The 143,297-nt window shown below is 48.5% G+C and overlaps 3 protein-coding genes across 11 annotated transcripts; 1 reads left to right on the forward strand and 2 right to left on the reverse strand.

Moving 5' to 3' along the window:
- TCF7 (transcription factor 7 (T-cell specific, HMG-box)) lies at positions 21,738-55,321 on the forward strand. Of its 9 annotated transcripts, none has more exons than XM_021084757.1 (12): positions 21,740-22,189; positions 22,394-22,460; positions 22,978-23,102; positions 44,786-44,894; positions 45,728-45,818; positions 47,170-47,262; positions 48,509-48,628; positions 49,075-49,237; positions 49,329-49,436; positions 49,908-49,956; positions 51,049-51,121; positions 52,567-55,321. In XM_021084757.1, exons 1-12 carry the CDS (start codon positions 21,740-21,742, stop codon positions 52,568-52,570), a joined length of 1,452 nt encoding a protein of 483 aa, XP_020940416.1. In that variant the 3' UTR covers positions 52,571-55,321. The 9 variants fall into 9 exon arrangements, 6 of the variants coding, with proteins under 6 accessions (XP_020940416.1, XP_020940414.1, XP_020940417.1 ...); XM_021084755.1 differs by having other exon boundaries at positions 21,741-22,189; positions 52,590-55,321; XM_021084758.1 differs by lacking the exon at positions 51,049-51,121 and having other exon boundaries at positions 21,742-22,189.
- Positions 57,770-75,362, reverse strand: SKP1 (S-phase kinase associated protein 1). Its single transcript, XM_021084761.1, has 6 exons — positions 74,907-75,362; positions 72,089-72,185; positions 65,032-65,105; positions 62,028-62,171; positions 59,575-59,715; positions 57,770-58,674 (listed from the first exon to the last, which is right to left on the reverse strand). The coding sequence occupies exons 2-6, from the start codon at positions 72,183-72,185 to the stop codon at positions 58,639-58,641; spliced, it is 492 nt and encodes a 163-aa protein (XP_020940420.1). The 5' UTR covers positions 74,907-75,362; the 3' UTR covers positions 57,770-58,638.
- On the reverse strand, positions 96,778-121,628 carry PPP2CA (protein phosphatase 2 catalytic subunit alpha). Its single transcript, NM_214366.1, is given in 7 exon segments — positions 96,778-97,536; positions 100,201-100,319; positions 101,740-101,901; positions 102,419-102,508; positions 103,650-103,823; positions 107,727-107,936; positions 121,349-121,628. Coding segments are annotated over 7 exon segments (930 nt in total). The 5' UTR covers positions 121,451-121,628; the 3' UTR covers positions 96,778-97,463.

A 143,297-nucleotide genomic window follows, 5' to 3' on the forward strand; every position in this document is an offset into this window, starting at 1 on the left:
TTGGACAGCGTAGGCGCCCAGTCAATATTTGGTGAACTTTCCCTGAATGTTTCTGACACAGGAGATCAGGAAAGAGCTTCCCAGTTGTCCACGGCCTTGCCAGCTAAGCCTTGAAAGGATGCTAAGAGTTGGGGAAGGAGAAGTGCGGGGCTTCCTAGCAATGGAACAGCAGGGGTGATGGCTCAGCCATGCCCCGAACTAAAAAAGCTCACATTCACACCATATTTGGCAGAACCAGAGCTATGGAAACTTTTCCACTGCTGCCGTTGACACATGAGTGGTTGCTGCCCTGCCGGAAACCCAGGCTGAAAGAAGAGGGACAGTGATTAAAAACCAGCATCCACGAGCCCCACCTGTACGCTGGGCACCAATTCTAAGCCCTGACCATGCAGCTTCTTGTGCTGTCCTTGTCCGCATTTATTCTTCCTCCCGGGAAGAGGGCAAGTCCTTGGACAGAGGTGGATTTGAACTCGGGCAGCTCTGCTCCTGACCCACAAGGCCAACAAGGCTCCGCTTGAGGCCTCCGTGTGGACTGATCCTGGGCGTGCTGAGCAAGACCTCAGCCTTCCTGCTCGGTCAGGGATTAACCTCCGAGGCCGTGTATGCGGGCCTCTTGGTGGCCGTGCCATCTCTGCTCACTCCCTCATTTGGTTCCCCAGCAACGCTTCCTCTCAATGCTGGTTTTGGTACCAAAACCAGAGGAGGAGACCAAGGTGCAGCACGGTGACCTCACACCGCCAGGGGCAGGATGGGGATTTGAACTCAGATCCATCTGACTGCACATCCTGTGCCCCTAAGGTCTCTGCAGCATCCTTGCAGCGTCTCACCCTCTGCCTGGGCATTCCAGACTGTGAGTAATTCAAACATGTCTGAAAAAGTCAAAATCACTATAATTTCCTCGAGACTTTAACAGAGGCAGAACATCTCACTTCAAAACAAAAAAAAATCTATCAGCAAAACTGCCAAGCAAGTTCTGAGTCACTGTCTTGGGCGTCCCTCTGTTCTGGACAGGGAGCCATGTGGGGGACAGCTCCAGGACAGGAGCCAGGCTGAGAAGTCCGAGGTTGACGTCCTGGCTTTGCCCCTCCTGTGCTGTTAAGTCCTCATGTGCTCTTTGACCCATTTCCACATCCAGAGGGTGGGCAGCTTTGTCTGGGTGATCTCCAACACGGGTTCTAGATCTTTTCACTCATGCCAGGATCCCCCCCTCCCCGACAAGGAAGGAACAAAGATGCTGTATTTGTAGCATTGCCATCTACCTCAGCAGATGCACTCTTGAGGCTCATTATCATAGATTCACAACCAGTCTTCCTAGCTTGCAGCCCTTACCACTTCTTGGGGACCAGGAGAACTGCTCGAGTTTCCTGACGGTGGCTCAGATGTTTGCTCATGGCTTGCCAGACACTTGCAGCAAAGGCCTCTTTCAATCGAATGCACAATCCTCTTTCAGGGGAATAAGGTGATTTCTGGATTCGTAAATCTACCAGCGACGTGCTACAGTTGGGAAGAGCAGCTGCCCTGGCCCCTGGCAAGCCCGAATATACGTGTGAGTCATCGGAGCACAGGTGCACCTTCCTTGAAAGGCTGCGTTTGGTCGCGAAAAGTCAGGTGTAAAGGAACTCACTTCAATTGCCCCAAAGGAAGCCATTAGTTTCCAAAGGTGGGCGAGATCGCTGCCTGATATTTTTGTTTATTTATTTCTGTCTTTTTAGGGCTACATCCACAGCACATGGAAGTTCCCAGGCGAGGGGTTGAGTTGAAACGGCAGCTGCCAGCTGACGCCACAGCAACAGTAACAGTGGGGGATCCTTAACCCACTGAGTGAGGCCAGGGATTGAACCTGCATCCTCACGGATACTCGTCAGGTGCATTTCTGCTGAGCCACAACCAAGCATTCTCCATGCCTGCTGGGAAGCCAGGCCCAGGCCCAGAGTTCCCAGTGGGTCCTGGCAGACGGAACACCTACCTTGTCAGCTCACGCGACTCCCTCCTGCCCTCCATGCAGGCCGTGCAGCTTCGAGGTCGAGCACAGATATTCTGGCTTCCCACGCGCAAGGCTGTGTGGCCTTGCACAAGTCTCAGCCTGCTTCCAGCGCTGTAAAAAGTCAACTCACTTATAATCACAGTACCTTCCTTTCATGGGATTGGGTGAAGTCAGGCGCATGAGGGGAGCGCCTGGCCGCTGCTACAGCTGCAGCGAATGCTGGTTGTGATCAGCATTATCGCCGGGGAAGCTCACACCCTAGTCCCTGGCCTCCAGATCCACGCATGCGTGCATCTCTTCATCTGCCCGTCCATCCATCTGTTCCCAGGGCCGACACCGCTGCTCTGTGAAGGAGGCCCTGCCCTGTGTAATGGGGAAGGGCTGAGGTCACAGCCTTCCCAGGGCCTTGACATACATTCCTAGAAGGCCGAGGAATGGGTCTCCAGGTCATCACAAGTCCCCAGGAAAATTGCTGCCCTCAGGGGTTCCTCACCTGCCATCTGTGGAATTGTATACAGAACTGGGCAGATGTGGGTGTTTTACCTGAGAAGCTCCTATTTTCTTTTCTTTTTTTTTTTTTTTTTTTTTTTTTTTTTTGTCTTTCTTAGGGCCGCACCCGCGGCATATGGAGGTTCCCAGGCTAGGGGTCTAATAGGAGCTATAGCTGCCGGCCGACGCCACAGCCACAGCAACACCAGATCGGAGCCTCGTCTGTGACCTCCACCACAGCTCACGGCAACGCCAGACCCTTAACCCACTGAGCGAGGCCAGGGATCGAACCTGCAACCTCATGGTTCCTAGTCGGATTTGTTTCCGCTGCACCACGATGGGAACTCCAAAAGTCTCCTATTTTCATCAGATCTTCCAAGGGCCCACAAGCCCGTGCAAGCTCAGAACTGCCCTCCACCTGCCACCTGGGACCTGATGGCTTCTGATGGCCTTTGGCCCATCCTGCATCCCTCTCCTTGCAAGGTGGGCTCTCCGACCAGGCTGACTCACCAAGACACCAGCCGAACAGAACACAGCTCAGGCTCTGGGCCAGGCGGAAGTGGGCCTAGGGTGACCTGGGGGTCGGCAGTGCAGGGCTGCAGGCGTGGGCCAGTGTCCGCAGCAAACCACCTCTCGAGAAATGAGTGCGCTGATCCCCTGGACTCGGAAAGCTTGCGATGTGGTCCCGGAGGGCCTCACACCACTCTTCCAGGCCTGCCGGCCCATCTCTACCGAAGAGGGACGCTTCCAGAGGAGCTTGGAAGAGACGCAGTCAAGCTGATCGGGCGGTGAAAGGAAATATCTACTGTGCCGCTCATGGCTTGGCAAGTGACAAAACAGCACGCTGTGTGGCCTCGGGTTCGGAAAAAAGCAAGAACGCGTATCTGCGTGGAAAAGAAAGTCTGTAAGGAGGACATCAAAACCCAGAGAGGAGTTAAGTTTGGATACTGGAATTATAGATTATTTTTATCTTAGCTTCTACCAGGAATGTGTCTTATAACTCAGCGGTTCTCCACTGGAGGTAATTCTGTCCCCAAGGGGACATATGGCAACATCTGGAGACACTTTCGGGGTCACAGCCGTGGGGGAGGGGTGCTGTGTGCTCCTGGCATCTCGGGGGTTGAGGTCACTCCACACCCCGCAACGCACAAGACAAGCCCTGGCGACAAAGCATTATCTGGCTGAAATGTCAGGGGTGCCAAGAACCCCTGTGGGGGGAAGCATCAGAAGTCTTGCTAACAGAGAGATGGGGGTGGGGAGGCAGGAGGTAAGCCCATGTAGCCTGTCCCCCAGCCCGAGGGGTCCTTGTCCATGTCACTCACCTCAGCACACCCGGGGAGACACCTACAGACTCTCCAGCAGGCAAGCTGGGGCCTGGCCAAGGCTCTGGCAGCCCCAACTCAGGAAGCTGTGGCATTCCTGGGGCCCGGACCGTAGGTGGAGGTTCACAGCCCCCAGCACGGATTCTCCTCGGCATCTCCCGTTTCACCTCTTCCCTGAGCACATCCCCTCGAAGGAAAAGACGGCGACAGTGTCAGGACCCTTGACATGGCTGCGATCAGGGCAAGCCTCACGTTCTCAACATCCCATTCCCAGCCCTCGCACAACGGCATCCGGCTTTCTTCTGGAAGGAAACACAGGTTGGGCTGATGAACAAACGCCATCATTCTTCACCCCAAGAACTTGGTTTTGAAATTAATTTACAATAAAAGTCCGGGCTGAATAATCTTCACTTACATGTGAACAGCTCAGAATGGAAAACATTCAGGATCCCAAAGCCACAACCAAGCTCCTGAGCCCTGTTTTGCCTCTCAAGTGTCTCAAGGGCAACACTCTTTCTTGGGTGGAGAAAAAGCCTTTTAGAATCAGATCCTCCGAACTTCACCCCGAACTGCCGCAGCACAAAACCCTTTTAAAGAAATCTTCAGATGATGAAAGGGGAGGATGTGTTTCCAACAACAGCAGGGCACAGACATGGGGAAGCCACCTCTTATTGGAAGCCCACCGTCCCCTTGGGTCACCAGGAAGAGGTCATTCTGGTGGCTCAAAGGTGCTTGGTCCCTGCTGTTTTCGACACATGCCCCTCTGTGTTGGAGGGGCCGTGGGTGAGCGGGCCTCCGGGTGGCCCCTCACCTAAAGGGGTGTGAGGAGACCATGAGTGGCGCGTGTCTGTCCAGGATGAGGCCATCAAGGAGGTGTCGAATTTTCCCAGCAACTAAGGCTCAGGTGCCTGGGGACTTCCCGTGGGGACCTTCACAGGACAGGTCTTATCAACCCAAGGATTTCTTTTTCTTGGACAACCCTCTACCAAACTCTGACCCTGCTCCCCTGTCACCCTGCAATCCCCCGTGCCTGGGCAGATGGGGGTACCCTATGCGGCTCTGACCAGCAGCCGCATCTTCATCTCACAAAGATCCTCAGCCTCAGGCCACGGAGGCGTCTTGAATGAGCTCAGCCCGACCTCATCCTTGGAGCTCCCTGCAGTCTGCACAAGCAGGGGACTCCGGTTGCGTGGCCGGGACCACCGAGCACCTCCCCTCACCCGAGGGGGAGGGGGCCTGCAATGCAGGGGGGCCTATGTCTATTCAGGAGCAGGGGGCAAGGCAGGCCGGGCCATCAGGCTCAGATCCTGCAGCTAGCTTGGGCGAGATGTTGGGACCCCGCTGGGGCTGCCGAGAAGAAATGGATCCTTAAGAAGATAAACTGTGAAATGAGAGGCAGGGAGCGAGCCGGACAGGCAGGAAAGACGGAGCGCCCTGCAACGCACCAGCCCAGAGCCTGGAGCACTTCAGGCTGAAGCCAGACTCTGAGGAGACTGGGGAGAGTGTAATTTGGGCCCCCAGAAAAAGACAGGATCTGGCCGGGCCTGGCTTAGGGGACTGTTGTGGCTTGTCCTCCGAGCGCTGCAGCAGTGCCCTCAATGGGGTGGGCCCTTTGCGTTCCCGGAAGCCAAAGCCCTCCTCCTTCTTGGGCCCTGGAGGAGAAAGAGGGATCCCTGTCACCCTCTTCCTCGCCACTTCCCCCGTGGCTCATCTTCTCATCTGAACACCCTGGCCTCGTCTGGGTAGAGTGGGGACCATGTCTGGGAAATTTCCAGGGGCTCTGCCAGCTGTTAAACAGCCCCCACACTCCCTCCCAGGAGTCAGCCTTTCCAGCCAGCTTCCTGGCCTCATCAGAACCTGTTGTCCAGGCCCAGGGGTGCGGCCCGGTGGGAAGAGGGCTGTCCCACATCTCCGAGGCCTTGCTGGGCCAGCCTGGCCCCTTGGCTGGACCTGGGCCGATCAGCAGGCCTTATGTGTCCAGGCCTGGGCACAGGCCACAAAGGAGCAGACAGAAGCCACAGGATCCTTTTTAGTTATTAATTTAGGGGTTATGCCCCACCGACTTCTCACAAGGATCTGAGGCCCCTCAGGGATTACTAAGTGCCCAGGGTGCGTTTCTAGAAGGAGGTATCAGAACGGCCCAAAGCCAGGGCTCTCCCGGGGGCAAGGTGGGACGAGCATCTTCTGGAAGGCACAGGCCAACCAGAGATGAGTGGCCTCCCTACACGGTTTACCCAGCAAGCCTCTGGGCTTTGAGGGCACCCACTCATTTGCATTGCATTAGCATTTCATTTGCATGTGATGCAAAAGATGGAAAACCCCTCCCCAGCAGTGGGCCCCAAGATTACGGTCCTCCGTCCTTGTGCTTCACTCCCATATCTGCAGCACCCAGTGGCAGACAGGGGGTCCTGCCTGAGATCCGGGCCTCCTACCTAGAGGTGGCAGCTGCTGTGAAGGCGGCAGCAGCAGCAGCAGACGCAGGCCTTGCAAAAACAAGAGACTTTCGCATGTGACTCACACACCAAGAACTCAAAGCAAAATTACAGTGTGAAAACCAGAGCCGGCAGCGTCTTCTCTGGGGCATCCCCTCCAGCTCCCTCTCTGCTTCACTCCCTTAAAAAGCCTTGGCACAGTCCCTCGCTCTGGAACCCTCCAGGAAAGTGCTGGGCTTTCCCAGCCATGGTGGGCAGGGGCGGTGCCGCCAGGCTGGGCCCCTTGACCCAGGCTTTCTTCTGGGTCTCCGGGTCAGAGCAGAGAAAAAGGAAGAAGTGGATTTATCGTGCAGTGTGTGCTGGGGGTTTCGGGGCCGGTGGAGACCTGTGAGCACGTGCTGCCTTCCAGGCCCCAGGCTGCCTCACGTCCATCATCTCCCAGCCTGGCTCCCTCCTTCCAATCCAATCTGTGAGCCTTTCCACATCCCTCCAATAAATTCCTAATCTAGAGCTCCCGTTGTGGTGCAGTGGAAATGACTAGTAACCATGAGTTGGTGGGTTCGATCCCTGGCTTCACTCAGTGGGTTAAGGATCTGGCATTGCTGTGAGCTATAAACTCCTAATCTACCCCAAATCACGAAAGCGGGTTTTGGGTTTTGTTTTGTTTTGTTTTGTTTTTTTTCAGGTCTGCACCTGCTGCATATGATGGTTCCCAGGCTAGGGGTCATATCAGAGCTATAGCCACTGGCCTAATCCGAGCTGCCTCTGTGACCTACACCACAGCTCATGGCAACGCCGGATCCTTAACCGACTGAGCGAGCCCACATCCTCAGGGATGCTAGTCCGATGCGTTTCTGCTGCGCCACAGCAGGAACTCCCCCAAAGCTGATTTCTGTTGCTTGGAAGCAGCGATTCCAAGTAGCACGTTCCCCATGATGGCAGGATGCGCTGAAGCCCTTAGCAAAGTCCACCTGCAGCTCCTAACACACCCTCAGGGATTTCTGCCTCCTGCCCCCCCCCCTCAAGAGACTGACTCCAGCCTGACTCCCAGTCCTGCTCCCCACAGCTACCAGGAGCCTGACCTCGGAAAGGTACTTCCTCCCTCCGAGCCTCTAGTTCCCACACTTGCAAAATGCAAATGAAGCTCATCAGGGAACACAGCATTGGGATAAAGTTTAAATGAGCTAAGGACCAGCTGGCAGATGAGCGTGGACTCAGCAAACTTCAGATTCCTGTCACTGTCATATGTCTGCAATTATAGCAACTTTTTGTTAATTCCTCTGATGAATTATTTCATTATTATTTTCATTGTTGGGGCAAGAATAACCTGGAGCCCACAAGCACATTCTCCCGCGAGGGAGTAAGGTGGCCACTCTCACTCCCCGCTTTACAGAGAGGGAAACTGAGGAGCAGAAAGAGGAACTTGGGGCGGGGGGGAGCTGCGGAGTCAGACTCCCTGGGTTCAGATCCCACTGCCATCACTATCAAGCTATGTGACCTTGGGCCAAGTTCCTAGTCCTCGGAGAATTTCTTTCCTTCTCTGTAAAATGGAAACAATAAGAGTACCTGGGAGTTCCCGTCGTGGCGCAGGGGGTAACGAATCCGACTAGGAACCATGAGGTTGCAGGTTCGATTCCTGGCCTTGCTCAGTGGGTTAAGGATCTGGAGTGGCCATGGCTGTGGCATAGGCCAGTGGCTACAGCTCAGATTTGACCCCTAGCCTGGGACCCTCCATATGCTGCTGGAGCGGCCCTAGAAAAGGCAAAAAGACAAAAAAAAGAGTACCTGCCTCGCAGGCTGGGTGTTAGCTAATACCAAGGACTGTTTTTTTGTTTTTTGTTTTTTTGCCTTTTAGGGCCACGTCTGAGGCATATGGAAGTTCCCAGCCCAGGGGTTGAATTGGAGCTGCAGCTGCAGCCACAGCAATGCCAGATCCGAGCCATGTCTGCCACCTACACCCCCAGCTCATAGCAACATCGGATCCTTAATCCACTGAGTGAGGCCAGGGATCGAACCCGCAACATCATGGATACTCAGGTTCGTTACCCCTTGGGCCACAATAGGAACTCCGTTATTACTCATTTTTTTGATGCAATAATGGCTTCATGGTTATTAAGAAAAGGTCCATGTTTTTAGAAACACATACAAAATTAAGGCATGCAAGCGTGCAATGACATATCTGAGATTTGCTTTAAAATGTTTACTTAGAAAGAAAGAAAAGGCAGGAAGGAAATTCAAAGGAAGCTCCCGGGCCAGGGATGGAACCCACAGCATAGCAGTGACCTGGCGTCACAGCCGCTGCTGTGACAACACTGGATCCTTAACCTGCTGAGCCACTGGGGAACTCCTGTGGTGAATCTTGATAATTGTGACATTGGGTTGATGGGATATAAGTTGGTTCGATATCTGCAATTCCCCCTCCCTTGAAGATTTTCCGTTAAAAAGAAAAGACCTCCTGCCTCACAGAGCTGTCGCCAGGCTTCACCCGTGTGCCCACAGGAGGCAGTTAGTCACCAGGTGACATTGCTCCCGTCGTTGTTGTCATCCCACCAGCCCAAGCAGCTGAGCCGGGTAGAGCAGGGCCTCCTGGCCCCTGATCACTCTCAGGAGAGCCCTTGCTGCGGGGCCTCACCCGCTGTGTGCCACAGGTCTGTCACCAACACTGAAGGTGCCACCCAGACTGGGGCCCTGGAAAAACTGGAGCCGTCTAGCCTCTCACGCAGCCTGTCACCCCTACTGAGCCCCGCGTGAGTGACTCTCTTGTAGAAGACCCTCTTCTGGGGCTCAGTTGAACCTGCATATCTGGCTGCCAGGCCTGCTCCAGAGACCAGGGAAGAACCTGGTCACAGCTCCCTGAAAATAGAAGGAGGTGACTTCTGCCAGTGAGACCCAGCGACTGTCCTCTAGGAAGCAGTGCCAGCAGCTGAGGAGGCAGGCAGGGACCCACCTCCTTCCTACCCGCCCCTGCAGGTCAGACACAGCCTCCTCTGGAGCCAGCCACCAGGGGGTGCTGTGCCCAGGCCCAGCTGCTGCCCCGCCGGATCCCCACTCCCCAGGACCCGGTGAAGGCAGGAGGCCGTGGAAGGAGCCAGGGCCGCCCTCGGCTGGCCAGTGAGCGACTGAACTGCTTGGGATGCAGCAGGTTCCCAAGCCCAGCCCAACCCCCAAAATATTTCCACCTGCATTTTTAAAATAACATTAAATGGGAGTTCCTGTCACGGCAGAGCAGAAACGAATCTGACTAGGAACCATGAGGTTGAGGGTTCGATCCCTGGCCTGGCTCAGTGGGCTAAGGATCCAAAGTTGCCATGAGCTGTGGTGTAGGTCACAGACACGGCTCGGATCTGGCGTTGCTGTGGCTGAGGCGTAGGCTGGCAGCTACAGCTCCGATTGGACCCCTAGCCTGGGAACCTCCATATGCTGTGGGTGCAGTGCCCCCCCCCAAAAAAAGAAGCACCTTATGCTCAATACACTCAGTGGGTGCTTTGGAGTTATATTTCGTTTCATGCTTTCCTGAGCTTGGGGAGAAGGCTCCTCAATTCTTCGGCTGTGGAGAGAGGATGGAGCTCCAGGGGCCTGTGACACCTGCCTGTCTGGGCCACAATGTCCCCTATATGCCGGCTTGAGCGCCCTGGCGATCTCCTGAGTCTCTTGATGCTGCGGGCTGGTCCAGGGAAGATAGGAAGGGAGGCTCACCTCCCCCTCTGCTCCAAAGGCCCCACTCCCTGCCTCCTGTCTCATCTGCCCCCCAGTGCAGCTCTGCCCCTCCTTAACCACTCTGGCCCTCACTGCTCTCCTTCTCTCTGAGGCCTGCACAACTGGGCTCTGCCGGCTGGGCCGTGGACTTACACCAGGCCCTCGTCCATACCGTGGGACTGCCTAACCTCCCCCGGATGCTCCCCCATGTTCCAGGGGCTCTGGTCCCAGCAGTGAACAAGACAGGCCAGGTCCTCCCTGTACCGGCAACACAGCTCAGCTCCCAGACTGGCCTGCGAGCCGCTGCCCCAGGGAACCTTCGGGACTTTCTGTGGGTGTAAAGGAAAAGCCAAGACAAGCATTTCCCACGCTGGGGTGCAGGCTGCTGTGGCTCTGTCTCAGGTACAGGTCCCAGCCACCAAAGGGGTTTTAAGTGCTTTTCCCCAGCAGATCTGAATCTCGTCTTCAAACAAAAAATGAAAAGTTAGAGCTCAGCCACAAAAGCATGAGTAGTTCGGGAACCAGCCAGGTCCTACCCCTCCTGTTTTGTAGGGGGAGGAGCTGGGGCCCAAAGCCTGGGGATTTCTGGCTCTCCCAGGTTGGGGTCCTGGGTCTGAGGCTGAGCAGGAAGTCAGGAGCATTTCGCTGGTTCCAAAGTAGAGGTAGGAATTCACTCTGAGAGTTCTGCAGTCCTGCGCTCCCCCAAACTACCTGCCAAGCCCTGGCCCCACAGTCAGGACGGAAGGGCCAGCCCAGCCCCAGCCCCAGCCTGAGCCCAAGGCCAAGAATCCACTGCAATGGGCCAGCGGCTATGTCCCAACGTGCCGCAGCTGCAGAAATCCCCCCGATGCCAGAGGGGCTATGAATTTCAGAAGGGGAGTTTCCAGCCTAGACCTAGTCCCGCATTGAATCCAGATGAAAAGAGGGGCCCCACGAAAGCCTTTTCCCATCCCCCATCCTGTCCGGCTCTGCCAGGCGGCCACTGTCCCAGAGCACGACAGGCCCCAAGAAGTGAAGTGGCTTGTTTATAGTCAGTGGGCTCAGCTGTGCTGGAAGCTCCCCCCAGCAGTGGGGACAGCCCCCTCGAGAGGGGACAATGAATGCGAAAGGGAAGGAGAAGGGGTGGGTCCTGACACCAGGGGGCTTGCAGGTGCAGGGCAGAGGAACCGAAGCCCCACCTGGACTAAGAATTTCCAGTTCAAAGGGGTGCCTTCTCCCCCTGGTGCTGCCCTCGGAGCTGCCCCCCCACCAGGGGGTGCCTCAAGCCCTGCTGGGGACAGGGACCCCGGGGAGAAGAATGCTGGGGGAAGTTGTTTTAAACGCCCCCCCCTTACCTCCTGGTTCAGCATCTTCCAAAACCACGGGCTGAGGGGGGAGAAAGACGAGGAGAGCTGTTCCCAAATTATGAAAACAAAAGACAAAGCTTGACCAGAAGGGGAAACCCTTGAGATGTCAGCGGCAATAGAGCAATGAACAAAAAGGAAAAACGGCAGAGCTGACAAGGCAGACCGCAGTTGTCAGCAGAGGCCCACCCATGGCCAGGAGGCGAGGAGACTCGCTTTCACTGCTCCAGAGGAGGCTGGCTCCAGGGACCGAGCCGCCGCCCTCCCTCCAGAGGCTGGAGGCAGGAGAAGCGGGGTCTCAAAGAGTTCCCTGGTGCTCGGTCCCCAGGAAACAAGAGGGCGGTTCCCCCCAAATGAGGCTGAGCTCTGATGCCCCGTCTTTGGCACAGTGGCTTAGAGGTCCTTTCCTGGCAGAGGGCTCCTGAGGGCATGGACCTGTCCTTCGGGCATCCGGGAGAAGCTGGGAAAGAGCTCAGCATCCCGGAGCCACTGCCCCCCCCACCCCCTGCTGCCCTTGCCTGAGTCAGAAACCCGTAGCCCTGGAGGCTGTGGCTTTGTGCCCTGGTAGACAATAAGACTATCCCCCCTGATGCGGTCTGAGGAGACGTCTGTGCCACAGGAGCCCAGGGGGCCTCCCACCCACGTGGGCTTCCTTCTGTCCCCTTCCCCCCCCGCCCCGCCCCCGTTATTCTCGGACCAGGTTGGGGGTCGGGGGTAGGAGGGGAGCCCTGTGGGTAGCAGAGCTCTAGTTCATTTGGAGCCCCAAGACCGGGGTTTGAGCTGTGTGACCTTGGGCGAGTCACTTCCTCTCTGTGAGCCGCAGTTTCCTCATCTGTAAAATGGGGTTAAAATTAGATCTACCCCACCTGTAGCTGTTGTGAGGATCCGAGGCGATCACAGAAGGGAAGGGGCTTGGTAAGCCGTGAAGTGCAGGGTCTGGATTCTGGAATCCGGTGCAATTTATTGGCCATCTGCTCTCTGCCAGGCCCTGGCGCAGCCCAGGGACCACCGTCTGGAGCAAGAGAGACAAATCCAGCCGGGACAAAAGAGATAAAGGGCGTGAGCAGGACACCCCCCCCCCAAGGCCCACAGCCCCAGGCCACCCACAGAGACGGAAACCCAGGCCTCCCCGCTCCTACTCCTCGTCCCTGTAAATTGTCTGGGGGTGGCCCAGCTCCCTCAGCGACATCGCCCCGAAGGCCAACGCTGCCAGCCCAGAACTGGCTACTTCCAGGACCCCCCCACCCTCCCACCCCCGCCTCCACCATGGAGATTACTCAGCTGGAGGAAGCAGGGCTGTAATTTGTAATCGGAGTCACCCAGCAATGTTTCCACAAATTAGTCAGAGAAATCTCTCCGCGAGAGGTGGCTTCCCGCCTGAGCGAGGCGGGTGGGAGCAGGGGCGTCACTGATCCCGTCCTGCCCGCGGATCGGTCATGGCCCAGCTCTCGTTGGCCCTCGAGCTCCCTGGAGAGGCTGAAGGCCTGTGGGCCAGCAGAGCCGAGGCGCTGAGGGTCAGACCATCCTGAGTTTAAAGCCTCCCTCTGCCTCTCACCAGCTGTGTGACCTTGGGCGAGGAACTTGACCTTCTCAGATGTGCTTCCCCCAGTATTGGTCCTTTCAACAGCCTTAGGCTGTGGTGGAGACTAAGCGAGGTGCCTGGGATTGCTATAGACCCTTGTGTGGTAGCAGGCTAGCCGCAGGCCGTGTATCAGTGGATATTGATCTATTTAGCAAAGACACGGTGCTCACTATGGAGCGCGAAGAATAGCTTACTTAATCCCCACCAGAACCCCGTGAGATCGGTCTTACTATCATTCCATCTTACAGAGGAAAAGGAAGCACAGAGAGGTTAAGAGACTTATCCAAAGTCACAGAGCTCCCCAGTGGCAGAGGCAATATTGAAAGCCAGGCTCTCTCCTCTCTTGCTTCTTCCCGTTTTTTCTCCTCAGCCCCTGGTTTTAGGGGTGGAAGCAAGGGAGGGAAGGCTGATTTCAGGATACTGTCCCTCCAGCCACCCAGCTCTGTCCTCTCTGACCCCAGCGGGCCTAAGGAGGGTGCCTGAGCACAGAACAGGCTCTGGCTCCTTGTCAGCCACCGCACGAAGCAGCCACCTCAGCAAGGGGACAGTGTGGTTATCAACCCCCTTGAGAGCAGCCTTTTCCAGCAACATCCTCTGCCCTCCAGGCTCCAGCCTCAGTTTTGGAGCCAGAAGGGTCCCAGCGCTTGCCCTCACTCTCAGACCCCTGAGACGGGCTCCCACGGGCCAGTGAGCGGCAGGCCCACGCTGGAAGTACAAGGGATTGCCCACAGCCTTGGCAGAACCTCAAGGGCAGAAACCCACTCAGTGGCTTTCCTCCCTTGGAAGCCCCCAGCCTCTGCTGACACATCTCTGGTGACAGGGCGCTGCTGCCTCTGTCGGTGACCTGGGCCGGCCACGCTTGGCCAGCTCTGTCTGGTAGACGTGCTTCCTCAAGCTGAGATGAAATCTCTCCGTGTAATTTCCTCCCATTAGTCCGGTCTCTGCCCTCAGGGCCCCGAGGGCCCGCTGGCTCCCTCCAGCCTGCAGACACCTGCAGATGGCCAGCTCTTGGCGGGAGGAGTATCCACTCAGGCTGAACACACGGTGGCCTTGGCCTGGCCTCAGGACGCAAGGTTCCTGCTCTCACCCACCCTGGTCCCCACTCTCCACCCACAACCAGCCGGACGGTAGGCTTGCGGGGACAGCCTCTGTTAAGCACTTGGAAGGGCTAGTCCCGAGTCCTGCTCTGCTGGCTGGGATCAATAATAATAACTGAGGAGTTCCCGTCGTGGCTCAGTGGTTAACAAATCCGACTAGGAACCAAGAAGTTGTGGGTTCAATCCCTGGCCTCGCTCAGTGGGTTAAGGATCCAGCATTGCCATGAGCTGTGGTGTAGGTCACAGAGGCAGCTTGGATCCCGCGTTGCTGGGGCTGTGGTGTAGGCTGGCGGTTACAGCTTCGATTAGACCCCTAGCCTGGGAACCTCCATATGCCACAGGTGCGACCCTAGAAAAGACAAAAGGATAAAATAATAATAATAATTGGCACTGATCGCCACTTAGCAAGAATCTACTCCGCACCTGACACTGTGCGAAGCACTTTATAAGCAAGAACTCAGCTCATCTTCCCAGCTCTTGAAACAATACTACTGCTGCTCCCACTTAACAGATGTGGAACGGAGGGCTTCAAGGAGGAGGTGACTCATCCAAGGCCCCACGCACAGTGAGTAAGTGGAGAAGCCCTAGTTTGCACACGGGCTGTGAGCGCCAAGCCCCGGCTCTTGACACCAGACAGACAGCAGTAGAGGGACAGAAGAGTCACTCACCGGAAACAGGGAACAGTCAGGAGAAGCTGAGGGACTCACAATCTAAAGGCAACGGGAGTCTAGACGGGAGAGCGTTCCCTGTGGACCCGAGTGGGTGGGAAGACTTCCCGGGTAAGGGAGAGACCAGAGATGACCCTTGAAAAAACAAAGCATCTCAGACGCTGCTGAATTCCCAGCTAACAAACCAATGGGAAGAGCCACTGGGGATTTGAGAAACCGAGTTGGGTGGGACCTTTACACAACAGCTCCATCCCACGGGCAGCGGGCATTTATTAAACACCACAGCATGCTTGGTCCATGTCAGCACGTAGCGAGGACACGGATGAAGTTGCCTCGATCCCAAGAAGCCAAGAATCCAGTAGGGCTAGAGTGGAAGCTTGGTTAGAGCTCCAATGACTAGTTTAGGGTTGCATCTATTGCAAATTTTCTCCCTATCAGGGACGCAAATAAAAAGTTTTGGGTAAAGAGTGCCCCTCTCTGTCTCCTGAAATCAGGAATACCAGCTTTCCTCCAGAGACTTTCAAGGGAGTCATGTTCTTTGGAAAATCATACATGGAAACACAGTTATCTGGTCACATAAGTGTGGGGGGGCACTGAACCGAAGAAGGCTAGACCAGATTTCTCTGATGCAGGACTTCTCAGAGACTTGACTGGCCGTGTACAGCCAGGATCGGGTACAGGTCCTCTTTAATCCTCCCTGCCTCCCACGTCCTGTTGTTCTTCCCCCATCCCTGGCTGCTAGAAATGAGAGAGGGCACTCTGCATTGGGGACTGAGCCAGGAAAGCCTGGAAGCCCAGAGCAAGATGCTGGATAATGCACAAGGGAGGTTGGCTGTCCCAGAAGAGGGAGCAACAGGGAAACCCAGTGTCTGGGAAAGGGTCCTTGGGAAAAATTGTCCCAGTCGGTGGGAGGTGAGGGGACCAGAGGAACTGGGACGTGAAGATGTGCTGTTCCGGGCAAGGCTCAAAAGAGAGCCAGACTCTCTCCCAGGGTCCTGCTCACCCAGGCCCAGAGACCCTATGGGGTCCAAGTTCATCACAACTCAGTGTGGGCTATTGCCCATCTGATGAAGGCTCTGTCCTCCCAGATTCTCCTTGTTGCCTGGCTTGACCTTCTTTGTCCAGGAAGCCCTGTCTAAAATGACATGCACACCACAGCCATGGTTTTGAACCACTGGCTCCTGGAAACTCTATTGGCTGGATGGCCTCTACAGGATGGCAAGTTCCTTGAAAGCAGGTACTGGGCTTGCTGCTTCCTTCCTGGATTCTAAATGATCCCTGCCGTGAAGGATTCATCATCCATCTATTCATCCGTCCATCCATCCATTCATCCACCCAGAATGTCATCCACCCCAAAATTGCTCAGCACTGCGGTTTGCCAGCTCTGTGTCAGACCCTAGCAATAAGCAGCAAAACCCCCGACCGCCCTGTCTCAAAAAGAGACATCGAATGGTACTTTCCTAGTGAGACATTCGTATATCAATGCACCCGGGGCTCTTGCCACACCCCAAATAAGGGCAAATGTGGGCATACTCCTCTGTGAAGCTGCAGGTGACTTTCACATGGACACTGGGTCTTCCCCACTTCCTGCTGCATTTGGGGTGCCCCTTGTCCCTCACTTCTGGACTCATCACCATGGGCCCCTCATTGCATGCCTGAAACTAGGTGAGGGGCACTGGATCCAGAGAAGGCAGTTCACCAGCAGGCCAGGGATGGAGCAGGGTCTGGGACCCAGGCCTCCCACTCCTGAGACCTCGGGAGACCATCGCACCCGGGTGGCACAGCGCTTGGCACACAGAAGCCACTCCCGGCTTGTCTTTGCTGCTAACATGTTGGTACCTCTGACTCCAGACCCTTCCTGTGGAAACCATGGGTCGTTTATTCCTCCTGGTGAGCGGATCCCGACCCCACTGACCTGGACCGATGGATGGCACCCTGTGGGAAATTAGCGCTGGGAAATTGTCATCACAAGACCTTTGCACCTGTGGGGCAGCACTCCTTCTAATGTCGCCCCTCATGCCAGTTTGGCCAAACATCCTTGGAGTTTCATCAGGAGAAACTAACATTGAGCTTTATTATTAAATTTCTTTTTTAAGAGCAGTTCTTGGTTGTTGCATTAATCCTGGCGGGTCAGGGGACAACCACACAGACGATTATAAAGAAGAAATACATAGTTCGGTCCCTGCCCTTGCTCAGTGGGTTAATGATCCGGCAAAAAAAAAAAAAAAAAAAAGAAAGAAAAAAGAAATATATAGAGGAGACCCCAAACCCTCCTTGCTTCATTCTAGAGGCAGCTGCCCGAGCAGTCACATCCCACCTGTTGTGTGTCTTTGCCATTCTGTAGGCCACAGCCTCCCACATATGTGCATACAGACACACATGCGCAGACGTGCAGCGACACTACACAATTTTCAGAGATCAAATTGTGTTTCTAGCAACAAACCATAGTCTGCCTCTAGGACGTGTGACCAGGCTTTGCCCTGAGAGAGAAAGTTCCATGGGAAGCGTTCCTGCCTGGAGCCAGCGGCCTGGCCCCCAGGCAGCAGGCAGCAAGCCCCAACAGGATGCCAGGCGGCTGGCGCGCAGGAAGAGCATTGCTCTGAACCTCTTCCCCGTTGTAATTTACCAAATCCATCTGGGGCTCCTTTGAGCTCTTTTCTGGAAACACCGCATCGCCAGGGTCTCCCTGGCAGAAGAGGTCAGCGAGTTCACGCGGGCCTTTCATGTTGAAGGAACTTGAAAGAAAAAGAAAGGAAATGTATATTTTTGGCCTTAGCTGTGATGAAGTGGGCTCAGGCCATGAGAACATTTAGAGGATTTACATGACATGACGTTACACGAAGAGCCAATTAGCCTAACAACTTCCGAAAAATATCTAGCTCAAGAGCACCCATTTATTAGAGGGTTGGAATGTGCTAAGCTCTCTTCCTTGATACATGATTCATCTCAGCCTTGCTCCCACAGTGCCAGGCAGGCTCTGAGGTGACAGTCATTTTACCCATGAGGAAGCCGAGGGGCAGGGGTGGGTCTAGGGCCCGCCAGCTCATAAATGACAGGGCAGGGATGGAACCCAGGTCGGTCTACATTCAAACCCAGAGCTCTCCGGTTCTGATCCTTAACCTTGAAGAGCTGCGTTCAGCATCTGAGTACAGGGCGGTCTACCTGGTTCATTTGCATAGAGATGAAGCCTCGTTAAATCCAGCTCTGATCTGGGTTTGCCTGAGTCCAGAAGAGTCTGGGGGCCTCTCCACGGCTGGTGCTGGTCCCCCAAATTCCCTGGCCCCTTCCGGCCGGGGCAGCCACAGCCGAGCCCACTCACCATCCCATAGTAGGGGTCCAGGGCCTATTGCCTCTGTTTGGGATCGAGTCAGTGCCCAGAGCAGGCAGTCTAGAATGGGTGCGGGACAGAGGTGGCACAGGCTGAGCCTGTCTGATTCAAGGGAGAGGCTCTGGGCTCTCTCACCCAGCAAAAAGCTTGAGCCACCTGATACAGACCAGCCAGGGAGATTCCTCCTGGTGGCGCCTGTATGCACCCAGAAATTTAGGACCCTATTACTGACAGCTCCATCAAGAGCATTTGTCTGCAGGAGTTCCCATCGTGGCTCCGCAGTTAGCGAACCCGACTAGCATCCATGAGGACACGGGTTCGATCCCTGACCTTGCTCAGTGAATTAAGGATCCGGCGTTGCTGTGGCTATGGTATAGGCTGGCAGCTACAGCTCCAATTGGACCCCTAGCCTGGGAACCTCCATATGCCACAGCTGCGGCAAAGACCACAGAGCAGGTAAGGACACCCTCTGAATTTGAGATATCAAAATGGAACACTAGAGTGTGGATGCTGGGGTAGCTCAGGAGTCAGACTGCCTGGACTCGGGATGTGAACACTCTCTCTTCCAAAGGTGTAAGACTTGGGTGACTTATTCAACCTCTCTGAGCTTTGGTTTCCTCATTCATAAATGGGGTGATAGTCCGTGTGTCATGGGATTGGCATGCTGATTGAATAAGATAATGTGGTGAAGCTGTTGACATGGCGCCTGACACACGGTAATCGCTCAGTAATATGAAGTCACTGCATAGATGGTGATGATAATGGCATCAGCATGGACCAGACAAGCGGCTGCTGCAGAGCTGCATCCCTTTTGAGGATAAGCTGGAGTACCCTTCCCTCTCTATCTCCACAACCCCATACAGAGCCTAACAAGCCCAGATGAAGTCCGCTTCGCTCAGGAAACCAGCCAGGGAGTTCCCTTGTGGTGCAGCAGGTTAAGGATCTGGCATTGGCAGCAGTAGCTCCAGCTGCTGCTGTGGTGTAGGCTGGATCCCTGATCCCTGGCCTGGCATTTTCCTCAGGCCACAGGAGTGGCAAGAAAAAAAAAAAAAGGAGTTCCCTTTGTGGCATAGTGGTTAACTAATCTGATCAGGAACCATAAGGTTGTGGGTTCGATCCCTGGCCTTGCTCAGTGGGTTAAGGATCCGGCGTTGCCGTGAACTGTGGTGTAGGTCGCAGATGAGGCTCGGATCCTGCGTTGCTGTGGCTGTGGCATAGGCCAGCGGCTACCGCTCCAATTGGACCCCTAGCCTGGGAACTTCCATATGCCACAGCTGTGGCCCTAGAAAAGGCAAAAAGACAAAAACCAACCAACCAAACAAAAAGAAGCCAGCCGATCACTCCAGCTACATTGATCTCTCCATGAACAGCTCTTTCTGCTCATGGTCTGTATAAATTAAGCCTGTAACAAACTTAGCTCTAGTAATTTCTCAGCTTCCCAAGCAGTCAGTGCCTCCTGGAGGGCAGGTCCTGTGTTCAGCCCCTCCCTTCTCCACGGCCTGAGTCCGAGGTTGGGTGCAGGGTAGATGCTTTCTCCGCAGGCTTCAGGCTGAGTCCAGTGTGGCTGCGGATGTCTGAGACTCAGGCCCTCGGTCCCGACTTGACCGCACCTCACCACCCCTGTGCTGGCTACTCACCCACCCCCTCCCCTGGTCCCACCCAGCAGGGCAAGAGCTTGGGGCCATGACTCCCTAAGGCAGCAGATCTCAGACTTTGGGATATCACAGCCCTATAAAATGTCCAACCAAATTCAGGGTGGGAGAGTGAACAGGGCGTGGCCGAGTTTTTCTTTTGCCACATAAGCATATTTTTAAAAATCAACTCTCATGATCATTTTAGTAAAGAAGGGCTGTTTTCACACCAATAGCGCAGAAGGTTCATAATCTCTGATTAGAGGCTAACCTTTCAGCTGAAAAACATTTAGCCTTATTGAGAAAAACAAACCAATCACCTCGCTATTGCCCTGATTTCTTGTCTTCCTCCGTGGAGAAAACGTCCATCTCCACTGGCCTGTGTCCACTGGGACCGCATGGGCCTGTGGACCTCTGTTCTGGAGGAGGCTCCTGATAAGCTGGGGTCACCCTCAAGCAGAGGTGGCCCTCTTAAAGCCTCTGGGTTCAGCACATTCGTAGTCCCGTTCAGCCAGCTTCCCAGAGGAGGCTCAGCCCAAAGCCAGCTCCTCCAGTCTCAGGGGCAGAGGAGGTTGGGGGAGGGCTGTGGGCCCCCTCCTGCATCCTCTCTCCTCCCAGCTGGGCCAAGTCCGCTGGAACACCCCTCCCCGGACCCCTGCCTTGCCCCACCCCTCAACACACCGCCTCTAGAGGGGATGAGTGAGACCCAGCAGCAAGCTCACCCCCGGGAAAGAGGACTAGGGGGAGACCTCATGGACAGGGTCTTCCCCACATCTAAATCCCCACGCTGAGCCCTAGTGCCCAACCGCCCCCCAGCCTCCGGAAGGGAGGATAAGCGGGCACTCCAGCCCTGAGGTGGGGGGGAGGCACCCCCCGGGGCGAATAGAGATAGGATCTGAATGCAGAGAAGGGCGGCCCTGGCGCTTTGATCCACAGCCAACGCGGCTGGGCCTGGACCCGCAGGGGCGGCGCAGCCCTCTTCCGGCCAGGCTTTGCGCGGCTGCTGGAGTCCTGTGGGACTGAACCGGACAAGCGTCCAAGACGCTCTCCCCTGCTAAATACCCTCTGCCCCAACTGCTCTCGGGAGACGTGGGAAAGTCTACCCTGAATCCAGCACAGAAACCTGCTGGGGTCTACGGTTTGCTGCCCTGGGATCCAAAAGGGCCAGTATTTTTTCTAGATGCCAGAAGTGTGCTCAGGAGACCCGTGTGGACATGACCCAAGGTGCCTGGTGGTGATATGGAAGTTGGTGCACGTTCCTGCTCTCCTCTAGCTACGGACGCGGCAGCCTAGATCTTGCGAGGGCCCGCTTGAGCCCCGCGGAGTCAATCGGCTCTGCGGGAATGCGACTTCCCGGTTGAATTGCTTGGGACCACCGACCCTCTTTAGAATCCCGCGGCCAACGTAGCTCGGGCTCCAGGCTTGGAACGCAGTTGAGAGAGTCGTCGTGGCGGGGGTGGGGGTACGACTGGAGGAACTGCATGGGGTTGGGCGGGATACTTGCTGCTATGCCTCTTGGCTGTGTTCGCGCCTCGGGCCGCCACATGGTTGAGGGACCCATCCACAGATGTGTGAGATTAAGAGCCCCACATGCAACAAGCACTCAATACATCTGTGAAGGGGTGTATGCTGGCGTTCGTGCAGTGTGCGGGAGACCTGGAAGGAGGTCCCGGATTGGCAAAGGACTGGTCGATGCGCCAGAGAATGGGGTTTTGAGGAGTCCTGGGGTTTGAGCACTGCTTCGAGCAACCCCCAAGCTCTAGGATGCCCCCAGTTCCAAGCCGGACATATTGGAACCGGGGCATAGATTCAGCTCACAGCTTGGCTCCGTTTCCAAATCACCCCCAAACCCCAGGAGCCTGTGGGACCCACGCCCTCTGCGGCTGGTGGGGAAACCTGGGCGCGGTAAGAGATTCCCTTGTTGAAGAAGCAGGGTCAAGAATCTTCGTTAGAGTCCCCGCATTTCAGAAGGATGATGCTTTTCAGGCAACTGGGACACCTCACTGGCGTACGCCTGGGAGAGCGAGCCCTTTAAGACTATGCCCACTGGGCGCGTCGGGGCCTCTCCCGGGAGAGGAGGAGGCGGGGCTCTTTGGCTCCGCCCACCCACCAGGCCCGCCCCCGGCGTCCCCGCCCCGCCCCCGGCACTCCGCCGGCGGCGCCTTTGATGTTCGGACCCGCCAGCTCCGGGAGAGGCTCAGCCCGGCGCCCGCGCCCCGCGCCCGCAGCCCGCCCAGGCGGAGTCAGCCCGCGCTCCGCCCGCCGCGCTCCGGGCTCGGAGGTCCGGTCTCCGGGCTCGCCGCCTCCGGGGCCGGCTCCGCACCCCCGCGCCCCGCGCCCCGCGCCCCCGCGGGCGGAGCGCACCATGCCGCAGCTGGACTCGGGCGGGGGCGGCGCGAGCGGCGGCGACGACCTCGGCGCGCCGGACGAGCTGCTGGCCTTCCAGGACGAGGGCGAGGAGCAGGACGACAAGAGCCGCGACAGCGCCGTGGGCCCCGAGCGCGACCTGGCCGAGCTCAAGTCGTCGCTGGTCAATGAGTCCGAGGGCGCGGCCGGCGACGCTGGGGTCCCGGGGGCGGGCGCCAGGGCCCGCGGCGAGGCCGAGGTCGGGGCCGAGGTGAGCGCCAGCCCGCGCCCCGCTGCTCCCCCGCGGCCGCCGCGCTCCGCCGCCCCCCCGGCTGCCCCCGGCGCCCGGCTCGCGCTGCCCTGCCCCTCCCTCCCGCGACCCTCGGGGATCACCACCCATCCCACCCCTCCTGGCCGGGGTCTCGAGCCCCCAGCTCTCCCAGCCCTCTCAAGGCCTCTCTGGATCTCCCCGCAGGCTCTCGGGCGGGAACACACTTCGCAGAGACTTTTCTCCGACAAACTTCCAGAGTCTCTGGAAGATGGTGAGTTTCTGCCCGGCCTGGCCCGGCCCCCCTCCTCACGCTCGGGCCCGGCCTCGGTGGGAGAGCCGGGCTGCAGAGGGCGGGAGGGAGCCGAGGGGTGCCCCCCTCGCAACTGCAGCTCAAGGAGGCGGTAAAACCGAGGGGGTGGGGGAGTGGGGGGCGGGTTTCCCGGGCGCCGCCGGGCTCGAGTCACTTCCGGTGCCCTGACCTTTATAGGAGTAAACAGACCCCCGCCATCTCCGCCTCCCCTCCTGCCCAGGTGACTGGCTAATCCCCCGTCTAGAGGAGAAAGCGTTGGCCCAGGTTTCTTGGCCGGAGGGCCGGGTGGGGGGTCGAGTCGAGGAGATCCGAATCGCAGTACTTGGCCAAAGCTTGGCATTGAGGGTACCCCCAGCCCCTCAGGTCACGACCTTGAAGGGGACCCCCTTGGCACTTGGGATTCTTTTCTGGAGCGAGCAGACCACCTTCAGCCCCGGCCGCCCTGGCTGGCGCGTCTGACCAGCTGTGGTTTTTCCAGGCCTGAAGGCCCCGGAGTGCGCCAGCGGCATGTACAAAGACACCGTCTACTCCGCCTTCAATCTGCTCATGCACTACCCACCCCCCTCGGGAGCAGGGCAGCACCCCCAGCCGCAGCCCCCGCTGGTAAGTGGCCCCAGCAACCCAGCCCGCCTTGTGCCTGGCCACCTCCTTGATCAGGTATGTGAGGCGTAGGCAAGAAGTGCCGCTTCCTGGAACAAAATAGATATAGGAGAGCTGTGTTCTTGTCTCTCTCTCTCTCTCTCCCCATATCCACCCAGTGGGGTCTGAACCAGAACCTTCCTGAAGGAAGGAGGGCCCGGGGCACCGCACTTCCCTCCAGCTGTTGGCTTTTGTCTTCCCAGCTTGCTCACCAGCAGGTGCAGGCGCTGTGGTCTTGGGGTTAGCTGATGGCTGGGGTGGAGCCTCCTCTGAGAACTTTGAAGCCGAGACCACCTACCTGTCCTAAGGGTGGTGCATGGAGTGTGGTCAGAGCTGTGAGCTTTGCTGTAAGCCTCGGTGTTTGGAGGGATGGGCACAGAAGCTGGACTGCTTCGGGGCTCCTGGTTGTGCGGGAGAAGCGGGCTCTACGCACTCCGTCCCCGTTGGCCCACGGATGTGCCCTTGCCAGAGAAAGAAGCCAAACCCGATGTGTGGAACGTGGGTTTTTGTGAAGCTGCCTTGGGCTCAGACACACCAGGAAGGGTTTGCAGAGGTGTCTTAAATCAGTAAAGGGCCTGTTGAATGAATTTGCAGATGAAATGTTGAAGGACCCAGGGCTTGGGGAAGATTCCAGGATCATGACAAACCATGCCTTTCTGCCCACTGGTGCAGATGACCTAAAGTGTGAAGAGCCTCTTTTGCGTGCTTTGGAGCAGGAAGGCTGCTCTTGCAAAAAGTTCAGATGAGTGTTGCGGATCATGCTCCGTTGGCCCAAGTCAGGGGGGAGCCGAGAGCTTCTAGAGTACATGAAAGGTTTGGGGGCTGTAGTGGGCAGGTGTGGGTTGCAAATGCAGACCCAGCGCAGGTGGAGCCTGCAGAGGGAGGCTCCCGTGGCTTGTGGTGGGGTCCCCCAGAGGGCTGAGAGGGACTGCCATGCTGATTCGGGAGTGAGGAGAGCTGGCTCTGAAAGCTCTTTCGGGCTGAAGCTGGTGGGACGTGAGAAAATAAATGAAGGCTTCTCTCCGGAAACCTAGGATGAGAAACCTGGTAGCCAGCTGCCTAGAAATGAGCCCCTCGCCCTTTGGACCCCCATCCCCTCATCTGCAAAGGAACACGTCGGCCCAGTGTTCTTGCTGGCTTTGTGCTCTGGGGTGGCTCCATCTGTGAGCTATTTGCTTCCTTCTGAGCCTGTGAGGGACGGGGCTTGCCTGCCGACCTTGCCCCCAGAGACCTGTCCCCTGCATGAGCTGATACTTAACAAAGATGCTTCGGTGCCACCCCCGCCCCCCCGCAACGGGTCAACCCTGAGATGGGGGCCAAGTGTGGAACATAACCCACCACTGCCAAACCGCCCCCAAGCGAGCTGCGTAGACAGGGAGCTGGGTCCCTGTGATGACGGCGACTAGACCAAAGGCCTAAGCGCCCAAACAGTCCCAGCAAGCAGATTCTCCCCAGCCTCCTGTGACTCCAGAGAGATGCGGCGGGGAAGGCGGTGTTTCTGTGTCCCTTTCACAGCGTGGGCTGTGGTAGGAGAGGGCCCGGAGGGGGAGCGCCTCATTCTCAGTAAGGGTGTGCTGGTGGGACCGATTGGTGTCGTGTAGCTTACGCTGGTCAGGGTGTGGGCAGCTGGATGGCCGCCTCCAGCCGTCAGCCTGGAGGGAGTAGGGGCTAAGGCAGGCCCCGCTCCCCTGGCCTGGGTCCTTGATGTTTTCAACCTTGGGCTCTTTCTCAAGCTCCAGCAGATGCAGTTCTGTGTGTCATGCCCCCTCTTCTAGAAGCAAATCCCTTTGTCCTCCCTCCCACTCAGCTGTAGCCTCCTGGAGCCCGGCTTCAGGCAGCACAGGGGGAAGGCAGGCTCATGGAGCCCTGGCTTGGGCTGCTCCCTGGGGCCGGAGTCAAGGACAGAGGCAAGGACCTACGCTGGGGAAAGGCTGGGAGACGTAGATGCGCGTGGAGGGAGGGGAGCCTTTTTTAAGCAAACCTGAGAGTTGGAAACACAGCAAGTGAGAGGAGTGCATGTATCACTTGGAGTATTGTGTGGGTCTTTAAAATATGGTGGGGTTTTAAAAAGCAGAATTCGTAGACCCCATGTTTTAGGAACATGTTTATCATGTAATTCAAGGTTCATGGGTCTGGAGTGAGGAAAGATACTCTTATGGGGGGACAGGAGGCCCTTGCGGGGGCCCTGGGAGCAAACTCGCCTTTCCCAAACTTACGCTTTCCTGAGCGCACCTTCAGGGCCCAGCCGCCCAGCCCCTGCCCTTGGCCTGGGCACCAGCCTCCCTGCTCTTTGCCTCCTCTGAGCAAATCCAAGTGGTCTGCCATCGTGCTGGGGGCTCAGGGCCCATCACTTGACCTCCCAGACAGTGGGCAGAACCCACGCCAGGGACCCCCTCTGCCCTCGTATGGGCGGAAGGCCCACGTGGCTACCACACCGGACACCTCAAAGCAGGCGGGCTCCAGCCTTGCCAGGAGCAGTGGGCCAAACAACCACCTCACAGCCAGCTGCCAGGAGGCAGAGGGAAGTCCTTTTCCCGCAGGTGGCTTCTTTTTGGTAGTTGGCTTCTTGCAAACTTTGTTTGGGGATGGGAAACTAGGTCAAGGTTTATTTCACGGCTCGTGTCTTTCAAGCAGCTCAGGTAGGCTTGCAGACAGTTCCTGGCCTAGACCAGTAGTCACTGCTTGTTTTGTTTTACTTGCTCTGCTCTGGGATTGTGAGGGGTGGTGAGCAGGTCCTGGGCCAGACGCTGAGGGATTTGGGGGAGCGGTAAGGCATCACTCTTAAGGAGACGCACACTCTTGGAGTGTGCAGAGCTGCCAGTCTGCTGCAAATTGTCATCTCAGAAAGGATAACAGGGGAGTTCCCATCGTGGTTCAGTGGTTAGCGATCCCGACTAGGATCCATGAGGTTGCGGGTTCGATCCCTGGCCTCGCTCAGAGGGTTAAGGATCCGGCGTTGCCATGAGCTGTGGTGTAGGTCGAAGATACTGCTTGGATCCTGCGTTGCTATGGCTGTGGCGTAGGCCAGCAGCTGCAGCTCCAATTCGACCCCTAGCCTGGGAACCTCCATATGCCACTGGTGCGGCCCTAAAAAGCAAAAAAAAAAAAAAAAAAAAAAAGGCTAGTAGGCCGTATCGTTCTTCTGGCCCCTTCTATGGGCTCTGCTTGGGGCCTGTGCCCTGGAAGGCTGCTGAGCCTTTTGCCATTTAGATGAAATGCCCAAAAAAAGCAAATGCATAGAGACAGACGGTAGAGGGGTGCTTGCCAGTGGCTGGGGGACGAGGAGAATGGGGGGTGAGTGTTAATGGGTGTGGGGGTTCTTTTTGGGGTGGGGAATATGATCCGGAATTAGGTAGTGATGGCGGTTGCAAAACCTTGTGACTATGCTAAAGGCCTCTGAATTCTAAAATTTAAAATTGTCACTTGCGGAGTTTCCTGGTGGCTCAGTGGGCTAAGGGCCCGGCTTCGCCACTGCTGTGGCTCTGGTGACTGCTGTGGCGAGGGTTCCGTCCTTGGCCGGGGAACTTCCGCATGCGGTGCACACAGCCACAAATTCAATCAACAATAATGGTCAGTGATGAGGTGTGGGAATAACACCTCCACTTAAAAGTAGAGCCTTTTGGCTCTTCTCCGGCCGTTCCCTGGGTGGAGGCAGCGCAGGCTCAGACCAACGACTTGGAGGAGCCCACTTGGAGCTGTGGCCTCGGGCTCGGGCTCCCGGCCATTGGGCTCACAATCTCTGACTCCGGGGTGTGAGGGCTGAGTGAGCAAGCCCTCGGGGAGCAGGAGGGGAGCCTCCGTGCAGGACCTGAGCAGAGGAAGGAAGTGGTGCTGACGCGTGGCCAGCCTGTCCTGGGGAGCTCTGCAGAGATGCACCCACCCAGTCCTCCGCACCCTCGGAGGGTGAGCAGCCGGGCCTCGCGGGGGAGGGTTGGCGATGCTGGGCCACCAGCCCTGGTTGGGGTGAAACCTGTTAGGAAGGAGTCTGGCACCAGACAGGCCACCAGCCGGATCAGAACCCGCCTCTGTCTCTGGGAGCATCCAGGGAGCGGAGGAGCCCGATGGATAGAGCTGAATCCCTGGTCAGACCTGGCCCCCGCCTGGGCTGCGGAGGAGCTTCCCGAAGGGGTGACACAGACAGAGGGGATAGGCGGGGACCCGGCTCCCCTCCAGACACCTCACATCTTCCACTTCTCTACTTTATTCGCCACCCCAAGCCCAAGGGGTAGTGACAGCCTCCTCCTCCAGGGTGCCTCTGTCGGACCTGGATCGCCGCCGTCCAGGCTCCGCCGAGCGGCCAGATTAAGTCAAGTCCCCGCTGTGGCCCGAGTGCGCCCTTGAGGAGGCTCCCATTGCTCTTGGGGAAGATCTCCGCCCCGCGCCGCAGCCCGCGTGCCCGGGGGCCAGCCCTGCTGACCGCCCTGCTCATCCGCATCGTGCTCCTCTCTCCTTCCTCTTTTCGGGGCAGCTTCCCTAAAAAGCAGCCCCGTCGGCGTGCCGATGGGTCTGACAGCCGTCCAGTTCTTTGCCGTCGGGGCCCCTCTGCGCGCATTCCCTCCGCCAGGCATTCTCTCTAGGTCCTCACGTAGCTGGGGCCTTCTCAGCCCTCCCTCAGGGCTTCCTCAGATGTCGCCTCCTCCGGAGACCTCCTCTGACCATCCAGGGGGGGCCCACCGTCACCGCCCTGGACCTCTGCTGCCTTGCCCACCCCAGCAGCTCTTGAGGCCAGGGCTGTTGGCCCTTGCCATGCTGAGGCCAGAGACAGCCCGTGTGGCAGAAGTGTCCCTGAGCCTCAGCTTCCTCATCTGGACTCTGAGAGTGACAAGCCCTCCTCCAGGGCTGGAGTGAGGACTGCAGGCAGCAGTGCTGGGAACGTGCCCCCAAGGTGCCAGCATGGCCCGGGCTGGGGGCTGGGGGTTTGGCCACAAATGGTCCTTCTCCCTTGCCGTCCTGGCTCCTCTGGGTCTGGGGGGCCCAGAGGTAGCTGCAGGTGCACTTGCACCTGGAGGGGCCTGAGCCCTGGGGCGCAGCCCTGGAGCGGGGACTCGGGTCTGCAGACCCCTGCTCAGGGCCCTCCCCCACGCAGGGGTTCTGGAAGGAAAAGTTACTCCTGCGGCAGCAGCCCGGGGGGCCATGGCCACGCAGCCCGGCCTGGGACTCCTCTCCCAGGACCTCAGAGGTCTGTCTGAAAGGGGCCCCTTCCCAGCTGCCTTTACCCAGGCTGCTGGGAGCTGAAGCTGATCTGTGAGAGAAAAGGGGACGAAGCCTTCATGGTCCGTAGCCTCTACCCCAGTCTCAGAGCTTTTCTCACAGCGCCCCCCACCCCGCAGGTCCCCCGGCGTGGGGGTGCGTGTTTGCAGACCCCCCAGTCGTGCCCATGTACAGCTTCTCTGCTCGTTTGTCCGCGTGTGTATTGGCCATTTCCTCCTCGCTGGCCTCTAGGTTGCTCACAGGTTGCCGCCTTGACCGGTCACTCCTGAGGCTCCGTGCTGATTATTTGCCCAGAGCGTGGGTTCAAGAGGTAGGCAGAGTCGAGGGGCTTTGCTTCTCTGAGCCCCGGTTCACCGCGGGTTCCCTGCGGTGCCTGAGCACAGCCTGCGTGGCCTTTCCCCTTTTTCGTTGTTCATCTCATGGGCTTGGGGAGGGCAGGAGGCTTAGAAGTAATTTTGACTTACATTCCTTCCTGCGTTGGAACATCTGCAAAGCCCCTCAGCTGCTCCCAAGGGGGGACTTGGTTTCAGGGTCCCCCGATGCCTTGCAGGGCCAGGAGAGCACCCTGAAAGAGGCCCGTCCCGCGGACCCCTGACCCTCCGTTTCCCCCGGTGCTGCTGTGTTAGGGCTGCCTGGCCACTCCTCCAGCTCAGCGGGGTGGAGGGAAGGACACACAGCCCTGGGTTGGTCGCCAGGACCCAGGCATTCTTTGCCAACCCACCCCGCCCCACCCTTCCAGGGTTTCACCGGGCAGCGTCCCCAGCTGGCAGACTCGGCTGTGCACTCCAGCTTTGCCCACCTCCCCAGGTGCCCCGAGACTTAGGTGTGAGTGGGGTTGAAGGGCTGCCTTGGCGGTCCCCTCCCAGGGGCGGTTGGCAGCCCGTGCCCTCCCGGGTCTCCTGAGGTCACACCCCACCCCACCCCACCCACCCTGGCCCCCGCAGGAGCGGAGATATCGCTGAGCTGGAAGAAAGGGCTGGAGGGGCACTGGTTTTCAGTCGCATAACTGCTGAGGTCAGGCTGGATCCGGGTGGGGACAGAGCCACAGTGGAGGGGCCCGGGGAGCCGAAGCCTCCCCCCAGCCTCCCCGGGCGGCTGCGGTCCCAAAGCCATGCAGTCACACTCCCTCATACCTTGTGACTGGCTGCTTCCTGCCACTGTGTACAAACAAGCCTCCGTTGGAGGAAACAGGTGTTTTATCAGGTCACAGGGTTCGCCCTCCCCCGCCGTACAGTGCGGGCGCCTCGGGTAACGGCCCTCCTCCTGCAGGTACACGCCAGGGAGGGGACGCCAGGGAGGGGACGTGTCCAGGGCCCCCCTGGGGCAGCTCCACCCTCAGTGTCTGCCGCCCCCTGGCTGAGTGGTCTCGGGAAGTTAACTCCTCTGGGCCTGAGTTTTCTCATCTAAACCCCAGAATAGGGAAGGCGCCTACCTCCTTGGGTTCCTGTGGAATGGACGAGATAGTGTATGTGGTGCTCCTGGCACATAGTAGGTGCTTCATGAGCAGGAGCCACCGCAGGGGGCACTGATAGGTGTGGGGGAATGGCCCCCGTAGAGGCCAATATGCCAGTAGGAGCAGCAGCCCTGATGCTGAGGTTGGACCCGAGGCCTGGACGCTCCCCCTCAGCTCAGCGCCAGTGCCCCTGGCGCAGGTGACGAGGACAGGCCCTCAGCTGGTCAGGGACACACTGCGGCCGTGTCTAGGCTCCTGCTCCAGACCCCTGATCGGTATTTAGAGCCCCCCATGTACTTAGCGCAAAGGGGGCAGCTGCCTCTCCCACCTGCAGCCCCACCAGTGCCCAGTTCCGGCAAGGCAGCGGGACTCCTGGGGGCTCGGTGTGGCCACTTGGGCTAAAGGACACTGCAGAGGGAGAGGGGTCAGCGGGGGCAGCTGGGGAAGCTTCCCGACAGGCCCAGAACCTGCCCCGGCGAGAGCGGGCGAGCTCTGCAGGTCGGGCACACAGCCCGAGCAGCGGGGACAGGCGGCAGTGCCTGTGTTCTCGGTCCCTGCGAAGGCCACCCGAAGCTCAGGGTCTGTGAGGCTGGAGGAGGGCAGCCCTGTGCCCATCGTGCCCAGGCGGTGCCAGTTCCAGAGCCCGGAAGTGGCTGGTGGGCACGTGCAGTGCGTTGGACGCAGAGGGAGAGGCAGGCGGATGCGGCCGGTGCAGGGGTGATGGGAGGGGAGCCAGCAGGGCCCAGGGACAGTGGGCTCTGGGCCCGGGAGACCCCAGTGAGCCGGAGCAGGCAAGGTGGGAGGGCCGCGGGTGCAGGTGGCTTCATTCGCTCCGTCTTTGTCCAGGGTCATGAGTCAAGCCGTCTGGCCCCTGTTGACGGAGGGGCACTGAGCCACGGTGTGGACAACCGCTGTCAAGAGCCCTGTCTCTCGCAGGACCCCAGGCCCCAGGAGTCTGCGGAGGGTCTCTGAGAACCCAGGACCCTGTTAGCTTCTCCCTTCAGGCGGTTTCTGCCTCAGCTCGCCAACCTGTGATCTTTGGGGTTTGGACGCGGGTGCCACCCTTAAAAAGGCGTGGCCCACATCAGCCTTGGCACGTGTCATCTGCGTGCTGTAGCCAGGGAAGGTTTGTCCTGGTCAGAGGGTTTGGCCCGTCCTGGTCCTGCCCGGGGCTCCCCTTGGCTCAGTCCCCTGGTGGGTAGAGGGACTGTCCCTTGTTGGATGGGGGGCCTGGCCCAAGGCAGGCCTGAGCGTGGCCCTCTCTCAAGTCTTAAGGGGAGGCTGCCTGCCTGCTGTGCCAGCAGCTGCGGCTTCAGAGCCCAGAGGGAGATGGTGACACACAGCCTTCACGCCCCAGCCAACCCCTCGGCCAAAGCTCCTTGGAGATCAGAGGAAGCAGATGCTTCATCAACGCCTTTGCCTCTGCCTTTCAAACAACCACCTCTGTCTCTCTCCAAGGACGGGAGACTCTCTGCTTTCAAGGGGTGACTGTGTGGCTGGACGGGCAGGACGTGGCCCCAGGGGTCCGTGGGCTCTGGGGGTTGCATGGTTAGAGCTGCGCCAGCCCACCATGGCCTCACCAGGGATGGCAGATCACCCCCCTCCCAGAAAGCCCAGTGTGCCCATGAGCGGAGGGGGCTGTGATGGGTAAGGCAGCCAGGGACCAGGGCCACCTCCTCCCCTGGCTCTGTGACCTCGCGCAAAGCTGTTACCCCTCCAGGTCTATTTGCTTCTGTAAACGGGGGTGCAGGTCCCTGGCCAGGAGGATTTCTGAGGTGCAGATGAGTGGCAGCTGGAGAGGCCTGGTCCCATGTGGGCCGCGGGCGGGGCTCTGTTGGGTGTTGTTGCAAGGGCTGCTCCAGGCCCAGCCTCCCCATCAGGCGACAGGGAAGGACAGGTGATGGGAGTCCAGCAGAGGGTGTCTGACTAACTCTGACCTGGCTCTGGTGGCAGCAGGCCCAGTCTCCGGGTCTGCTGGGCCGCCATCTGAAACGCATTACCAATGCTTTGTAAACTCCACATCATTCGGCCACATGAAAGCCTGGGATCTAAAAATAGCCACTCTCAGAGGACGCCCCGCATTGGTGGGGCTCGGCTGACCTCTGCACGCACACCCACGACCAGGCTGCCTCCCTTGCCAGGGAGCCCCAACTGGCAGGGCCACTCCTCCCCACCCTCGCGGTGTGGGCAGCCACCGCCCAGGGCCCCTTTATCTGGGCACAGATCTCAAGGATCTGGTCAAAGCTTCAGGCCCCAAGGCCTCACCCGGGGCAGAATGTCTGGAGAAGCCAGGAGGCGGTCGCTGGGGGTATGTCACCAGCCCCAGGACCCCTTCCGCAGCCCCACGTGTGCCTGGCGTGTCTGTGGGAAGCCACTGGCACCATCTTACAGATGAGGACACTGCAGCCCAGACGAGGGGGCTTGGCCACTGGCGGAGAGGGGACAGGAGGGCCACTGGTGGATGTGCCGGTGTGAGAAGGGCAGGGCTCTGCCGACACACAGGCAGGGCAGCCGTGGGTCTCCGGGCTGCTCAGCTTGACTCTTGGCCCTGCTTTCTGCGGGCTCCCTCTCCCTACGGTCTCTGTGACCGACTGCAAACCACTCTTTTCCCTAAAAATAAACATGCTTATGGGATTGGGGGAAGCTTTGTAGCTATCAAAGGAAATAATAGGGTGTTTAAGAAAATTACATTGCGTTTTAAATAACCAGCATGAAAGTCATTAAGTTTGAAGTTTCATTCAAATCAGATGGTTCTGTGGCTGGCCCGGTGGCCGGCCAGGCAGAGGGTGGGTCGGCCCTCAAGGACGCCGAGAAGCAGCCTGTGGAGAGCTTGCAGCAGCTGTGGTGAGGTCTCTGCTGGGCACAGCCGGGGCCAGGCGGGCGGCCCGAGCATATGCCTGGTTACAGCAGCTGCTCGGAGCCTGCCGGCAGGCTTTGAAGCAGTACCCAGCCTGGGAGCCTCCCAGCTGTGGTGGGCAACCCCCCGTGGGTGGGGCTGGGGGGGGGTGACTGACCATAGTCTAGAGGGTGTGGGGACAGATGCAGTTGGGATGGCGGAGGCCACAAGGGTTGATGGCCAGGTTGAGCTGAGGGTTTAAGGGGTGGTGGCTGGGATCAAAAGGGCTGGAAAGGATCTACAGGGCCAGGGCCACATCCGTGCCTGGAATCTCAATGGCTGGCATAGGGCATGACACATAGTAGGTGCTCGTAAACCTACTGTGTGTCGCTGAAAGATTAACAACAGCCGCAGCAATAGTGCATGTGTCACTTACTTCCCAAATGCCCTACCTGTGCCAGGGACTTTTAATTCCAGTATCAAGATTCCTGACAAGAGGCCAAGAAAATACATACAATTATTGCTCTCAATTTACAGATGGGGAAGCTGAGGCTCAGAGAAGTTAAGGACCTGCTAGTACATGGCAGAGTCAGGACCTGGACTCAGGGCTGGTTTACTCTAAAGCCCGTGCTCTGCCCCTTTGCTCGTGTGGCCTGAGTTAGGGGCTTTGCAGGCTGCAGAGGTGAACATTTGCGCTGCTCCTTTTGGGTGGGTGAGCTGGATTCCTCTGGCCTCAAGGAAAGACTTGGCCCTTCCTGCCCCTCCCGGGCGTGGGACGGGACTGGGCTGCACAGGAGGCCTGGTAGGGTCGGGGCTAAAGGGGTTGAAAGCAGGATCTCAGAACTGCCCGAATAACTGTTACCTGGGAAACTGGATAAATGACATTTGAGGTTACATCAGGCTTGACGCATGATGCAGGGACAGTTAAGAACCATGGCTAGTTGGATTCCTTCTTTTCTAATTTGGCCTTGGTCCTGGCTGAGCTTGGAGCTCACTTTTGGACTTCGGGGCCGGGGGCCCTCCCCCATGTGGTCCAGGGATGGACTCGAGAGTGTCCTAAGCTCTGGGCCAAGGGGAATGGCGGGCCTGAGGAATCTGAGGGTGTCGCTGGGCATGGGTGTCCTCTCCCCAAACCCTTTGGGAGAGTTGCTGGGGACCCAGAGCGGCCTGCCAACCCCGCTGGGGGCTTCCACCCCAGCTCTGGTCAGTGAAGGCCGTTCAGAAGCTCAGGAGTCTGGCCCAGCAGCCCTGTCCAAAGGCACTCGAGGGCCAGCGGGCCCGGCCTGGCACAGCGGCTGACTTTCCTAAAAAGCTCTGGTCTAGGGACATGCTGGCCTTTGTCTTTTGTTTTCTTCTTCATTAATGTTTAAAAGAGTAGCCGACGCAAGTATTACTTTGCTTAACCCCCATGAGATCCGGACGTGATACAGACGGAGCCCTTAAGCAGGGAGATGGTTGCGCTTGTGCAATGCCAGAGGGGAGGCGTAAACTCGGGCACCTGCCCCTCTGGAGCCCTGCCACCTGCCGCCTCGCCACTTAGGCAACGTATCTATCCCCTCATTTTGGACAAACTGGGTTTTCTAGCTACAGCTGGGTCCTCTTTGCTCCCCCGTCCCATCGCTCCCCGCTCCTCACCCCCCAGGAATGTGGTATTTCACCCTCTCCCCTGTGTTTTCACCCTGGTGGACCCAGGTGTGTATCTGTCAAGGCTGTTGGGTGTGGCTTCGGGAACCCCCAGCTCACCCTCGTGAGAGGTCCCACCTAGGAGGGCCCCCCTCTGTCTGCTTACACTGGGCCCCAGGGCCTTGGCTGGGACCATTCTGGGGTCTGAAGCCCCCAACAACACCTTGCCTTGTTCCCTGGGGATAAAACCTCTGGACTGAGTCCAGGCAGAGCCCCCAGGGCCTTCACTGGCAGTAACTGCAGAGGTTAGACCCAAGGGAGCTTCCTGCCCGAGGCCCTGGGGCAGAACTGTCCTCCTGGGGCTGGTACAGGCAGCGGGACAGACCAGGTAACTCAGAGACCCTCATCTTGTCTTTGCCCCTCAGAAGCCGGCTGGAATTAATCAGGGCAGGGGTGCAGTGCCGAGGCTGGGGGAGATCCCCCCCCCGCCCCCCGTCCCCCTGCCTCCCAGCCTCCAGCCATGGCCGACCGTCAGCCTCTGCCTCGCTGGGCCCTGCCCAGCTCTGGTGGCTCTGCTCCTAGGCAGCAGGCTTACCCTTCTATCCAGCCCTGGTATAAAACAAAAACAAACAAAAACAAACCCGGTGAGAGCCATCCCGGCTGTCAGTGGCTGTCCCCGCCGCCTCGCGTGTGGCGGGGAAAAGCCAAGGCCAGACCCAGGAGACGTGACCTGCCCTGGTTCCTTTCGTCAATTTCAGCTGAGGACCACGAGCACCTCAAATGAGGGCAGTGAAAACACCCTCCCCGCAGGCTCAGTGGAGGCCAGGGCCACGCCACTGGTCACTCTTTTCCAAGAAAGACTATTGCCCGGGTCTCGCTGGCAGAATCGGTGATCCCAGGTCCTGGGTGGGACAGGTCTTAGTGAGGGGACCCAGTGTGGGGCAGGGAGAAGCTGGCAGTCCCTTGGCTCCTGGGCATCACACGTGTGGTCTCCATGCTGCCGTGCTACCAGCCAGCCTGTGAGGCCTGTCCTGTCACTGAGTGGCAGCGACCACAGGCCGGGAACCCCAGAGCGTGGGACTCAAATCCAGATGTGTCACTGCTGGCTCTGAGACCTTAGGCAAGTCGTCCACGCTCTCCCGGCTCCCCTTTCCTCTGTGCACCGTCTTTGCACACACATCACACAGTGGTGGCGAGGGCTGGTGGGGTTCCGGTGGGCATGTGGGGCTCTGCGGGGTGCCAGGCACGGAGGGGGCTGTCCCTGGCGGGGCTGCCGCTGCTGCTCTCAGCCCTTCTTGCTACAGAGCCTCGTCCTCAAGTGCCTTTTCTTCCCCGAGCCTTGCTTCCCTACTGCCAAAGGTAGCCTGAGCCGAGGCTGTGCCACCGCAGCCTGCAGACTCCTGGGTGGCTGGGCATTGGGCTGGGCAGGGGGCCGCTGCAGTTACCAGTGTGTCAGTGGTATCAGCTAGCAGCTCGGCTGCAGCAGCTCCCGGAAGCTTATATTTTCCTCTAAAAACATCCTGTCCTGAGGGGCGTTTACCTCAAAGAGGAGGAAGGAAAACAAAAGTAAACGAATGCATAGAAACCACTGGAGGCTGTGGGCCAGGCCACTCAGCTCAGCAAGGTTCCGCTAGCTCCGAGGGTGCCTCGGGGCCGCGCTGGGTCTAGAGCAGCCTGTGGTTTGCCAAGGCTGCATGCAGGCACTCCGGTCCTCACCTCGGCCGGGGCAGGGGCCCGTTATCTGATGTCAGGGCCAGGCAGCTGGTGGACGGGCCACACGCACCTGTCGGGGCGCTCTGCTTCCATGGCAACGGTCCTGCGCTGGCAGGTGGGACTGAAGTCTTGGCCCACAAGGGTGTAGCCCCTGCCGCCACCCTCCCGCTCAGCTGGCCACAAGGCTCCGTGCTCTGCGGTGGGCGTCTGGCACAAGGTGTCCGGCACGCCGTGGGCGGGGAGCTTGAGGGCCTGGCCTCTGGAGGGCTCCGTGTCCTGAGCTGCAGTGCCCAGAGCGGGGCTGCAGGGACAGGGCCTGAGCCCAGTGGGGGGTCTGTCAGCAGAGGTGGGGTCTGCACAAATCAAGGCCTGGCTGCTATGCAAGGAAGTTCTCTTTGGAAAGGGGACATGCTTCCTTCTGGAAAGTTCATGCTCATGGTCCTAGGCCTTCGGGCAGCTTCCCACTCAGCAACTGGCCAGACTCCTCGGCACTTAGGCACCACTGGTGCTGGACGGTGGCCCCTAGCGGGCCCTGATGTAGAGGTCTTGGGGAGTGGGCCCCGGGCCTGGGAGCGCAGTCTGGGGGACCTGATCAAGGCCGGAAGGATGCTTAGGGGCAGGGCCGGAATGGAGCCTGGCTCCTGGCAAGGCAGGGAAGAGAAGCGAGAGCTTGGGAGGGCCTTTGGAGCGGAGTCACTGTGTGGGGCCGTGCAGGGGATCTGGCTCAAGGAGCTGAAACCCCGCCTATACTGTGCTCCCCAAGCCATGTGCCCTGGTGTGAGCCCGGGGGTCTCCAGAGGAAGGGGACTTTTTCTAATTAGCACAAAGGGACCATATGAACTAGCGCTGGCTCTGGCTTTGACTGTCTGGTTGATTCTGACCCCTAAGTTCTTGCAGGAAGAAGGGGTGGGGAAGACAGAGGCCTGGGGTCTCGGGTGCCAGGTAGGACGTCCTTGACTCCCAGCAGGGGCTCCGTACCTCCCAGCCTCCTGCAGGCTGCTGTGACCACGCCCAGCTCCAGCCAGGGGGCTTTGCCCGGTGTTACCCGCCTCCTCCACCACGTCGTCTTGCCCTGGGCCCCACCCACTCACACTGCTAGAGACCCAACTCTGAAGGCCCAAGTTGGGGGAGAGCCCTCCAGGTGGAGGGAACAGCATGGCCCTGGGGCCAGCAGCCCTCAGTGGCTGCGCACAGAGGGAGAGGAGGGCAGAGATGAGAATGTGACAGATGGCATCGCTGGTGGTGCCATCAGCACTGACTTGATGGAGGACTGTGCACGGGCAACCTCGGCGTCACTGAGCTCGCTTCCCTCGTGTGTCAAGTGGGAAGGACAATGCCTGCCTCAGTGGGTTGTCGCAGTGGCATTCCCAGTACTTGGTTTCATGTACTGTGCACTTGGTAGAACAGTAACTCAATCAATAGCCCACCTTTCTGTCGCACTTGAGCTGGGGATCTGCAGCTCCTTCTGTAGACTGGTCCCCAGAGGCCTGTCCCCAGCTCTGGAGCGGGCATCCCCGACCCTCACCCAGGAGCCCAGAGCCCAGCTCCATAGCAGATGAGCGGGTGGGCATGCCGAGGGTCCGGGGCACCGGCGATTCTGGAGGCCTTCCTTCAACCAGGCTTCGTGAACATGCCAAGTAGAGAATTTGAGAGGCAGGGGTGACCAGCCGGCCGATTGTGCCTTCCAGGACCCTCAGGCCAGCGCTTACAGCAAGTGGGCATCTCTGCCTCCTGGGCTGGTGGAACCCCTCCAGGCCACAGTCTCTTGCTAGTGGCCTTAGACGGAGGTCAGGATGAGAAGGAAGCAGGCTGGCAAAGAGCAGGCGAAGGGAGAGCCCGCGTTTAGGACCAGGACTCCTTCCCCTGCTCCCCCCTGTTCTGCCCACCATAACTGTAGGGACTCGGTGGTACAGTGGGTGGCATCTCAGCTCTGCCGCTTAGGAGCTGTGTGACCTTGGCAAGCTATGTATCATCTCCGTGCCTCAGTTTCCTCATTTGTCAAATGGGAATAATTGTACCTACATCATAGGTTTTAGGAAAGTTTGAGTTAAACTTTGTAATGGAGTTCCCGTCGTAGCTCAGTGGTAACAGACCCGACTAGGATCCATGAGGACACGGGTTGGATCCCTAGCCTCGCTCAGTGGGTTAAGGATCTGGCGTGGCTGTGGCTATGGCATAGGCCAGCGGCTACAGCTCCAATTCGACCCCTAGCCTGGGAACTTCCACATGCCTCGGGTGTGCCCCCCCCCCAAAAAAAAGACAAACCCAAACAAACTCTGTAAGGCACTCAGAACTTGGCCTGGCACAGGGTCAACAATCAGCGGTCAGTACAGGTGCTGTTCTCTTGGCCTGAAGCATTCTTTTGCCTGATACACAGTAGGAGCTTCATAAAGAAATCCTGATTGTGTCTAAGGGTGATGAGCTGAATTCTGGTGCAGGGTGTGTGTGTGTGTGTGTAAAGAAATCCTGATTGTGTCTTAAGGATGATGACTGAATTCTGGTGGTGTGTGTGTAAAGAAATCCTGATTGTGTCTAAGGATGATGAGCTGAATTCTGGTGCAGGGTGTGTGTGTGTGTGTGTGTGTAAAGAAATCCTGATTGTGTCTAAGGGTGATGAGCTGAATTCTGGTGCTGTGTGTGTGTGTGTGTGCGTGTGCGCTGGGGGGCGGGGCTTCTCCCGGGGCGCAGGGCCTGCCCGGGGGAGGTCTTCTTGGAAGGGCCTCTCGGGCCTCACATGCTCCCCACCCCCAGGCTTGAGACCAGAGGAAGCAGCAACTTTCTTCGCTGGGAAAGTGTTGTGGGGCTCAAGCGTTTGGGGGTTTTCAGACTCAACCGTCAGAGGCGAGGGAGTTTCTCTGCTGGCGGCGGCGAGGGCTCTCAGGGTGCTCGCAGCCTGTGAGCGGACCTCTGCGGTCTGCAGGGAAAATGCCGACTGTGTTTATTTTTCACCTGAGCCTGCAGGAAGTGGGGGTGGGGAGGGCAGGCGGGAGCCACCCAGCCAGGCCCCAGCGCCACTGCTGCGCCCAGAAGACCCACCCCAGGCGTCCCTCGTTTCCACCGCCTCCTGCACCTCCAGCCCCGGGCGGGCGCGGCTGCCGCACGTCCCCCGAGCATGAGGACCGCCTGGGGGCGACAGCATTGGAACTGGCCTGGGCAAGGGCCGGAAAGCCGGCTCTGCTGAGGCGGCAGCGGACGTGGCCGTCCAGGACTCGGGTCCCGGAGTCCTGGACCCGTCCTGCGCAGGGGCTGCGGGGGCCCTCGAGTCTGTCACTCGTTGAGACACCCCCCATGCTGGGAGCGCCCACTGAGGGCGCAGCACTGTGCTGGGCGCTCTGCCTTCGGAGGAGAGAGAGATGGGGCGCTGCTGTCGAGATGCTCGGGGACTGGTGCGGACGGTCAGGCCAGGCCTGCCCCCTTCCCTTGGAGGCTGGGCACAGTCCCCGTCAGGCGAGGCGAGCAGGGGAGCTCCGGTCACTGGGCTCCCCCTACACAGGCCAGGCCAGGCCCCAGGCAGCTCCACCCTGCCGTCTGGGCAGCCCAGCCCGGGGGCTGCCTCGTGCTGCTGAGGCCGTGGAGCGGGACGTTCCACTGGCTGGGGGGGCCGTGGGGCACCCAGTCCTGCGCCAGACGGTCCCTCCTGGCTACACTGCCAGGCCTGGAGGGGCTGGGGAGCGAGGTGGAGAGGCAGCCTGTATGAACGTGGGAAGGACTGGCCTGGCCCTCAGTGCCCTGCCCTGGAGCCCCGGCACCTCAGGGCTGCCAGCTTCCCGCAGGTTCTCAGCCTCCCCTCTGCCCACCTGGCCCCTGTCCTGCGGTTTGGCTGCAGACTGCAGTTGGAGACGCTTTGCCCCAGTCCTGAGAGAAGGCTGGTGGGAGGGATGTCCCCCCTCCCCTACATACAGGCCAGAGGCTGTAGGCTGAGATTTCCTGGGTCTAGAATGAGCTGGGCTATAACTGGGGCCTAACAAGCCCGGCCAAGGAGGGTCAGCTGTAGCTGCCCCTCCAGGGAGAGGGTGCTCCAGGGCCTCCTGGCCCAAGCCAGTGCTCCCCAGGGTGGGGGTCTGCCAAGAAGGCTTCTCCCGGCTCTGGAGCAGACATCCCCCATGCCTTTGGTGGAGTAGGACACTGGCATTGTCCTCCTAGAGTTGGCACCATAGACCCCAGGCTCTGCCCATAAGAGTTTCCAGGTTGAGAGCTCCCCCCTCCACCAGCCAGGCTGACAGCCAAGGGCCGAAAGGCCGGAGCCAAGGCTGGATGGCAGGCCCTTCTCAGAAGCAGAAATGTAGTTGCAAAGGCCCCTGATCTGGAGAGACCTGTGGAGGCTGTTCATTCCACCTGCTGCACCTGAGCACCAGGCACGTGTGCCCTTAGGTGGTGAAAGGTGAGAGGCCTTCCACCAGGGCCTGGTTTCTGAGGGAGTGCCTCGAGGCCTGGGATCTGGCTGCCCCTGTCCTGGGAACCTCTCAAGGTAAAAAGCTCCCAGAAAGCTTTCCACCTTCATAGGCTCTTGGTTCCTGCTACCCAAAATTCTAGGATAAAGTAGGATTTTTGCCTCTGTGACCAGTGAGCCAGGCAGAGTTCTGTTTATTAAGGCCTCACTTGTGGCATACGGAGGTTCCCAGGCTAGGGGTCGAATTGGAGCTGCAGCTGCTGGCCTACACCACAGCCACAGCAACTCGGATCTGAGCTGAATCTGCGACTTATATCATGGCTCACAGCAATGCCGGATCCTTAACCCACTGAGTGAGGCTAGGGTTTGAACCTGCATCCTCAAAGAGACTATATCAGGTTCTTAACCCATTGAACTGTAATGGGAACTCTGAGGCAGAGTTAATATGCCCATTTTACAAGGGACAAACTGGGCCAGGATCCTGTAGAGAGAAGGTCCATGAAAAGGTCAGCAAGCCTAGAGCTGCACTTCCCAATCCACTTCCCATCTTGGCACACTTAAAAATTACCACTGAGGAGTTCCCTTGTGGCACAGTGGGTTAAGGATCTGGCACTGTCACTGCTCTTGGATCCCTGGCCCAGGAACAGCCACATGCCATGAGTGTAGCAAAAAATAATAATTAAAATTAAATAAAATTGATCTAGAAATACATATTTAAAAAAAATGGGAGTTCCCATCGTGGCACAGCGGAAATGAATCTGACTAGGAACCGTGAGGTTTTCGGTTCGATCCCTGGCCTCGATCAGCGGGTCAAGGATCCGGCGTTGCTGTGAGCTGTGGTGTAGGTTGCAGACGTGGCTCGGATCTGGCGTTGCTTTGGCTGTGCTGTAGGCCAGTGGCTACAGCTCTGATTAGACCCCTAGCCTGGAAACCTCCATATGCCGTGCCTGTGGCCCTAAAAAGACAAAAAGACCAAAAAAAAAAAAAAAAAAGTTCCCGTTGTGGCTCATCAGAAACGAATCTGACTAGTATCCAGGAGGACACAAGTTTGATCCCTGGCCTTGCTCAGATATGGTGTGGCTGTGACTGTCCAGTAGGCTGGCAGCTATAGCTCCGATTAGACCCCTAGCCTGGGTATCTCCACATGCCACAAGTGCAGCCCTGAAAAGAGGAAAAAAAAAGAAAGAAAGAAAAATTGGAGCTCCTGATAGGGCTTAGTGGTAACAAACCCAACTAGTATCCATGAGGACAAGGGTTCGATCCCTGGTCTTACTAAGTTAAGGATCTGGTGTTGCCATGAGCTATGGTATAGGTCGCAGACGCGGCTCAGATCCTGCGTGGCTGTGGCTGTGGTGTAGGCTGGCAGCTGCAGCTCCAATTCGACCCCTAGCCTGGGAACCTCCATATGGTCCTGGGGTTAGAGCGGTAGTTCGGGGCCTGATCACGGTCTACAGCCTTAGGAAGGCCATTGGCGGCTCTAGGCTGAGGAGTGATGTGATGTGGTTTGGGTGGCTGCTGGATGGAAGACTGAGGGAGCAGGGGGCTGCCGCATCACCAGGTGAGCAGTATCTGTGGCTTGGACTGGGTGGGGCGAGGGGGAAAAAAAGTAGTTGGATCCTGACATATTTTGATAGTAGAGCCATTAGGATTTGCTGACAAGCTGGACGTTGAGTGTGAGAAAAAGTGACAAAGGTGATGCAGCTGGAAGCAGGGATGTGCCATTCACCAAGGAGGAAGGAGAGGAGGGTTTGGAGCAGGAAGTCCAGGGTCTGCCGTGGCCACGCTGCATCCGGGCAGCATCTGGGGGTGGTGTTCCCAGGAGCGGTGGGGGCTGGAGGTCCAGACATGCGGGCCTCAGATGAAGATGTTTGAAGCTCTGAGCCTGGATGAGAGCAGCCTGGGCGGTAAGGATAGATGGAGAACTGAGGAGCCAAGCTTGGCTTCGGTCAGGAAGAGGATGGAGAGTTAGGAAGAGGGCCGGGGGGAGTGGAGTGGCCTCTGAGTTGAGAGGAAACCCGGCGAGTGTGGCATCCTGCAGTCCCGGAGAAGGAACGGCAGCAAGCAGGGAGGAGAAATGAGCTCTGCGCGGTGCTGCCGAGGAGGCAGGTAAAATGGAGACAGAGAACTGAGCCGAGTTCGGAGACAGGTCACAGGGGACCTTGACAGGTCATCTGGTGAAGTGATGGGGCAAGAGACTGCCATGGATGAGAGCAAGGACTCGAGGCGGCGGATGGGGACAGCTCTGCTGTCTGCAGTAAAGGGAAGCAAGCCATGAGGTGGCAGCTAGAGGATTTACAGCTGGGAGAAGTGGCAACTTGTTGGTACCCTGGTGGGAAGCGGTTTGGGCTTGCAGAGTGCTTGGGATGGTGCCTGGCATGTGGCAAGTACTCAGTATGTGCAGGAGTCCTGTGCCACGCATACCCCACACCTGCCCTGGCCTACTCCTCCCTCGCCTCTTGCTAGCCACCTGCAGGCCTGGACATCCCGCCTTCCACCTTCCATTCCCCCCACGCTCCCAGCCTGATACAGGAGTGTTGGGGTCAGTGCTGGGGATCAAGGAAGACCTGAGAGTGACTGGAGCGCCCCCAGCTCACTCAGGAAGCCTGGCCTTCAGACAGCAACAGGGAAGTCCCAGCAATCAAGGCCAGGGGACAGCACGGCCCTGTCGTCTCCGAGTGATGCTGCAAGTGGCTACCATCTCAGGGCAAACCCCTTTTGGTGCAATGAGACCAAAGCGCCTGGCCCATGGGAGGCCTGGCACCAGAGGGCTGGGGGGACACTGTGAGTAGCACTTCCTCTGTGCAGTTCGGGGTGAGTGAGGGGCTTCTTACACTTCCCTTCCTCGTGACACTTGGGTACCTGAGCTCTGGGGTGCTGTCTGGCTTTATCCTCCCAGCAGCCATTTGAGACAAGGTCATGGCTGCTCAGCTATTGTAGTAAATTAGATGCAGGAACTGCTGTGGTGGCAGAACCTCTTCAAGGCTGAGGGATGCTCCCCTGCCCTGCTTCAGGAGGCCAGGAGGGGGCTCTGGTCACAAGGAAGGCATCGGGCTCAGGAAGTGGCTGTGGCACCACATCCATGCCAGCTGCAGAGGAGCCACCACTGTTAGAACATCACCTGCTGAGGGCTTAAGGACAGAAGGCAGGCTGGTTAGCCCTGGTATTTGAGCTTCTCCTCGTGGGCAGATGGGTGAGCGGGGACTGGTAGGTGGCAATGTCAGCAACTTCACCAAGCCCCGAGGGGAAGAGAGGCTCCACTGGAGGCAGCGATGTGGGCAAGCTGGTGCCAGGGCTGTTGCTGGGAGGTGTGGGATCTTCTGCCCACCTGGGAGCCCCTTGCTGCACCCGCTGTGGCTCATCCCTGCCCTTGCCTCCAGCCTCACCCAGACCCGTAAGAGCAGTACCAAGGGACCTGTGCCAGGCTCCTTACCAAGAGCTACCCTGACCTTCCCCAGCCCTGGTGATAAAGGGGTCTTGAACCCCATCCATTTCACAGAGAGGAAACTGGGCCCCAGAGACGTCAAGGCGTCTGACTAAATTCACCCAGTGAGAAATTTCACCTACAGGGTGAGCAGGAGCCTAGACCGCAGCCTTTCCTGACTGTCTTGCCCCAGAGGTAGCCTGTTGCTCTCGTGCCATGGCTCAGAGGTCACTGGACTGTGCCCCAGCCAGCAGCACCCCCACAGGTGGACTCTTCCCCGTGGAAGGTGACCTGGCGCTGCAGATGATGCCTGCAGGGCACTGGCCAGCGCGGGCGCGGGCACGCACTGCGGGTACACAGGCCAGGCCTCGGTTCTGAGCGCACACTCCTTGTTGCTGGGCCTACGGGGAGCCCCCTTCACAGCCTGAACGTGAGTCATCTCATGACAGATCCATGTGACTATAGTGTAAAAAGTAAGAGTCCTGCGGTGCTGAGGCAACAGGAAGTGCGGAGGCCGGGTGCGCTGGCCCTGGAGGGAGCCTGGCTACACCCAGTGCCACCTTGCCTACCTCCCCTGACTTCGAGCTGGTGGTTCCAGAGGTTCCGGCTCAAGCCCCTCAGTCTGGGGGCTAGAGGAGGAGGAGAGCAAGCCCCAGGCTGCCCTGGAGCTCAGGAGGCTCGTGACCAGCTCGCCAGATCAGACATAGGGCCTCAGAGAAACTGAGAGACCTCAGCCAAGGAGACAGAAAGAATTTCTTCCTCAAGGGTCTTCTAGGAGGCTCTCTAGGAGGCTGGACTGCTTGGGAAAGTTGGGGCCAGGGGAAGGGGCAGGACGGCAGGGCCACCAGACACCGGGTGGCCTGGGGCGGGGGGCTGTCCACTGAGGCCTGTGGTTTTGGCCACCTCCACTTTCCTTTGGGGGTTGGTCTGCCCACACACAGCGATCTGGCACCCTTCCTCCTTCAGGTCCCCCCATTCACCCACCCTCCTTGTTTCGCAGCACAAAGCCAGTCAGCCTTCCCACGGCGTCCCCCAGCTCTCTCCTCTCTATGAACATTTCAGCAGTCCGCACCCCACACCTGCACCAGCTGACATCAGCCAGAAGCAAGGTATGGACCCTGGATGGGGAGGAGCCCAAGGATACCCAGAGCCAGAGAGTGGGAGGCTCAAGTCCCTGCCCCCTCAGGCCAGGTGGCTGGACCCTTCCTACAAATGGAGAACCTGGGGCTGTGCAAACCCCCCCCCCCCGCCAATGCCAAAAAGAATGAGCCTGAGGGTACCAAAGGGTCAGGGATGGTGGTACCAGGTCAAAATTTGAAGGCTTCAGGTTAACGTAGGAGCCGAAATCCTGAACAAGCCCTGGGTGCCAGCCTGGGAGTGGGCCTGTGTGTGAAGCTGATAAACACACAACGTGTAGTCTTTCCCTCCCCCAGTGAGAAAATGGAAAGTGGTGGTTGTGATGGCTGATTCACCTCAGCCTCAGGCAGAGTCATTCTGAAATCCGCCAGTGTCGCTGTGGGAAACCTGCTGACTCAAGCCTGGGAAGGAGGAGGAAAGGGGAAAGGGTGGAGCCCTGGCTCCCCAGGCCAGGGGGTCTGCCTCCGGCCCAGAAGGCTAAGCAGGAGCCCCCAGCAGAGGCCCCAGTTGCAGACCAGCATCCTGCTGAGAGGTGGCGAGATCTGGCCTCCCACTCCTGAATGACTCCCACTCTGCCACTGGCCAGCCACTGTCCTTAAGCAAGTCACCCAAACCCCCTGTCCTTGATGCCCCTGGGCTCCAGACGGGGCACTGTTATCATCCTGGCATGGCCCTGGACGAACTCGTCTGTCCAGTCCTCTGGCACAGGGAGGTGGGATCTGAAGAGGCCTCACAGGAAGCTCGAGGATGTAAGCGCGTGGCCTCAGGTCAGGCTAGCTCACTTACTCGGCCCCTCTCACTGCAGGAGTTCACAGGCCGCTGCAGACCCCTGACCTCTCCGGCTTCTACTCTCTGACCTCGGGCAGCATGGGACAGCTCCCCCACACTGTCAGCTGGTGAGTGAGGGCCCCGTGGGAAAGGGGCACCTTGCGGTGGTTGGACCCACAGCTGCCCTTCAGTTTTTCTTCTCCAACCTTCTGCGCCAAGCCCCTGCGGCCGGCTCTGTGTGGGCACCAGGGCCAGCCAGACACACACCCGTGGGAAGGCCAGAGACCGAGCTGCTGGTCCAGCCCTGTGGCACTTCAACTCTACCGTAATGTCTAGACTCGAGCGAGGGGACTCTGGGCCATATGAGTATGTGAGGAAAAAGCAGGCCGAGCCAGGAGGTGGCAGTATGCTTGGCTGCAAGAGAGGCTGTTGCTTCTCAGGGGCCTGGTGGACGGGGGATACTTCCACGTGCCTCAGTGTCTCCTGGTGCCTGGTCCTGTCCTTAGCCGAGATGCCTGAAGGGCAGGGTCCTCCTTGCCCCTGTGCTGCCTGCTTGGAGAGTCTCCAAGGGCTGGGCCAGGAAAAGCCCTCCTGGACCCCACACAGTAGCCCAACTCTAGGCCAACAGGTCTCTCTTCAGCTGGAGCTGGGCCTCAGCAGCCTATGTAGCCCTTGGCTTATCAACTGCAGTGACCTGGGCAGGTCTCTAGCTTCCCTAGGTTGGGACAATCACCCAATGGCAGGAAAACTTAGCTTTCCAGGTATCAGGGCAGGCCAGAGCCCAACTTGGGGCCCACCTGCCCCTTCCCACTTGCCCTTCATCCACGTGCAGCTCACTCTTCCATGTCCAGATTCTCTGTGGATAAAGCTCCACCTTGAATACAAATCAGGAATCCCCCACGAGTATCCCCCAGGATTGATATGTGCCAGGCAGGTTCTGGGCACCAGAGAAGCACTGCTGCAGCTTGCTGGGCCTCAGGTTCCTGCCCTCTCAGAACTCAGTCCATAGTTCCAGTGAGAGGCCAGTTAGAGGGCCCAGCTAGCAGTGTTTTGATGGCAGACTCTAGGAGCCCGGGCGGATGCCTCCTCCTGCTTGGACTCTGCATCACTTTGAGGAAAAAGGGTGTTTTGGCCAAGCAAGTCCTTGACAGATGACACAGTGGGGCAGAAGAGCAATCCTGACAGTGTCAACAGTGGGTGCAAAGGCCCTAGGGCAGGAAGCAGCCCCATAATGACAGGGAAATTTCTGGAAGCAAGGCTGGAGGGGGTCCCAGGAGAATGCCATTCCTACTCCCTCATACACCAGTAGAGGGAAAGGTTGCCCTCTGGTGGCAGGTGTATAAAACATACACTTGAGTGGCCCAAGCAGAAGCCAATTGGCCTTATTGGGCTAGGAGTCAGGCCTGAGCAAGGTGGGGAAGTCTTTCCCCACAGTTAGCCAGAAGCCAGACTGCTAACAGCTCTCTCTCCCAATCACAGGCCCAGCCCTCCTCTCTACCCCCTGTCCCCTTCCTGCGGATATAGACAGCACTTCCCTGCCCCCACTGCAGCCCCTGGCGCCCCCTACCCCAGGTGAGTCCCCTACCCTGCAGCTAGGCTCCTGCTTCCTGTTGCCCAGGCTTCAGTGCCCACAAGAGGCCATGCCCAGGCCAGTGCTTGCCCTGTGTTAGTCGTCTGTCCATCTGTCCGTCTGTCACTCTGCAGCCCCACACTGCCCTGTACATGAGAGTGAAGCCAGTTGGGAGTGCAGGAAGCCCGAGCCGAGGGCATACTGTGCAGAGCAGCCAGAGACAGTGCGTGCACTCAGGTGTGCAGGGCTGTGGGCGTGCATCTGTTTTGTCTTGCATCCTGCTGAGGGAAAGGTGAGCCAGGACCACTCTCCTGGGCACCCCTTGAGCTCTGCCATAGCTGAGGCAGCATGTTTTGACATGGTATCCAACCTCCAGCCCTTAGAGGCCACCTGCTCAGAGACCCCTACCTGTGCAAGCAACAAGGGACAGTGGTAGCAATAGAACAACAAAAAGGAAAGTGGGAGGCGTGTGTATATGTGTGTCCTCTACTTAGCTCACTCCTGCGGTGACAGACCTGGGCCAGTATGGAACCAGCAATTCGGGAGCCGTTTCTAACTCCACACACAGCCCAGGGCGGGAGGGGTGGACGCCGCAGCAGCAGCAGCAGCTGAATGGGTTACCCTGGGATGGGGAAGCCCCAGGGAGGCCCCAGCCAGGTCTGGTGGGGTCAGGGAGAGCTTCCTCAAAAGGAAAACATCTCCCAAGTGAGGGGGACCAAAGGAACAGCAGTGGCTGGAGGTGGGAAGTGATGGGAAACAGAGTGAGGGGAGGAGCTAGATGGTCAGCAGGGATGATCCTGCGGGCTCTGCCAGCCCAAGGAGCTTGGCTCTCACTCTCTGGGCAGTGGGAATCTTCAGCAGAAGTGGCCAGGAGCACTAGGGGTTTTAAAAAGGCCACTCTGGCTGTTAGATGGTGCGGAGAGTCCTGGACAGGTCAAGGGGGAAAGTCAAGGGACCCACAGGGCAGCCACAGGCTGAGGCTGAGCTGGTGACGGCAGGAGCTGAGGAGGCGGCAGTTTCCTATTTAGGACTTCAGTAGCCACTTGAACTTGACATGTAGATTTCTGTAGTGTGCCCGTGTAAAGGTCGGGAGCAGGTGTGTGTGTGTGTATTTCTGTGTACCTTTGTGCAGGCCAGTGGAGGCGGGGGTCTGTTCACCTGTCCCCTTGTACTGTGCAGGGGCCTGTGTGTGTCCAGAGGTCTGGCACTACAGACCTGGCTCAGTGTTAACTCGCCTTCTGCCTCTAGGTTCACCCACCCACCCCTGATGCTAGGCTCGGGTGTACCTGGTCACCACGCTGCCATCCCCCACCCAGCCATTGTGCCCCCTTCAGGGAAGCAGGAACTGCAGCCCTATGACCGCAGCCTGTAAGTGAAAAGACACTGGGTGGGGAGGGGTAGGGAGACAGGTAAGCCGACGCCAGCGTACACATTCCTCCCACTGAGCCCAAGACCTGCTGCCTGGAAGCTCCAGGGGCTGCCTAAAGAGCCCTCTGGTCCAGTGGTCTCGTGGCAGTTGCCACTCCTGATCCGCAGAAGCAGAAGAGGCATGGGCAGGGTGGGGAACAAGGACCTAGTTTGAGTTGGGTGGTGGCGGGGTGGGGGGCGGCTTTCCTCACTTAGCTGCAGCATCCCTAGAAGAAACAGTTACGGAGCTCTGCTCACTTCCTTTGGAGCGGCTTAAAAAATGATTCCATTTACAGAACCCTCGTGTTTATGCACTTACACACACACACGGGCCACACCAGAGGAGGGTGGCAGCATGAGGCAGACCACTCTGAAGGCTCCTAAGAGGTCTTTCATGTGCCCCTCAGGAAGACGCAGGCAGAATCCAAGGGAGAGAAGGAAGCCAAGAAGCCAACCATCAAGAAGCCACTCAACGCCTTCATGCTGTACATGAAGGAGATGAGAGCCAAGGTCATTGCAGAGTGCACGCTCAAGGAGAGTGCTGCTATCAACCAGATACTGGGCCGCAGGGTGAGGCCACGGGGCAGGTGGGCTGGGAGGGGTGGCCCCTGACTCCTTCCACCCTGATGCACCCCCCCATCTGCCCCCCTCCCCACTGCAGTGGCACGCGCTGTCGCGGGAAGAGCAGGCCAAGTATTATGAGCTGGCCCGCAAGGAGAGGCAGCTGCACATGCAGCTATACCCAGGCTGGTCGGCGCGGGACAACTATGTGAGTGGCCACCAACACACAGTAGGGAACCTTCAAGACGCCACACTGCACGCAGGCCAGTCTCACCAGGGGAGGCAGGACTACTGTCCTTAGGGCACAAACGAGGAGGGGAGGTGGCAGAATAGAGGTCCCAGGCCTCCCCTGGATAGCTTAGAAGGGGACCGAATGAGGGGAGCTGCCCCTAAAAGCAGGCTGAAGGATCCCATTTGCCCCAGAATGCACTTCCACACGGGGCTGCTGGCCAGTATTTGACTGGACCACATCAGCACAAGCGGGAGGAGAAGCCCAACTGCCCCATGGTAATCTAGGAAAAACTCCAACTCCAGGGCCCCCAGATCAGGGGAGACTGTGGGCCTGGAGTCCCAGCAGCAGCCAGACTAGGCAGTTAGCTGCAGGGATTGCACCCCTCGTCTCAGTGACAGTGTCCACCTCCCAACATCCTGTGAACATCCTCCCCTTTGTGCCCTGCAGGGCAAGAAGAAGAGGCGGTCAAGGGAAAAGCATCAGGATTCCAACACAGGTGAGGCCTTCCCTCAGCAGCAGTGGAAGCTCCTCTCTAGGGCCCTCTTTCACCAGCAGCCCTGGCCTGAGGGAGGGGGAGAGTACTCGGCCGTGAACCCGGCCCCCTGGAAACAAGACCTGCATCTCACAAGTCAAACCCCCACCAGAGGAAGAGGGACACTCAGTCCCAGGGAAGACCAGCAGAAGCCAATTAATACAGCAGTGGTTTGTGCCCCACTCCACGCACCCCTCTGCTAGCCCTGCGACAGCTAGCCTCTCCCCTCTGCCAGAGAACCTAATGAGGAACTGACCATTTCATTCAAGGCTAGACCCAAGCACTGCATCCGGGTTAGCTGTGCAGAGGTGGGCAGCAGCAGGCTGGCTGGGTGGAGGCTGCACCAGGCCCCTGCCTCGTCATTTCTCTACCAGTCGTCCCAGTTTCTCCCGGAGGTGCAAAGGGTATAGAGGACCCAAGGGGGCCACAGCCTGCTCCACCTCTTCTTCCTGCCCCAACTCTGATCAATCACACTCCATATCCATGGGGGATTGAGGACAGCTGTGCCGCCCCCACCCAGGGACGCTGGAGGCTAGGACTAGGCCATGGCAGAGACAGCCTTTACACGAAGGTGCAAGAGTGGGCTTTACTTTCCTGTTGGAGGAATGGGTAGCACAGCCTTAAGCTGCAGGGGGTCTAGGTCAGGCAAAGATGAAAACTGTCTAAAATGGGCAGGGAGTTGGGGAAGGGGTAAGCAGCCCTGAGGCAGAAGCAGCTTGATCCCCATGGGCGCCCAGGCCCTTCTCCCTCAGCTCCCTGCTGCAGAAGGCCCCACAAGCCAGAGAGGAGCCAACCATCCCTTCCCACCCCCACCACTCTTCCCACTACCTCTGTACTGCCAGCTGGGTGCCAACCTTTCCTGATCCCTCAGCTCTGCACCTTAGGGCTCCCACTAGGGGTGGCTGTGCCGTGGAGAAGCCCTTGCCTATAGGGACTGTGGGGTATCTGTGACTGGCTAACACTGATGTTACCTCTTCTTTCTGGGCCCTGCTCTGCCCTGCTGCCTGCCTGCTCGCCCTCTGCTCTGCTCTGCCCCTCTGGCATGGCTGTGAGCAGACCCTGGCTCGCCTAAGAAATGCCGTGCTCGCTTTGGCCTCAACCAGCAGACGGATTGGTGTGGTCCGTGCAGGTGGGTTTGTCCCCACCACCATCTTCCCTTTGCTTCAAGCTGCTTCCTTGACTCTGCACATGTTCTGCTGGGCCTGTAGCCCTCCTTTGGCCCCTAGCCCCCAGCATACCCCAGGTTGCAGAGCCCATGCTTTAGGAGTGGGAGTGAACACGGAACACAGCTTGTGAGGAAGGTCACTGGGCTCTAGGTGGAAGGAGATGATGTTCTCGAAGGGAGGGAAAGGCAGACTTAGAAGACAGTACCCAGGCCTCTCTGGAAATGGGGGTCTGGTGCTAGTGAGGCCTGGCGGGGCTGGAGCAGACAAATCCCACATACACCACTTAGGTGGCCTGAGCTCCTGCTCTCAGGCCTGGAAGTCATCGTGGCCCACCAGCTCCCTCACTTCCTCAAGTTGGGATCCCTGGTATTCCATCCTGAGCCCCCTAAACCTAAGAAACAAAGTGACTGCAGTAGAGAACAACCGCAATAACCTCAATAACCCAGTGGCCATGCAACTTCGAACATGGACCTACCAAGACCAGGGGGCTTGAGGAATCCTGTTGTGGCTCAGTGACAATGAACCCAACTAGTATCCATGACGATGCACGTTCAATCCCTGGCCTCGCTGCCGTGGGCTGTGGTGCGGGCAGATACAGCCCAAATCCCATGTGGCTGTGGCTGTGGTGTAGGCCAGCAGTTGTAGCTCTGATTTGACTCCTAGCCTGCGTGAACTTCCATATGCTGTGGAAGCAGCCCTGAAAAGAGAAAAGACCAGGGAGCTTGAGAGGTTGGGAGAGATGCCACCCATGCTCAGGCCCTGTAGCACCAAGCCTGTAGCACCACCATAAAACAGAAATACTTGTGCAGAGAAAAGAATGTATATATCTACCAACTGGCTCCAGTTGCCTAGTTTAGGTTTAGAACATGCCTGCTAGGGCCGAGGTTGAGGCTGCTCCAGGCAGTAAGTTTACTGCTTCTAGGAAATACTGTCCAGCCACTAAAAGTGCCCATCATGCTCCCTGTCCAAAGGCTAAGGAGAAATTTGGGGGAGTATGTTCATATCTAAAAATGATGGGAGGCAACCCTGTCCTCAGAGGCGGCCCTATTCCATCTGTTTCTTCCCCTTCTCTGCCTCTCCAGTAGCTCTGGGCATCCAGAAACCCTAAGCCCACTGCAGCCCCCTCCCTTCATCAGATCTGAGCCCCACAGACATGAAGCAGAGCCTCAACAGCCTAGACCAAGAGAAGGCTTCTCTGGGAAAGAGGCAGGGCTGCCACTGTGTGGCTGTGCTGGGAACTGCACCCATCCCAGGTCAGGGCCAGGCTCAGCAGTTACAAGGCTAAGTCTAAAGGCACAGGCATATTACCTAAATCATGGGGAGAGGGGACAAGAGGTCAGCTAGGCCTGCGCAGGAACAGCATTTTTTGGTTGTGGTGTATGACTATGAATTCACCCTCTGTTTACAGATAACTCTCTTCACTATTCCTAGGAGGAAAAAGAAATGCATTCGGTACTTACCCGGAGAAGGCCGCTGCCCCAGCCCCGTTCCTTCCGATGACAGTGCTCTAGGCTGCCCCAAGTCCCCAGCCCCCCAGGACTCACCCTCATACCTCCTGCTGCCCCACTTCCCCACAGAACTGCTCGCTAGCCCTGCGGAGCCAGCGCCTACATCACCAGGTCTCTCAGCCGCCCTCAGCCTCCCAGCCCCCTGGGCCCCTTCAGGCCTCTCACAGCGACCTGCAGAGTACACAGGTACAGCAACCGCAATCGCAGAGAAAGGCAGCCTAGCATGCACAGGACACACAGCTTCCTCCAGGAGCCCACTCTCTGAGAAGAGACGACAGAGCCCCAAAGCACGTGGAAACCGGCCAGGGGCCCTGTTAACTCTCTCTCAGGGTCCCAGCCCCAGAGAGTTCAGAGGCTGCCCAACTTCTGCCTGAACCTGGGCCATCAATTCAAACTGCTCCAAGTAGCTGGAATCAGGTCTGTGTTGTGTCATCTGATTCAGAGCATCCCTCATGCCTCTGGCAGACTGCATCTATTTCTACCATCTGTCTTGCTAGCCAAATGCCCCTGATCCCCTTTCTGCTTTAGTCCATAGATGGGCTGGACTGAGCCAAACTGCTTTCCCTACCCCACCCCAGCCCCATCACTGCCACGCCCTCCCCATACCAGATACTTCATGGACCAAGAAAGAGCTGGGTTACCCAACAACATGTGAGCAGGTCACAACCACAAAGCTCAAGACGACAGTGCTTCTCCCTCAAGGGCCTGGAGAAGCCCTGTTTACAGAAAATCAGCTGCTGTCTATAAGATGGACCAGGGGAAGCCTTTTGCCACATTCTCAGGACCTTACAAGAAGAGCAGTGAATGGAACAGGTTAGGTTTAGACCTATCACAAGGGTAACAGGAATAACCTGACACTACCTTACAGACAAGTGGGGGCGGGGGCGGGGAATGTTCCAGTTTGAATCACTTGGAAATGTTCCTGAGAAACTCAACCGCCTAAGAAGCCCTGATAACAAATGCCCCAGTCACTAGAGGCTGCAACCAACAGTTTCAGGGCTTGAAATCCAGCATGCACCCCTACCCACTTTTGAGAGCCTTTCTCATGACTGATTTCCCGTTCATTCACTGTCTAGCCAGCTCTTAAACAGTTGTGAGAGGGGCAAACCACACCTCACACAGAGCCAGTGCCTATCTTCTAGCATGAAACTAGGTTCCCTGTGAGGCTGCAGGAAGGAAGACCGTGATAACCAAAGCAAGAAGCCCAAAAAAATCTCCTATAGTGGACAGTGGGTTTTCACCACAGCCTACTTTAACCCATTTCTGAGCCAAGCTTCAACCCTGAGCCTTACACAATATTTTTTTTTTTTTTGGCCACTCACGGCAGGTAGAAGTTTCTAGACCAGGGACTGAACCTGCACCACAGCAGTGACCCAAGCCACTGCAGTGACAAGGCCAGGTCCTTAACCCACTGAGCCACAAGACAACTCCAAACAAATCTTTAAAATTTAACTTAGTTGGAGTTTTGTTTCGACTGTACATAGCCTGAACAGCAAAGAAAAAGGGCTATCCCCATACCCCACACACCCCTCAACAAAAGCCTTTAGTTCTTACTTTAGCCACTGGCTTCTCTGAATCCAAAGAGCCTATGTTCTAGTTTAGCGCCACAAGAATTCTTGGGAGAAAAAAGGACCACTGTAGTATTCAAAATATTTTTGTATTGTTAATGCGTATCATAGAAGAACTTTTCTGACATGAGAATAAAGATACTTTTTACTGGGTTTCTTTTTCGAAGCTTGACCCTGAGGATTAAGCTGTTTCAATAACAAGAGGATGACACGTTCCTCTGCTTCTCCACAGCCACCAAACTTGAGCTTTACTCTCTTAGTACGCATGTTCTCGAGAATCAACCCACACAAGCCAGGGATTACTCCCGTCCCCTCTCCTTAAGGGCCATGGGCACTGCTCCAACCCAGACAACAGAGCTCATTGAGGTGTAAGCTCCCGTTCCACGCCCTGATCTTAACCCCCTAATCCTCTGGCCTCACACCTGATGCAGGCACAGGCCCGCCTGCCTCCACCGCTCATTTGAGAATGGGGTGGAAATTGGTACCTACGGTCCTTAAGCCCCAACCAGAGAGAGAAGCACATCACCACCAGGTTCCAGTTTCCTCTGAAGGCAGAGAGAAAAGAAAACACAAGTATACATCCTATTTTGAGGAAAACAAAACACAGGCATCTTTTATAACCTGGTATCATCATAAAATCTAAAAGGAAGGTATTTTAAATAGCACCCTTTCCTCCCAAAGACTGTTTAAGGTACATGAAGCATTTCTTAAAGTATTTCTGTTAACTTCTCGAGCCCCGTCATGAATGTAAAAGGCGTCATAAAGCCAGCGCAAATGTCAGTCAAGCAGCAGATATAAATGTTGGGCAAGAAGTTATCACAACCAGGCACGGGGCCACTGTCATGTATTGTAATTTCCATTTCACTGAGTTACACTTTTTGAATTTTATGTTTAAAAATATTTATAAATAAAGTCATCTTCCAGAGTAGTGTCTATTTAAAGTAGGCCACTGGAAGTTGTAATCCTGGACTTGCTTCTTTCTGGAAGGATGCTAGAGACCAGCCATTCTCTTGACATCTGTCCCATTTAAAGAATTCTGCTCTGGCTACTGGCCTAGTTGTTTCAAAAAACTACACTTAAAAAAAAACAAAAAACAAAAAACTACACTTTAACCAAGGCTTATGCAAGACTGGGTTGCTGTATCTGATCTGGTGTCTTATTTAGAGCACACTGGGTAAATGAACAATGCACTCTGTGTATATGAGAGTAAAAGAGCTGGGGCAGGCTTTGGCATCTTTGTTATAATCAAACCAGCTTTAAAAAAAAAAAAAAAAAAAAAAAAAAAAACTGACTTCAAAGAGAAAACTCGAATCTTCCTAGATCAAACCAGCACATTTCTGTGAGGCCACAGAGTGACTAGAGATGTAGCCCCAAATTCAACTTCAAATACCACGGCAGTCCCACCTCACTTTCAGTCACTTCACAAGTGACCAAGACAATCAGTGAAACACTGAGAAGCCAAGACTGTGCCAGAGTCGTCATCATCACCAGCAGCACCACACTGCAGGTAGCTCCTCTTTCCAAATTACCCAGCCAAGCCCAAGAGAGGCAGGGGCAGGACTCCAGCCTCATGGTTTGACCTCATGCTCAAGATAATAAGGAAATGAGAGGACAGGCAGCAGTGAGTAGCACTGAAGACAGGTTTGCTATTTGCTATTAATGGGAAAGGGCCGCTCAATTTCTTTGAATAAGGTCAGAGCCTGGAAAACTCTTGGTAAAACATTAAGAAAACTGAGAATACAGCAGGGGAAAAGGAAGAGAGTACAAAAGAGTACTTGCTACGGCCAGCTGGAAGGGCCTGTTAACATGCCTGTGATTTATTTGGGTACGTACTATTTTCTCTTGGATGAGCTGTCAGATTTCATTAAACATGAGAATTTAAGATTATCAGGAATTTGTTTTAAGCCAAGGAATTTGTTGTAGTGCAAAGGTCTTACAGAAAGTCAGAAAGGGAACAAAATTTTAAACTACTATATAGTCTGTCCACATAAACTTACATATTCAGAAAGATCCCAGTATCCTTTAAACATGGGTAGTGATGTTATTTCGTCCTGTAATTCTAACAATTCTTGAGGGTTATACAGCTCAAGAGCTAACAGTAATAGGATCTTGCTTCCTAGAAGGTGAAACTTCCTTTCCAAACTAAATACAGCACATGCTAACAATCCTGGACTTTCAGGAAAGATTTGTTTATGATATTGCTAGGAACATACTTAGGATAGTTAAACTTGTTGTAAGAACTGACCTTTACAGTGGAAAACAGAGTAAGACATTCCAGCTAGGACTGAACTCTGCTACCTTCCCCACTAAGACGGAGAACAAATAGAAAAGTAAAGGCAATCAGGGATCCAGAAGTAGTCAAAGGGGTTTGGCAATCTTTTTCTGTAAAGGGCCAGGGAATAAATATTTTTGGCTTTTTGGTCAAATCGGGGTGTGTGTGTGTGTGTGTGTGTGTGTGTGTGTGTGTGTGAGATTTTTAACAACCCTTTAAAAATGTAAAAGCCACTTTTACCTTGTAGACTACCCCCACTCAGGCTGTAACAGACAATAAGCGGGCATTCATGTGAAGGCAGTACATGGAACTGCATTAAAAAGGTAGGTTTCGGACTAGTGAAAGGTGAATTAAAGGCAAACTACTGTCAAGTAATAATCCGAGCCACAACTCACAGTAACCATGAAGAGAACACATTAAGATTACATGTGAGCTCGACTGGACCCCTAGCCCGGGAATCTCCATATGCTGCCACGAGTGTGGCCCTAAAAGGACAAAAGACAAAAAAAAAAAAAAAGAAAAAGAAAAAGAAAAAAAAAAGATTACATGTGAACACAGATGATTCTAACTGGGAAAGTAAGAAAAAAAGGAGCCTGAGGAAGAAAGAAAAAATCAGTTAAGAAGAAGTTTCCTGGTGGCCCAGAGGTTAAGGACCAGCACTGTCACTGCAGCAGCTCAGGTCACTACTGTGGTATGGGTCCCATCCCTGGCCCAGGAACTTTCACAAAGCCAAAAAAGGGAAAACTTCATTCCACTATAGGAGAGAGGCTGGAAACCAGAGCAGTGCAGCATACAGTATGCCTGAGTCCACCACTTAAAGAACTGAAGTAGTGACTCCACGGAACCGTATCGACAACAATTTCTATCAGAACCTTACTGTTATGTCAGCAGCCTCCTGTGAGGACATTAACGGCCTGCAAGTCTATTCCGACTCAACAATCATGCATAAATTTTACTCTTTTAGGGAGTTCCCATCGTGGCTCAGCGGAAACAAATCTGACTAGCATCCATGAGGGTGCAGGTTCAATCCCTGGCCTCACTCAGTGGGTTGGGGATCCAGTGTTGCTGTGAGCTGTGATGTAGGTCACAGACGCGGCTCGGATCCCGAGTTGCTGTGGCTGTGGTGTAGGCCGGCAGCTATAGCTCCGAATCAACCCCTGGCCTGGGAACCTCCATATGCCGCAGGTGCAGCCCTAAAAAGCCAAAAAAAAAAAAAAAAAATTGAAGAGACACATTTAAGTACACAAAAAGCAAACCATTTACTACCTACTATGTTACTTACTTTTTATTGAAAGTATCTTTCATTCATGACGGTTGCTTTCTGGGATATGCCACACATTTTAACGTTAGAGGTTAAATTATTTCTTACATGCAGGTAAGTAGTGTAAATAGTTTACTCCACATGGGATCACTGATTATAAAAAGATGACATACCACATGGGTTACATGTCTTTTTTAATTGAAAAAGCTAACAAACGATCTAATTAGATTTCCCCCAAAACCACAAACTGAGTAGTAACTGAATTTCTAGCCACCATATTGAAAGCGGAGAGGATTAAAAATGCAAAAACAAGTCCTCAGATCCAATTAAGGAAGCCCTGCTACATACAGGCTAATCAATACCAGTGGTACTCTTTGACTCTAGGAAGCTGGAAGACATCCCCATAACCCCATCTCAGAACATTTACCTCAAGTGGCCTTTTTCCAGCTTCCAACTCATGAATAAAGATAATACATTGTTAATTCTATCTCAGAAAAATTTTTCTGAGATGCTTTATTTACAATGCCAACTTTTCCAAGTCACTAAACTAAAGTAAACTGACAATAAACTAGGCAGAAATTGCTTTACATAAAGAGGCAAAGCCCAATATGCCACTTCCTATAGAGAACCCACAGTTCAATTTTATTCAGAGCAAAGAAAAGAGAAACTTTAGATCATACTAGAAGAAACTCAGCCATAGGTTTGGAATCTGTACTGAAACTACACATGCAATGAGAACAATATTCCACTAACACAACTGATTTGCTGCTGCATTTGTCGACTGTTTTTCGAATATTAACAATTATAAACAGAGCAGTGCAACTAGTATTTGGAAATATCCTTACAGTGTTTCAGCATCAGGCACAAGATTTCACTTCTCCTCACACCACTGGTTCTCTTTGCGTACCTACAAGAAATAAAGACAGATAGAAAGGAAGTACCTTAACACGTGTAGTCTTTCCTAAGTCTACTGCCTCATGATTCATCAGTAGCCTGTGAGGTGGGTCAGAAAGAGATAGATGGAAAACTGGAAAAACTAGGTTAAGAGTACCATTTTTTTTCCCCTCCCCAGTTTTTTATTGTGCCCTGCTCAAATAATCACTAAAAAAAAAGAGGAAAGGCAGAGTTCCCATCACGGCACAGCAGAAACGAATCCAACTAGGAACAATGAGGTTGGGGGTTTGATCCCTGGCCTTGTTCAGTGGATTAAGAATCCGCCATTGTCAGTGAGCTGTGGTGTAGGTCCCAGACGAGGCTCAGATCCAGCATTGCTTCAGCTGTGGTGTAGGCCAGCAGCTGTAGTTACGATTTGACCCCTAGCCTGGAAACCTCCACGTGCCACAGGTATGGCCCTAAAACGCAAGGGAAAAAAAAAAAGAAAAAAAAAAAAGGAAAGGCAATGAACAATTACAGCTTTAGTCACTACAGCTGACCTGGGCCAACAAAACCATTCTGATTTATTCATTTCTTCCCCATTCACTAAGTCGTTGTGAGGTATCCTGGCACACAATCACCCACAGATAGGGCCTGCTTTTCTCAAGTCAAATATTGATGACTTATATGTAAGGTTCTAGGTGCCCAAACTAGTAAATGCTAAGGAACAAATGATCAAACAGCACCTTTGGATGAATACTAATTGTTCTTACACTTATGAAAAACAGTATCATTAATATTTAGCACACAGAAGGTACCTTTTATCCCTCAAATAAGGTCAAGACTCCTTGCTATTAGTACTTCTTTTGCCTAGCTTGGGTTTTAGTCTTTCATAAAAAAGCATTTGATCAAGAATAAGCTGTGAGCCACCTACCTGGGCTTCTTCTTCTTCAGTGAAATCATTTTTGATATTGAAGGTCTTGCGTATTTCCTCAGGAGTTTTCCCCTTGATCATGTTAGCAACAGTCTTGCATGTAACATCAAGCAAACCTTTGATGTCTAAGTAGTTTGCTGCCTGTAAAGTAATTTTGTTGTTTTCACTTAAGTATACTTGATGTTTTAAATTAAATCCAAAGTTAGTGACTAAGAATCCGTATCTAATTCAGCTTAAAACGGTAGTCAATTTTAAGAAATGAATAAATGACAAATTCTTCCATGAAAGATTGTTGCATGCCCCCTTCTTTGTTATACTTCTGTAATACTGATCCTTGTGCTACCTTCAGCAAACTGCACTACCTCAAATGGTAAAGAATGGCCACTACTGGCAGTTTTATGTACGCACACACCTCAAATCTTGACAAAAATATTTACGGAATTCCAATATAAGCTGTTATAGAATCACATCTTAATTAATTCCAAAAGAATCAGCTTTCACTTTCTTTCATTTTCTCTACTGTTTTCTATTTTATTGATTTCTGCTGTTATCTTTAATACCTCCTCTCTCTGGGTTGAATTTCACCTTTCATTAGTTGTGTTTTGCTGTTGTTGTTTTGTCTTTTTAGGGCTGCACCCACGGCATATAAAGGTTCCCAGGCTAGGGAACCAAGCTGTAGCTGCCAGCCTACACCACAGCCACTGCCACACCAGATCCAAGCTGCATCTGTGACCTACACATAGCTCCCGGCAACGCCGGATCCTTAACCGAGCGAGGCCAGGGATAGAACTTGCAACCTCATGGTTGGATTGTTTCCACTGTGCCACGACAGAAACTCCATTTCATTAGTTTCTTTTTTTTCTTTTTTTGTCTTTTTGCCATTTCTTGAGCTGCTCCCACGGCATATGGAGGTTCCCAGGCTAGGGGTCAAATTAGAGCTGTAGCTGCTGGCCTACGCCAGAGCCACAGCAACAAGGGATCCAAGCCGCTTCTGTGACCTACACCACAGCTCACAGCAATGCAAGATCCTTAACCCACTGAGCATGGCCAGGGATCGAACTCGCAACCTCATGGTTCCCAGTCGGATTCGTTAACCATTGAGCCACGACGGGAACTCCCCCATTTCCTAAGTTTCTTAACGTAAAAGCTTAGATCACTGATTTGAGACTTTTCTCCTTTCCCAATACTTGTGTTTAGTACTGTCAATTTCCCTCTGAATGCTACTTAAGCTGCATTTAACAGATTTTCATACATTGTATTTCATTTCTATTACGTTCATAATATTAATTTTTCTTTTGATTTCTTCGATTCATGGGTTACTGTGAAATGTGTTAAGTTTTCAGATATTTGCAGATTTTCCAGATGGCTGTTACTGATTTCTAACTTAATCCCATTGTGATTAGAAAAAAAACACATTTTGTGTGACCTAAATCCTTTCAAATTTGAGACTTGTTTTAAGGTCCACAACATGGAAAGATACACTTGAAAAGAATATGTACTCTGCTGTCATTAGATATAATGTTATAAAAATATCAGGACAAGTTGGTTGTTATTTAAGCCCTCTATATCCTTACTGATTCTCTGTTTACTTGATTATTAGGGAGACGTATTATAATATCTAACCATGGCTGCAGATTTGCCTACTTATTCTTTAGAAGTCTGTTAGTTTTTGTCTCACTTTCTGGAAGTTCTGCTTTTAGGTAAATAAACATTTAGGATTCCTATGTCCTCTTAATAACAAACTGATCCCTTTATCATTATGCAACAACCCTCTTTAATCCTGGTAATATTCTTTGCTCAGAAATATACCCAAATATATATAGTCACTCCAGCTTTCTTTTGATTGTTGTTAGCAAAATATCTCTTTCCACCTTTTAAACCTAATTGTGACTTTATATATTTAAAGTGAGTTTTTTGTAGAGAGAACAGCTGTCTTGCTTTTTTATCCAATGTGACAACCTCTACCCTTTAATTGTGGTGTTTAGACCATTTACATTTAATGTGGTTACTGATACATGGACTTAAATATAGCACTGCATTTGAATTTAGAATTAAAATTCAGTATCAATGAATTTAACAATTTTAACTCAAAAGAGGTGCTGAAGGCTGTGCATTAGAGATGTCTTATACAATGCATTAAAAACATACCAGGGAGTTCCCATCGTGGCGCAGTGGTTAACGAATCCGACTAGGAACCATGAGGTTGCGGGTTCGGTCCCTGCCCTTGCTCAGTGGGTTAACGATCCGGCGTTGCCGTGAGCTGTGGTGTAGGTCGCAGACGCGGCTCGGATCCCGCGTTGCTGTGGCTCTGGCATAGGCCAGTGGCTACAGCTCTGATTAGACCCCTAGCCTGGGAACCTCCATATGCCGCGGGAGCGGCCCAAGAAATAGCAACAACAGCAACAACAACAACAAAAGACAAAAAAAAAAAAAAAAAAAAAAAAAAAACATACCAGGATTAGCTCGAAAAGTGTTCCTTGGTCGACTTTCAGGAATTCTTGATCCCAAACAGGGATATCATCTGTTCGCTTTTCCTTGTTCTCATCATCCTCAGGAGGAGGAGGATCATCCTTATGGTGGGTGCACCACTGAATGACCTGTTACAACAAAAGTTCATTCCTCTGTGGCATTTTGTGACAAGGTACTCATTCCAGGACTGGGGCAAGGTTATTCATACACTGGGCTAAGAACTAGCTATAGTCGAACTGGATAATCAAGTTAGTAGCCAAGCTTTTTAAAAGCACAACCCTTGAGGACAGAATATCTTAGGTAACAGTGAACCATGCAGTCAGATTACTATACATGACCATATGAAAAAGCTACTCTGCAAAAAAAAAAAAAAAAAAAAAAAAAAAACCCAAAAAACATTAAATTAGAAATAAACATGTACAAGCCAGCAAATGACCACACCATAAAATATAAAATCTCAAAAAAATCTCTACAATAGACTAAAGATATGAAAAGGCAGTTTATAAAATGTCTGAATAGTCAAAGAGGAGGAAATTCTCAGCTTTATTAAATGCAAAATTAACACTACAGTCAGAAACTACTTTAGATCATGCCCCCCAAAAAGATATATAAAAATCAAGACGCTGGAGTTCTCATCGTGGCGCAGAGGAAACGAATCTGACTAGGAACCATGAAATTTGCAGGTTCGATACCTGGCCTCTCTCAGTGGGTTAAGGATCCAGCGTTGCCATGAGCTGTGGTATAGGTCGCAGATGTGGCTTGGATCCCGAGTTGCTGTGGCTCCGGTGTATCCCAGCAGCTGTAGCTCCAACTGAACCCCTAGCCTGGGAACCTCCATATGCCGCAGGTGCAGCCATAAAAAGACAAAAAACAAAACAAAACAAACAAAAAATCATGACGTTGATACTAATCACTGACAATAGTGTGAGGATAACATGAATGCTTCTACTGTAGAGTGTAAATTAGTATAATCCCTTTGAAAAGTAATCTAGGAATACCAAGTAAGCTGAATGAGAATGGGTGTTTGCTGTATAATCTAACTTTTCTGTATGATTAAAAATTTTTTTAGTTTATAATGTCGGGGGAATAAACAATGCTGAGAGACAATGGGAGAGCTGAGAAATTATAAATTACATATAAATTCTATATTTATAGATAAATTACATATAGATTGTATACCACCAGGATACAAAAAAAGAGAAATAACTATTTCCAGAAGAAAAAGCCAAGCATAAAGGGCTTTAATTAAAGCCCATGCTCCCAATGCCCAGAACTTTCTTCCCCCATAGAGTCATGTCTTTGTTCAAAGATCATCTTCTCACCTTAAGGCATTTCCTGACCATCTTTGTTTTAAAAACAGCCAACTGCTCCCTACCATACCACTTTACTCCAAAGCTTTTCCATGTGACATACTGCTTATGTTGTACACTTCCCCCACACCTTCAGAATGCAGACTCCCTAAGGACAGCAATTTTGTCTGTTTAGTTCACTGCTATACCTCCAGCACCTAAGAGAGGCCTGACATTTGAATGAATGCAAGAAAAAGCCCTTTTAGAAGCATTTTGTATTGGCATAAAATAGAATGTTAGTTTGCAAAGACAATGCCCAGAAGTCAGAAAGGAGATTTACTTAGATAAAATACAAAGCTTCTGAACCAAAAAATACTAAGAATTGACAAAAGACAAGCAAATTGATAAAAACTATATAAAGAACTCCTATAACAAGCCTACTAGACTATGAAATGGGTGCATTTTGAAAACATTATCCTAAGTGAAATAAGTCAGACACACAAGGATTAAATGTTCTATGATCCCATTTTTATAAGGTACCCAATATAGTCAAATTCATAGACACAGAATACAGAACAGTGGATATAAGGGTTTTTTTACCCAGACTAGGCACAATACATACATACATACATACATATATAAATTTATTTTTTTGCTTTTTAGGGCCACACCTGTGGCATATGGAAGTTCGTAGGCCAGGGGACCAATTGGAGCTACAGCTGCTGGCCTACGCCACAGCAACGCAGGATCCAAGCCACGCCTGAGACCTACACCAGAGCTCACGGCAAATACGGGATCCCTGACCCACTAGGATTGAACCCACATACTCATGGATATCAGTCGGATTACTTTCTGCTGCCTGACAGCAGAACTCGACTAGGCATATTTAAAAGACTGGTAATAGCCAAGTGTAGTAAAACTACGGAAACACATGCAGCGCAGCTGCATCTCATTCCAGGGTCAAGAGAAAGCATAAAATGTAAATATGTATGGTTAAGGACCTCTCAAAATCCCTGAGGAAGGCCCCACCTGGAACTGACCACTTCCATCTCCAAGCCTAGCCAGTTCTCCCCCCAGTGTGCAAACTGCCGGCTTTCTTCAGAAGAGCAAGCAGTCCAACAGCTGTCTCTGTTATGGAGCCATATGCCCTGAAACACTAAAATCCTATTCAACAGAGTGGCCTGTTGTTTATGCTTGGAAAAAGTGTTGATCAATAAGTGACGGGGGAAACACATGGTCGTGTTCTCTAACTCGCTGAGGTATACCCATTCAGTAGATAAGCAATTCAATATTTAAAATGTGTTAATGAAAAAGACTACACAATTTAAATCTTCAGAGCCTGGTTAAATCAACTAAAACAAATATCTTAGTCATAATCTTATATAATTGTTTGGCTGTTGTTTTTTTTTTAATTTTTAGGACCACACCAGCAGCATATGGAGGTTCCCATGCTAGGGGTCGAATCAGAGCTGTAGCCACTAGCCTATGCCACAGCCACAGCAATGCTAGATCCGAGCTGTGTCAGTGACCTACACCATAGCGCACGGCAATGCCAGATCCTTGGCTCACTGAGCAAGGACAGGGATCAAACCGGCGTCCTCATGGATGCTAGTCATGATCTATGTGTCGATATAGAAAGATGACGGAGATACTGCTAAATGGATGCATACATATGTATGTGTAGAGTTTGCTACCTTACCTTTTTTAATATTGCTGCATTAACATTTGGTAAAGGGACTGGATCATCATCTCCTTCATCATCCATTCCCAAATCTAAGAAAACCAGAAGAGAGTCTCTATTATATTCTAACTCCATTATAACATTTACACCAACCAGGCTGTCTCAAACAAGTAACTTGCAAGACATGCTATCTCAAAGACTATAAAAGGGCATTACTAAAAATAGTTCTTTCAAAAGCACTTAAAATAGACAGTTCCTAGCAACAGCTCCAAGAACTACCCAAAACTATATAAAGTTGTATGAGTAGAGAAATGCAGGAATATTATAAAAAGGCAGTTCTTAATTAGGAAGAAAGGCGACTTAAGAAGTAGGAATGGAGTTCCCATCGTGGCTCAGTGGTTAATGAATCCGACTAGGAACCATGAGGTGGCGGGTTCGATCCCTGGCCTTGCTCAGTGGGTTAAGCATCCGGCGTTGCCATGAGCTGTGGTGTAGGTCGCAAACTTGGCTCAGATCTCACATTGTTGTGGCTGTGGTACAGGCCAGTGGCTACGGCTCCGATTTGACCCCTAGCCTGGGAACCTCCACATGCCACGGGAGCGGCCCAAGAAATGGCAGAAAGACAAAAAAAAAAAAAAAGAAGAAGAAGAAGAAGAAGTAGGACTGAGGAGTTCTCTGGTGGCCTAGCATGTAAAATAGCCAGGTTCTCACTGCTGTGGCTTGGTCACTGCTTTGCCACGGGTTCAATCCCTGGCTAGGGAGCTTCCGCATGCCACAGATGCAGCAAAAAACAATTTAAAAATAAAAAGGTAGGATTGAGATAAGTGGGCAGCCAACTGGAAGAAAATTAAAGCCAGACCCTTAACACTATTCTTTGTACCAAACTCTAGTTGAACTGCATTTAGAAAAAGCAACATAAAGTATTACAAACGAAACATCATCTCAATCTATTAAAATGTGAAGCTCAAAGATGTATATACACAAACACAACAGATCATGCAGCTACTGACAAAATCAAGGCAGGCAATTCCATACATACTGGTATGATTTCAAGATTAAAGTTTTTAAAAGCCATGTATAAAAAATAAATGTTACCTAAATTGAAATGGGAATACACTTATATATTTATATTTAAAATCTCTCCAAAAGAATATATAAGGAATTGTTAATGTTACATCCAGGGACGTTAATGAGAACATGGGTTAATGAGAACGTGCTTAAGTTTCAGCACGTACCCTTTAGTGTTATCCATCATCACGTATATATTACCTGTAACTTTGAATATATAGATTCCTCTGATAAAAAAGGTCTTTTATTTTATCGATGTGGCTGCTGACCTCCAAAGAAAAAACTTAAAATCCATGTTACTCAAAGATTCTAAGTAATATTTTTCAAACCAAATGAGTCTGTCCTTCAGTTTCTAAAGGACTAAAATAGAGATGCTAAAGAAACTTATGTAATAGAAGTGCCAAGATTAGAGGTCAAAACATAAGTTATGAGTCCCTAAAATATACCAGGTGTTGTCACAGATAGTGAAGACTCAGCAATGAATAGAGGAGGATGGGAGGAGTTGTTGCAGTTTTAGAGTTGCTCAGTATGCATCACAGAGAAGATGACATTTTTGGAAAACTGTAAAGGAGAGAAGCCGTAAGCAGGGGAAATGGCAAACACAAAGGCCTTCTGATGGGACTATCTGGCATGTCCTAAAACACTAAGGAATCTACTGTTACAAGAGCAGAGTTTGCCATGCTGAAAAGAGTAGATGACAGGGGGCCCTAATAGGGCCTTCTGCAATATGGCTACTGTATTGGGAAGAGAAGGAAAGACAGCAGGAGGGGAAAGAGAGAAACCAATTACTGGGCTGGCAATAATCCTGGCAAGTAAAAGTGGCTTGTACAAGGTTTACAACTATGTAAGAAGAAACAGACCAATTCTTATTTATGTCTTTTTAGTGCCGCACCTGTGGCATATGGAAGTTCCCAGGCTAGGAGTCGAATCTGAGCTGTAGCTGCTGGCCTACACCACAGCTCAGGCAATGCCGGATCCTTGACCCAAGCACTGAATCCCCATCCTCATGGATACTAGTCGGGTTCATTACTGCTGAGCCACAATGGGAACTCCAATTCTTTATCCATTTTGAAGTTAGAGGCAATAGGATTTGCCAATACATGGAAAGGAAAATGTGAAAGGAAACAGGGAATGCTAAGGTTTGTAACATGAGGACCAGGTGGATGGAGCTGCCATTGGAGGTGCCATTAATTGATATGGGTAAGGTTGTCAGAGAACACATTCTGGAGGGCAGGGAATGAAGAACTCTGGTTTCATAAGTCTGAGATATCTTTTAGATATTCAATGGCAGACCAAGAAGTTAAATACTCCAAGTCTAAAAATCAAAAGAAGAGATCAAAACCGTAGTTAAGTTTGAGAACTGATGTATAAATGGTTTACAGTACCATGAGACTGGCTGAGGCAACCAAGAAAATGAGTATTATTGATTGATATGGTGAAGAAGCACAACCATCAAGCAAACCCTGGAGAACTGAAGGCTTTAAAGTTGGGGAAACAAAGGTTCTGAGTAAGGTAATAAGGGCCCTGGAAGCCAAAAATGGAAGGGATGATCAACTGTTAAAGGCTATCAATTACATCTAGATGAGAAATGAAACAAACAAGGCACCTGACATCATAGAGATCAATGAGCTTATTTAACAAGCTGCTCCAGTGGCATGGCAGGTAAAGATGAAAGTAGATTCAAAAAAGGATCCTATTTTCCTGTATGGGTGGATTCACTTATTTCCCCTCTCCTTCTCCCTACCAATGCCATTCCCTGATCCCAATACAGCCAAGATTAAAACTGTAAAATGACAATATTTCAATCTGGATCAAGTCACATGCTTTTCTTGAACTAGGACGAAATATTTTCAATCAGAGGGGAGAGAAAGAAGTTGTACAACTTGCATGTACAATACTCATGCTTGGGGAGTGAAGACATTAGAGGAAACTTAATACAGGAGACCAGCTTGTTTAGATCCAAACGTTATCTGAAGAAGGCTTAAGTTAAAAATTCAAATAAGGGCCTTTTATAGTTGTAAAGGATCACTTGTCTAGCTTTAAACAAAGGATCTGTAATGTTTTTTGCTTTTAGACTGAATCTACAACAGTCATTCCTTTAAGTGATTTAATTTCAAGGACTTTTGAAAGACACCTGTATCCTGATAGCATACCCTAGAACTGAAGAAATCAGTCAATCCATGTGTACACATACTAAGATTTTCACTTCTGACTGTCCTGTGATTAGCAGATTTTATTTCAACACACTCCAGTCCTCAAGACGCTAGAATTCACCTCTGATGCCCAAAAGGTATGGAAGGAAACAATCATTTAACTACTATCAGTCTACTTGCTTCAGTGATCAAAGCTGGCATTGGAAAACCTTCAAGGAGCCCTATGCTCTTACATCAGTAAATGCTTCTTTGAAGCAGCACAGGACAGATTAGTGTGCCAGGCACCAACTAAGAGGAAATAAACAATACTTTCATTGCCAAAGCAAGTATTCAGGCAGCAATTTTGGTATCAGTTTATACATCTTCTAAAGCCTTACTCACCTACCTTTAGGGATACTTGGATAGCTTTCAACTCTTTTATTAGTGACCATACCACAGTTCTTCATTCAACAGGCATTTGATGAACAGTGACTGTGGGATGTACCAAGGGGTTTACAACTTAATAGAAGTAATCTATGTATTTAAGTTACCAGGGTACAGGACTCTAAGTGCCACATGACTGATGTCAATTATCAAAAAAGAATTTTATGTTCAGCTTTTTTCACTAGAAAACAGGAAAAATAAAATAAAAACAAAAGAAAAGGAGTTCCCACTGTGGCCCAGCAGAAACGAACACGACACTAGGAACCATGACGTCAATCCCAGGCCTCGATCAGTGGGTTAAGGCTCTGGCATTGCCGTTTGCTGTGGTGTAGGTGGCAGACTCAGCTGGGATCCTCTGTTGCTGTGGCATAGGCTGGCAGCTGTAGCTCCGATTTGACCCCTAGCCTGGAAACCTCCATATGCAGCAGGTGTGGCCCTAAAAAGCACACACACAAAAAAAAAGAAAAGAAAAAAAGAAAGAAAACTAAAAAGAATTATATGTTCTGCTTTTATTTTCCATTAGAAGACAGAAGACAGGAGTTCCCGTTGTGGTGCAGTGGTTAACGAATCCGACTAGGAACCATGAGGTTGCGGGTTCGGTCCCTGCCCTTGCTCAGTGGGTTAAGGATCCGGCGTTGCCGTGAGCTGTGGTGTAGGCTGCAGACGCGGCTCGGATCCCGAGTTGCTGTGGCTCTGGCGTAGGCTAGTGGCTACAGCTCCGATTCGAGCCCTAGCCTGGGAACCTCCATATGCCGCTGGAGCGGCCCAAAGAAATAGCAAAAAGACAAAAAAAAAAAAAAAAAGAAGAAGACAGAAGACAAACCTTGCGCAATTAAGCTTCTGCCTCTACCACACCTAATATTTGCTGTTAGAAATCTGCTAACTTATCCCTGAATCCTACGTAATCAGTCTGTAGTATATGAATCTGATAATCATTCTGGTCACTTCAAAACACCTCCCTTTTCCCTTGGCTTCCGCAAATCCTACTCTACCAATCCTTTATTTCTTACTTCTACACTCTTTTATTAACACCTCATTCTGCCCCAATGTGACCCTATTTACTCCACAGATACACACACATATGCCCAGAACCCTCCACACCAAGTAAGTCTATCTCAAGCAGTCTACGACTCAGGGTCCAAGATTCACTAGCTTATTACAAAGATCTTTAAGGGACACTCAAACATGTTCAAGCTCAAAGTCATTTTCTTTCTATTCCTCTCGAACTCATTCTTCAGCTCTATCAACTGCAGCATAACCATCTCAACCCCAACTAAAATGTTTTTTAAAAACACATCCTGTCTACTTTAGCTCAGAATGCTCCCCAAAACATCTCTATCACCTCACCAGTATAAAGAATAACATCCACCAAGATGTTCCCAGAGCACCACCCAGTACAACCTGTATTAATGCATGTGAATCATACCATGTGACAGTTTGCCATGTTTGACGTCTGCCTCCTTTCCTACTTTATAAATCCTTCAAGGGCAAAGACCATTTCTCGCTTTTCTTCTTTTCACCAACATATATCTAATGCTTTGAATGTAACTCTGCACTTTATTTTTATAAGCTGTAGATACACAAAACCTTTTGATATTTGAGTACATTCAGCCCTCTGTATCTGCAGGTCCTGCATTCTCAGATTCAAATAACCATGGATAGAAAGTATTAAATAAAAATTAGGAGTTCCCACTGAGACAGTGGGTTAAGGATATAGCGTTGCTGCAGCTGTGACTTAGATTCGATCCCTGGCCCAGGAACTTCCACATGTCACAGATCATCCAAAATAAATAATTTTTTAAAAAAACTTAAATTTGGAGTTCTCATGTTGCAGTGGAAACAAATCTGACTAGGAACCATGAGGTTGCGGGTTCGATCCCTGGCCTCGATCAGTGGGAGAATCCGTCGTTGCCATGAGCTGTGGTGTAGGTCACAGATGCAGCTCTGTTCTGGCGTGGCTGTGGCTGTGGTGTAGGCCAGCAGCTACAGCTCCTATTGGACCCCTAGCCTGGAAACCTCCTTATGCCGGCGGGTGCAGCCCTAAAAAGCAAGAAAAAAAAAACTTAAAAAATTACAGAAAGTTAGAAAAAGCAAAACCTGAATTTTCCACACACACAGGCAACTATTTACATAGCATTTACAATCTTTTTTTTTTCTGTCTTTTTGCCATTTCTTGGGCCACTCCCGCGGCATATGGAGGTTCCCAGGCTAGGGGTCCAATTAGAGCTGTAGCTGCTGGCCTACGCCAGAGCCACAGCAACACGGGATCCGAGTCGCGTCTGCAACCTACACCACAGTTCACGGCAACGCCGGACCGTTAACCCACTGAGCGAGGGAAGGGACCGAATTCGCAACCTCATGGTTCCTAGTCGGATTGTTAACCACTGAGCCACGACGGGAACTCCAGCATTTAGAGTCTTATGAGGTATAAGTAATCCAGAGATAAATTCAAGTATAAGGGAGGATTATGGAGATTATTTGCAAATATGGCATTTGGGATGTAGTATTTGGGATCAGGGATTTGAATACCCACGGATTTTGTATCCCGGAACCAATCCTATGCAGATATGGAGACAACAGTACCGAAGAACTTTTTTTTTTTGAGTTTTTTTAGACCCACAGCATTTGGAGGTGCCCAAGCCAGGGGTCAAATCAGAGCTACAGCTGCTGGCCTACACCACAGCCACAGCAATATGAGATCCTTAACCCACTGAGCAAGGCCAGGGATCAAACCCGCATCTTTGTGGATACTAGTCAGATTCATTTCCGCTGAGCCATGAGGGAAACTCCCCCAATAACTATTAAGTTTTTTTCCTCCAATTCTAGAAAGTGATTTGTGTGTCTCTATATACCATCAATGTTTACCAGCCTACAATAATTCTAGGAAATCTATGTTAACTAGTAAAAGTTTAAAATGTTTCAGGACCTATTTTCTTGCCTTAATTCTTTGATGTACTGCATATATGTTTTGCAGCAGTTTCAAAAGAATAGCCAAAAGGGAAAAAAGACATCTACTCAGTTTACAATCTACTCAGCTTACTCCCTCTGCTTAAACAAAGTGCTGCTCTACTTAGCTATCATATGTAAGGTATCTCTTTTCCAAAGGCTTTAGTTTGTGTCATTAGAAATTGTGAATCCAAACCTACTTGAAAGAGAAATGAGCCACTATCTGAGGCTTGAAAACCATTTCAATGTTAGCTTACGGTGTTACCTACTTAATAAAAGAAATTCAGACAATGTAGAAAAAAAAAAAAGACTTGTATCAGAAAAATGCAGTTAAACTTTGGAAGAAAAAAAGACACAAATTTTACCCTTCATACTCTTCAGCATTTTATGATGGATTTTTATGTCTATAGATTCGATGTTCACAGGTTATCTTAAGCTACATATTTCTTCCCTTTACCGTGACCCAGGTTTTCTAATTAACTTACCTTCCAACATGGTCTTGATAGTCACAGACTGTTTGGCAATTTCAACATCAACTTCAAATATCTCGCCATCGGAACTCTGCAACTTAATTGAAGGCATCTAAAAAAAGGTATTATATTGAATTTGAAATTTAAGAGATATTACTTCTACACTGCATTTCACCATTAAATGTCTAAGCCTTCTAACTTATTAACTACAAAATCTTAACGACCTGTAGTATAGTATAAAACACTGTAAATGATTATAAGGCAATTTTATACAAGTATTTCTATAAAATTTTTTCAAAAGTATATATAACTCCTAGGAACAGAAACTTTTAAGGCCTACCCTTCTGCACTCATTACTGGTATAAATTTTAAAACTCACACTTATATTTCTAATGCAAAATATATCTAAAATGCTTTTTTACTCTTTGCCTGCCTTTCTCCTTTCACCTGAGGGAGGTCAGTCCAAAATAAACAAAGCTACCAAATAAGATATTAATTTTCCCACAGTGAAACTTATCAGTAAAAAGTGAGTTCAGATCTAAAGAGTAGATTAGAATATACTTACTTATGTTTGGATGAAAGCAAGGCCATAGAGAAGAGAATGAAATATCTAAGGATAAGCAGATGTTGACCTAATGCCCTAAACCTATAGTTTCAGAGTCCTGTTTATCTTTCTTTACTGACTGTCTAGGCGTCCCAAGTTTGAGATCGAATGCCAAAATCCTCATAGTAATAACAGCCTTTTACTTGCCGCCAAAATGAATTTATTAACTCACACTGATTATGAGTCATTAGGAAAAAGACACTTCTTACATAAAAGTTAATTAAGCATTTAACTTCAAAGGACTTGAGTTTTGGCAAAAACAAAACAAAACCTCTTTAGAATTAAAAGTTCTAAGCTTCTAAGCCAGCAATTTCTTACCGTCTTCAGATTCTTGGGGGAGAGGCATGGGGGGTGGGCGGCAGCAACACCTGACTGTAAAAACTCAAGATCTCTTTAAGTTTCTGTAACAGGTTTTTAAAAGGCCCGTGCATCTGAGATGTTCGTAATAATACTCTGATATCACTCTAACTTAAAAATACAGAATTTGGCATTCAAAACACTGACTGCACCTATTTTAGGCCCCAACACTTAGGACCCGTTAAATCGGTTACAATATTCAGCTTTTCCCACACAACTGTCTCCATTCCCCAAAGAGACAAAGGTGTTAGGGCAAGGAAGCAAAAAGGTAAAGCTGTTTTAAAACCAGCCATTGAAATATCCAGCTCACACTCATCCATGGTTGCAGAGAATCAGATTTCACTTTTCAGTTCACAAATGTCTGCTTCTCCATATTACTCAGTGCCTGCCAATAATGCAGTTGTCCTGCTCCATGAAGAAACGCCCAGAGCAGAGGACCTTCCTTGCGACAAGGCAAAAGCAAAAGATATCCCCCTAAAGAAATACTTTAACATGAGCTCAATTTTAAATTACAAAACATTCTATGCTCTATGACTGTTCCACAACACTGGAGTGAACGTTATAAAATCACAAGTCTGGAAATGCAGTTGATAAAATTACTTTTAAGCAAGACGAACATTTCATATTTCAAATAACTTTTGATAAACAGCCATATCTGCTTAGTCACAGTCAAATTCGTGTATTAGGTTACTCTTAACTGAGATCTTACTAAATAAATAGCAGGGAAACAATCGGTTAATCTGTAATTCGATGCACTTTGTAAGCTAAACTTAATACTCAAAAAAAAATTTTTTTTAGCGTTATACAGCTGGAAATCAGAGCAAAACTTTTCTATAATTATCCATGAAACTTTGATGTGGTATGTTCTCCAGACCATTCCTTCAATTCCGTATGCGCCGGCACTTTTGAGTTAAATCACCCTCCAGGAGGAGGGGTCTATCAAACATCATAAAAGAAAAAAAACCTGTTTAAGTGACCCGAAGTTCTGACACTTCTTCTTATAGGGCAAAGTGAAATCTGCGTTGCTCTATGACACACAAACATTCTGCTGTGACGCTCTCATGAAAACATTCATGAGCCCAAACTCCAACCTTTAGTCTCCATTAAAAAGCAAACCAAAGCAGGTGAACATCCTATCCCTTCGAAAACCTCTTAGTAAGTTTACGGAGTTGGTGCACCTAAAAGCCAAACCACTGTGGCGATGGCACCTGCTACTCCAACAATTGCTTCAACAACCGCGGGCTGTGGCAAAATAATGGGCGACAAATATTCCGAAGGAGCAGGCAGCTCTCTGCCGAAATTCGGCTCCGGCGCAGTTAACCAGGACGAGTGACGCCAGACACAGGGGCGAGAAAGACTGAGAGCCAAGAATCCAGCTGCGGGACGACCCTACCACGCTTCCTCTGGGACACCCGAACAACAAACGGACAAACGCCCATGCTCACGACGACCCAGAGAAGTCCATTAAAAGCCCCGCCACCACCCTCGCCCTGGCTTCCCGGGGCCGATGGGCTCAACCGCCGAGGGAGGCCCCGGCCGCAGCCTGGGCCTGCAGCCTTGCTCCGCGACGGCTGAGGGTCGCCCCGCGCAGAGAAGGCCCAATCCCGGTTCCGCTCACACCTTCTCCCTCCCGCCCGCCTGGGCGCGGTGAAGACTAGCGGCTAAAAGAGGCCTCGGCAAGTCGAGGGGCGGTGTGGGAGGTGAATGGCACCTCCGGGAGAATGGGGTCGACGACGGCTTTCACCGGGCCTGAGGGAAGGCCAGGCCCAGGTGCCTGCCGTTTCGAGCAAGGCCAAAGCCGCAGCGGGGCGGCCCGCGGCTCGCAATCTGCGGCGCCACCGCCCCCTTTCAGCTCAGGCGGCGGGTACTCACGGTGTTTGGGCTCAAGGAGATGGCGGGCCGGAGGCTGACGAGAGAAGGGCGGTGTCCGCAACCGGAGAGACAGAAAAGCGACGCACAAGGCGACTTCAACCGAGTGGCGCGGCGTCGCCTTTATAGCAGCGGGCGCAGGCGCCGAGGACCCCGGGGCCCGTGACGTCACAGAGACGGCAGGGCTGGCCGCCGAGATCGCCTGACGGCAGGCGCAGACCGGCGGGGCGAGGCGCGGCGGGCCTTGAGTCTCACCCCTTCCCTCGAAAGCGGCGCTCACTCCCCTCAAAGCGGAAACGGGGGACTGGCTCAGATACTCCACGGCCTGCAAGGGTCTTTCAGGCGGGAGCTGGCCTAAGTCGAATTAAAGACCCCAGTCCCGAAAAGCCTAGAAACCTGGAGCGAGGGGCCGGGAGGGAGAGCGCGGGGAGTAGCGGGGAGAGAGGGGCGGAGTGGGGAGGGAGAGGCGTCTGTGTTAGGGGTGGTGTTTGGGAGGGGCTGCAGCTCCTTTTCATGATGGGGAAACTGGGACTCTGAGAAAGAAAGGGCGCTGATCTTTGCAGCCAGCGCTGTGAGATTTTGCTCAGGGCCTCAGTGTCCTCCCCTGAACCCTACATGAGTTAGCTCACTCTCCACAATAATGCATAAGAAGAAATATCAGGAGTTCCCCTCGTGGCTCAGTGGTTAACGAATCCGACTAGAAACCATGAGGTTTCGGGTTCGATCCCTGGCCTCGCTCAGTGGGTTAAGGATTTGGAGTGGCCATGAGCTGTGGTGTAGGTCACAGTCGCGACTCGGATCCCACGTTGTGGCTCTGGTGTAGGCCGGTGGCTACAGCTCCGATTCGACCCCTAGCCAGGGAACCTCCGTATGCCTTGGGTGCGGCCCTAGAAAGACAAAAAGACAAAAAAAAAAAAAGAAGAAGAAATACCATTACCCTTTTCTCTTTGACTTGTGAGGGAACAGGTTCAAAACGGTTCAGTGGCAGAGCAAGGATTGTTTGATACTCTCAACTCTGATTTCCTATCGACTTCTGAAGAGGCCTCCAATCCAAAGTAACCACTGTTTCAGGGAAACCCCAAGTTAGCAAAAGTGTATTGGGTGGGGGGAGGGCGAGGTGATGGGTGCTAGGAATTCGGCAGCGAACGAGGCAGCCAGAGTCCAGCCTGCAGAGAGCCCTTGTGTGGGATGCTCCCTAAAGGCTGTGTTAGGGTCCCTAAGATGAAACCAACCCTCAAGGGAAAGGGGTTAGTCTGCAAATTCCCACTCCCACCCTCTCCAGTCAGGGACTTTGACCTGCTCTACCCTGCTCTGTTTAGAGAACAATGCCACCCCTCTGGAGGAGACTAAGGCGCCAGGCTCACCTAACCAGCAGGCACGTGATGGTATTCCTGACGCCAAGGAGACAAAGGACACTTCCACACAGGGCCCCCTAAAGAAATCAGAAGCCTGCAGCTCTTCTGAGATGGGACTGGGCAGGGAGACCAAGCAGCTCCTTGGGTTACCAGGTCTTTGTCTCCAAGCTGTGGTATCCAGTGTCTGCCAGGTGCCACAGCTGATGTCGGGAAGATGAAAGGACCTACAGCTCTCAGACTTTTTCTCCACAAGCCTGCCCTGCCCTAAGCAGCTCCAGCTTCTGGTCTCTTAGTTAAGGCCCACTAGATCCCCTTTGCTCCCCTGCCTGTGGCATATAAGGGCCACCTTGTAGCCTAGTTGAGCATCCTAAGCAGGACTGGGCAGTGCCAGATTACACGTCTAGCTGGAGGATCTGGCACAGGGCCTGGCATTAGGAAGGTGTATGTTTTTTCCAAAATGTCTGGGGGCCCCTAATATTAGAATCACCGAGATATTCTTGGGTGGCTTTTTTTGGCTGCTTTTTCTTTTAATGGCTACACCTGCAGCATATGGAAGTTCCCAGGCTAGGGGTTGAATATGAGATACAGCTGAGGCCTTCGGCACAGCCACAGAAGTATTGGATCAGAGCTGCGTCTGCAACCTATGCTGCAACTTGCTGCAGTGCTGAATCCTTAACCCACTGAGTGAGACCAGGGATCAAACGGGCATCCTCATGGATACTAGTCATGCTCTTAACCTGCTGAGCCACAACGGGAACTGCCAGGATTCTAGTTTTTAAAATGCAGATTTCAGGAGTTCCCGTCGTGGCTTGGTGGTTAACAAATCCGACTAGAAACCATGAGGTTGCGGGTTTTATCCCTGGCCTTGCTCAGTGGATTAAGGATCCGGCGTTGCCGTGAGCTGTGGTGTAGGTTGCAGACGCGGCTCCGATCCTGCGTTGCTGTGGCTCTGGCGTAGGCCAGCAGCTACAGTTCCGATTTGACCCCTAGCCTGGGAACCTCCATATGCCGTGGGTGTGGCCCAAGAAATGGCAAAAAGACAATAAATAAATAAATAAATAAATAAATAAAATGCAGATTTCAAAAAAAGGAAGAAAATGCAGTTTTCATTTACTCATACAGCTGTTACATGCATAGATTATCTCAGGAAAGATACACAAGAAATTGTTTGCCTCAGGAGGAGAATTAGGTGACTGGAGAAGAGGGTTGGGGTGATTTTTCACTTTATACACTTTTCTATTTTTTCAATTTTGATCCATATGGATATATTACATATTTAAAAAATCTCTACAAAAAATTGACATTAGGTCAAGGAAAATGCAGATTCCTGGGTGCCCTCTTTTTTTTTTTTTTTTTTTTTTTTTTTTTTTTTTTTTTTTTGCTTTTCAGGGCCACACCCACAGCATATGGAAGTCCCCAGGCTAGGGTTTGAATCGGAGCTACATCTGCAGCCTACACCACAGCTCACGGCAACACCGGATCCTTAACCCACTAAGCAGGTCCAGGGATTGAACCCATGTCCTCCTGGATACTAGTTGGGTTTGTTACCACTGAGCCACAAGGGGAACTCCCTTGGGTCCTTTCTTGATGTCATGAATCAGACTCCCGAGGGGCAGGTTTTTCTGCATTTTGAACAAGTTCTCCACCTGATTCTGAAGCCCAGGTTAACATGAGAAACCACTATAGTAGGACTCAATGGTGAAGCACTGCTAAGAAGGGGCCAGCAGTGTCTGTCAAAGATGATTCACTTAGCTTCACACTTTCTGAATCAACCATACCCTCCACTCAGGGGAGACCAGACAGTTCAGCACTGGGGGTGCAGTCTGGGAAACACACACCTCCACCCATTTAGCCATAATCACCAGTCCAGGTCAAAAAAGCACTAGCCCCCACACACTCCCTTTGGTATGTTGGGGTGTGAGAGGGGGTTCCACTGATTCCATAGCTGGCTCTGAGAAGGCTGAGGTCTCACCCTTACTTCAGTCATTCCACACACCATGTTATCAAAACTCCTTGTACTACAGAAGAAAAAAAATAAAACCAAAGAAGAGGGACTTTTCCAGTGTCACACAGCCACTGCAGGGCAGGGCTGAAGTTACTGCCCCAACCATGCTTCTGCAACCACAGCCTAGGTATTGAATTTTGGCCCCATCCTTCAAATGCCAGGAATATTTCCTGATGAGCTATTCCCAGCATACTACCCACCTCCAGGGAGGCTAAAGCCCTTAGATTCAAGCAGTCCGGATGGGAAAATCTAGTTTAAATGGTGAATTCATTCCCAGAGGTGATCTCCTTTTGGAAATCCGAGTATCCCTGCTGTAAAGAGCCACAGGAGCATTCCTTTGAGGACTGGCCCTCTTTCTCTCTCGGGTGGATCTGAAATCAGTCGGACTTTGCTGCCTGGAATTCAGTTCACACACCCTTTCTCAGGCACCTACCCATGGAAGAGACCTTGGTCTTTGGATGTGGGTTCCAGCCCATAGGATGGCCTATAAGCACAGAAGTAATCCAGTCCCCGTGGTCAGAGATCTCCTGGCCACACACTCCTGCTGTGTCAGCTGTCCCAGTCTCTCCTGATACAGTTAAAGCACAGCGACTCTGTTATATGATCTTGGGCTAGTTTTTTCACCTCTCTGAGCCTCACATTCCTCTGCTTAGCCCCTCTTTTCTTCCCTTTTTCCAAACTCTAAGCCTCGCATTGAAAAACAGACCACCTGATTACTCCAGAGGAGAGAGTGCTGAATGCAGAGAAAAAAAAAGAGTTAAATTCTTTTTTTTTTTTTTTTTTTTTTGTCTTTTCTAGGCCCTCGCCCACTGCATATGGAGGTTCCCAGGCTCCGGGTCCAATCGGAGCTGTAGCCAATGGCCTACACCACAACCACAGCAACGAGGGATCCGAGCCGAGTCTGTGACCTACACCACAGCTCACGGCAACACTGGATCCTTAACCCACTGAGCAAGGCCAGGGATTGAACCCGAAACCTCATGGTTCCTAGTCAGATTCATTAACCACTGAGCCACGATAAGAATTCCAAAAAGAGTTAAATTCTTGAATCTCGATTTGCAGAATGGGCTCTTGAAACCCAAATCTTTTTTGGAAATTTTAAATTATTTTTTTCTTTTTTCGCCGCCCTTGTAGCATATGGAAGTTGATGGATTAGCTGGGTCCTCTGCCACAGCTGCAGCAACAGAGGATCCTTAATCCACTGTGCAGGACCAGAGATCGAACCCACAGCTCCACAGAGACAAGCCAGACCGTTAACCCACTGTACCAAAGCAGGAACTCCACCCAAAGCTTTTTATTTTATTTATTTATTTATTACTATTTTTTTAGAGCCGCACCCATGGCATATGGAAGTTCCCAGGCTAGGGGTTCAATTGGAGCTGCAGCTGCCGGCCTACACCAAAGCCACAGCACCGTGGGATCCGAGCCACGTCTGCAACCTACCCCAAATCTCATGGCAATGCCAGATCCTTAACCCACTGAGTAAAGCCAGGTATTGAACCCACATCCTCATGGATCCTAGTAGGGTTCATTAACCACTAAGCTACAAAGGGAACTCCCCAAAGCTTTTTAGAACTAGAAAAATTTTTGAGGACTGAAAGCCCAAGAGACCAAAGGACTCATATTTTAAATTTTCTATCAGCAGCAGCAAGTTAAGAAAAAGGTATGATGGTACCAGAGCCAGTTTTCCACAAGACTGGGGGTAGGGAAAAAATTAAGGCAAAGAGAGCATTGCAGTTAGCTAGTGGGGTGGATCTCTGAGAAGGAACTTTGATTCCTTCCCCGGGTCCCCTCCACCGTGGGACAGGGAGACATTAGGACCCTCAAAGAGGTTTGGGAGCTCTGGGAGTGAAGAGAAGTCCTGCCTTGGCCTGTGAGTAAGGTCTAAGGGTTTCCATGATGATGAGCAGGTACGGTGGCAGTGAAGCAGGAATGGCGGCTGGGTGTTCTCGGGCAGGTGGGGCTGGGAGCATCACAGGCGGCTCTGTACCGGAGGTGTGAGGGCCCCAGGGAGCTCTGAAGTATGTCCTGAAGCCCTAAAAGAGCATAGAAGTTGCTCACAGAGGGGCTAGATAAGTAGCAAGGGGCTTGCGGGATGAAACAAATGACCCCAGAAGAATCTGGACAGTCTAAGCCAGAGATCCTGGCACAAAGAAAGACATCTGTGAGAAATGCAGAAATTAAGGCTGACAGTTCTCAACTGGCAGGGGTCAAGTCTGCCTGCCCCCCTGAGCAGTAGAAGAAGATGGATGATGACCAAGGACCAGACAGTTTCCAGCCTCCTCAGCTCCTACTTCATGCCATGATCACATAAGCTCAGAATGGAGCTTTGACCCCGGATAGCAGAACAAAACACTCAACCTGACTGAGTGTACCCCTGAAATGACTGAGTGAGCATACAACCACCTGACTGAAGTGACCAGATGATATTTTTGCTATCAAATGGAAGTAAGTACCTCAGAAAGAAACGAGCTTTCAGAAAGCTCGTTACAGAAAGAAGAGAGCTTTCATTTTGGCACACTTGAATTTTCTTATTAAAATGTCACATGGCCAGAGTTCCCATCGTGGTGCAGCAGAAATGAATCCAACTAGGACCCATGAGGTTGCAGGTTCAATCCCTGGCCTCGCTCAGTGGGTTAAGGATCCAGCATTGCGGTGAGCTGTGGTGTAGGTCGCAGACGTGGCTCGAATCTGACATTGCTGTGGCTCTGGCATAGGCCAGCAGCTGTAGCTCCAATTAGACCCCTAGCCTGGGCACCTCCATATGCCATGGGTACAGCCCTAAAAAGACAAAAAAAAAAAAAAAAAAAAAAAAGTCATATGGCCATGGTGCACAGAAACCAAACACATGCAGCTGCCCACGTGCTGCTCACATCCTATGTGATCTGGGTGGGATATGTGGCTTCTCCTCTCTAGTTTTAGTCTCCTTATCTGCAGAATGGGGCTTATAGTAACACCTACCTCAAAATTCTTTTGTGAAAATTATTTCAGTCACTAAAACGGCCAAACTTAAGAGTGACAAATACTGGAGCTCCTCTGTGCCCAGAGGGTTAGGGATCTGGTGTTGTCACTGCTGTGGCATGGGTTTGACCCTTGACCCTGGAACTTCTACATGTTGCAGGTCCAGACAAAAACAAAACAAAAAGTGAATACCAAGTGTTGACAAGGATGTAGCACACCTGAAATCCTCACATGTTGCTAGTGGGAATGCAAATTTGTATACTTTGGAAAACTGACAGTATCTACAAAAACTAAACATGCATATACCCAAGGGCTCAGGAATTCCAATTCTGGACTAATTCCCAAGAGGAATACGTCCTTATGGCCATCAAAAAATAGGTTCAGGAATATTCCCAACAACTTTAGTCATAAGAGAAAAAACCAACAACTAGAATTAACAAACCCCTCAACTGTAAAATGAAAAAATGAACTGTCATATATTAATACAATGGAATACTAAATGGCAATGAAAAAGAAACTGCTGATATAATCATGGATGTATTTCACAATGTTGAGCAAAAGAAAGTATACCACCAAGGGCTTAATCTACAGAATATACAAACAACTCATACAACTCACCAACAACAAAAAAGCATTTCCCATTTTGGCTCAACAGTTTAAGAACTTGACATGGTTGAGAATGTGGGGTCGATCTGGCCTTGTTCAGTGGGTTAAGGATCTGGCATTGCTGCAAGCTGCAGCATAAGTCACAGATGCAGCCTGGATCTCACTTTGCTGTGGCTGAGGCGTAGGCCGGCGGCTGCAGCTCCAGTTGGACCCCTAGCCCAGAAACTTCCATTTGCCAAAGGTGCAGCCAGCCATAAAAAGAAAACCAAAACAAACGATCCAATTGAAAAATGGGCAGAAGCCCGAAATAGACATTTCTCCAAAGACATATGGATGGCCATAGGCACATGAAAAAATGCTCAACATCACTAATTATTAGAGAAATGCAAATCAAAACTACTATGAGATACCACCTCACATTGGTTAGATTAGTCATCATTAAAAACTCTATGGGGAGTTCCTGTCCTGGCTCAGTGGTTAACGAATCCCCCTAGGAACAATGAGGTTTCGGGTTCGATCCCTGGCCTTAGTGGGTTAAGGATCTGGCGTTGCCATGAGCTGTGGTGTAGGTCACAGATGCGACTCAGATATGGCATTGCTGTGGCTCTGGCATAGGCCGGTGCCTACCACTCCGATTCAACCCCTAGCCTGGGAACCTCCATATGCTGCAGGTGCGGCCCTAAAAAGACAAAACCAAAACAAAACAAAAACAAAAACAAAACTCTACAAATAACAAATGTTGCAGAGGGTGTGGAGAAAAGGGAACCCCCCTACACTTTGGGGATGTAAATTGGTACAACCACTATGGAAAACAATATGGAGATTCCTCAGAAAACTAAAAATAGAATTACCATAAGATCCAGCACTGCTACTCCTGGGCATATATCCAGAGAAAAATAGAATTCCCAAAGCTATATGCACCCCAGTGTTCACTATTTACAATAGCCAAGACAATGGAAGCAGTCTAAATGTCCACGGACAGAAGAATAGATAAAGGTATGGTACAGATATACAATGGAATACTACCAAGGATGCAAATAATGCCATTTGCAGGAACATGGATGCAACTAGATATTATCATACTAAGCAAGTCAGAAAGACAGGTACCATATCACTTATATGTGAAATCTAAAATAGGGCACAAATGAACCTATCTACGAAACAGAAACAGATTCATGGACAGAGAACAGACCTGTGGTTGCCAAGGAGGAGCGGGGAGGGAAAGGAATGGACTGGGAGTTTGGGGTTAGTAAAAGCAAACTATTACATGTAGAATGGATAGAAATCAAGATCCTATTGGATAGCAGAGTGAACTATATCCAGCCTCCCAGGATAAACCATAATGGAAAGGCATATATATGTCTTATATATATATATATATTTATATTATTTTATTTTTATTTCTTTTTTGTCTTTTTGCCATTTCTTGGGCTGCTCCCACGGCATATGGAGGTTCCCAGGCTAGGGGTCAAATCAGAGCTGGAGCTGCCAGCCTACACCACAGCCACAGCAATGCCAGATCCAAGTCTCGTCTGCGACCTACACCACAGCTCATGGCAACACTGGATCCTTAACCCTCTGAGCAAGGCCAGGGATCGAACCCGCAACCTCATAGTTCCTAGTTGGATTCATTAACCACTGAGCCACGACGGGAATTCCCTATATATATATTTTAAAAAGGAGTTCCCACTGTGGTGCAATGAGATTGATGGCATCTCTGCAGTGCTAGGATACAAGCTTGATCCCTGGCCTGGCACAGAAGGTTAAGGATCCAGTGATGCCACAGCTGTGGCATAGGTTACAACTCTGGCTCAGTGGAAATTAGCAAAACACTGTAAATTAACTATACTTTAATAAAGTTAAAGTGAAAAAAAAAGAAATAGAAGAGTACATACTGTATGAGTCCACTGAAATTAAGACCAAAACCATGCAAAAACTAATGTAGGTTAGAGATGAGAGAGTAATAGTTCTTTTGACCAGGGAGGCAGGTGTTGATAAGGGAAGCTCTGGGATGCTGGCAATGCCCCATCTTGTTCCAGGTGGTAGTTTCAAGCATGTATGCACACATAAAAATTCCCTGAGCTATAATTACATTTGTGTTCTGCATGCAAGTCACAACTCAAGTTTAAAAGAGGTGAATGGAAAAAAAAAAAAAAAGGAGTTCCCGTCGTGGCGCAGTGGTTAACAAATCTGACTAGGAATCATGAGGTTGCGGGTTCGGTCCCTGCCCTTGCTCAGTGGGTTAACAATCCGGCGTTGCCGTGAGCTGTGGTGTAGGTTGCAGACACGGCTCGGATCCTGCGTTGCTGTGGCTCTAGCGTAGGCTGGCGGCCACAGCTCCGATTAGACCCCTAGCCTGGGAACCTCCATATGCCGCGGGAGCGGCCCAAGAAATAGCAAAAAGACAATAAGTAAATAAATAAATAAATAAATAAAATAAAAGAGGTGAATGAGGGAGTTCCTGTCGTGGCTTGGTGGTAACTAACCCAGCTAGTAACCCTGAGGATGTGGGTTCAATCCCTGACCTTGCTCAGTGGATTAAAGATTCGGTGTTGCTGCAAGCTGCAATGTAGTTGGCAGGTGCAGCCTGGATCTGGCATTGCTGGGGCTGTGGTGTAGGTCTCAGCTGCAGCTCAATTGGACCCCTAGCCTGAGAACTTCCATATGCTGCAGGTGTGGCCCTAAAAAGAAAAAAAGAGGGGGGGGAGGGGGGAGGAAAGAGGGGAGTGATAATAAAGCCGATGTTGCATGCTTAGCGTGGTTCCAGCATCAATTCCAGAAGGAGCTTTGAGCCCCTATAAGCCTCTCATCTTTATATGGCTCAACCATCCACAGCTAAGGCTAAAGGGGAAGTGAAAAACATTTAGAGGGAAGGTGGGGGAAGGTCCATGTATTCACACAGGACTTCTTTGCCGAGGGGAGAAGAGTCCAACTGAGGTCTCAGGCAGAGCTACAGAAAGGGCTACTCATCAGCTTCTATCACAGCCTGCTGGTGCAGTGGGGGCCCTGGTGGGCTATTTACCCATCCTCTGAAAGCTCTCATGGAAACTCTAGGCAGAATGAGCATCCAACATAAATGATACAGCAAACTTCCTGACCCATCCACCATCAGAGAGGTGTAGGCCCAGGTTAGATTGGAGGGTTGTCATCCCAGGAGACTGGGATGGGTTATGGATCTTGCCCCAGGCCAAGTGCATGGAAGGGAGATAGGATTTAAACCTAGGTCTGGCTGACTCACCATGAAAGAATCAAAGCTTCCCCCAAGAGTATGGGCTATCCTCTGTCCCACTCCCTCCTCCAGAGGGAAAGTCTATGGGGACACGTGGGTACCCCCAGTGGGCTCAGAACAACCAAGCTGGACACAGCAAAGGCAGGCACAGGTATGGGGGTTGCCCTAACCGGCTGGTGAATGCTCAAGAATTGCCAATACCAACTGGCTTCAGCCAGCAGATGGTGCCAGAGGGCCAGGTGGCTGTCCGAGGAGGGCATCCTTGCTGAGTCTGTCCCCTCGTAGGTTTGCCCTCTTGCCCTGCCCTTCACTGAGATGCCTCCAGAAGCTGCCCTCTCTCCTCTCCAGGACCCCAAACCTGTCCAGAACCCTGGTACTGGCCATCAGAATGAATGCCAGTGCAGCTTTTTCACCCAGACTGTGGTTGTAGCCTCCAGCACTGTGGGCCACAGCATCCCCCTGTGAAACTGAATTCATGCACAGCAAGCCCTAGAAGCAAGGGTGAGGGCAACACAGTGCTTTTTTTGCATTTGACAAAGCCACGACAGGCATGACCTACAATCTCTCTCTCTCTCTCTCTCTCTCTTTTTTTTTTTTTTTTTTTTGTCTTTTTGCCTTTTCTAGGGCCGCACCTGCAGCATATGGAGGTTCCCAGGTCAGAGGTCCAATCGGAGCTGTAGCCACTGGCCTACACCAGAGCCACAGCAACGCAGTATCCGAGCCACATCTTTGACCTACACTACAGCTCACGGCAACGTGGGATCCTTAACCCACTGAGAAAGGCCAGGGATCGAACCCACAACCTAATGGTTCCTAGTCGGATTTGTTAGCCACTGAGCCATGACGGGAACTCCAAATGATCTACAATCTTTAGCTGTCTTCTCACCGTTTGCCTCTGTGGGGTAACGAAGACCCAGTCCCAACATGGCATCTGGAGCCAGCACATTAGAGCAGAGACCACCACACCCGGCAGTGTGTCTGAAAGGTATGTAGCCCAGACTGCCAGCGGGCTGCCTGTGGAGCTCCAGGCCAGGCCTTCAGATGCTGAGCATTCCAGGAGCCAGACGCAGGGAGACATCAGTGAGGGGAAGGCAAGTGTGATTAGATTATATCCTAAAGGCAAGTGCCAATTTGTGCCTACTGAATGCCCAGGCAGGAAGGCCAGACTGCCAAGGGGCCAGACTGAATGGCAAAGATTTCCCCGGGAGCATCTCTGACTCAGTGACCCAGTAACTGTCCTAGAAAGCTGCCAGTGTGTGGACAGTGTCGGCCAATTAGCCACTGAGTATTTATCTAACACCCTCTCAGCCGCCCACGCCCACATCATAGGCAGTAGTAAGCACGAAAGTTCAAGGACTTCTGCCCTCAGGGAGTTCGTCATCTAAAGGGTTAGATGTTGACAAGCACAAATAAGGGAACATTAGGTAGGTAAGTACTGGAAAGAAAATGCGTTGAAGTCGGGGAGGGTGGGGACAACAACGCATTTAAGCAGAAACTTGCAGAAGAAAGTACCAGCCATGAGAAGAAGCAGGATAAGTGTTCCTTCAAGTATAGCAGGTGCAAAGCCTCCAAGATAACAGTGAGCTTCGAGTGTTCCAGGAACTGCAAGGCCAGCATCTTTAGAGCCTGATGAATGGGGGTGGGGGGTGAGGGCAAAGAGACAAGGCAAAGAAGCAAGGCAGGACCAAACCATGAAGACATTGTCAGATTTCCTTCTATTTGCGTTCAGCAACCTCAGGGGACGGAGAGCAAATACTAAGTGGGATGATGTTATCCACAAAGACCACAATTATGACATGGAGAATGGCCTGTAGTGGGGGAGAGAAAGAAGTGGGACCTTTTGGAAGACTTGAACTAGGGCAGGGGCAGTGGCGATGAGAAAGGCACATCTGGAGGCACAGCTAACGTGCTATATGCGTGATGGCTAACCATGCCAGAGAGGTAACGAATGAGGTAAAGGAACACCAGGAATCGGTGTGGGGGATCAGGAATTCGGTTTTGAGATGCACATTAAGAGATCTGAGTCATGTCAAGGAGGCCACAGGAAATGTCACTCTGGAGCACAGGGGAGAAGTTGGGCCAAGGATATACACTTGGGGCTCTCCACCCTATAAATGGGACTGGATGAGATCACCTGAGCATTTAGGCTTTCTAACACTGAGAAGACAGGAAGAAAGAGCAAAGGAACTTGGCAAGTTGAAAAAGACAAGAGGAAACTAAGCAAATCGCTAGATTTGCCATGCACGAGTAAGGGCAGAACAATAAAGTATTTTCCAGAAAATTGTTTTGGTCAATTACTCACATACTAAAACCTGGAATGTAACAGAAAAATGTCGACTATATTTGGCAATATGAAAATAGTAACCTTTGGAGTTCCCATCGTGGCACAGTGGTTAACGAATCCAACGAGGAACCATGAGGTTGTGGGTTCAATCCCTGGCCTCGCTCGGTGGGTTAAGTATCTGGCGTGGCGGTGAGCTGTGGTGTAGGTTGCAGATGTGGCTCGGATCTGGTATTGCCGTGGCTCTGGCGTAGGCCAGCGGCTGCAGCTCAGATTAGACCCCTAGCCTGGGAACCTCCATACACCACAGGAGCAGCCCTAGGAAAGGCAAAAAACCATAAAAAAAAAAAAAAAAAAGAAACTTAGTAAAGCCAATTATTTCAGTGGAGTGGTGTGCTGAGTGAGGGGAGAACGTAATATGAAAAGATAAGATCGGTAACATTTCTCTCAAGGAGTTGTGCTAAGGAATGTAGAAGAGGAGGCACTTAATATGGAGGCTGTGAGGTCAGAGTTTGTTTTCAGGAATGAAGATAATGGAATCACATCTCTTTATGCTGCTGAGCATAATCCCATTATCATTAGAGATAGGTTGATGGAGTTGGTGGCAGGAAGGCTGAACTTGTCTGACTTTTAAGTGTCGGTAGGTTAAGATCATCAGGGGCCTAAACAGAGCTTTCCACTTCCCTAACCATACGGTTGTCCTATGAGCAAACAGTCAAAACTGCTCCCAAGTCCACCCAGGCCACCCCAGGTACTTGTCTGACCCAAGGCATCTGTGATACCCCACCTGAACCAGCCACTAACCGCACTCTGCCAAGCCACTCAGTTCAGCTGGTGCTTGACAGTGGCTTACTTACCCCGTGGATGGGACTTCATCACTATGGCAACATCTCTTCTCGGCTGGGTTGCTGTGCTCCCCCAGATGGCAGCAACTCCTTACTACACGCTGAGAACGAAGCCCTCTGGCTAGAATCACCTACCTCATTCCACACTTCCCCCCCATCCTTGCTTTCTCCCTTTCTTCATCTTTTTGCCAATTTATTCCTACCACTGAGCTCTCCCTGAGACAAGTGTCTCTGTTCTTTGCTTCAAGACTTTGAAATTCTTATAAACAAGAGCATCAATAAAGCACAAGGCTTGGAATGTTGGGAGTCAGCAGGTCCTATCATCATTGGCTTTTTAAAAAATTATTTTTTGCCTTTAAGAGACACACCCGTGGCATATAGAAGTTCCCAGACTAGGGTTCGAATCAGAGCTACAGCCACTGGCCTATGCCACAGCCACAGCCACGAGGGATCTGAGCTGCGACTGCAACCTACATCACAGCTCACAGCAACACTGGTTCCTTAACCCACTGGGAGAGGCCAGGGATTGAACCCACATCCTCATGGATCCTAGTTCGGTTTGTTAACCACTGAGCCACAAAGGAAACTCTGTAGGCTTTTAAATGCAGACTGGTTCCTGCTGACCAGTCCAAGCAACAGATGCTTACTTAGAACTCAGGTCTGAATCGATTCATCCAACTACCACCCTACCCAACTCCTCCACCAGTAACTCAGATAAGGGCCAAAACAGAGTGGAGATTCTGCCAAGTTGGTGAGGGTAAGAAAAGCTTTCTCTTGGGGTAACTAACTGTCCCAGTTTGAAAACTGAAAGCTCTGCATCCTGGAAAACCCGAAGTCCTTGGCAAACTATATTGGAGCTGTGCCCAATTACAGCCACACTTAATCTTGTGAGTTAAGTTTTGCTTCCGTTTAAAATTTAGCTACTTCAGGGAACTCACAATTGTTACTTGTAAAACAATTAGAAGCTCACACTGGTTGGCACAACATCCAAGATGTTAAAAATTTCAAAAAGCAATGTACAGAAAGAACTGTGTCTGCTACTATTTGTTTAAAAAAAAAAAAAAAAGCTGGGAGTAAAACACACATTATCTATGTGCTGACAGATGCAAAATTAACCTAAATTGCTCCCAGGAAGGCAATTTACTTTTTACTTTTTCCTGACAGAGCAGGAGTTCCCCTTGTGGCTCAGTGGTTAACGAATCCGACTAGGAACCATGAGGTTGCAGGTTCAATCCCTGGCCTCGCTCAGTGGGTTAAGGATCCAGCGTTGCCGCGAGCTGTGGGGTAGGTTGCAGACGCGGCTCAGATCCTGTGTTGCATAGGCCGGCGGCTACAGCTCCGATTAGACCCCTAGCCTGGGAACCTCCATATGCCGCCCATGCAAAAACAAACAAAAAAAAGATAGAGCATAACCACTCTACAAAAAGGCGTGTTTTTATGTGCTGATGTGATGATTATGAGGGTGTCCACAAAAACCAACAGTAATAACCTCACAAGAGTAAGGGTGGAGAGATTTTTTTCTATACATCTATATTGTTTGACTTTACTACAAGTGTTATTTTTAAGTAGAAAAACCAACTGGAAAACAACAACAAAAAGACTAGTAAACTATACAGATCAAAAGTGGGTTAGGAGTTCCTGTGGTGGCACAGTGGTTAATGAATCCGACTAGGAACCATGAGGTTGCAGGTTCGATTCCTGCCTTTGCTCAGTGGGTTAACGATCCTGCGTTGCTGTGGCTCTGGCGTAGTAGGCTGGTGGCTACAGCTCCGATTCAGCCCCTAGCCTGGGCATCTCCATATGCTGTGGGAGCGGCTCAAGAAATGGCAAAAAGACAAAAAAAAAAAAAAAAAAAAAGTGGGTTACATTTGCAGAGTCAAGTCCTATTTATCAGAAATTTGGATGGTTAATTTTGGATGGTTGGAACTAGACAGAAGAAAGTAATCTGATCTTGGCTCCTGGCTGCTCTCAAACATGACAAGTTAAAAGAGCTTGGGGGATTGTTAGATGAAAAGCTAGAAGATTCCATTTACTACCCTTGTTAAAGACTAAACAGCTGACTAGATTCCAACAGTGCTGTACTAAATACCAGATGTTTAATTAGAGTCTAAGGTCACCTCTCGGCTACAATAATCAGTTTGGGCTTTCAGGGAGTAAAAGAGCAATTATTTCGCTTATATGCCAAGACTGGGTTGGGGTGAGGAGATGGAGAATAAGCAGAGCACGGAGGATTTTTACGGCAGCGAAAACACCCTGTATACTACAACGGTGGATACGAATCATTTATGTGCCTAAACCAAGAGTGATATGGGCTCCAGGTCATTTTAAGTCAGTGTAGGTTCATCAACTAACAAATTTACCACCCTGGTAGGGGATGTTGATAACGGGGGAGGTTATGCACATATGGGGGAACAGGGGGGCATACAGGAAATCTCTATACCTTCTCAATTTTACTGTGAACTCGAAACTTCTCTTTAAAAAAAAAAAAAGCCTTAAAAAATTGGGGGATGATATATCCCACTACATACATACCTCCTTAAAATAAACCGTAGTTTTTCCTTTTCATTTTTAATACATTTGTCAACTAAGTCCACTGAGAAAGTTCCTTTATCCTCAAGAACAAGTTAGATGGTGGACGTGGGTGAAAATTTTCTTGATCAGACTCAGCTCTCCCTGAGACATAGTCAAGTCTTTCCATAAGCTTCAGAAGTGCAGTGAACAGGACACTTGACTTGGGCTCACACTCTAAAGGACCAGTGTGACTGCAGAGGCTCAGGTCGCCGCAGAGGTGTGGGTTCCATCCTGGGTCCGGCGCAGTGGGTTAAAAGATCTGGTGTTGCCACAACTGTGCCAATAGGTTGCCTCTGTTGGCTTGGATTCAGTCCCTGGCAGGGGAACTTACATATGCCGCATGTGTAGCCATTAAAAAAAAAAAAAAAAAAAAAGAGAGAGAGAGAGGGACAGTGTGCAAACCACCCCCTTGACCAGGCTCCCAAAGGGGCTGCTAAGTATCTGTCTACTCTGAAGCAAGCACACATACACAAGTCACCTTCTCTAGACCCAAAAGCTGTGCAGGCTCTTGCCCACCCTTCAAAGGCTACTAAATACAAATTTCAGGTATTATTCACTACAAGCTATTTCTGCCACTTCAAGGTCTGAGGATCCAATACCTCTCCTGACCACCCTGAATTCAACGAACCTTTGCAGTAATTGTCATCTCAGGACTCAACTCTCCTCATTCACAAATGCTGATAATACCAGAACCCTAACCTTGCTCAGAATGTCAGCTACTGCTTTTAAGATTGCAGCATCAAAATTATATATTCCTGGAAGTTCTCCTATGGCACAGTGGATTAAGGATCTGGCGTTGTCACTGCAGCAACCCATGCGAATACGGGACAGGTTGGATCCCTGGCCCAGGAACTCTCACATGCCTTGGGTGCAGCCAAACAAAAACAAAACAAAAAATCATATATTCCAGAAGCCAAAAATCACTTATTCTGCACTCTTCTAATATGCCTAATGACGTAGGCCATCTGCTACACAGATTAAAAGCAGAAACGTCAATGTACTTCCAAAAGGTGGCTTAAACAAATACTCACCCAAGTCATCTTTCCACATTCCCAGCCCTACTTTTAAAAGCCCAGCATTGGAGTTCCCTTGGTGGCTTAGCGGTTAATGAAGGACTAGGATCCTTGAGGATGAGGGTTCGATCCCTGGCTTTGCTCAGTGAGTTAAGGATCTGGCATTGCCGTGGCTGTGGCATAGGCCAGCAGCTACAGCTTTGATTTGACTCCTAGCCTGGGAACCTTCACATGCCCCAAGTGTGGTCCTAAAAGGAAAAAGGGGGAAAAAAAAAAAAGCCCAGCTTCTACTTTCTGGAGTAGGGTTATTTTCCACAGGATCTGAAGTGAAGTTGGAAAAACCCAAAGGCCAATCAAAAAATATAAAAATACGGAAATCCAGAGCCAAGGACAAGATACGTTCAAGAAGCAGCAAGTGAAAAGACCATAATCTGATCTTATCACCTGAATTTTTCAGAGGTCATGGGCACTGCAACGCTGCCACCCCAAAGATCTTTATCTATACTTGATTGTCTGATCTCTTCAGCTTGTGTGGCTATGGGGATGGAGTAGAGAGCTGGCGCATATTGTCTTTGTGGTCTACTTTTAAACACAGACCAGTGAGAGGACTAACATTAAAATGATAGTTTTATTTGGAACAAGGAAAGAGACTATTCACCCTTCTTTGGCACGTGATTATGGGGAAAAAAGGCTGCTCAAGACCAAATGCCTTACATAGGTTCTCCTCCCATTTCTCCTGCCCACTACATTAAACACACACCCAGACCCTTACTGCTGCAGGCAAGGGGCTTACCCTGAAAGGACAGCTGGACCTAACATTAAGGGTAATTCTACAACCATTTTACATCGGGTGTATTTCACTCTCCCTTGTAACCCGAGACTCTTGGACATATCCGACCTTGGAGTCGGGAGGCCCCCTCCTGTATTTATAAAACCTACTACTAGTCCTTGCCCCTGCCCCCTAGATACTGATGCCACAGCAAAGCAGTTCTTTTGCAAAAACCTAAACCAAAAGAGACCCCCTGGAGTTCCCTTTGTAGCCCAGCAGTTAATGAACCTGACTAGGATCCATGAGGATGTGGGTTTTGATCCCCGGCCTTGCTCAGGGAGTTAAGGATCCGGCGTTGCTGTGAGCTGTGGTGTAAGTCACAGACACGGCTCGGATCTGGCATTGCTATGGTGTAGGTCAGCAGCTACAGCTGGGATTGGACCCCTAGCCTGGGAACCTCCATATGCCATGGGTGAAGTCTCAAAAAGCAAAGAACAAAACAAAAAACCCAAAAGAGACCACCAAATCTCCTTACAGCTCAGAAGATACATTAAACCTTGAAGCAGAGGTACTCAACAGACTTTATTTCCAATAGCTTTAATTTGACCTTTCACTTTGGTCTTCCTGCCTGCAGAGCAAGCACTCTCAACTTCCTTCTCCATCAGATACTTCTGGTCTTCGACCTCTATCAATGGGCAATGGACTTGCTGGAGGCTGTAACCTACCACTACACTAAGAAAGAAGTTGGCTAAATCATCCCTTGGAAGATATCTGGGTGGCTGAAGCTATCACGAGAGATTCCCAAGGGATCTAAGTAGCCATATGAAGTAGTTTCTTCTATTGGCATCATTTTAGGCAGAGGGTTTCTACCTTCCTAAACCTGTCGAGGATACAAACTACTTACACTTACACTTTGGCCATGAGAACTTGCGCTTTGGCTAAAAAACCAAAACTACCTCCCCCCAACCACCACCACCAAAAAAAGGAGAGTCTTTTTTCAGCATTCAATCACTAAGCATTGAGTCTTCTCTTTATTCTTATTCTGTGTAATTCCTCTCTTATTCTGAGAGGGATTATTTTGGTCCAGGTATTATAGAAGCCATAAATCTGGGGTTTGTCATCCAGTCCACTTACTCTTGGTTATCAAACATCTTTGTATGTTTGTTTTACTTTTAAACAAGCTTGTATGTTATAAATATCCATAATCCACATTTTCCTTCCTTCGAATTTATACACCAGCTGATAAATTAACACTGTAACCTATTTACAAGATAGCATCAGGACTTCAAGTCAACAGTACTGTTTCTGCAACAGTTCACGTCTGTCTATACGGCAGCACATATGCAATTAAAGAGATATATAAAAACAGAAATATAATGTACTTATTCTCCTAAGACATAAGGCTTAAAGTGTAATCGAAACAAGTATGGAGAACATCAGATGTCTACAATAATACACCTACGGCTTCCCTAAGGTTATTCATAGAATAAATGTACAACTGTGAAGGGAAAAAAATAGAACTCAGAAAGAGTTGGAAAGTTTCCCTGTGGTACTGTGGGTAAAGGACCCAGCACTGCTACGGCTGTGGCACAGGGTGTAAACCATGGTGTGGATTTCAATCCTTGGCCCAGGGGAACTTGCGCATGTTGCGGGTGTGGACAATAGAAAAAAGCTAATAAAGCTAGAAATATGTCAAAAAACCATGAGAACAGATTAAAGCTTTAATGAGAAAAGTTTTAGCTTGTGGGAAGAGAATCTACCTCATACCAAGCCTATCACTAACTTTAAGGTCCATTTCTAATTACAAATTATGGTTGAAAGGGACTGATTATACAGGACAGGTAAAGGTAGTAGCTACTTAAACAAAATAACAGTCACACTGTATACTTTAATCATTTACAAGAACCCACGACCACCACTAATCTGCATAAAACCCAATATTCTTAAATTTATTGGGTGAGTAGGGCTCTTAAATCTAGATGGAAATTAAAACCACTTGGGAAACTTAAGCTTTCCACCAAACAATTTAAATCAGAATCCCTGTTTAAACCACCTTTTCTCTACTAAGTTAAAGCTAAGTTTTTCTGAAAAATTACCTGATACTGACATGATACACTTCCATTTAAAACACCTACTACAACCAAAAAGGGGAAGAGTCACCTATAGGTTTGCTTAGGATATCCAACTTAAGGCATGAGTATAACATTTTACCAATTCATTTTACCCTTACAAAGTTAAGTTTCATAGCAAATTTATCTAAGTCCTCAGTTTAAAATACTCAAAACACTCATTTTTGTTGAAGCTTTGTAAAACTGAAAATCAACAGCAATAATTAAAGGAAATTATTGTACTTTTAAAATATTTATTTATTTATTTTTTGCTTTTTAGGGCTGCAACCATGGCATAAGGAGGTTTCCAGGCCAGGGGTCTAATTGAAGCTACAACTGCCAGCTACAGCCATAGTCACAACCACACCAGTCCGAGCCGCATCTGCAACCTACACCACAGCTCTAGCAATGCTAGATCCTTAAACCACTGAGTGAGGCCAGGGATGGAACCCACCACCTCATAGTTCCTAGTCGGATTGTTCCCGCCGGCCACAACAGGAACTCCTACTGTACTTATCAAGGAATCATCTTTACCCATTTTATAATCAGGTAGGTTACTAGCACTTTCTAGTTTAGACAGCCAAAGCCCAGTCACTCTCTACAATTAGACAATTAGTTTAAACCCTAGTAATCATTCTAAACCCAAGCACATCTGGCCAAAGCCCTTATCTATTAACCACAAGGTTTAAAGAATTTGTACCTGGATGACAGTAACACATGTCAAATACAATATAACCTGGATTGTTAAGTACTGCACATTAATAAACTATTTGCTTAGTCAGAAAGAAAAGGCATAAAATGATAAAACAAAAAAAGAAGTGTGGAGTTCCCGTCGTGGCTCAGTTGTTAACTAATCTGACTAGGAACCATGAGGTTGCAGGTTCCATCCCTGGCCTCGAGTGGGTTAAGGATTCAGCGTTGCCGTGAGCTGTGGTGTAGGTCGAAGATGAGGCTCTTGCATCTGGTGTTGCTGTGGCTGTGGTGTAGGCTGGCAGCTACCACTCCGATTAGACCCCTAGCCTGGGAACCTCCATATGCCAAGGGTGCAGCACTAGAAAAGGCAAAAAGACCAAAAGAAAAAAAAAAAAAAAAAAAAAAAAAAAAAGCTTAAAAGAACAAAACAAAATGGAGACAAGCAGAAAAACTAAGGGTGTTTTAGACAATCAACTCCATGAGCCAAAAATACTGTTGATTAGAACAGAGAATAAATAAAGTGGACCATTTAAAAAACATATACAGTGTCTTAGAAAAATGTGAAAATTTCCTCATCGGTTCCAAATACAACATAGTACAAAGCAAAGAAACTTTTATTACTACACTCATACAATTAATGATTAAGTGTCCTAAAGTTTACCCTGATAACTTAAGACAATCAAGTATTAGTTTCCACAGAAGAACTGTTTTAACTTCCTGATTCTATTCAAAGGATAAAAGATGGGAAAAAACTCATGAAGTGCTTATCACTGCAACTTCATTTCAAATGCCATTTGGCCTTGGATGAATGTACGTAACACTAAACCATGATCCAGCAATAGTTTTCTATTTGGTTTAAATAGTATCACTTAAAGAGCTTAATACTGGATAACTCTTTAACAGATATCTTATCAGAGACAAAGTTATCTCCAATACCACATGACAAGTAATATACAAATATTTGTTAAGAACTAACCAATCTGTCATCATCTTAAATCATTCAGGTTAACAAACACAGCAATATTTATAACCAGAAACTGCACTAGTAAGTGGATACATTAGTCTGTTAAGCTCTACCTGAAAAGATCCTTTTTAAAATTAAAAAACAAAACCTGAAAACTTAAATCTCAAGTTAAATGGTTTACAATCAAGTCTTACTAGAGAAGCCCAGGGATTTCATTTCCCTTCTTGCAGACAATATACAGGAAGAAACCACGAAGAGCACAATGGCAACCTGACAAAAAACTGTACTATCTGGACTACAAATAAGTCCTGAAATCCATGTGAAGAATGTCAAGGATTTACGAGAGAGATGACGTAGTGGCCTTGATTTTTATTTTTCACCTAGAATTCTACAAATTCTAAAATTTATCACTTGATGTATCATTAAATAAACAGCACCAGTCTTGCCCACTGATACAATTAAAATTTGACTTTCTCAGTTCTTAGTTCACAAGTTTATTATGAAAAACACTGCAGTGCTCTTGTGCAGTAACATCGTCTTACAGGAGGAAGAAAAAAACAGTTCTGTTCAAAACAACTCACCAGGTTCTGACAATAACAAAGAACAACATGAGGCTGAGATTTGAGAAAGGAAATAAACTGAGTGCAGACAAATCATACAATTAAATTAAACGGTATCCCTGAAAATAAACAAAACAATTTCGAAACTCACAAGTAGAGGGGAGGCCTTGGTACTTATTTTTAAAAATGTTCATTAAGCTCCAATGATTGTTTGCTGCTATTCTTATCTACAGTCATGCTGAGTAAAGCTATAGCTAAATGGAAGTTAAATTGTATTCACGAGGTGTTAATGTTTACATCTTATTATCTGCAGTCTCTCAGAGAAAGCAAAGTAACTACAAGTAGCGCTATGCCAGAAACTGGTTTCTTGACCAACAATGTCGCTTCAGCATGCAATGGACTGGTTCATTCTAAAGTGGTCACGGCTGTTGATGACAAGAGGCTTTGTATTTTATATGGCACATCTTTTTGGTCCGTGTGAAAACAAGTTTTTTTGAATGTTAACTATTCTCTGACACTTTGTGGAGTTACTGTTGCTCTTCCCATCTCCATTAGGTCAATATATGGTTCATGGCAATACTGTACAAGTTTAAAATTTCATTACAGGAAGTAGTCTGGGGTACGACGAGTAACGTGTGGCTCGCCTCTGCGAGGTGCTGGGTCAAACTGCAAGCTGAAAAACAAGACAGATTTGTTGTTTAAACTCCCGAGACATTAATGTCCTGATAATTACGATAAAGAATACTATAGTATTTGACAGTCTCTTCAGCAAGTGGTGTTGGGAAAACTGAGCAGCTGCCATGTGAATCAATGAAACCAGAACATACCCTCATGCCATGCGCAAAATAAACTCAAAATGGCTTCAAGACTTAAACATAAGACATGACACCATAAGACTCCTAGGAAGAGAGCACAGACAAAACACTCTGACATAAACTATATAATTGTTTTCTTTTCCTCTTAGGTCAGTCTCCCAAGGCAAGAGAAATAAAAACAAAAATAAACTAATCAAACTGACAAGTGTTTGCACAGCAAAGGAAACCATTTAAAAAATGAAAAGACAACCTAAGGGATGGGAGAAAATAGTTGCAAATGATGCAATCTACAAGGGCTTAATCTCCAAGATAGAAGATACACAGTTGGCCAGTAGGCATATGCAAAGATGCTCAGCATCACTAATTATGAGAGAAATGCAAATCAAAACTACGCCTCATACTGGTCAGAATGGCCATCATTATTAAGTCCACAGATAAATGCTGGAGAGCTTATGGAGAAAAGGGAACCCTCCGAAACTGTTGGTGGGAATGTAAATTGCCACAACCGCTTGGAAAACAGTATGGAAGTTCCTCAGAAAACTAAAAACAGAATTACCATATGATCTAGCAAACCCATTCCTGGGTATATATCCAGAAAAAACCATAATTCAAAAAGATACACGCACCCCAATGTTCACTGCAGCACTATTTGCAATAGCCAAGACATGGAAGCAACCTAAACGTCCACTGACAGAGGAAAAGATAAAGATGTGGCACAAATATACAAAGGAATACTACTCAGCCATAAAGAATGAAATAAAGTCATTGGTAGCAACGTGGATACAATTAGCGATCATCATACTAAGTGAGTCAAAAAGAAAAATACTGTATAACATTTCCATGTGAAATCTAGCATATGGCACAAATGAATCTATCTACAAAACAGGAACAGACTCACAGACATAGAGAACAGACTTGTGGTTGCTAAGGGGGAGAAGGGAGTGGGATGGCCTGGGAGTTTAGGGTTAGTAGATGCAAACTACTCCATTAGAATGGGTAAACAAGGTCCTACTGTATAACTATATCCAATTTCCTGGGATAGATCATGATTGAAGATAATAGAGGAAAAGGAATGCATATTCATGTATGACTGGGTCACTTTGCTGTGCAGCAGAAATTGACACAACATTGTAAATCAACTCTAAAAAAATTAAAAAAAAAAAAAAAAAAGAGGGAGTTCCCGTCGTGGCACAGCAGAAATGAATCCGACTAGGAACGATGAAGTTGTGGGTTCTATCCCTGGCCTTGCTCAGTGGGTTAAGGATCCGGCATTGCTGTGAGCTGTGGTGCAGATCACAGATGCGAAATGGATCTGGCATTGCAGTGGCTGTGGCACAGGCCGGCAGTTATAGCTCTGATTAGACCCCTAGCCCGGGAACTTTGACATGCCGCAGGTGCAGCTCTAAAAAGACAAAAAAAAAAAAAAAAAAAAAAAAAAAAAAAAGAGTCTTTGAAGCTACACATTTTTAAATACTTTTTGGTTTTTTGGCTGCACCCAAGGTATGTGCAAGTTCCCCGGCCAGGGATTGGAACTTGAGCCACAGCAGTAACAATGCTTAGACCACTGAGTGACCAGGGAACTCCAATAGTATTTTTAAAAACTGAAGTATAACTGATCTACAAACGTGTTAGTTCCAAGTGTACAACAAAGGGTTTCAAAATTTCTATACATTACAATATGTATTAATCACCTAGGTTAGTTACCACCTGTCACCATACAAAGTTACTGCAGCATGAATGACTATATTCCCCATGGTGTACATTTCATCTCCATGCAGATTTTTACACACCTCTGCCCCCGCCTTTCCAACGCCTTAATGTAATAACTGTAGCCTAAGACTGCGTTTAATAAGGGTCTTCTAGCTGCATGCCTTCTCAAAGGGCCAAGCCAACTTCAGCCAGAAAGGATACACTTTTACATACTGTGGTTCCCTCTAAGGCCATTAGAAAAAAGGTTCTACTAAATAAAATTTAAAGAGACTAAGAGGAGTTCCCGTCGTGGCGCAGTGGTTAACGAATCCGACTAGGAACCATGAGGTTGCGGGTTCAGTCCCTGCCCTTGCTCAGTGGGTTAACCATCCGGCGTTGCCGTGAGCTGTGGTGTAGGTTGCAGACGCGGCTCGGATCCTGTGTTGCTGTGGCTCTGGCATAGGCCGGTGGCTACCGCTCCGAATCAACCCCTAGCCTGGGAACCTCCATATGCCACGGGAGCGGCCCAAGAAATAGCAACAACAACAACAACAACAAAAAAAGACAAAAGACAAAAAAAAAAAAAAAAAGAGAGACTAAGAGACTGTATCTGTAATCCCATTCTCAGGATATATTGTATAAATTCTATAGTAAAATCATGGATTTAAAAATTAAAATTCTAATAATTCAGATCAGGGTCTACATCTCCGTTGATTTGTTTCAAAGGAACTTAAGCATCAAATTAGAATCTGGATTGAGCATGAGCTCCTGAATTCTTAAACCTCCCATTAAGACTAATAAAGTCAAGTAACTACTCAGGTGTAAATACTTACAAAGAGTATTTTAGAGTATCATCAAGTTCCATGATTGCAGCTTGGTTCCCACAACGGTAACAATAGTTTGGAGCACTGAAAATCGTTACTACATTCCGGTCATGGCACCAGTTATATCCCTGCAAAGAAAAAAGAAAAGGAAAAAAAAAAACTATTTTACTCCCTACTTACACAACTAAATGACTCCTCTCAAGAGAGAGAAAAGATCTCCCCTCCTCCGCCAAAAGGCTTAGAAAAGTATTGCTTTGTTTCTGGATGATTTAATAATTTTCTACACCCTGCACAATTTAAAAAAACAAAACATGTTATTTATTTTTTCCAGAAGAACAAAACCAATCTACTATAAAAAGATAAGCTCTAAAAAAACATGATCTAAGAATGAGCATATGCACTTTCCCTGCACGGGTATATACACACTCCCGTCAATCTGTCCTCACCTGTACTGCCCAGGTACAAAAGAGAGATAGATGCCTTTGGTAATGCCAGCCTTAGTCCCTCAAAGTCCATCTGAATGCCTGAGTTACTTTTTACATCTTGTTCACATTAATCTAAACAGGACCCTAATTTTATAAGTATGCTATCGATGTTCTATGCTAAGAATTTAGCTCATTTCCCTTTAGTTTCTTCTTTTAAATCACCTGTAGTACTACCATCCAAAGGACCACTTAAGCATCTTTGCATATTTCTTCCCAAACTTTCCTCCATACATACACATGTTAAATACATGAAATAAAATTGAGATCATAAAAATGGTGTATTTCCCTCTCCCCACCTTACTTTCCCAGCCTTAAATCTCAAGCACTGCCCAGGCATAGAAGTCTCTGAAAACACTGAAGCTATGAATCTCATTATGATCAAAAGCCTTGAGATTCTTTTTTTTTTCCCTCCTTTTCTGGTGCCCCATAATATACGGAGTTCCTGGGCCAGAGATCAGACCCAAGCTATAGTGGCAACCTATGCCACAGCTGTCGAAATGCTGGATCCTTTAACTCACTATGCCATGCAGGTTATAAAACATGCATCCTGGTGCTGCAGAAATGCTGGTATTCCCACTTTGCCACAGGGGGAACTCCTTGAGGTTTTATTCTAGTGGGCATCTAGCCATAAGACATGCTATAATGGCAAACTCATCAGAAAAATACACGGCATGTTCTCATTAATATATTAATAAATCATATAATTTAAAATATATTAACATAACATAAAATCCCTAACATCTTCCTCAAGTTTACTTAAAAAGCAAATCAAGGAGTTCCCTTCGTGGCGCAACAGAAATGAATCTGACTAGGAACCATGAGGTTGCATGTTCGATCCCTGGCCTTGCTGAGTGGGTTAAGGATCCAGCATTGCTGTGAGCTGTGGTGTAGGTCCCAGACACGGCTCGGATGCTGAGTTGTTGTGACTCTGGTGTAGGCCGGTGGCTACAGCTCCGATTGACCCCTAGCCTGGGAACCTCCATATGCCAAAGGAGTGGCCCTAGAAAAGACGAAAAAATAAATAAATAAAAAAGCAAATCAAGCATCAAAATACAGAACATACCTCCATCACGAGCTGATGAGCTCTGGACACCAACGTGAGGCCATTGGCATGATTAAATGTCTCGGAAATATCTTGCCCAAAAGTGTAACCAGCTCCTCGAGGAGATATACCCCAACCTCCACGGTCATCTGGATCTGACCACAGCAAGTCACACATTGGACCCTAAAAAGCAAGTTAAGTTTTAGACCACCTCTTGCAAACCTGGTTAAATACATGATCTGAGTAATTCATCAGAAGCTGCGCCCTCCTAAGTCACACTTTCTGAATGATGTTTGCTGAAAACGGTAAAAGGATTTGCAGACTGCGTCAAATATTTGGGTCAAGTAAATAAGAAACTATTTTCAAATGTTTTTAACAGGCACAGCCTACATCAATAAGTCCCAAGAGCAACAAGCCCATACTAATTAATCTGCCTTTAGGATGCAAATTTCAATGTTAGGCAGTAGAGTTTAGAAATTAAGACAGAAGCTGTAAAGACAACCACCACCTAGGTCCTAAACCCAATCGCAAAGCAACCGTGATCTCAGCAGTTTTCTTAATGTTAGCGTCGGAAGAATGAGGTCAACAAGAATGCTCACACCACATGGGATCGTTTTTGAGAATTAAACAAGAAAATACTTGTAATTAAGTCACAATTAAACATTTCCTCTAATGTTTCTTGAAAAGAAAGCATCAATACCTCATGGGGAACTTCTTGCAGGCGATCAAGTGCTCTGATGTGATCCAGTGTATCTATGGATGGTGAGAGGCCACCATGTAGACAGAAGATCTGAAAAGAGTGGTTTACAATGTTACCCTCATCTAAAATAAACCGTAAACATTCTGGACTAAGCTGCAGGCAGCAGACCACATCACTTGGCCCAACTGGTGTTTCGGCATTCTGCCAGAACTAGAACTAGGCTTATTTCTGCAGGGTCTTTTTTTCTTCCACCCCATTTCACTTTAATGTTTTTATTTTTATTCCCCATCTTTTTGCCTTTTCTAGGGCCGCACCGAGGCATGTGGAGGTTCCCAGATTAGGGGTCTAATCGGAGCTGTAGATGCCGGCCTACACCACAGCCACATCTTCGACCTACGCCACAGCTCATGGCAACGCCGGATACTTAACCCACTGAACAAGGCCAGGGATCGAACCCTCAACCTCATGGATCCTAGTTGGATTCGTTAACCACTGCGCTATGATGGGAACTCCATCCCACTTTAAACTATGGAATACACTCCCATTCTTCCTGAACTATTCCTACTGCACCCAAACTTAAACCAACTCTTTTAAGAAAAAACATTTCTCTGATTTTACCTTCATCATAGACTATTATCTTCCTCTCCACAGAATTTCCTGGGAATTTTTTGGTGCATTTCTCAAGATCCGTAAATGGCTAATTACATCCCTCACCCTGACCCCCACGCCGACATGTCCACAAACAGCTGAAGAGAATGGATGGGCTACATCTTCCACCCCTGTGGTCCCAACATACAGTTCAGTGCCTGACATAAAGAAGGCACGTCAAAAAAAGCCCCAAAGGGAAGTGAGGATGGAAAAATGACTTATTGCCACCTAAATGCTAAGAAAGCATATTCTAGAAAATAATCAGCAGTAAGGTTTTTTTTGTTTTTTTTTTTTTGGGGGGGGGGGTCTTTTTGCCATTTCTTGGGCCGCTCCCATGGCATATGGAGGTTCCCAGGTTAGGGGTTGAATCGGAGCTGTAGCCACCAGCCTACACTACAGCCACAGCAATGCGAGATCCGAGCCGCGTCTGCAACCTACACCACAGCTCACGGCCACACCAGATCCTTAACCAACTGTGCAAGGCCAGGGACCGAACCTGAAACCTCATGGTTCTTAGTTGGATTCGTTAACCACTGTGCCACGAAAGGAACCCCAGCAATAAGTTTTAAGAAGACCTACATACCTGCCCATCCACTAATGCAGTGAGAGGAAGATAATCAAAAAGATCTGTAAAATATTTCCAAACATTTGCATTTCCATATTTCCTTAAACACTCATCATAGAAACCATATACTTGTGTGATCTGTCTGCTCTCATGATTTCCTCGAAGAATGGTGATGCGTTCACGGTAACGAACCTGAAATGACAAAGAGGAAAACAACATAAACAACTGGATCCTTCGAAAACCAAATGACAACCCAATAAGCTTTCTACGGGAAAATACAGTTTCAGTTATGTTCAAAAACACCCCACCCTGCCCTCAAACACAAACACACCCACCCACCCTCCATATCACACAGAACTGAACAGATATTCATCCCATGGGGTATCTGCCAATCCCATCCATGTCAATTAAAATCAAATTTCACCAACTTTATGCCAAGCATAATCATCGGCTGCACAACTCCATCCATGAGTTTTGTTATAGTTACACAACAACCATCGCATTCCCGTTTTAGAACTTTTCCATTAACCCAGAAAGATCCTGCATGCCTGCTGGCAATCACTCCTGACTCCCACGCAGTAACCACTGATAGTGTCTCTTGAGATTTGCTTTCTCTAGAAATGGAATCATACAATATGTAGTTTTTTGGTGTGTAACTGGCTTCCTATATTTAGTAGAATATTTCTGAGACTCATCTCTGTATGGATCAGTGATCTGTCTCTTTTTATTACTGCACAGTATTCCACTGTGTGGCAATACTAGATATATAACATGTACGTATGTTTTTTGTTGTTTTTTTCCCCCACCAGTAGGCTGAACATCTGGGTTGCCTGCAGTTTGGGGCTATTATGAATAACGTTGCCGTGATCATACTTCATGCAAAAAGTCTCTGTATGCTCTATGCTTTCATTTTTCTTTGTTCTAATCTCTCCAACAAACTAACGCATCGTGTAACAAACCTAACTGATAAAAGCCATTCTAATGGGTCTGATTTTGACTTTAATTTGCATCTCTCTGATGATAACTAACGTTTGAGCATCTTTTCATGTGCTTACTGGCCATTCATGTATGTTCCTGGTGGAAACATCTATTCAAATATTGTGTCTACTGAAAATTATTTGCCTTCTTATTATTACAGGTTTAAGTATATATATGAATACAAATACTTTTTTTTTTTTTTTTGGTCTTTTTGCCATTTCTTGGGCCACTCCTGCGGCATATGGAGGTTCCCAGGCTAGGGGCCTAATCGGAGCTGCAGCTGCCAGCCCATGCCAGAGCCACAGCAACGCGGGATCGGAGCCGCGTCTGCAACCTACACCACAGCTCACGGCAACGCCGGATCGTTAACCCACTGAGCAAGGGCAGGGATCGAACCTGCAACCTCATGGTTCCTGGTCAGATTCGTTAACCACTGTGCCACGACGGGAACTCCTACAAATACTTTTTCTTACTGTTGTCTTTTGAAGAACAAAAAAATCAATTTTGATGCAGTCCAATTTATCCTTTTTTTTTTTGGCCTTGCCTGCAGTTTGAGGAAGTTCCCAGGCCAATGATCAAACCCACACCACAGCAGCGACCCAAGCCACTGCAGTGACAACACTGGATGCTTAACCCACTGCACAAGAGAACACCTATCAGATTTTTAATTGGTTGTGCTTTTAGTATCTTAACTAAGACATCTTTGCTGAACCCAAGGTTACAAAAAAAAAAAAAAATTCTTTTTTTTTTTTTGGCTTTTGTCTTTTTAGGGCTGCACCAGCGGCATATGGAGGTTCCCAGGCTAAGGGTCAATCGAATCAGAGCTACAGCTGCCTGCCTATGCCAGAGCAACGCAAGACCTGAGTCACATCAGCAACCTATATATACCACAGCCCAGAGCAACGCCAGATCCTTAATCCATTGAGCGAGCCCAGGGATAGAACCCACATCCTCATGGATGCTAGCTGGCTTTGTTAACCACTGAGCCATGACATAACCACATGACATAACATGACATAACTCCAAGGTTACAAAGATTTTTAATTTTAATTAATCATTTAAAATGGCTGCACCTGCAGCATGTGGAAGTTCCAAAGCCAGGAGTCAACTGGACTGGCAACTCTGGCCTATGCTGTAGCTCAAAGCAATGCCAGATCCTTAACCCACTGAGCAAAGCCAGGGATTGAACTTGCATCTTCACAGAGACAATGTCAGGTCCTTAACTCGCTGAGCCACTACAGGAACGCTTCTATGTTTCTCTTTAGAAGTTTCACAGTTTTAGCACCCATACTTAGGTCTATGATCAATTACGGTCCATCTAAATATATGGTATGAGGTATCTATGGTTCATTTTTTTGTGTGTGTATAGATACCAAACTGTAATAGTCTCCTAGGGCTACCATACAAGGTACCACAGACCAGAAGCCTTAAACAATAGGTATTTATTTCCTAACAGTTTCTAGAGGTTAGAAGTCCCAAGATCAAGGTGTCAGCAGGAGTGGTTTCTTCTGAAGGCCCCTCTCTCCCCTTCAACTAAAAAAATGGCCATCTTTTCCGTGTGCCTTTTCGTCATCTTCCCTCTGAATCTGTGTCCTAATCTCTTCTTAGAAGGACACCAGTCAGGCTGGATTAGAGCTCATTCATATGACCTCACTTTATACTCTCATTACCTCTTCAAACACTGTCTCCAATACAGACACCTTCTGAGGTATTGGGAGTTAGGACTTCAACACATCAATGTGGGGATCAGGTGGTAGTGGCACAATTCAACCCCTGACACATTCAAATGTGAATTCTTAAAGGTAGCATATTCATTACTCCTCTGAGCACTGGGATTCACCCTGGGCTTTTAAAGTAAAGGTTAGCTTGCAAGGCTGCTTTCCAAGTATCCAGAGTTACTAGAGAAAACTTACCATCCTTTAATTCAACTACTACAATTTAGAGATGCAAAACATAACCACCTCCAAAAATGTTTTGTAGCAATTTACAAGATTTAGACTAGTAGCTTCACATTTACATTTTATTAATTGCCTAAAATGCAGCTCTTGCCAAAACCACACCTGCTTTTCCAATACTAGATCTTGGCAGCCATCTCACCAGTCTACATAATCTCTGTCTTTTTTTGTCTTTTGCCTTTTCAGGGCCGCACCGCGGTATACGGAGGTTCCCAGGTTAGGGGTCTAATCGGAGCTGTAGTCTCCGGCCTACGCCAGAGCCACAGCAATGCAGGATCTGAGCCGCATCTGTGACCTACATCACAGCTCATGGCAATGCCAGATCCTTAACCCACTGAGTGAGGCCAGGGATCGAACCCGAATCCTCATGGTTGCTAGTCGGGTTCGTTAACCACTGAGCCATGATGGGAACGCCTACATATTCTTTAATAAAGTTTTCTCCCCCAAAGTCAAGTCAAATAATTTATTTTAAGAGAAAGACCATCCTAAAAAGCTCTTCACTGTTTTGTTTCACCTTCAGATCTTTGCAAATTCCCCAAAGCTACAGCTGGTACAAAACAACTTGCTTTATCACTCCCATTGCTCTAGGTTACATGTCATGTTTAATGGCTACAAACTACTCCACTGAGATAAACCATAATTTCAATATTCACTTATTGTTAGTTATTTATTTCAATTCTTTTTCTTTTCTTGGCCGTGCCTATGGCATGTGAAAGTTCCTGGCCCACACCACAGCAACAACCTCAGCCATTGCAGTAACAACTGCTGGATACTTAACCCTCTGCTCCACAAGGGAACAACCTCAGCCATTGCAGTAACAACTGCTGGATACTTAACCCTCTGCTCCACAAGGGAACTCCAATATATCAATTCTTTTTCTGGTATTAAAGATAATGCTACAATTTATGTTTTCACCTAAATAAAGCTCCTTTCCTCTTATTAAATTCTCCCTCAGTAAAATTTTAATAATAGAAATATTATGTCAAAGAATATAAACATCTGAAACCTTTGTTCCTTTATAATGCTTCAAAAACATCTACAAAGGTGGAGTTTTATTCTAAAAGCTAACATTCAGATGGAGAAAACCAAAGACGACTGGAAAAGAAATTCAAGAGGACTGTCTTACCCAATTCAAACTGCTCAGACATAAAACTGAAATTACCTTAAGAGCTACAAGCAGAGTAACTGTTTCAACGGAATAATATCCTCTGTCAACGTAATCTCCCATAAACAGGTAATTCGTATCTGGTGATTTGCCACCAATTCTAAACAGTTCCATGAGATCATGAAATTGCCCGTGCACATCTCCACAGACAGTGACTGGACATCGAACCTCTTGCACGTTGGATTCTTTTGTCAGGATTTCTTTAGCCTACAGGTGGAAAAAAAATAAACCAAAATATTTGGCATTAAACAACATCAACAAAGACATATTTAGTGACATTTCAGATATGTTTAAGTTATACTTTAAGTAGTTGTCAAGGGAAGACTTGGCATAAGGTGAAATTGCAGGCAATTATGATCCCATTAAATTAAGAGGACACGCTATGACTGCAATCTATCCACTAACTGTTTTGCCCTTTATTCCTGGAAAAAAAAAAGTATATCAAGATGCATAGTCCCATTCCTCTCATCACTATCATGAGTTTTTAGACCCATCAATTGCCATCTAACTAAACACTAGAGAGATTACTATTAAAATAAATAGCCATATAAAATCAATAAAAATGGAGCAAGACACTCGGGCATCTAGTTCCTTAGCTTTAGAGTTCAGTTTTAATGCACTCTAGGATTCCAGGCTATAAGGAGAGATTTCTTAGTCCTACTTATCTTTTCTAAAAAAAAATTTTTGAAGACATTAAAATTTTGTCTGTATTTTGATTTACTTATTACAGTCTTTATATCAAAATATAAACTCGTTTGGGTCAATTTGCTGTACAGTAGAAAACTGACGACACTGTAAACCAACTATAATGGAAAAAATAAAAATGAAAAAAAAAATAAACTTGTTTTACAACCGTGACTATTCAATACATGGTTTTTATGCTGCTTTTAGAAAAATGTTTAGTCTCCTATGTGTTCCCTCATGTAACCACAAATTCAAACATTACTTTCAAGAACAACGTAATATTCCACTCAGTAGAAACTCTACTATTCATTTCAACACTCGTTTATTATTTACTGTATGCCAAAAACTGTGAAATGCATTAGGAAATAATGTTTTGTTTAACTATCTGAGTGATACTATGTGCCAGGCCCTGTGGCAGCTCCAGGGTTGGGGAAAAGTTGTAGGGGAATGACCACAAACAAGTAATCAGGTAACAAAGTATACAGACTGTACTAAGAGCCATTAAAGAAAAGGAGAGAGTAACCTATGGAAGCCACTTTGTAAGTCTAAGATATCACAACAAACAACACAGCCCTTAAAAGCACACAATGGAGCAGAAGAGGCAGATGATAAAAGATCGTAACAAAATAAAGAGCTGAGTGCTATGACCTGCTAGGGTAAGCAGCAGTGTTCCACTCTCACAAACAAGTTATAAAAACTGCCTGAGGTACAAAGACTGGGCAAGAGTTACAGGAAGGAGATGGGGGTAGAAAATGGGAGGACATCCAACACAGGTAGATGCAATCATGTGTATAAAGTCCAACAAGTTAAGAGGAAAAGGCTAACATGGCTAAAGCACAGCACGTAAGAGCAGAAAAGAGGGCAGAAGAGAGTGGAGGCAGGTTGACAAATCACCCTGGTTTTAGCATGGAAAGCCTGCATCCTAGGAAACACCCCAGTTGCAGCCAGGCAAGTCATGACGACAGTCACACAAGTAGGAAATGTAGGGGGAGAATGGAGGATGGCTATGGACTGGAAACAAATCTAAGCTTAGTATTAGAACAAAGATCCACTGGTAGAAAATTTGATGAGTGAATTTAGGATTTCAGAGGTCGGACTATGGATGTGGATTTGAGATGGAGTAGAGCTTAAAGCCTAACCAGTGGGTTGGTATTCAGCGACCAACCCACTGACAAATCTTGCCCACTATCCTTCCAAAAAAAATACCTCTTCCCTGGAGGCCTAGTGGTTAAGGAACTGGCATTGTCACTGCTGTGGCTCAGGCTGCTGCTGAGGCATGGGTTTGATCCCTGCCCCAGGAGCTTACACATGCTGCGGGTGTACCAAAAACCCAAAACCAAACAAACAAAAAACCAAAAAGCAAAAAATTGATCTCAATCCATATGCGTCTATCTTTCCTACCCAGTCCAAGCCACCATCAGCTCACGTGGATTACTGTGCTGGCCTCCACACCAAAGTCACTGTTTGCATTCTTCCTGCCTCCAACTTAATTTCCATGCAACAAAGTGACAGCTTAAAAAATTATCGCCAGGAGTTCCCATTGTGGCTCAGTGGTTAACAAATCCAACTAGGAACCATGAGGTTTCGGGTTTGATCCCTGGCCTTGCTGAGTGGGTTAAGGATTCAGCATTGATGTGAGCTGTGGTGTAGGTCACAGACATGGCTTGGATCTGGCACTGCTATGGCTGTGGCATAGGCTGGCAGCTACAGCTCCGATTAGACCCCTAGCCTGGGAACCTCTATATGCCATGGGTGCAGTCTTGGAAAAAGACCAAAAAAGACCAATAAATAAATAAATTTTAAAAAATGAAAATAAAAAAATTATTTAAAAAATCACCAGATTCATTTTATTCACCACTGTGCACATAGCACCTCACTAGAACAATGACCAAGATATAGAAAGCACTTAATATATATTTTAAAGGAATCAAATATATTTGGATAGGTAATCATCAGGGAAAATCATGTACATCTTCCAGGACAAAAGTCTAAGTACAGGTCTGGAAAATGGTACCAAGTTCTCTGGAGAAGGAAAAAATAATAGGTAATAGCCATATAGAAAAATGCCCAGGTATCTAGGTAGAGGACAGAAGCCTGTAAAAAACAGAATTTCATTCTCAAGTAGAGGGAGGCAGAACCCATCCACCTGAAGAAGGTACAAAATTAAATGTCCCCTTTGACCACTCTCCAGAATCCCATTCCTCTTAGGCAAAGTAACCACCAATAGGACTCTGAAGTATACCTTTTCAAAACCTTGTTTACAAATCATACATCCCTATTATATGCCTAAAGAAACAACAGTTTTCCTTTCCTTAGCTTTTTCTTTTTTTGGCTGTGCCCAAGGCATGTGAAGTTCCAGGACTGGGGACTGAATCTGTGCCAGAGCAATGATAATGCTGGATCCTTAACTGGCTGAGCCACCAGGGAACTGTTCCTTCTCATTTTAAAACCAGAAACAATACTGTTCAGCAGCCTGATTTTTCTTAATATAATTGCAGAGTTCATAATGCATACACGGGAGTTCCCGTCGTGGCTCAGCAGTAACAAATCAGAGGACACGGGTTTGATCCCTAGCCTCGCTCAATGGGTTAAGGATCCAGCATTGCTGTGACTGTGGTGTAGGGTGGTAGCTGTAGTTCCAATTAGACCCTTGGCCTGAGAACTTCCATACGCTGTGGGTGCGGCTCTACAAAGATAAATAATAATAATAATGTATACATATATAGAAGTGGCTAATTTCTCACAGTGGATATAAGAATATTTCCTGAAGGATTACAAATAGGGTGGGGGCTTCAATGTCTATCCTAGTGTTTGCTCTCTTGTATTCATATGCAGGCATTTTTCTTCTATATGAAAGATATTATAAAGTAGACCTATTAGTATATTCAGTAGTTTGTTGTTGTAGTTGTTTTGTCTTTTTGCCTTTTCTAGGGCTGCACTCATGGCACATGGAGGTTTCCAGGCTAGGGTCTAATCGGAGCTGTAGCCACCGGCCTATGCCAGAGCCACAGCAATGTGGGATCCGAGCCACGTCTTCGACCTACACCACAGCTCACATCAATGCTGAATCCTTAACCCACTGAGCAAGGCCAGGGATGGAACCTGGACCCTCATGGTTCCTAGTCGGATTTGTTAACCACTGCACCACACGGGAACTCCTTGTTGTTGTTGTTGACGCTACCAAAATGACCTCCAAAAGGGCAAGCTGACTGTATCAATACAGTGAACATTCTCAACCTGGGAAAGTTAAAGCTGGCTCTTCCCCTCTTACCAAATTTTGGACCAGAACAATTGGGATCCAAAGGACCAATCTTAAATATAGTTTTTGATTTTTGGTCTCAAATTATGAGCTCTGAGATGATTACTACACCAAAATACACTATTCCTAGAACATCAGAACAATAAAGAGTGCAGACATCCTGTTTTAAAAACTTATTCTACAATCAGGAAAACTAATCAAAGAAGATCTGAGAGAGGCTGAGCTATCACAAGGACTCAGGTCTTATAAATCCCAGAAGCCCCTAATAGAAGCCCCTTTCTGGGTCAACCAATGGGAAACTTTGTTTAATGAGACATCTTTAGTGCTTGCAGACCTTCACCAACCATCAGTTTCAAACACAGCTATACAATTTCAACTCTCTAGATAAATACTCAAAGTAAATGGCAGGTCCTGCTGCAGAGCACAGGGAACTATATCCTATCTCTTGTGATAGAACATGATAGAAGATAATCTAAGAAAAAAAATGTGTGTATATATAACTGGGTCACTTCGCCGTACAGCAGAAATTGACAGAACATTGTAGATCAACTATATTAATAAAAAATAAACAGAGAAAAGGGTAGAACCAGACTTTCAATAAAGTCACTTAATTAACATTAGAGGAGTTCCCGTCATGGCACAGTGATTTAACGAATCTGACTAGGAACCATGGGGTTTTGGGTTCGATCCCAAGCCTTGCTCAGAGGGATGGGGATCTGGCATTGCTGTGAGCTGTGGTGTAGTAGGGTCGGCAGCTCGGATTCTGCATTGCTGTGGCTCTGGCATAAGCCAGTGGCTACAGCTCTGATTAGACCCCTAGCCTGGGAATCTCTATATGCCACAGGAGAGGCTGTAGAAAAGGCAAAAAGACAAAATAAAATAAAAATAACTTTAGAGATTTACCATTTTTTAGTTAACTACCTTTTCACTCTCTGGTACTGATTCCCATCCATAACTTAAAGTCTCAGATCACTTGAACTATGCATGGAAGCAAAAGCAAAACATACACAATGTAAACTTTGTCTCCTCTAAAACATTGTTTTCTAGGACTTCAAATGCCTCAGCTAATAAAATTAATATTTGAAAAAAGAATTAAGATCAAGTTTTTAAAAATAATATAATTACCACCATAGTGATATTGGAACCCTACTGAAATTCTGCCAAATGATACAGACTGAAATGAATCCAAGGGACAGACCTTCCTAGAACAAGGTTAAAACTTGAACAAGCTATCCCATCAATAAGAGTTTATCATAAGTAACTGTGAAGGTTAAAAAAAATTTTTTTGTATACCTATACATTAATTTCCTTAAAGGGTACAAGTGTAGTATCATTTCTACTTACACAGTTTAAAAAAAAAGCTATGCAACACATTTAGGCATTTTTACATTATTAAATCAAGGAAACAGTTTTAAAAACGCAAAATGATTACAGCAATGTAAAAATTATTTGTATAAGATGACTGGAAAACAATAAAAGGTTGAGTATGTACTTCAGTGGTGAAATGGCTAATCTCAATTCTACCACACCAACAAAAATATTCTCATTTCTTTGTATTTCCTTTCAGTTTACAATTGGTTAACACTTCATTGTGTCCCGAAGTTTCATATTCACTAGTCTAATCTCCTACAGCACTGTAAGATCACCAAGTAAACTGCTGTATAACATGCTCCTGAACAGATCTATACATTCATTATTGTTTATTTGGATTATTTCCTTTCTTTCTCTTTTTCTTTTTTTGGCCACCCCAAGACAGGAATCAGACCTGAGCTACAGTTGGAACCGACACTGCAGCTGCAGCAACGCCAGATCCCTTATTAACCCAATACGGCCAGTCAGGCATGGAACCTACGTCTCGGTGCCACAGAGACACTGCTGGACCCCACTGTGCCACAAGCAGGAGCTCTTGAATTATTTTTGTTGAGGAAATTTTCAATTGTGGGATTACAGAGCAAAACAGCGTTAACATTTTTGGTTTCATATGTACTTTAAAACTGGACCTATGCCCAACTTGTTATGCAGTATTAAATGGAAGACTGTACCTCCTTCTCAGCTACTTCATAAAGTGTCATCTTCTGATTTAACTAGCATTTTTCATTCCAGAGTTCCAACTTTTCATTCCATGTATATATACTATCTATTTCTCCTCTCCTAAAAACTTTTTAGCTGTGCTCGCAGTATGTGGAGGTTCCTAAGCCATGGATCAAACCTGTGCTATAGCAGTGACAAAGCCAGATCCTTAACCTGCTGATCCATTAGGGAACTCCAGTTATTTCTCCTCTTACACAAAATGTCCACACGTATTCTTTGAGTATTCATAGGGTGCTGGATGTTCTTAGGTATCTATTAAAAATCTTATTATTAATTCCAATTAATGTTCATTAGAACTCTAGTTCAAGTTAATTTAACATTTCATACCTTAATCGCGGTTTAGTACATTTACTAAAACAGCCACAGACATTAAGAGAAGCAAAACTGAAAAAAAGTATTAATTTTTGAATTTTACTTCTTTTTTTTTTTGAGGGGGGGGAATCTTTTTGCATTTTCTAGGGCCACTCCTGTGGCATACAGAGGTTCCCAGGCTAGAGGTCTAATTGGAGCCGAAGCCGCCAGCCTATGCCATAGCAGTGCAGGATCTGAACCACATCTGCAACCTACACCACAGCTCATGGCAATGCTGGATCCCTAACCCACTAAGCAAGGCCAGGGATTGAACCCGCAACCTCATGGTTCCTAGTCGGATTCGTTAACCACTGCACCACGACGGGAACTCCTCTTCATATTACTTATCTTTCATTAATTACACTGATCAGATGTCTCTAATATTTTATGAAACATTTCGGTGTTTGATTAAAATCTGTATAATTATAATTTAAAAGTATCATATAATCCTTCACATAATGTTCTAGCAACAAGTATTTGCTATTTGGTTTAGGGTCTAACAGAAAGACAAAGATCAGGGATGAAGGATAATTGTAAAACTGTGTAAGAAGGAAATACATAATTGTTTTCCCATCTGTTTCTGTCAAATAATCTTCACAACTCTGACCAAAACGAAGGACTATTTTCCTTTAAGCTCTATGTCTCACATGCAATAATAGACTGTCCCCCATCTTTACCAACGAACACACACATGTGCGTGAATTAAATAAATAGTCCCAATCGTTGCTGCATAGGGGAAAAACATTAACCTACTAAACTGAGAACTGCTGCTTTATACACAACCGTCTTAAAACTCTTCACAATAATCCATCTTGAATGAGATTCAATCACTCTGAGTCTCAGTGTCCTACCTCATCTGTGAAAGGTGACTTGGCCTAGAGGATCTTTAACGTTCTTTTTAAGACCAAAATTCTACTCCAATCCTAAAGCACTTTACTTCTTAAGCCTTTCTACTGAAAGTCAAAATCACCCAACAGAAATAGACAGCAGACACTACTGCTAATATACAGATGATGGGCAGCAGAGGAAGACAATTCGCTTGATTACCAGGAGCATGAAAATTCTGAAACCACTCCTATCTAGAGTTTACTACAAGTTCAACCTCTTGACTAATCTGAAACCCTGCTATCAGAGCAAAAAACAAATCCCTACAATAATGCTATTAAGACAAAGCTAAAAAAAAAAAAAAAAACTTAAAATACATGTAAGGAGGCATAACAAATTTTGGTTGAATGTATTCCAAAAGCAAATGTATATTGTCACATAGTTAACAGTATCACTGAGCACATGAAAAAAATGTTCAGCATCACTGATTATTAGAGAAATGCAAATCAAAACTACTATGAGGTGTCATCTCACGCCTGTCAGAATAGCCATCATTAATAAGTCCACAAATAACAAGTGCTAGGGGTGTGGAGAACAGGGAACCCTCCTACACCCTGGTGGGAATGTAAACTGATGCAACCACTATGGAAAACAGTATGGAGGTACCTCAGGAAATTAAATACAAAACTACCATTTGACCCAGCAATCCCACTCTTGGGTATATATCTGGAAAAAAACTTTCCTCGAAAAAGACACATGCACCCACCATATGTTCAGTGCAGCACTATTCACAATAGCCAAGACATGGAAACAACCTAAATGTCCACTGACATATGAATGGATTAAGATGTGGTATACATACACAATGGAATACTACTCAGCCATAAAAAGAACAGAATCACACCATTTGCAGCAACATGGATGCAACTAGAGATTCTCATACTAAGTGAAGTCAGTCAGAAAGAGAAAGACAAATATCATATAATATCACTTATATCTGGAATCTAACACATGGCACAAATGAACCTGTCCACAGAAAAGAAACTTATGGACTTGGAGAACAGACTTGTGGTTGCCAAGGGGGAGGGAGTGGGATGGACTGGGAATATGGGGTTGAGAGATGCAAACTATTGCATTTAGAATGGATTAAATAATGAGATTCTGCTGTATAGCACTGGGAACTACATCTGCTCACTTGTGATGGAGCATGATAGAAGATAATGTAAGAAAAAGAATGTATATATATGTGTGTGGGTCACTTTGCTGTACAGTAGAAAAATGACAGAACACTGTAAACCGACTACAATGGAAAAAATAAAAATCATTAAAAAGTGGTAAAAACTATCACCGACATTCTATAACCTGTGTGAATTACACTTTGCATGACTCTAGATAATCGATGTCTCCCAGGGGCTCTCTAGAACAGAAGCTCAACATTCTTTCGGGCCCCTCAACAAAAGAAGGGTAAAAATTCCCACCTGTGGTAGTAACGACATGACTAAGGCAGAAGTGGAAACAGGGTGTGCCAGAGTGACTGGCCAGCTGGTCATGCACAGGTTATAAAATACGCAGATGCAGATATACCTCTCACTGCTTTGTTTGTCCATTCCAAACCACAACACCAATATATCAATAGGCAACAGTAACTTTGAACTGTGACAAAATTAAGCAGTGAGTTCCAGATTGTTCTTTACAGTTCTTTCAGATTCCACCTCCAGCCATTTATAGACAACCAGATCTCTCTACTTCAGCCTCTTCTACCACTTCTGCTCTAAAGCTGGAAAAAAAAAAAAAAAAAAAAGCAAAAAGAAAACCTATTTAAAACAACAACAAGGAGTTCCCCTTGTGGCTCAGACAGTTATGAACCCGACTAGTATCCATGAGGATGCAGGTTTGATCCCTGGCCTCACCGGTTAAGGATCCCGTGCTGCCAACACAGCTTGTATCCCACGTTGCCGTGGCTGTGGTGTAGGCTGGCAGCTGTAGCTCCTATTCCACCCCTAGCCTGGCAACTTCCACGTGCCCAAGTATGGCCCTAAAAAGCAAAAACAAGCAAACAAAATCTTTTCCCTTCCTAGTTCTAGTTCCTATCAGATCTCAACTTGCACGGGGGAATGCAGATTGAAGGTTTTTTCAGAGGACAGTAATGAGAAACAGGTTAAGCAAAAAAGTGAAAAAGGTAACTGACAAACTTGACTAACAATGAGGTATGGGGAAAGGAACGCCAGACCAGCGTTATCGCCAACACTCTTTCAGTGCCCATCATTCTTTCTACAGTAGGAGTCTCACTTAGCCCTAGAGCCCATACACACACACAAAACTCTTGTCTCTGAGGGAGAAAACAAAGGCAGAATTGGGGGAACCTGTGTGTCTCCACCAAAGAACTGTTCACTTTTTTGATGTTCCTCAACAAGTCAATTCAAAAACAACTGCATTACCGCTTCAGGTCTGGGAGATCACAAAATACACACAGGCAAACAGGCTTGACTGTGGAAGCTATAAGGATAAAAAGGCATTTTTTAACAAACTGTAATAAACAATATGAATGTCAGTTACACTTTATTAGAGTATTTCAGAGCTCGGTCTCTGGATCATGATTTATACTATCTGAGAAAATACAGAAAATGAACTGGGGCTTTCATCTCACTAATCTTATGTGAGAGGCAAACACAGTTAGCCACCTTCAAAATTCAAGAATAATTACTGTTTCCTCCTCTAGGACAGACTAAGACAACAGAATGTGACATGAATAGCAAGTTTTCAAGCAATCAGAACACAAAGTTAGCTTTCTTTTACAGAGTTCTTGATTCGAAAATTCAATCTGGCCCCAATTCGTCTGCATCTTTCATTATTAACACTATTTCAGAAAAGAGAAGGGGGCTGTGAAGCAAGACTAAAACATTGGGCTTACAATCCATAACCCAAGCAATTTCTAGTTAGCCCTATAATCAAGTCATTTTACCTTTCTGAGCCTCGGGTTTCTAACTATAACCGAGGATCATTGCCTCATAAACCCGTTAAGAGACCAGTGTACATGAAAGAATGATGAAAACAACATTCCTCACCATGCTCCTCCCACAACTGCTTGTTCTGAATATTCAAATTAATCTTTATGGAAATAAGCCAAAAGGCCTTTTAAATTAAACATGCATACACACAAAAATATATTATCCACTTCATACAGGAATTTAACCTTGGCCAAGTATTTTGCAGGTCATCCAACTAGAAGGAAGAGGGCTGCTTTTTCCATACTCATGTAACAAATGTTAAAACTAAGTGAAGCCTTAATGATTGCATTTTATTTATAGCACCTGCACAGCAGTGGAAAACAGCATACCTACATAAGTAAAGAACTCCTCTGGAAAACAAAACAAAACAAAACACCTGGCTATCAAACAACATTCTCCACAAGTTTGGTAAGACCTGAAAACACAAGGCCAAAAATCATACCTAAATGAAACCACTGCTGATCCTAACAAAAGACTTGTAATACAGTTAATGTAAAAGCAAGTGGATACTACTTATTCTTCCAATCAGGAGATAGAAACATACCAGTCTAGATACACAGATGCACTAACCTCACTGACTACAGAACTGTGCCTACAGACAAAACTGCTTCACTCATCACAAATTTTTAAACAATCAACAAATTATGATCCCCAAAAATGACAAGGTATACTGCACACACAACAACCTTGGCTTTGATACAGACCTTAGTCACATCTTGTGGGGAAAAAACTTACATAGTTAATAACATAAAAACCCTATTCACCCTGGTCTATAAATATACTTTCTTATAATCAAAGAAATTATCAACTATTTCCAAATATCTACCTCCACCAAATATCTTTTCTTTAAAAAGAAAAATAATTACGCTAATTATTACACTAATGAAAAAAGGTTTTCCACTCAAGATTTTCAAAATATACAGGTTTTGCCAGTTGTGCTATTGGCCACACAAATATTAATAGTGAAAAGAGAACTTTTGTTTCACTAGAAAGACTTACTATACCTAAAAAACTGCCTTCAAGTTAATTTATTTTGGAAGGTTAATACAGTTCCCAAAGACGGAATACTTACAAATTAAAAACAGTATGAAGGCTATGTGACAACCTCCAAAAGGACCCATGTCTTGAAAATCTAGCATCAAAGATATATATATATATATATATATGCTCCAAGAATTAAAATCTTTATACAGTGGATGAGCAATGGGGATTTAAACATAAACTGATTAATCTCACTCCATCTTGATATTACAGAGACATAGCAAACAATATTTACCAAGGGGATCAAGCTTCAGTCCCCCCACCATAATTCCAATATCTTCTGCTGTCTCCAACACAGACCCTTTACTTCTGTGGTCTATCTACTACAGACTTCCAACCAGATTCAAGATCCTTAAAAATAAGCATGATTATTTTTCATTGCTTTTCACTCCTCTCATAAAAGTAAGCAATCTTGGATATCCAATAAGTGTTCAATATTTAAATACAGAGTACTATTTTAAAATGCAATTGTATAATCTCAAATGATTAGAAGGAACCCTGGAACATGTTTTAACTCTATAGACAAGAAAATGTGGACCAAGTGAAGTGATTGCCTCAAGGTCACAATTACTTGGTGGCAGAAAAAGGACCAGTGTCCAGGTCTAACTCACAGTCCAGTGGTCTTCCAACCACATCATTACTCTGTTGCAATGTTTGCTACACAAATAACTAGTCATCTAGCCAACTGCTGACTCAAAGTCTTTATATAGAGTTAAGTACTCAACTCTAAAAATCTTTAAAATCATCACTTACAGTATCCAAAAACTAAGACCTAACACTATACATTAAACAATTTTTAAAAGCCCACTTCCAAAACTTTAAACAAATGTCATTTTCATCTGATGTAAAAGAATTAAGGATCAAGAAGCAACAAAAGGCTCTACATTGCCAGTATTAAAATTCAGCTCCAAGAGATGATGTGCCACCTCATCAACTAGAAGTTTTGTTGAGGCTTGGGATAAACAAATCTGAATTAGACTTACTTAAATTGCAGTAATTCACAGAAGAGTTTCTGAAAAAGCCTGTTTTAGGAGCGTATATGTCAAATTTACGAATCTAATTTTCACATCAAACCACAAACGAGTCAGCGTAATTGCTTTCTAATAACTCTCTTCACTAATACAAAATGTTGATGATACTCCACCATTCTGTGGAACTAAAGATGCTGCAGAGTTATTTTTAAAAAGAGAAGTTGAAACATTCATGGTGGAGATCAGCATTTTCTCTACTTTAGAAAACTGAATTATAAGACTTAAACAGGCTACCTGTTTCCCCAACTCCTTGGGAAAAACAAATCAGAATTAGGTCATTTAAAATGGACTTCTAAAACAGACTACAACATTCCATTTTAAACGTTTGTGGGATTTAAACACTAAACACAATGACTGGAATACAGCAAAAGCTCGATCAACAGCTGTTAATATCATACTTACTACTTAAAGTCACAAATATACTAACAACTTTTCCAGCAGAGAGCAAGGATACAAAATCTGCTGGTCTTAACAGTTTATGCTGCTCATTTAAAAAACAAATGGCAAAATGCCAAGAACCTTAAGCTTAAAGAAGGGTTTCATACTATCCAATTTGAGTCAGCATATAAATCAGAGATTAAACTGACACTTGATTTCCAATCCCAAAGCTCCTATGTAGAATGACTCACCAAAATGTCTAATTCTTCCAACTATGAAAAATAAGTTATACTCCTCCCTATAACTACCACCATGACCTTCATTGAAACTTAGATTAAAAGCTCATTTAAAAATTCTCGAAAAAATGTACTAATAAGTCTCTGGAAAACACAGCTCGAGAGGTTTACCATAAACCACTCAAGACGATGCTAAATCTGCGTGACCTTTATTAGATAGGTCCCGGGATCCGGCCTACAAGCTTGCCTCTGGGGGACCCTCTGGACAGCTCTGGACCTAAGCATTCGGCCTGAGTACAAGTAAGAAACCTCCCACCAAACTCACAGAAGAGTCCCAGGCCCCATTCCCAGGCCGTAGAACCTAAGACCTCGTGCCCAGATATCAAAACCGTCCCTGACCCTTACTCGCAGGGTCTCCGCTCCCCCGCACCCTCCCCCAGCCACTTCGCTTCCAGCCAAGGCCGGGAAGCTCTGAAGCCCCGGAGTCGGGTGAACGGCGCCATTTTAGGCGGCGGTGGCAGCGACAACCAATCCCTGCGCGGGAGGCAGGGGGCGCCGGGTCGTCCGGGAGCCGCCGCCGGGCCGCGCCGGGGGCCGGTCTGGGAGGCTCGGGGGCCGGGGCCGCTGGCCTCCGCCATGTTGCACCCTCCCCGCGGCCGCTTCCTTCTCGGCGGGCTCGGCCCGCCCCGGCTCCCGAAGCCGGAGTGCAGCTCACCTTCTCGCAGAGGCTCTTGACCTGGGACTCGGACAGCTGCTTGCACTCATTCAGCTGCTCGATCCACTGGTCCAGCTCCTTAGTGAACACCTTCTCGTCCATGATGCCACCCGCCCGAACCGGCTGCCGCTCCGCGCTACTCCCGCGCCGCCGCCCGCACACGGGCCACACGCACACGCTGCCGTCGGCCCCCGGGGTACTTGTGTGGCTGCTGAAGGCTGCTCGGCAGTAGCGCTGCCCGGTTGACTCGCCCCTCGGTGTTCGGCTACCGGCCACTGACCTCCTCCGCTCGCTCTAGCCTTGGAGCTCGGCTCTGTAATGGCGGCCGCCGGCGTGGTGACGTCACGCCCGGCGTCAGGAGGTGGCGGGGTGAGGAGGGGTAGAAGCGCCGGGATACGAGCTGCGCAACTGCCGGGCCGGCTCTCATCTGCGGCCAGACCCGAGCGGGGGCGGGAACTAGGGGCCAGGGCGCAGGCGCGTAAAGTAGCCGGCTGGAAACAGGCACCTTCGCTTTTAGGGCGCGGTCCTGTAGAAGGGAGGGGCCGAGGGGGAAGGGAAGACCGAGTCCAAGCAGGGGCCTTGCTTATAGCTGGGAAGTGGGCTAATCTTAGAGCACTAAATCCTGCAGGGTGTAGTTGCGGACCAGGCGCAGGCGCAGCCGGGGTGCGAGGGTGGCTCCTTGTTGCCGGAGACTTTTTCCCTGAGGTGATACGCCTCGGCTCCTCACCTGGCGACTGCCAAAGCACGGAAACGAGAATTGGGCCCCGTGGCTCCTCCATTCTACAACAGCACTGGAATTGCTGCATCTTGGGAGCAGGAACAGGCGCCGAGTGGTAGCCAGGTTGGAGTAGCCACCCCTGCCTCCGGGTGCGGCCAGCACCTTGTAATTAGGTCAGTCGTAGGCGGAAGAGGGTGTACCTGCAGTACTGCGCAGTGCACCTGACTCCCCAACACACCTGTCCCCGGGCCTCGATGTCTCTTCTAGCGCCATGGCTGGGGCCTCCTAGCGCTCCTGGCTTCCACAGGCGCCGCTGCAGTCTTGCCATTGTGGCCTTCCCCCCTAGGTGGGCGCTTTCCTCCGACTCCGAGCCTCCAAGGGAAGAAGAAAACGCCCCCGACCCCACCCCCACCAACCGTCTGCCCACTCAGGCCTTCTTTCTAGAGGGAAGACCGCAAGGAGATGGACGCACCGGTCCTGATTGAGACCCGGTAGTGTTAGAAGCGGCTGTGATGTGCGCTTTAAAGAAAGCTCAGATACCCTAGGATCGGACCTCTGGCTATAAATCTCTTCGAGATTCGTGAAATGTATCCGCATTCCGTTGTCCTTGCATTCGCAGAAATATTTGGCTCCGTACACCGCCAGTTATGTTCAAGATTCATGCCCGAAGGACAGAAGGGTCATACAAACAGAGGTACCCTACCCTGACGGAGCTTGTGTACTTCCTGGGATGATCTGGGGATAGACAGGCAGAAGAGCCCTTCACAAAAGCAGGAAGATGAATGGCCAGTAACACAAGGGTAGTAAGCAGGGAAATGAAAACCACAGATTCCAGGTTTGACTCTCACCCATTTGGCAAAAACTGTCAACATCCAATGTTGGTGAGGATGTGGAGCAATGGGGTCTCTTATACACTGCTGTACTTTGGGACAACCACTTTGGAAAATCTGGCATTATCTAGTTAAGGTGTAGATGGGCACAACCCATGCCCAGCTCTTCTTCTCCTTGTTGTTTTCCCTAGAGAAAGTTTTGCACATGGACTTCAGGAGATAAGTATAAGGATGTTTCTAGCAGTGATGTTTGTTATACCAAAAATTGGAAACAAACCAGAAGTCCTTCAGCAACAGACTAAACAGTGATATATTTAACACATAGACATGTTGCTTGTGGTTTTTAGCCATGACAGTGTCCACAGAATCTCAGAGATGGAAGTTTTCCAAAGGACATTAAACCATGAAGTACAAGGCAAGAACTGAACCTGGTCCCTCTCTTTTAGACTCTACCCTCAATACCAGTCAACCCAAGCACTTGGCAATGTGCTGGAGAAGAGCACACACCCTCCAGCCCTGAGGGCATCATCTTGACCAAAAGGCTGAAGGTGGCCCTGGATGCAGAGATCAGCTACTGGCAGGACTGAAAGTTCTCCTTCATTCAAGATAAGCTGCTTTGGAGTTCCCATTGCAGCTCAGTGGTATTGAACCCGACTAGTATCCATGAGGATGCAGGTTCAATCCCTGGCTCTGCTCAGTGGGTTAAGGATCCAGCGTTGCTGTGAGCTGTGGTCAAGGTTGCAGATGTGGCTCAGATCTGGCATTGCGGTGGCTTTGGTGTAGGCTGGCAGCTGCAGCTCCCAGTCAGCCCTGAGCCTGGGAACTTCCATGTGCCACAGGTGCGACCCTAAAAAAGCAAACAAAACAAACAAATGAAGAACAAGACAAGCTGCCTGGCAAAGCAGACTGACTTGATCCGCCTGGGCTGAAAACTGCAGTTCTGCTTTCCCTTCATACCTGCCTGTGGTATGTCCAGAGGAAAGAACCTCATATCTACTCCCCACAAAACGTGTAACATATTTAATTTACCAGATTGGGAAAGAGTTCTTTTAATCCAATTTCTGACTATGTTTTGCAGTTAACATCCCCGAACACAGAGAAGTAAGAGTTAGGACCGTGTGGAATGAAGGAGGAAAAAAATCATCACTTGATGCCCATGATTATAAAGCCATGCCCAGTGTGCTGTCTTATTTACCATTTTTCCCTATACCTGTGTGAGAGGTGGTCCCATCTCATTTGGCAAGAAGCAGACAGGCCCTCAGAAAAGAGAAGGGACTTGCCCAAGGTAGTGGTCAGGATTTCAAACTTCATACTCCCAGGTTCAAGGTCTCAGCAACACTCACACAACTGATCTAAAGAGACTGAAATATGGAGCAAGGTGATTATTATTTCCCTTTGCCTGAGCTCTCTTATCTAAAAAGGTGCGAGTGGGAGTTTCCAGGTGGCTCAGTGGGTTAAGGATCTGGTGTTGACACTGCTGTGGCTCAGCCCACTGTTGTGGCGCAGGTTTGATCCCTGGCCCACAACTCACACATGCTGTGGGCATGGTCAAAAAATTAATTAATTTAAAAGGTGGAGGTGATATTCGTTTGGCAGGTTAAAAAAGTACTAACCACTCAGTATGTGCTAAGATTATAATGAGAGGGTTTTTCCAAAGTGCTATGAGCTCCTTCCTTGTTGGTAGCATTAATGTAGGTATTATTTATTTTCTCTTGCTGCAGATTCCTTGGCTTATGATCACCACAAAAGTGGAAGATATAATTACATATACTCAGAACATCCTGCCAAATAATTAGATGCTATGACTTAATTTCTTAAGGAATGAAATCTAGGAAGCTCTTATTAGCATTCAAGCACTGAAGTAAAGCATTTATGATTATAAACAATACAGAACTAAATCAGAATATCATTTCCTTTAGAAGAAATTTAGATTTTTTTTCTCTGTAGAGCTCAAAATAGTCAACGGATCTGAAAATTCAGTTTGATTTATCTGGTCTTGGCTAATTAGACCTGACTGTCTCAATTCTAGGGCTGAGGAATACTTGGAACAAAAAGTTAAAAGCAAACCAAAAAGAATCGTCCTTTTAATTTCTTGGCAAAAAACAGAGCACAAATAAAGCAAATATGCCTCAAAAAAGAATCTTTGCTCAGATGGCAAATTCAGTATACCTCGAGTCTGAGAGTTGCCTGTGATGCTCAAATATAGCTATAAATAAAAATCATCTGATGATGGGGGCAGGGCATGAGGAAGATAACCTTGAGCAAATAGCTTTATAATAGGCACTCTTAACCAGGGTATAAAAATTGACATTAAATGTGGAGAAAGAATGAGACGTATTTTATTGTCAGCAATTCTCTTGGTCTTATGTTAGGTTATTTTGCTGTTATTTCTTCTGGTTTCCTGACTTCTAAACTTAGACAGAAAATAGGGCTGCGTAGGTAAGAAAGGACCTCTGGAGTCAATAGAGCAGCTTTGAATTCCGGTTCTGCAACTGCCTCGATGTGTGAGGAACGGTAACTTTTTTTGAGTTTTCTCATCTATAAAATGAGGATAACTGTGATACACAGATAATAGAGTTCTTTTACGAAGTAAATGAAATTGGAGTTCCCTTGTGGCTCAGCACATCAAGGATCTGGCAGTTGTTACTGCTGTGGCTCTGGTTATAGCTGTGGTGCAGGTTTGCTCCCCTACCTGGGAACCTCTGCATGCTGCAGACTCAGCTGAAAAAAAAAGAAAAAGAAAAAAAAAGTAAATGAAATTATAAATTTAAGACACCAAAAGGTATATAGTGAATATCCAGTAAGTGTTTTTTATTTTTATTTATATTATTATTTCTAAGTGGTCTCTAATTCTAAATATCCTTTAATGCCAGTTGGAGCCCCTCAGTGCCCACCATGGAATACACAGTGGTCTTTGGAAACAAAACACAGCTATCAAAAACATCATATAGACACCAAGCCGCTGGATAAAGCAGGGAAGGGGAAGGAAATTCAAGGAAAGAGTAGAAATGGAACAAAGGGAACACCCTCTCTTCCCTTGCCATCAAGGAAACACTCTGAAAGTTTGTTGTATAGAAAGCACGTCACTTATGGAGTTCCTGTCATGGCGCAGCAGAAGCAAATCTGACTGGGAACCATGAGGTTGTGGGTTCAATCCCTGGCCTTGCTCAGTGGGTTAAGGATCCAGCACTGCCATGAGCTGCGGTGTAGGTCACAGATTCGGCTCAGATCTGATGTTGCCATGGCTGTAGTGTAGACCAGCAGCTGTAGCTTGGATTGGACCCCTAGCCTGGGAACCTCCATGTGCCGTGGGTGCGGCCCTAAAAGGCAAAATAAATAAATAAAAATAAAGCAAGTCACTTAGGAAGAAATCCAAGAATTAATTCAGTTGGTCATTTTTTATGCTGCCAACAGCTCAGAATCTTCTATCTGAAAAGGGTGCCATATCTGATAACATGTTCTTTGAAACAAGGCCTTCTGTGCCCCAGAAGCCCCCAAATAGACCTGAGCAGTCAACGTGTTAGTGACTCTGCCCATGAGAAGTGTGCCATGCTCTGACCACTGGGGCCTGCACAACTACCAGAAGATGTCTGCACTCAGGACATGTGAGGACGCTTGCAACCTATTGGTATCGGTCCCTGTTCCTCTCTTTTGTGGATTTCAGAAAAATTAAATTTATATTGTCCTTTCACTTGAAATTAGAATTTTATAGATGTGGCCAGTTTTGTGATGAGGAAATGCGCCACAGATATGAATCAGCCCTTTCTCGTGGTGACTGTAGTTTGGCTAAAGAAAACGAGAAATGACCATATTCCCCTAGTAAGGGTCAAGACATCCAGTTGCCATTCTCAGTTACAGAGGAATTTTTTTTTTTTCTGTTAAAGGAAAAAAAATTCCAAAATGGAATTCAAAGTTCATCACTCTAGAAGGTTGGGTAGAACCTTTAGAACACTGTCGCCAACTTTGCAGCTATTAAAAATCTTATCATGGAAGTGTGTACATTGACATAGAACATTATTCACAAGGTACTGTTTAGGGGAATCACAGGCCCAAAGAACATGTAGTCAGCTGTTCTAGTATGTATTCTCCTATGCCCTGGAATATTACTCAAGGGCCCACTTTCTTGTCAAAAGAAGCTTCATCTCTCCTGTGGCCTTCTCACATGGCCTCTTCAAAAGCCTTTTCATATGGCCTTTTCTCCTGCCTTCCCTCTCACTAAAAGCCCTTCCTCTAAGTTCAGTGGGCCCCTTACCCTCCCAGACCCAAACGATGCTCACCTATTCCATTCCTACTTTCACCTCTTGGCTCAGCCTGTCCCTGGTCCCCAGAGAGCCCTTTATTTTTACATCATCAGCCCTGTTTGCCACTCAAAACCAGTTCAAGCCCCATACCCTCTCAAGAGTCTTCTCTGAGGACTCGAGCTCTCTCTTGACTGGGAGTGCCTAGAAGACTAGCAGGAGAGCTCCAGAATTTGGTGGAATCTCAGAGCCACCTGGCACTTGTCAGAGCACAGAGAAATGGATGGAGGACTTGGTGAGCCCATGGGAGGTGTTCCCTAAAGACTGAGAGAAACACTGCTAAGGAGGAGGAGGTTTTGCAGGAAGCCACAGGAGAAAATCTGTTCACATTTTTTCTTTATTTCCCAGTTTAACCAGTTTGCCAGTGTTCTAGCTTGAGTCCAGGTAAGATTGAGAAATTGCATTCCCCAAAGAAGGTAAATGTGCAAGCACAGAGGGATCTAAAGAGCGCTTTAAGGTGTGGAGAAGAAGGAACCCTCCTACACGTTGGTGGGAAAGTAAATTGGTGCAACCACTATGGAGTACAGTATGGAGGTTCCTTCAAAAACTAAAAATAGAACTACCATATAAGCTGACAATTCCATTCCTGGGTATCTATCCAAAGAAAACCATAATTCGAAGAGATAGATGCATCCCCAATGTTCACTACAGCACTATTTACAACAGCCAAAACATGGAAGCAACCTCAATGTCCATCGACAGAGAATAAGATGTGGTACATATATACAATATTACTCAGCCACAGAAAGAATGAAATGATGCCATGTGCAGTAACATGGATGGACCCAGAGATTATCGAACTAAGTGAAGACAAAGACAAATACCATATGATATCGCTGATATATGGAATTAATAAGATGATACAAATAACATTTATAAAAACAGAAATAAACTCAACAGATTTCAAAATCAAACTTAAGAGTTACCAAAGGGGAAACCATGGAGGGAGGGATAAATTGAAGGAATGGGATTGACATAGATGCATGCATAGAATACATAACTGGCAAGCACCTGCTGTACAGCATAGGGAAATCTACTCAATATTCTGTAATAACCTACATGGGAAAAAAATAGATATATATGACTTACTTTGCTGTACACCTGAAACTAATACAACATTGTGAGTCAACTATACTCCAATAAAAATAAAAACAAACAACAGTGCTTTGAAGTTCATTTGCAAAGACGGATAGGGCCATACTGCTCTCCTGTCCCATGGAAAGAAACAAACTTTCCCCTCACCAGAGTGTTTGTTCCCCAAGACATCAGAAGGAACATCAGGCGGGGAGACACTTTGATTACTAGGTACTTAATGTGCTCCTCTAAGATCTGACCTTAGTGGATGTCCACAAACATCCACAAACTTAGAGTTGGGTCCACCAACAAAAGAAGGAACAGTGTGTACAGAAAAGAGAAAACTGATGGGTAATTTAGTGCCTGCATGTTGATGGTTGTTTCTTTGAGGAAGGATGCTAATCAGCTGCCTCTGTCTTTGCAGGAACAAGCAAGAGGAAATGAGCCTCTGTCGGGTAGTCACAATTCTAAGGCCAGCACTAATTAACCACTAACTATGTGTCAGGTACTCGTCTAAGTGCTTTACATATATAATTTATTCCTCACCACTCATGAGGCAGATACTATTATTATCCTCATTTTACAGATGATGAAACTGAGGCACAAAGGGATTAAGTAACTTGTATAACATAAAATAACTAGTAGGTAGAGAAGCTGGGTTTCAAACTTTGTCTTCAGCACCCAAAATCTTAACTAGTGGAGATCTTTTAGCATCCGGTCACAAGAGATTTTCTTGTGAAAAAAATCTTGACTATTGGACCATCTAACACTGTCAATGTCTGGCAATCTCCAGGAATAGGGCAATAACTGGTGTCCTTAAAGACTGTAGCTTTGTGAGTGGCCCGTGGTCCAGCTCACCCCATCAATCCTACTCCCTAAATACATCCATCCCATCCCCTCTTCTACTGTATTCTCCTTGTATCTTGCCCTTCTGATCTCTTTTCTCCTGTTTTTCTTCTCTTTGCCTTCTACTCCTCCATTTGTCCAGCCTGTTGGGATAACTCACAGGCACAGTTTGGCTCTTTTGGCACTCAGAATCAAAAAGCCTGCTGGTGCCTAAGCTACACCTTTCCAAGACACCGTCTTTGGGAATGAGATACTTCCCAAGCATAGGCTCTGCACAGGTGGCCTAAAACAATGATGAGAAGAAAAAACGGCCAAATAATTCTGAAAACTAATTGCCTACTTTCTCCCCATGGCAGGGAATATCAATTACCCTGATTGGCTTGTCTTGTCTTGAAGTTAAGTAAATAGCACAACGTGGACAGCAATATCTCCCTTCCAGGAGCCAGTTGTAGCAGAAGAGAGCTGGGCTCATCTCTACTTCTGCCATCAACAGTCTGTACGACTTTGAGCATATCCTTTCCCATCAGTTTCCCCATCCAATAATGTAGAGACCAGACTATCCTGGGGACTTCTCGATATCAGGAATCATGGGTGAATTCAGGGGGAACCATCAATTCCCAAAAGATATTGCATAGGAATTTTTTATTGAAATTTTTAGAGACTATTTTATTTTATTTTGTCTTTTGTATTTTTAGGGCCATACCCTTGGCATATGGAGGTTTCCAGGCCAGGGGTTGAATCAGAGCTACAGCTGCTGGCCTAGCCACAGCCACAGCAACGCAGGATCCGAGCCATGTCTGTGACCTACACCACAGCTCATGGCAACGCCACATCCTTAACCTATTGAACAAGGTCAGGGATCAAACCCGCATCCTCATGGATACTAGTGGGTTAGTTAACCACTGAGCCACAATGGGAATTCCTATTGAGACAATTTTAGATTCATATGCAGTTGTGAGAAATAACAGAGTTCCCAGTTTCCCAATAGTAACATCTTGCACTACTGTAGTACAACATCACAACTGGGATACTGATCCACCTATGATATTTACAGTTCCCCCGTTTTACATGCACTCATTTGTGTATGTGTTGGGTGTGTGTGTGTGTATGTCTACTGCTATACAATTGGGATTTTTCTTTTGCATGTGTTTTCTGGGGAAGTGTTCTTAGCTTTCATCAGATTCTCTCCAGCATCAGATGCAAAAAGGGGGTTGGTTCCCAGCTCTGTGGATTCTAGAAGACCACACCCTAAACCTCTACAGCTCTCTGTTCCAACAACAACCTTTAATTAGCACTTACCCCATGGCAGGCATAGGGATGCATGTTGGGGAGAGTTGATAGAAAGAGATGCGGGAAAAGCAGGGACAACAAGAAAATCAGGGAAAACCTAGAGGTACAGAACACAGTGCCCTGAGCTTGTGCTCCAGCAGAGGAAGACAGTCCAGCAGGTAGACAAATCACTTATTAAACTTGTATAGAAGAGTGAAGGCCTTGCTGCTTGGGGCAGCTTGGGAAGTTTTTCCACAGAAGCTGATGCTTGAGCTATGTCTTGATGGGTAGTCCAGAATTCTTCAGCTGAGAAGACAGAGCTGTTAAAATTCATCCTCTCTTAAATCATATCTATTCTAGATGTTTTGAAGAAAACAGCAAACCATACCTACATGTGTTTATTCTACAACGTTAAGGTATCAAATTCTTTGACTCTGCTGTGTTGGCGTTCAGGCCAAGGGATTTTTTCCCCCTGAGTCTGTTTTCCACTGTCTTGTCCAAACTGGATACTGGATCCTGCCAACTTAGCTTGAGCAAGGCATTTTATCTCTGATGCCTTGATCACCTCAGAGCTTATATTTAAAGCATGAGTGATGAGAAGAGACAGCAGCTAAGCCCCTGGCTCTGTCCCATGCCTAGAGCACCCTTCTCTCTCCCGAAGGCTCTGGACGCCAATCCTAGTGCAGTGGCTGGTGGAAGCGGAGCCAGTCGGAGTCATGAACAAAAACATCTCTTCTCTCCAATCAATTCTCCAATCCCTGGGATCTCCTTTTCCACATGGACTCATCCGAAATCCTCAGGGGCTGGGTGCTCTGGCTCCCCCGTGTCTGCCCTCCCCATGTTCGATGGGTGGCTCCCTTGTATGGGCTCTGGCTCAGGCACTCCTCAGGACCTCTTTTTCTCTGTGGGTTTCAGGTCTGCATCAGGCTGTTTAATTCCCAGCACTGTTCTCAGGAAAAACCATTGTCTCTGATGGAGCCATCCTTGAGTCAGGGAGACCAAAACCCTACCATCAGGCCCACTCTTTGAAGGGCCGCCTAGAAGACTGATTCAAGGCACCACTTCTTAGGATCTGGTGTGTCCTGATGCCAGTTATTTAACCTCCTAAGTTTCATATCTTCAGCTGGAAGACAGAGATCATAATCGTACCATCCTCACTGGGTGATTTTAAGCTGTAAATAAATTAACCCATGTAAAGCTCCTAGCACATGGCAAATGCTCCGCTGGATATTAGCTACAATTTTAACATCTACTTTTATAATAAAAGTTTTTTTTCTTTTTAGGGCTGCACATGCAGCATATGGAAGCTCCCAAGCTAGGAGCCATGTTGGAGCTACAGCTGCCGGCCTACACTACAGCCACAGCAACGCAGGATCCAAGCTCTGTCTGTGACCTATACCACAGCTCATGGCAACGCCAGACCCCTGACCCACTGAGGGAGGCCAGGGATTGAACCCACATCCTCACGGATACTAGTCAGATTCACTTCTGCTGCACCACAACGGAAACACCAATAAAATAAATATTTCTGATTGTAAAAGAATTAATGATCACTATAGAAAATTTGTGAATGACTGAAGAGTTTAAGGAAAAAATAATCATAACACTTAGGGAAGAGGATATAATCATTTTGATGTATAGCCTTCCCAGTTTTCTGTGTGTGCGTATATATATATATATATATAGATATAGATATAATATATATATGCATATATGTCAGGAAATAAAAAACCGGGTTCATTTTGTGTATGTTCTGTAACCCTTTTTATTCAACTGATATATATATATATATATATAATAAATACTCAGAATATTTTTTAAAAAACTACCTTGTTTTCAAGCATATTGATATAACCCAATTTATGCAACTAATCACTTCATTTGATAGATTGTTCCCTATTTTTATACTTATAAATACCATGATAAATGCCCTTGTTCAAACTTTTTGTGTTCACCTCTGTTATTCCTTAAGATAAATGTTTAGAAATAGAATAACTGTGCCAAGTATCCATAACTTCAGTGACATTTCTGGGACTGTTTTTGTTTTGTTTTAATATCGGGTACATGGAATTGGATTAACCATATTCCTAGGTTTATGACATTATCATAATTGTTAACAGGTGGCCTAATTTTGTTAATCTGGGTGGTAAATTCATTTTAAGAATGTAATCAGTACCTGTGAATCACAACGCTAAACAACGATAACCAATATTTAACTCATTTCCCTGTGCTCCTCAACCAAGGGAATTATCCTGCAGCGTATGTTCGTTTCCATGATTGTCTTTTATATGGTTTGACTGTATCTATGTATATTCCTAAAGAGTAAGTTTTAAAAACTGTTCTTAATAAAAAAGATACCATGTTGGATATAATGTTTGAGGATTTTTTCCAGTTAATATTTGTTACAAATTCATCCATAGCATCACACTTCACCGTAGTGCATTTTGACGGGTGTAAAATACACCAACGCACAAACACACTAACGTTTGACATCGACTCCAGCGCTCGCGGCAACTGCACTGCTTCTAGGGTTCGGCTCTTGTTCGCCCGGCTGCTATGAACATGACTCTCAATGTCCCCTGTTGTACATGAACACGAGTTTGTCTACAGGACCAGCTGATACTTCCACCAGCTGGAGATGATCCTCTGGATCTCCCTCTGCCGCTTCCCCAGGGATCCAGACAGCTGGATCAGTCTACCTCCCTCCCGCAATGCAGGGGAATGCCAGTTTCCCTAAACTCTTCCTCAACATAAGGATCACTTAAATTTTTTGATCATTTGACAGGAAAAAAAATATCTCCCTGCTCTTTAACTTTGTGGCAAGGTTCTGACTCGTCTAAAAGCTGAGAGAGAAGAGGGGTTTGGCTCGGAGAACTGTTTCCAGTCTGATAACTTCAGTGATGTTTCTGGGACCGAATCCCCAGTGGCTCAGCTGCTTTCCCGTATCTTAAAGAGGTGCCACAGTTGGAAAGAGGGATCGAGGGGGGCCAGAATGGGAAACGAGCCCAGCTCACCACAGTGTATGCTTGTCTCCTGGTCCCAGCTCCTGCCAGTGTCAGATCACTCTTTCTCCTTGATGAACCAGGCATTATCTCACCCCACCCCACCCCACCCGGGAAAAGCCAGTATAATGCTCCCCTTTGTTACTTGAACCGATAAATTTAAACCTCTTTCCCTGCTCTGCAGTAAAAGAACTTTCTATTTTGGGCTTAGTGACATCGCCAAAACTAAGCAGAGAGCAGCAGGCTGCAGCATGAGTTAATAGTCTTCCTTCAAGGCGAAAACCCACATGCAAACAGAAGGGCCTTTCAAAATACCTCATCTGCTTAGCAACATGCAGCCTTTTCACCTATTTTTCTGCTGACAGATATATGTCAAGGTTAAAAACCAAACACTACCTAATCTTCAGAGTAATTGATGAATTAATCCTGAACAGTCAAGTTGATTCAAATCAATTCGGCAGGAGTTTACGGATCCCGCTCTATGTACCTTGTGCTGGGCTGGGTATTGTCAGAGAAGAGAATGTTGTCTTCAAGGGAATGCTAGCCACCAAAAATTATACTGATTTGAGGTTAGCCTAAACATTTTACTAAGAATATGCTTTCCTTTGCTAGTCAGTTTCTTTGCCTGAAATCTCCACGTTAGTGTGGGGTCCTGGGTCTCAAGAAGCATCCAGAAGTACAGAGATCATGTTTATATGAGGAGCAATGTAAACCATTGGCAACTGTTAGCACAAAATCACCGCCAGGAAGAATAGGACAGGACCTACCATTCTCTCTTTTGTCAAAACTCTTCTTAGGAGAATTTTGAGATATGTATAAAAGTAGAGATAATAATATAAGAAACTCTGGAGTTCCCGTGGTAGCCCAGTGGTTAACAAATCTGACTAGGAACCATGAGGTTGCACGTTCAATTCCTGGCCTTGCTCAGTGGGTCGAGGATCCGGCGTGGCCGTGAGCTGTGGTGTAGGTTGCAGACGCGGCTCAGATCCCGTGTTGCTGTGGCTGTGGTGTAGGCCAGTGGCTACAGCTCCGATTAGACCCCTAGCCTGGGAGTGGCCCTAGGAAAGGCAAAAAGACAAAAAAAAAAAAAAAAAAAAGAAAAAAGAAAAAAAGAAAGAAAGAACCCCTCATGTACTGATGGCCTGTCTTCAACGACAATCAACATAAGGCAACTCTGTTTCCTCTGTGCCTCGCCTCTCTCTCATCACTGTTTTAAAACCGGTTTAAAGCAAATCACAGATATTTTCATATTTAAATACTTCTGTGTGTATCTGTAAGAAAAAAGACTCCTTTCTCCCAATAATCACTGTATCACATTTTAAAAATCCTTCTTGGAGTTCCCTTGTGGTACAGTAGGTTAAGGAGCATTGTCACTTCGGCACCTTGGGTCACTGCTGTCTTGTGGGTTTGATCCCTGGCCCAGGCACTTCCACATACTGCAGGAGTGGCCACCAAAAATTCCTTCTTTTTTAAAAAAAATCAGTAATTCCTTAATATCATCTAATACCCAGTCAAAAGTTGAATTGCTCTGATTTTCCTAAGTGTCTTTTTTTTTTTTTTTTTTTTTTGTCTTTTTGTCTTTTTTGTTGTTGTTGTTGTTGCTATTTCTTGGGCCGATCCCGCGGCATATGGAGGTTTTTTTTTTTTTTGGCTGCACCCATGTAGTATGAAAGGTCCTGGGCCAGGGATCAACCCTGCACCATAGCAGCCACCCAAGATACTACAGTGACAATACCAAATCCTTGACCCGCTGATATATGCTGTCTTTTTATGCATTAGAAAAGGCATCTCTTTCTTCTGGAGGATAGAGCCCCATGGTAAAGCACAAGGCTTGGCAAGGTGGAGCTCAGGCTGGATTTCAGCCCCTACTCGCCCCCTCAGTAGGAGCCTTGCTCAGTATGCAATCTGCACAACTGTCGGAGGTGGCCCTGCCAACAAACATTTCCCCCATTCTCACTTCCACCAGGCCTCCCGGGTGTAACATCAGTCCTGGTTGGCACAGAAAGGGGGAAGGTGACAACAGACCACACAAATCTTATCATAGGATACATGTATAATAATGTCACTAAGAAGTGCCATATTGCTCGAGCACTTCGTACTTGGGCTGACACAGTTACCCCAACTCAAATGGTTCCAGCATAGCTTCACCCCTTCCATCCCTCGAGCCTCCTCAGGGTCCTGGAGCCTGCTTGTTGCCACAGCAGCTCTGGTAAGATCTTCAGCCCTTTATCCTAGGAGTTACTACCTCCCATCATTGGCTTGTGGCTATTCCCTTTATAGAGGTCCAGGTCTAGTCAGTATGAATCCAGAGTCAGCATTTCTGCCTGCTGGGTCAGCTCAGGCCTGTGATCTTTTATCACTGAGAACACTGGAAATCTTAGAGTAGATTTTAAATGTTCCCACCACAAAAGAGAAGCAGTAACTATATGATGTGATGAAGGTGTTAGCTAAGGCTTCCATTTTGCAATATACAAACGTAAGTCTATCAAATAAACACATTGTAGGCCTTAAACTTACATATTGTTATGTGTCAGTTGTAACTCAGTAAAGCTGGAGAAAAAATGAAAAGAATGACAGAGACCAGAATCAGCTCCCGTAGCTCACTGCAAGGTCTCCACTATGGAAAACAGTATGGAGATTCCTCAGAAAACTAAAAATAGAATTACCATTTGATCCAGCAATCCCACTCCTGGGCATCTATCCAGAGAAAACCATGACTCGAAAAGACACATGTTCTCCAATGTTCATTGCAGCACTATTTGCAATAGCCAAGACTTGGAAACAACCTAAATGTCCATCGACAGAGGAGTGGATAATGAAGATGTGGTACATATACACAATAGAATATTACTCAGCCCTTAAAAGGAAAGAAATACTGGCATTTGCAGCAACATAGATGGACCTAGAAATTATTACGCTAAGTGAAGTCAATCAGACAATGAGACACCAACATCAAATGCTATCACCTACATGTAGAATCTAAAAAAAAAGGCACAATGAATTTCTTTGCAGAACAGACACTGACTCACAGACTTTGAAAAACTTATGGTTTCCAAATGAGACAGGTTGGGGGGGTGGGGGGATGCACTGAGGGTTTGGGATGGAAATACTATAAAATTTGGTTGTACACCCATAAATGTAATAAAATTCATTGAGTAATTAAAACAGAGAATAAAAATAAATAAATAACACTATTTTAAAAAAACAATTTCCTGGAGCTGTTAAGCAATGTCAGAAGCAGAAGAAACGGGGTTCCAGCAGTTCCTACTGAGCTCCTCAGAGATCAGAGATGAGGAGGTCCACCCTAGCGACAAGCAGCTCCCCAGCCCTGCTCAGCTGGGGCGCAGCACGCTTGCAACGAGTTTCCCCCTGTTGCCTCAGCCAACAGCCAGGGAACCCTAGCTTCGCATACCAGGCTCCTTAGGCAATGATGAAATCTGCCTCACTTCCTCCTCTATTTCCTAACCAAGAGTTCCAGTTTCAGTGTGGAGGCCAGAAAGGGTTGACGATGTCACTACTTCCCCATAGCAGTTCACTCCATCATCACAGCAGGTTGCTTAAGAGGTGAGCCACCTTCCCTGAACTTCCTTTTGAAAGCCAAAATTAGAGATTATAGTTCTTAAACAGGGCACTCCATGTATCCCCTGACTCCTATTAGACTAAAAATTTCAAAACAAACCTCCAAGGTACATCTCTAAGACCTGGGTGGAGGTGGGGAGTTGCCCAGTAGGACGGAGACCTGGCTTCTTGTATGAGCCCTTCTATGTAACTATATACCTGGAGCAAGTCCCTGCACATTAAGGACCTTTGGGTAACCTTTAAAATGATGCTCTGATGTTTAACGGCAATAACAACATCTAGAACACTGTGCTAAAAGAGGAAAGAGGGCTGCAATTGGTACAGACCATTTGGGGAGGAATTTTACTGACTCAAAGAATCAGAGCTGTGTTGGAGCCACACCAATGAGAAACAAGATTCAGGGTTGTGGGCCCAGCCACCTGGGGACAGGTCCATGATCCCAACCACTTAGGAATGAATTCTGCAGCAACCGCTGAGTAACTGAAGACCGTGGCTGCCATCCTCGTCCCTGTTTCCTTCCTTTTCCCTCCTCTCCCTTCTCCATTGGGAGACTAGGTTATTTCTGTTTTACGGGAAGAAAAAGTATGATGAATCCCCCTAGCTTCAGAGAGATTCACTGTTGGTGACGGAAGTGAACTCAGATGTTTCTGACACATAAACCAATATTTAGACGATCACCATTCCTTTGAGAGTCACTTGGAAAATACTGGCTTACGCTGTTTGATTTCCTATCTTACTTTACTTTATTTCACTTTTGTCTTTTTAGGGCCACGCCTGTAGCTTATGGAGGTTCCCAGGCTAGGGGTAGAATAGAATCAGAGCTGTAGCCGCTGGCCAACACTGCAGCCATAGCCACACTAGGTCTGAGCTGCATTGCGACCTACATCACAGCTCAAGACAGTGCTGGATCCCTAGCTCACTGAGCAAGGCTAGGGATCGAACCCGCATCCTCATGGATACTAGTCAGGTTCTTAACCCACTGAATCACAACGGGAACTCCCTATCTTATCTTTTTAAATTGTATTATTCTTAAGAAATCATAGTACTTGGGGCTTTGGAGCAAAGGGCTGGTTACATGGAAAGTTCTGCCATGATGAGATTACTAATCTAATGGAAGAGAAAGGCCCGAGGTGAAAAAGCTCTAGGAATACAGATAAAAGGCAGAGGCAAATGCATAGGAAAGTAATCATAGCTGTACAGAGTTACTGTAGCCTTGCAGGCTGGTGATGCACAGAATAGTACATAATGCATTAAGAAGAAAAATGACTGGGCATGCATATTTTTCTAGAAACAATTCATCAGCATTTCTCCCTTTCCACTACAATATTCAACCCCAAATCTAAACATTGCTAATTCTGCCCTCTACCTAAAGAGCACTCATTTAAAAATTTTGTATAATTTAAAACATATACAAAAGTAGACCTTTGGTAAAGCTAATAATTATTCACTGATTTATATGGTGAATAGTGTAGGGATTCCCCCACACACCATTATTCAGCTTCAACAGTCATCAACTCATGGTCATTATTATTTATCTACACCCCCCAACCTTCCCCATCTTGTGCCATTTTGCAGTGAATTCTGGACATCATATAAGGTCATCTATAAATATTCATTATGTATCTCTAAAAGACAAAAGCTCACTTTAGCATAATCACTGCCACATTCAAAATTAATAATTCCGGAGTTCCCGTCGTGGCGCAGTGGTTAACGAATCCGACTAGGAACCATGAGGTTGCGGGTTCGGTCCCTGCCCTTGCTCAGTGGGTTAACGATCCGGCGTTGCCATGAGCTGTGGTGTAGGTTGCAGACGCGGCTCGGATCCAGTGTTGCTGTGGCTCTGGCGTAGGCCGGTGGCTACAGCTCCGATTCAACCCCTAGCCTGGAAACCTCCATATGCCGCGGGAGCGGCCCAAGAAACAGCAACAACAACAACAACAACAACAACAACAAAAAAGACAAAAGACAAAAAAAAAATTAATAATTCCACAATATCCAGATGATCATGTTTTAGGGAGCAAATAAAGAATGTTGACCAGTGGAGAGATGTGAACTACCTCATAGCCACAGAGATGTGAAATGCCATTCCCACAGGCTCTGTGGTTAAATAGGACAGGTTTCTAGCTTTGCTGATAAGGCTTCAGAAAGTGAGTGACGAGATCTCACAGTTAACCTAATTGTTGTTATTCGTCTATCCTGTACTTCTGGGTGGGGGATCATGGGATGAAATTCCCCTGAAAAGAAAGTGAAAGAGTCTGCCTTCTTAGGAGTCATTCCCTTTGGACAGGTGGAGACTGTGTGATTAGCCCACGTCATGGTGTCACACATTGCCTCAGAGGTACACACAGCTCAGCAATCTAAGTGAGCACTGTAAGCCAAGGAATTACTTATCAATCCAGAAGTATTAGCCAGAAGCAATAGCCTGGGAGTTTTCCAATGACTAATCCTAATGGTTTCTATTTCTTTGGAATATTTCAGGAATTTGTTGGAGATGTAATAACATTTAGAAGAGAAACCAGGGTCTTAAGAGATATATGTACATATTTCCTATATTCCTTTGTAATGATTGATTGGCAAATGTTCCTTGAAGAATGTCACATAAATATGGGTTAGTTTATATAGTTCTCTAAACCAAATGCTATTTTTAAAGCTCTCAAAGAGAACACATTTTTGTAAAGCTAATAATTATGCCCTAAATTATGTTCTTTTTGAGTCCAGGTTTTTGTTTTTGTTTCTGGTTTTTTTTTTTTTTTTGTCTTTTTAGAGCCACACCCGCTGCCTATGGAGGTTCCCAGACTAGGGGTCAAATCGGCGCTGTAGCTGCCAGCCCACCCCTCAGCCACAGTAACGCAGGACCCAAGCCGTGTCTGTCACCTACACCACAGCTCAGGGCAATGCTGGATCATTAACCCACTGAGTGAGGCCAGGGATTGAATCTCGTGTCCTCATGGATACTAGTCAGATTCATTTCCATGAGCCACAAGGGGAACTCCGAGTCTAGATTTTTTAGTGTGTTTTGTCTATCATAAAATGAAACAATCCCAGTTAGGCTTGCAGAAGGGAGTCATCTCTTCTTGGGGCTATGCATGCCTTCTCACTCCCGCACCACCAGTGCAATAGCCACCTAACTGGTTTTTCTCCTTCTTATCCTGCCCCTTCGCAGTGAGTTGTCTTCCTAAAGCACAAATCTAATCCTGTCTCTTCAAGAGTATGAATTAAATGCTTCTATCAACTTCCAAAAATGCCTGACTCCTTAGGATAGCATTCCAGGTCCTCTGAGATGTGTCCCTGACTTATTGGAACAACCTTATTTCCCACTGTTCTCCCATCTCTACATCTTCTATTCTCCAGCCTCATCGACTAAATGTTTTAGAACACGGACCATGTTTTTCCAAACACTGAACTACTCATTTCACTTCCTAGAATAAAGGACAGCAAAGGCCAGTTTTTAAGAGCATACTCTTGGGAGTTCCCGTCATAGCTCAGTGGTTAACAAATCCAACTAGGAACCATGAGGTTGCGGGTTCAATCCCTGGCTTTGCTCAGTGGGTTAAGGATCGGGCATTGCCGTGAACTGTGGTGTAGGTCACAGATGCGGCTCAGATCTGGCGTTGCTGTGGCTCTGGCGTAGGCCAGTGGCTACAGTTCTGATTAGACCCCTAGCCTGGGAACCTCCACATGCTGCAGGTGTGGCCCTAGAAAAGACCAAAAAAAAAAAAAAAAAAAAGAGCATACTCTTCATGTCAGAATAGACCCAATCCTGACTGTCACTTTCCAGCTGTGTGACTTTGGTAAAAGCATTTAATCTTCTTGAGCCACAAGTTTCTTCAGCTCTAAAACGGGGCTAGTGATAGTACTACTCTCACAGAACTGCTAGGAGAATTTGATTGGATTAAGCATGCAAAATGCTTAGTACAGTGCCTAGCACATCATAAACATCCAATATACAATAGCCCTTATTTCACTCTATTAAGGTCCACTTATCTGTCAAGAAACACAACCCACTGAGGCATCTTTAGTTCCCTCAGTTCCATTTCTCCCTCTAGAATCCTGTAGAGCATTCATACCTCTTTCTCAGCACTAAATACTTTCGGCTTTGTATTATTGTTGTTGCTGTTGCTGTTGTTGTTGTTATTACTATTACTATTATTACTTAGATCCATATCTTCTCTGCTCTACTTTACTGACTCTCTGCCATGTACTAAGTGCCACAGGGAATAAAAGATGAAAAAGTTCCCATCGTGGCTCAGCAGAAACAAATCTGGCTAGCATCCATGAGGACATAGGTTCAACATCTGGCCTTGTTCAGTGGGTTAAGGATCCGATGCTGCCATGAGCTGTGGTGTAGGTCACAGACAGGGCTTGGATCTGGCGTTGCTGTGGCTGTGGTGTAGGCCAGCAGCTACAGCTCCGAATTGACCCTTAGCCTGGGAACCTCTGTATGCCGTGGGTGTGGCCCTAAAAAGACAAAAAGAAAAGAAAAAGATGAAGAAAACTTGGATCTTTGCCATACAATGGTTCACAATCTAGTTAGGAAACAGACATTGGCAACTCAAATAAAATTCACTCAAATAGAATATTTGCTGGCATTCTCATTGTGGCTCAGCAGTAACGAACCCGACCAGTATCCATGAGGATGGTTTGATGCCCGGCCTTGCTCAGTGGGTTAAGTACCCAGCATTGCTGTGAGCTGTGGTGTAGGTCGCAGACGAGGCTCAGACCCTGTGTTGCTATGGCTGTGGCGAAGGCAGGCAGCTGCAGCTCTGAAACTACTCCTAACCTAGGAACTTCCATGTGCTGCAAATGCGACCCTAAAAAAGAAGAAGAAAAAGAGAAAAAAAAGAATATTTGTTGAATAAAGCTGTGCCTTATTATCATTATTATGATACTCTGTTTCTCTTCTTTTCTTTTTTTTTTTTCTGGTCTTTTTAGGGCCACACTTGCAGTATATGGAGTTTCCCAGGCTAGGGGTGGAATCAGAGCTGCAGCCACTGTCCTACGTCAGAGCCACAGCAACGCAGGATCCAAGCCGCATCTGCCACCTACACCACCGCTCACGGCAACACCCGATCCTTAACCCACTGAACAAGGCGTGGGATCTAACACTCATCCTCATGGATACTAGTCGGGATTGTTAACCGCTGAGCCACGAAGGGAACTCCTATACTCTGTTATTTGAGGTTCTCTTTTATAGAATAATCTCAAAGGATGAGCTAGATTTTAACCCAAGAACCAGATCATTTACCCTACTAGTATACAGAATTTACCTTGAGAGGAAATATTGTGATACAGTTGAATGTAGCTGAATTTATAGGACACAAGAGAAAAAGTTATATCAGCGATGTCAGATTCCAATGATGTGATCGGATGCTGACTTCCTCTGCTCCCAACACTTTTTCCAAAATAAATGCACAAAGTGTTGGACCTAAAATACGGCCCAGGGCTAGAGGCACTTTAGCCCTCTTTTCCTGATGATGCCACTATGATTTGTATTCTTGGTGTATCTGCAATTTGAGGGCAGAGCAGATGCTGAAGGCTGTATGTCCATGCTGCATCCTCTAACCCTGCCCATAGATGGGCAAGACTGAGGTCAGTGACTACCACTGAGTCTTAGCTGCAGAAAGCTGGCAGTCCTAACTGCTGAAAGAGTCCTCTGCCTTGTACTAAATGATGATTGAAGTCAGTGCCAGATTCTCAGCGGGTCAACAAGATTTCAAGTGAGACTGCTCAGGTTGCTGCCTCACCCAAATACCAGCAAATCACACCTACGACGCCTACTACAGTAGGAAACAACGCAGCTGGACAGCATATTTTGGGCATGTAAGCCAGGCACGTCATCAAGACAGCTCCTCATGAAATAATTGCTCTGGGAGAGCGCAGAAAGGGGAGAGGCCTGTTGTCGGGGCAGAATGCAACACCTCTTTCTCCTACTGCCCTTCCCTCTAGGCGGGCTGAGCGCTTCCCTGATGAGCAGAGCTAGGCTGGTGTCCTCCATCTCCCAAGTTCTAGTGCCAGGGGCAACTGGAGGAGAAGAAGCTTTATTCATCTATGGGCAGTTTCCTGTTTCTGACAACATGTTCAAAAGTCAAATGTAAGTACAACCACTATGGAAAACAGTGTGGAGGTACCTCAGAAAACTAAATACAGAACTACCATACGATCCAGCAATCCCACTCCTGGGCATATTTCCACAAGCCACCCGAAGAAGTCCAGATTCCCAGCCCATCAGGGGACTGAGGGAGCTGTTCTTCACTCAGAATGAGATCTTCAGCCCCACATATTTTCAGTAGAACTTCACTCAATGCCTTGCACAGGATGGCCCATCAGCAGCTA

Source organism: Sus scrofa, chromosome 2 (assembly GCF_000003025.6).
Source record: "Sus scrofa isolate TJ Tabasco breed Duroc chromosome 2, Sscrofa11.1, whole genome shotgun sequence".
NCBI lineage: Eukaryota > Metazoa > Chordata > Mammalia > Artiodactyla > Suidae > Sus > Sus scrofa.

Bases quoted from the DNA above. Each gene is read 5' to 3' on its own strand.
- TCF7 (XM_021084755.1), top strand. From the start codon at position 21,938: ATGCCGCAGCTGGACTCGGGCGGGGGCGGCGCGAGCGGCGGCGACGAC. The intron at 22,190-22,393 runs GTGAGCGCCAGC...ATCTCCCCGCAG, and splicing joins AGGCCGAGGTCGGGGCCGAG to GCTCTCGGGCGGGAACACAC. The intron at 44,895-45,727 runs GTATGGACCCTG...CTCTCACTGCAG, and splicing joins TGACATCAGCCAGAAGCAAG to GAGTTCACAGGCCGCTGCAG.
- SKP1 (XM_021084761.1), bottom strand. From the start codon at position 72,185: ATGCCTTCAATTAAGTTGCAGAGTTCCGATGGCGAGATATTTGAAGTT. The intron at 59,716-62,027 runs GTATGTTTTTTT...ATTACTTTACAG, and splicing joins CACTTTTCGAGCTAATCCTG to GCAGCAAACTACTTAGACAT. The intron at 58,675-59,574 runs GTAGGTGGCTCA...TATTTCTTGTAG, and splicing joins CTGAAGAAGAAGAAGCCCAG to GTACGCAAAGAGAACCAGTG.